Source organism: Phocoena phocoena, chromosome 1 (genome assembly GCF_963924675.1).
Source record: "Phocoena phocoena chromosome 1, mPhoPho1.1, whole genome shotgun sequence".
NCBI classification, from domain to species: Eukaryota; Metazoa; Chordata; class Mammalia; order Artiodactyla; family Phocoenidae; genus Phocoena; species Phocoena phocoena.
This window is the reverse complement of record NC_089219.1, coordinates 38,001,777-38,130,689: the sequence shown is the minus strand read 5'-3', so window position 1 is coordinate 38,130,689 and position 128,913 is coordinate 38,001,777. Positions and strand designations below refer to the sequence as shown.

General features: G+C 41.9%; 3 protein-coding genes across 5 annotated transcripts; 2 read left to right on the top strand and 1 right to left on the bottom strand.

Moving 5' to 3' along the window:
- Window positions 1-1,619: 1,619 nt before the first annotated feature.
- Window positions 1,620-6,398, bottom strand: TSPAN1 (tetraspanin 1). The gene is made up of 9 exons (XM_065894561.1): window positions 6,285-6,398; window positions 5,788-5,852; window positions 3,190-3,396; window positions 2,903-2,977; window positions 2,705-2,803; window positions 2,473-2,628; window positions 2,290-2,373; window positions 2,005-2,102; window positions 1,620-1,808 (listed from the first exon to the last, which is right to left on the bottom strand). Exons 2-8 carry the CDS (start codon window positions 5,842-5,844, stop codon window positions 2,055-2,057), a joined length of 726 nt encoding a protein of 241 aa, XP_065750633.1. The 5' UTR covers window positions 5,845-5,852; window positions 6,285-6,398; the 3' UTR covers window positions 1,620-1,808; window positions 2,005-2,054.
- A 177-nt stretch (window positions 6,399-6,575) lies between these two features.
- On the top strand, window positions 6,576-9,937 carry P3R3URF (PIK3R3 upstream open reading frame). The gene is given in 3 exon segments (XM_065881853.1): window positions 6,576-6,619; window positions 9,361-9,608; window positions 9,894-9,937. Coding segments are annotated over 3 exon segments (336 nt in total).
- A 38,311-nt stretch (window positions 9,938-48,248) lies between these two features.
- Window positions 48,249-128,582, top strand: PIK3R3 (phosphoinositide-3-kinase regulatory subunit 3). Of its 3 annotated transcripts, XM_065898224.1 has the most exons (11): window positions 48,249-48,344; window positions 49,093-49,202; window positions 94,247-94,355; window positions 96,490-96,588; window positions 104,561-104,741; window positions 105,133-105,258; window positions 113,153-113,295; window positions 115,825-116,001; window positions 121,105-121,179; window positions 121,617-121,787; window positions 128,384-128,582. In XM_065898224.1, the coding sequence occupies exons 2-11, from the start codon at window positions 49,097-49,099 to the stop codon at window positions 128,580-128,582; spliced, it is 1,386 nt and encodes a 461-aa protein (XP_065754296.1). In that variant the 5' UTR covers window positions 48,249-48,344; window positions 49,093-49,096. The 3 variants fall into 3 exon arrangements, with proteins under 3 accessions (XP_065754296.1, XP_065754295.1, XP_065754293.1); XM_065898223.1 differs by lacking the exons at window positions 48,249-48,344; window positions 115,825-116,001 and having other exon boundaries at window positions 49,097-49,202; XM_065898221.1 differs by lacking the exons at window positions 48,249-48,344; window positions 121,617-121,787 and having other exon boundaries at window positions 49,097-49,202.
- The last annotated feature ends 331 nt before the right edge of the window (window positions 128,583-128,913 follow it).

The following is a 128,913-nucleotide window of genomic DNA, read 5'->3' as shown; positions in this document are numbered from 1 at the left end:
TTAGGGTACTTTGTATGCAGATTCCATATCTGGGCATTTTTCTGGAGAAAAGCCATCATTTTCATCAGATCACCCAACCAGTGATCCAAAGAAGTCAGGAAGATCTAAGTTAGTCACGCTAGCACCAGAAAATGGATGAGATTGTCCAGAGGAAGTGGTTGAGATAGCCCAAGGCACAGGGCATGACATTTAAGGAATCTGTGAAGGACTTAGGTTCAAGAGAGTAAGTGTAGGACACTTGGAGAAGGGGTCTGCCTGCAGAGCCCTTGCAAAGTGAGCCTCATGAGCTCCTTATACAGAGCCTTGGCCAGGGAGGCAGGAGCTGGCTGGAGCTCTGCCCTGTCACCAGCTCTCTGCCCTCGCCTCTCCAAGCGGTGCCTGGAGCCCCGCTCGGAGATGGCACGGGTGGTGTGTGGCTTCAGTGTTTGCTGGAGGTAGAGATAGCGCTTGAGGTGCCACAACAGCCAGGTTGAGGAACAGTTAGCTCATAATGAGGTGGAGGAGGCCCACCCAGGGCAGACAAATCCCTTGTAGCCTCTATATAGGTGCCTGGGGGTGGGGTAGTGTGAGAGGCATAGAAAGGTGGCAAAGGTGGGAGGGGGCTAAGTGCTCTACCTGCCCATCCTCCCAGCAGGCTGCTGATCTGGGCCTCACAGACCAGCTCTCAGGCACTGCACTGCACTGGCTAGGTCGCAGTTCCTTTTTGGATTCACGAGGGGTGATGGATCTGGGTTGCCCTAGCAAAACCTGGGAAGAGGAATCCAGGGCTCAGAGGCAAGCAAGGAGGACTGGTTTGCCAGGCTGGGCTTTGCTTGGTAGTAGACACCATATCCTCTGGCCACAGCCTTCCACCTTAGTGCTATGTCTCCTGCAGCAGCAATCGATCAGGTCTATGTCTGGGACATTCTGGCCTAAAAGTAAATCATGTTCCCATGTCAGCCAGGATCCCACCCGGCTCTGGAGTCAGATGTCCTGGACCCACATCCAGGCTCAGGTCTTCATGGGAGGTTGTAGGCCTGGAGCAAGTCACTTGGCCTTTCTAGGCCCAGTTTCTGGAACATGGGGGTGGTTAAGACTCGACAAGAGATCAAATCTATAGAGCCCTGGGCGACCAAGACCGAGAATAAATGAAATTCTTTCTGAAATCCCTAAAGCAGGGACAGGTCGGGGGCTGTGCCTGCATGAGAAGGGTAGGCAGCTTGGGTCCCCTGATGGGGGCTTCTGGAGGGCTTCCCAGAGCCTAAGGAATGACCCTCTTCCATCGCCCTGGCAATATTTCTGCTCTCCCTGCCCCCACTTGGGCACAAGCTTTTTATTTTCATAGCTTTCCAGCCCAGTGCACCTACCCAGGAGAGGGCAGTTTCAGGCCAAAGTCCTCCCATATTACAGGACTGCAGACTGGCCCAGCCCCTGCTTTCTCCCCCAGTGTCCTCTTGGCCATCCTTGCTAGGCTCCCTCCCAGGCCTGGTATCCGAATAAAGGTGAGAAATAGCCACCCACCTCCGTGCTACTTCCATTCTGCTACATTTCTAGGAGCCTTCTGAGTCAATAGCCCCACAGGAATCTGAGGCCAGTTGAGGCATGATGGGGTCCCTCTCCTGAAGGATATACAAAAAGAGTCCAAATGGAAACATTTTAATGGGTTTTTGAGTTCTGAAGTGCTTTCTACACATCTGCCTGGTGACTGCTGATCTTGCATATGCTCGTGTTATCGGTGCAGTGCCTTTAATCCCCCCTGTGGAGTACTGGGATCACCAAGAGCACCCCACCCCCTGGCCTGAGAGGGTATCAAGGGTTTAAGAAACAGACTGGAGGAATGGGCAAGAGGATTGGCTACCTTAGAGGCTCTGAAATAGGTGGACCCCAACATCACCAATGGAAGGACAAGTCTGGCACAGGTTCAAGGGGGTGGTGCCTATTTGGCCCCAGGCCCACTCCAGCCCAAGTGACACTGTTAGATCCTGTCCCCACGCTGATCACTGCCTCTTGGCAGTGCTGGGGTGCCTCTTCTCAGTTCCTGTATGGCAGCAGCAGTGGCGGAGGCAGAAGCCGACTTATTTCAGATTGCAGTACAGATACATGGACACAATCATGGCAGCCAGCTGATGAGAAAGGAACAGGCAGAGAGGAAGAAACATGATCAGGCTCCTTAAGCTTTAGTCCCCTGGCCCCCAGACATTCGACATGAAGCTTTGTTAGAAGTCTGTCTCTTCCAGAAAGGCCTCAGACATGGGTCAAGCAGCCCTGAGCCCATGGGGATATCCTGCCCCAACCTCCTCCCCTCCTTACCTCTAAGCCCGCAATTCCAGCTGCCACACCACCCACGGTAACTGCATTGGTTCTGATGTCATACAGAAGCTGATTGAAGCAACCCTTGGAGGGGAGAGAGCATCTATAGTCAGCAGCTGACCCCACTCACTTTCAGCTCTCCGAGGCCATTAAAGCAGCCCAACCTCCCAGGCCAACCTATACCTCTACTTTCTGGTTCTGGGCCTCGACCCTAGTGCAGGGTTCCACAAATGTGCCATTGTCATGGTCAAAGCAACAGTATGGGGGAAAGACGTTGTTCTCTTTTTCATAGGGAGAGTCCTCAAAATCTGTGTAGTTGTTGAAGCCACAGCACTTGAGCTGAAGATGAGAAGAGATGGTCAGTGGGGCCTTGCTTATTTCTCCTCACCCCCAAATCTCTCCCAGCCCACCTTACCCCTTCCATGGTGGAGTTCCACACTTGGGTGAAGTCTTTTTGGGAACCGTACTCTTTCTTGATGGTGGGCACTACCATCAACGTCAGGAAGTTCTCAGCCTGGGTGGGGAAAGTCAGTGTTTAGGGCCTGGTAGGGAGGGTGGCCATTCGCAGTGCTTTGCCCAGTTGTTCCCCCCTTGCCCCATCCCCACTCCTCACCATTGTGGTGTACACCAAGGCAACCACAGCAGCTGCAACCTCAGCAATGAAGATGATGAGGAGGATGAAGAAGAACTGAGTGGAGAACAGGGATCTTGAGTTTTAGGGAGAGACAGTCCCTCATGCATTCCTTGCCCTAACCCACCCCCACATGAAAACAAGTCAGGGGCCCCACTGGCTGAGGCCCCTGGAGTCCAGAGCAGGGCTTGGGGATCCCCAGGGCCTGGTGTCAAGGGTGAGGGACCCTGGGTCTCGGTTACGGGCCTGTGGAGCTGGGTTTGACACACCATCATGAGAGCACACTTGTTCTCAGTCTGGGCACCATAGCAGCCCAGGAAACCAAGAGTGAGGAGCACAGCGCCAGCTGCGATGAGGAAGTAGCCCACGTTGACAAACTCCATGGCACTGGATGATAGTGGCCCGAAGATCTTCATGAAGGATGGTCCATCGACTGACACCCAGATGCCCACTGCCAACAGGGCCACACCACACAGCTGGAGACAGAGAGGCAGACCTTGAAACAGTGCCATCAAACAGCTCCCTACCACACAACTGAGTTAGGGAGATGGGAGATGAGAAACTTCCCCCTTTATTGACTATGGAGTCTAAAAACTCATCCTGTAGGGAGGAAAAACATCCTTTAGAGCCAGAAAGATGGGAGCTGGAACATCCATAGCCAGCACCAGGCTGCACACCTAGGCAGATATAAATGGGATCAGGGATTCCAGAAATAGCTCAAGGGTGGGGGGAGGGGCAAGGCTTTCCCTCACTGTTGCCAGGGTCATGCCACATAGCTAGGGGTGAAAAAAGTAGGTGAACATCCCCCCCAGCAGCTTCCCCCTCCCTCCCCCCGCCCCCCTCTCCATTCCCCCCTCCAGGTGCCTGGAACAACTGTCCTCTGATAGGTGGGAACAGGGGGGTGGGAGCCTTGAGCAGTCTCCACAGTCACCATAGCAACAGAGGCATGGCTGAGGTTTACACCTGCTCCCAACGTTGGAGAGGGCGGTGGTGAGAAGGGATACCCATGCCAAGGCCCCATTTGGCTCCCCTCCAGAACCAGCCTAGACCTCTCCTTGCCACCCAAGTGGAAACTGAGGCACCACAGAGGAAGTACAGCCAGAGCTCTTAGAGGCTCTCTGGCTCAACCCCCAGCTCAGAGGGAATCCTGAAACCTAGACTGGGGAGGAGGGCACTGCCCAGTTCCCACAGCTTAGAGCAAAGCCTTGCTGATCCAGAGCTTCAGTGGATAAATCAGCCTGACGCTGCCTAGGTAGATGTCCAGTCCCTACTTTCCGGCTATGGAAACTGAGGCTAGAACCAGGAGTGAGGTGGCAGATTGTGGGTGGATCCCAGCATGTTTGCCCAAGGACAGAAAGCTGGGCTTTTAGCCTACAGGGTCAAATTTCAAGGAGTCTGAGGCCTGCCCTGCCCAGTCTGGCGAGGCAAGGGCAACAGAAGCAGAAACCAAACCAGATTTGCCTTTAACCCCCTCGGACCAGAGCCCCTGCTCTCCAAATCCCTGCAATCCTGTTGCCTTCTTCGGATACATGGATAAAGTCTAGTTCCCTGAAACCAGAGGAAGCCCAAGGCAAGTCTAGTTCCCTGAAACCAGAGGAAGACCACATCGGAGTCAGAGTTTACTCACCCCCAGCCCAATTCCTCCAAATTCATCTATACTTCATGTCTCCATTTCCTGCCCTTTCACTCACTCCTACCCACTCTCATGTGGCTCCAGGGTCTCTGGTGACATGTGCTTAGTCATGGGTGGATCCTCTTTGACCTCCCTGATACCTCGTTTGCTTCCTGCTGCTCTTTCTTCATTTGCTTCCTGGTGGCCATTTCCCTGTTTATCCCTTGTAAGCTGAGTTTCCTGGAGTTCACTCTCCCTGAGTGCTCTCACCCCTCCCATGGCTTCAACAATCACCTATGGGCACATGACTTTCAAATATCCTGAGCTGCAACCCCACTGGGTACACAGCTGCCTGCGAGATATCCCCCAGGTTGTTCTTGCCAGAGACGTGGTCATCATCTCCAAGACGATGTCTCCCTTGCCCCTTCTTCCATCCCTTAGCCACCATCCAAGGGCTTTGTCCTTTGTCCATTTTGTCCATTTCTGCCCATCTCTAGGGTTCATGCCTCATTGCTCAGCTTCCTCAAACATGCCCTATATAATCTGTTCCTGGTTTTCTGAACAATATCTGATTTCATTGCCTTTGGGCCTTTCTGCATGCTTTACCGACCCCCTCACTCAGTGCAAATTCCTAGCCTCAGCTATTTCCTCCTAGAAGTCTTCTCTGACCAGGCAGGGTTCAAGCCCCTCCTATGGACCCCTGTGCTAAGACCACGTATACTATGTCGAAACTGTCTGCCTATCTGGCCTGCTGGACCTGAGATCCCCAAGGGCAGAGAAAGGGCTTGCTTACCTGTCACCCCAGCACTCAGCACAGTGTCTTAGGCAATGTGTTTGTTGAATGAATAAGGGCTGCTTGCAGCTGACACTCTGCTCCGATGTCTCTGGGCCTTCTGTGCTTTTGGTTCCCCATCATACAGAGGCCATTGAATTTCCTTCCACACGAGGTGACCTTGGGCAAACCCCTTCCCCGCACTGGGGCCCCAGCCTGTTAGCCTACTCTGCCCTGCTGTAAGCCTGCCTGAGCTGAAGCTTCCTGGAAGGGAGAGGATGCCCCTAACCTTCTCCACCCCAACTGTGTGGCAGCCAGGCTGCTACTGGGACCAGGACTCAGCATTTGGGGAGACTTCTGCACCTCCTCAACTTGCAGGAAGAGTTTGGGCATAGCAGTCTCCTCTTCCCCAGTTCGGGCTCTGCTCAGGTTAAGACCTACTCCTATAGGGAACTCCAAAGAGCCCATAACCCCGACACTTACAAAGATGAGCATATTGAAGAGGATCATCATGGTCTTAATGAAGCTGAAGCACTGCATGGTGGCTCCTGGGAGGCAGATGTGTGTGTTAGGACCTTGCTCCCTGCCCCTACCCCCAACCTGGGCTGACATACCAGACTCCAGCATCCTGGACTCATATAATCACCAAGCTTTTCCTGCATCTGGACTCTGACACCTCAGGACTTTTCCCAATTCCCATCCTGACGCTCCTATCCCTCTGTACTGCCCAGGCCCTCTACCAACACCTGGCACTCTGAAATCCTAACATCCCAGGTTCCTCTACTGGCACCCCAAGCCTGACTCCCACGCTACAGTGTCACTCCATGCCCTTCCCTGGCACCTGTGTATCCTGGGCTTTCCACTCCCCCCGAAACCAATCCTAGACTCTTCCAAGACCCTCCCCATGGCCCTTCCAGCTCCCCAAACCTGTTTCCAGATTGATTTCACTTCACGGGATAGTCTCTATCCTATGCCATCACCTGTTCAGGGTTCTTGGTAGTGAGTTCTGAAAGAGGGATCTGCTGAGGCTCCAGAGGGAACTGCAGCTCCGGGGAACTGCCACTGAGTGGGCAGGCGGGGAGACGGAGCTGGCTCTCACACAGCACTGCTCACCTGTGGGCGGGGCAGGTGCTTTAAAGGCCTCCTTCTGCCCGCCCGCCTACCCCACACGCAGCCAGTCAGCCTCCTCCAGCGCCTGCTGCCCCCCTGCTGCCTGGCGCTCCGTCCTCACAGCCCCAGCCGCCTCGGGGCTCCTTCTGGCAACGCCAGCCATGGGCAACGCCCCTCCTGACCTGAAGGAGAGAGAGGTCTGCGGGTGGGGCAAGTGACCCCCCAGAACTGTGTGCCTTCCACCACGACAGCGCACAGGCGTTTCCTACCCTGCACCTGCTGATACTGTCATACACACCCTGCATGCTCGAGGCACGCACATCTGCCCAAGCTGTATATTCAGACACACACACACAAACACCTCCTAGTGCTCTCGAATGCACACTCACACACGCACACACACACTGTGAACTGTGTGGACTGACTCCCAGCAACAATCAACAGAGCAACACCTGAAGTACATACTGAAACATTCTCTCTCTCTCTCTCACACACACACACACACACACACACACACTCTCACGCAGACATGCCCACACATGCTTTCAAGGCAACGGCCAAGGCTTGGAGTTTTCTGCCCCCTCCTCTGAGTGGAAAAAGACTCCTAATCTTCTAGTCTTTTTCTCTCCACAAAACTTCAACCCCACACCATTGTAAAGCAATTATACTCCAATAAAGATGTTTAAAAAAAAAAAAAACCTTCAACCCATCTTTCTCCTCCCTGAGTCTTTCCTCCTCACTCTTCTCCCTCCCCACCCTTTCTCTCTCCTCAGTCCTCTCAGCACTCTGCATACACCCCTTCCATTCCTGCCAGCAGGGGGCACCATGGTCCCACAAAAGCCCTGACCCCATTCCTCCCCCGACCCCTCCCCACCAAGTTCTACAGCTCGGTAATCCCCATCATCGTCAATCCTTCCGGGGCTGCTGGTCCTGGAGGTCGAGGTGCTGGGAAAGTTCTGGCTTTTAAGTCACTCAGACCAAGTGCTCGAATCCTGGTTCTGTTGCTTATTAGCTGTGTGACCCTAGGGGCATTTCTTAGACTTGGGTTTAAGCCTCTGTTTCCTGGTCTGTATAACAGAATAGTTATGGGGTTTTCAAGTGAGATTTAAAATGAGATTTTTCTTCCCATTCTGGGACATAAGGGAATGACCACAGAGTGAAAAGTTCAGCATAAGGAGAGTCACAGCCAGAGGGGGTGTGGGATGGAAGATTTTTAAATTTGTTTTGTTTTTATAATGGGAGGAGGCAGTTGAAGAGACAGGAGAGAGAGGAAGGCTGTTAACACTAACATTTGTACATATCATGTTTTAAATGCATAACTTATATAGTAAGTCTTTTTTCTCCTTTCACAACAGTCTTATGAGATAAGACTCTCTTTTCGTCTGCTTTTTAAATATGGGGAAAGAGAGGCACAGAAGGTTAAGTGCACATTTCTGAATGAATGAATGAATGCTCACAGAGTAGCAGGAGTTAAACGTCTGGGCTTTGGGCCTCGGCCATCCCGGATTTGAATCCCTGCCTGCCTCTAATTGTGTGAGCCTAACTGAGCCTCAGTTTCCTTGTACAGTTGATCCTCATTATTCATGGATTCCATATCTGTGAATTTACCCACTCACTAAAAATGATTTAAAACTCCAAACCAATACTCACAGCACTTTTGTGGTCATTCATGGACATGCGCAGAGCTGCAAAAAATTTGAGTTGTCTACCATGCTTGTTCTCAGCTGAGGTTGAACAGGGGGATGCTCTGCCTTCTTGTTTCAGCTCTCACAATGTAAACAAGTGTTCTTTTTGCGGCCTATTTAGTGTCTGTCATGTTTTTTGCATTTTTGTGCTTTTTGTTGGTGACTTTGCTATTAAAGACTCCCTCCAGCATAGTGCTGAAGTGCTCTCTAGTGTTACGAAGTGCAAGAAGGCTGTGATGTGCCTTATGAAGAAAATACATGTGTTAGATAAACTTCATTCAGGCAAACGTTGGCCATTTGTTGGCTGTGAGTTCAATGTTATTGACATCAATATATTTTAAATGAAGTGGCTTTAACAGAAACACAAGTAAACTAGGTTATTGTTCAGTTGACAAAATGTTGTGACCAGAGGTTAGTATGAATCTAATCCTGTATTCCTCCTGGGAGCATTGGCTCAATATTTGCTAATACAGTGTTTGTGGTGACTTTATTAGGGCTAACTACCACGAATAACAAGAATCGACTGTATATGAAATAGGAATAATGACAGAATCTCCTTGTAGGGTTGTTGTGGGATTAGATGAGATTATGTTTGTAAAGGACTTGGCACTGTGTTTGGCACATAGTAAGTACTCAATAAACATTGTTAATGTGGATGAGTGAGAAAATGAGGGAGGGATTTTTTTACTCAGAGTTCCTTTTTTCCAAGGGGCCAAGCTGGCTCTTTGGCTGGACCCATGGAGAGAATTGTGAGGGAGCCTGACCCCTAAGGGAGGGGTTGGGGATCAGGACCTGTAATAAACAGCATTACTCTTACATAGACTCTGTATGTCATAGAGGCCTCAGCTGCCCTGGCCAGTAGCACCATCAGGCACACGACAGAATTTCCCTGCGCCCATCGGGCCTTCTCAGCTTGTCTGTGCCCCTCGGCCCCAGGGCTTGTTATATATTTATTTATTTATTATTTATTTTTGGCTGCGTTGGGTCTTCGTTGCTGCGCGTGCGCTTTCTCTAGTTGTGGCGAGCGGGGGCCACTCTCCGTTGCGGTGTGCGGGCCTCTCACTGCGGTGGCCTCTCCTGCTGCGGAGCTCGGGCTCTAGGCACACGGGCTCCAGCAGCTGTGGCACATGGGCTCAGTAGTTGTGGCTCACAGGCTCTAGGCACGTGGGCTTCAGTAGTTGTGGCACACGGGCCCAGCTGCTCTGCGGCATGTGGGATCCTCCCCGACCAGGGCTTGAATCCGTGTCCCCTGCATTGGCAGGCGGACTCCCAACCACGGCGCCACCAGGGAAGCCCGGCCCCGGGGCATAATTTCCCCCTACCAGAGGCCAGGTATGGGCTGACCTCGGCTCCGGTTTCCCAGGATGTTTAAGTGTAGCCGCAGAAGGTACCGGCAGAAATCCCAAGGCCCAACTGCCACCACTGCAGCCACCAATCTTGCCACCATGGCCACGGATATCAACGACACCCACACTGCCACCACTAGGGTGTGGATCCTTCCACTGCAAGGTTAGCCGAGGGCCCTGAGCCAGGGTGGGGGGTGAGAAAAACGGGGCCACTCAAGTTTTCCCCACATTAGCCCTGTGCAGGCACTGTAGGGGACACACCTTCTCTGAATTATCACCCCAAAGGTATGGTGGGGTCTTGATGGCAGGCATCCCTAAGGCTGAGAGCCTTAACGGAGGATGTATTGGCTGGAGGTGGAGAGCCTGGGGAAACGAGAGAATCTAGGAGCAGTGGAGCTTCCAGAACTTCTGCCTTCCTCACACTCTTCCCTCTCCTTCCTCTCCTCAGTACTCAGACACCTTTGTCAACGTGGCAGCTTTCTGATCCTCTAGAAATGCCCAGAAACTAGTCCAGAAGCTTGGCTGGCTCCGGACCTGCATCTCCTAAGGGGCACGGGTGGTAAACAGCAGGCAAATAACAATCCTTTCTGCTCCAACTCTTTACTCCACTCCAAGGTGTTTCCAGCTGACTATGTAGGGTATGAGGGCAGGGTTGGGACTGAATGCTCCCAGGGATAGGCTTCAGCGACAGCAGCAGGCCTCAGAGTAAGACAGTGGAAGGACAGAACAAGGTCAGCAACACACACCGTCTTTGGCCTCAGCTTTTGATCTGCCCTGCGAGGTGGGGGAACTTCCTGCCTTGCACTCCCATCTGCACAGGGAAAAGGATCTCCGGAAACACCTTGGAAGGTATAAGAAGCCAGATCCTTGGAGAGGGAGGTAGAGGCACAGATCAGAAAAGGATAGCATGAAAGACAGATTTCACTGCTCCAGTGTAAACCATGAGTGCCTGAGTGAGAGGGGTATGTGGCTCTGTGTGCCTCTTATGGTCAGTGTTTGTGAGACCAAGAGAATGGGGATCTAAGCGGACATGTGGCTGAACGTGCCTTTGCAAAGAATGTGCCTGTATTGCCAGCTGCGTGTGTCAAGGTGTGTTTGTGAACATATGAGCGGGTCAGAGAGAGAGGCATCATCTCCACGAAGAGGAATGAAGGTCAGGAGGCGGGTGCGGGCGGCCAGAAGGAGGAGAGTATCAGCTTCTGAGCGGGGTGTACCGTCTTCAGCCCCACAGCCATTCTCTGAGGTTGGTATTTTCCAGGACTAACAGCTTAGCTGGGGTGTTTGGGGGTGGGGTGAGACTGAGTTAGAGTCCAGAAAGTGGGACTCAGGCCTGGGGATTTTCCACTTGGATTTCCGCATGTGCGCCCATGTGTCATCGGGTGTAACTGAGTTTACGTGGGGTGTGTCTTCATGGAGTTGTGTCTCAGTGGCAGGAAACATTGTGAGGGACTGTGTCTCTAAGGTGTCACTTTATGCACAAGTTAATGTGTGTCCCAATGTCCTGAGGTCTGGCTCCAGTTCCAGGGCTTCCTTCCTTGAGGGTTGGGGGTGGGAGTGAACACTGAGACCTTTGGCCTGGCCCCCTGGGAAGCCTGTGAGGAGAAAATGAATTCTGTTTGCTTTCATTCACTCCAAGGCTTGCCAGAGACTGGGACCCTGAGAGGAGGAGAGGGGGCAGAGAATTCACTGACACATCGTGCCCAGACAGCACTGGCGGAGGATCAGGCTTCTCAGGGTTTAGGGGGAAGGTGCTGAACCCCAGTCAGAGCTGGAAGCTAGCTAGGCTAGTGCCCAAGGCCCACAGGGGGGCCCACACATATAAAGACACATGACAGGAACACATGCAGACATGTAAATACAACTGGCCTCACAGATACACAATGCAACAAATTCACACATGCATACAAGTACATGCCTATAAACAGATATGTGCACTGACACAAATGCATATAAACCTCTCCACATGACACATGTAACAACACATACACATGCCTACAAATGAGCACACACACACACACAAACATGCATGCTCCTAGACACAGCACACAAGCGTATAGACAGACACTTGCAATCACACTCATGCAAACCCGGGTACACACACACATACATGCAAACACACTCGCCAGACTTCCCTGCCCCTGCAGCCCTGGGACCCAGAAGAGCCTCCCTCCCCTATATGAGTGTATGTGTGTGTTTGTGTGCAAACGCATGCATGCATGCATGCCAACACTTGTGTCTGTGTGTATCTGGGGCTGTGAGAGTGTGTGTGCATTTGTGTGTGTGTGTGTGTGAGTGAGCGGGGTGCTGAGCTGTGGGAACCCGATGACATCAGCTCTTCTGGCTATTTTTAGCTCCCTCTGCAATGATGGCTGCTTCACTGCCCCTCCCCCTCCCAGGTTCCCATCTCTCCTCCCCCTTCAGGCTCCCAGCAGCAGCCGCAGCCAGTGGACACCCACCACCCCAGTCTAAGTGACCCCCCGGTTGACCGAATACAGTTCATTCTCCCTCACCCCAGCCATAGCTCCCTGGAAGCTGAGAACACCGGGCTCCCAGGCCAGAGGAGGAGGCTTGGGCAGTCTGGCAGCCCAGAGAAGGGGCCTGGGTTAGGTGAGCTGACCTGGCCGGTCTCCAGCCCCTAGGGTGCCTCTCCTTCTGCTTTTCAATCTGAAACTGTGTCTTGGTCAGTAGTGCCTGCTGTGTGCCAGGGAGGATGCCAAGTTCTGGGGACAGAGCAGTGAGCATGACAGTGGGCGTTCTTCCTGGCTGGTGTTATGGCTCGGTGGGAGACAGACATGACACAGAGCACACAAGCACCGCACTGGACCACGGCGAGGGCTCTGAAAATTGGTAACGAGGGGATTTAGTCTGGGGTGATGGTCTCTGTCTCTCACAGAGGTGACCTGAGGGAACCAGAGGGGCACTCCCTTTACCTTGCACCTCACACCCCAACAACCACACCTCCAGAATCCCACAGAGTACTGCTTCCTTCTCACACCCCACTCTCTGCTCCCAGCACTACAGCAGCCCACCATCCAAGTGGTGGCCCACTGCTATTTGTGTCTCTCTTTTCTTTGGAGCTTCCCCACAATCGATCCCCAGGAAGCAGTCCAGTGTTTCCCATCTCTAGATGAGAAAACTGAGGACCAGAGAGGGGTAGTGCTGGACCACACCCCTCAATGCCCAGGGAGCAGCCCAGACGAGATGGCAGGCAGGTGGAGGAGGAAGTGGTGGTGGCACCGGTGTAGAAGGAGCAGGGATGAGGTCAGGAGGTGGGAGAGGGGAGGACCGCAGCCTGAGGGACTCATGCCTGGAGGAGGGCTTCCTGCTCTACCCAGCCAGGGCAACTGCTGGAAAATCGGGTTTGGCAGCTTCAGCTAAGCCGCAGGGCTGGAGGAGTGGTCCAGACCACACCTGGGAGGTGGCCTGGAGGTGGGCCCATCCTCTAGCATGGAGTCTGGCCAAATGGTCTCATCGCGGGAGCATTTTATAATACTGGGGCCCTTTGGAGTATGTGGAAAATAGCTCTGGGCTGAAGTCAGGAGCCCAGAGTTTCAGTCATTGTTTTGCCCCAGACCCCAGTGTGATCCTTATAAAGTCCTGCCCCCTTTCTTGGCCTCAGTGGGCCCTTCCGGGAAGGAGCTCTAGAGGATCAGTTTCCCCACCCCCAACTCCTGCCCTCTGTGTTTTCCTGGGAGTCTGACTTAGGCACAGGAACACAAAGCCAGTGGGTAGGGGCTGACCAGACAGCCTCTAGGGCGCCAGGCTGGAGGTCCCTTGTCACCAATGGATCAATGGCCGGAAGCCCAGCTCCAGCCCCACAATGCAATACCGGTCACCCCACCCTTACCAGTGCCCTCGCCCCCACCCCCACTTCCGGCCTCTGTTCCTTCCTCACCTTCAGGGAAAGCTGCAGGGCTCCCTAGGGAATCTCCCATATCTCCTCCACTGGCTCCCTGCCCTGTGCTTAACCCTCCCCCTCTGCCCATTTGGCCAGGCCAGTCTCCCAGTCAACTTTCTTTTCCTGGACCCACAGGCAGTCCAGGGAGTACAGGAAGCTGGGTGGGAGGGCTGTAAAGGAGGCTGCTTTTCCTGCTACCCTCAGATACTGGAGCCTAAATAAGGGGCTTTGGGGAGGCAGGTGGACTGAATACATGGGCGTAAGACTGGGCTGCCTTGGGCATATCCCACCCCGGGCAGCCCCAGGGGAGGTAGGAGTGCTACCCTTCACCTATCCAGCCATCTTTTTCCTCTGCCTTCAGTGAATTCATAGAAAAGAGCCTAGAGCTGAGACTTGCATTCTCTGGAGAACAAACACAGAAATCCAGGCCAAGTGAATCCTGACTATTGTCACCATGTCAATGACAAATTCATGAAACACAAAAATCATAAAATTCTGGATGCATAGAATCCATAGTCGCAGAATCTTAGCATCACAGAATTCTAGCATGGTGCAATCTGAGTTACAGAATCTTAGAAATACAGAATTCTGGCATCACTGAGTCCCAGATGACAAGGTTAGCATAGCCTTGAGAAGGAAGTCTTGAGAAGTCAATTAGTAAAGGGTGGATGTCTAAACCAGGGGATTCCCCACTGGGGATGCGCACAGGAGTTCTCACATGAACAGGAAGGAGGAGGCAGAGCCTGGGACACATGAGCTTGGGTGAGGTAACACACCTGCAGTAAACCAGACAGAAGACAGATCTCTTTCATAAGGACACATTCTTGGTTCCTGAGGATGAGGGGAGTGGAGTGGCAGTGAGGAGAGAAGGGGAACTATATAAACAAATAAAGTGTAACCTGAAGAAAAATTCATCAAGTAGCACAATACACTGGCCCTAATGCGTCCAACTTCCACAGGATTGGGGTTAACATCAGCACAGGACATTTTCAAAGGTTAGTAGGTTAGTAAGACTCTTTATCACATTAGAATGGTGGCCCATGGCTGGCTTTTTTTTTTTTTTTTTTTTTTTTTAATCAGAAAGTTACCAAACAGAAAAAAGTCTATATACTACACTTTTCTTGGGGCTGCTGGCAGGAGCAGCCTCTCTCTGAAGGGATGCTGAATCTGGAGCAACATGGTGTACACCAAAGCCAGCTTGTGGGGTGGGGTTCAGAGCCCCCAGCAAGGCCCTGGTAGGGGACCTTGTGGAGGGCATCTGTCTGGGGTGGTGTCTGTTGGGGGCGGGCATCTCTATGGAAGGAGCCAAGTTTGAAGCAGCACTTTGTATGGGGACTCTTGTCTGATTATGGGGTTGGTTACTCAGTAAACAACAGGGATATTTACTTAGCATTTCTGGGAAACTACTGCAAACTCAGGAACCCAGAAGGAGCAGCTCCAGAGAAAGGCAAATTCCAGGACCTGCTGCGCATGGGAAATGGGGCAATGTCAGCTGGAGATCCTCTTGCTCGGCTGCCTGTCCTTGGATTCAGCTCAAAACCTCAGCCTCGACCTCTATCCACACCCCCATTTGCCTCCTTCTCCCTGCCTGCCTTCTGTTCTACCTACCTATACCTGCTGTGTGACCTTTGGCAAATGCTGTTCCCTCTCTAGGCCCCAAACCTCCTTTGCTTTTTTTTGAAGTCTATAATTGGGTCCTAAGTGAAGCTTTTAGTACTTTATAGCCCCGCTTTTGTCCAGATCAGTTTCAACTTCAGATATCTCCATTCTCAGCTTCCAGAGAAAGTGTCTGGAAGCGTCAGGGGAGAATGCAGGGAATAGGGAATAGAAATAATGCTCACATTTGACGTGCTGTATGTGTCACTGCCCATGATGAGTGTTTTTATAAATCTTATACAATGCCTGCAACCACCCTGTGTATATAAATCATTGCTCCCATTTTATAGATGAAGGAACTGAGGTTCAGGGAGGGTGAATAACATGCTTCACATCATTCAGTAGGGAGCAACAGAAGCGGAATCGCAACAGGTCTGTCTTAATTCTGAGTGCTGTGGTTTCAGATTTCATGCGGCTTCAATAGGTAAAAGGAAAGCCCATGGATGGGAGTTTCAGGGAGAAGTGGTCTCTCTGGCTGGATCTGAAAGGTGATGAGTTGCACTTAGAAAAGTTTGCAGGGCTTCCCTCGTGGTGCAGTGGTTAAGAATCTGCCTGCCAAGGCAGGGGACACAGGTTTGAGCCCTGGTCCAGGAAGATCCCACATGCTGCAGAGTGGCTAAGCCCACGCGCCACAACTACTGAGCCCACGCGCCTGGAGCCTGTGCTCCGCAACAAGAGAAGCCACCGCAATGAGAAGCCCATGCACCGCAACGAAGAGTATCCCCCGCTCGCCACAAAAGCCTGCAAGCAGCAACGAAGACCCAACACAGGCAAAAATAAATAAATAAATAAATTTATTAAAAAAAAAGAAGAAAAGTTTGCAGTAAGGACTGACAGCTCACGCTGTGAAAAAAGCTGAACTGAGGCTCCTCTTGGGAACCCCTGGGTAGCCTGAGCTCAGACTGGAGATAGCTGGGCTGGGCTGAGTGTGAGGAGGTTGGCTTGGAGAGTGGGGTGGTCCTGGTCTGATCTTTAGGGTGTTGAGAGGCTGCTGTCACTGTTCCTGGAGAGAGTGTGTGCATGTTGGGGAGGGTCTGTGAATGTGGGCTTCTTCGCTTTCTGGGATGGGCTAGGCTCTGCCACCTGAAGCTGGAGCTGGTTGACAGGCCTTTGGGGCCTGGGGCAGGGGACTTTCCAGCTGGGATAGCATGGTGTGTTGGCACTAGTCTCACTGCCTTGAGGGTCCCAGCACCTTTTGTATCCCTGAGACTCAGCAACCTTGCACAGCTGCCTCAGTTAACTGGTTCAAAGGAAGTGGAAGGATTTCAGGTGGACACCTAACCCCTGCCCTGTCCAAGGTTGGGTCATCACAGGGGGCTGGGAAATTAGGAAGTCACTGTCTCACAGGGTCAGGACTGGAGGCACCCCGGTGGGGGGCCGGGGGAGGGCAGTCATCTCTTCCAGATCCTTCACTGTAAGGGTGAGGAAAGAGTTTGAGGTCCAGAAAGAGAACAGGACTTGCCAAAGATTGCTTGGTAGACACACCAAGAGAGATGTCAGGGCTAAAAGAGAGGTTCAGACTTTGTATACTGGGAGCTTAGAAAGGCAGAGGCACAGACCCCTAAAAGCTTCATCAAAAATGTATACGTGGTTTTAAAGCTGGGCTTAAAGAAAGGACAACTTTTTAGCTGATGCAAAGGGATAAAAGACTTTTCCTGGCTGAGAAACACCATGAGCAATGGCCCAGAGGGGACACTGATTGGCTATGTGGGATGAATAAATTGCCCTACAAGGCTGGCCCATGTGGTTGGAATAGAAGTCTGATGGGCAATAGTGTAAGCCAGGGTCAGGACTTGAGGTCAGGACTGTCTGTGCTCTGTGAGTAGTCACAGAGATGGAGGCCGCAGGGATCCAGGGCCCCGAGGCGGTTGGTACGGCAGTCTGAGGAAGACCAGGGCTGGGAGAGTCTTAGCAGCAGGGGTGGGGTCTGCTGGACTCTCACCACCCCAGGGCCCGGTCTGTTTCCTCCAATCCTAGGCTCTGCCCTGACCTCCCTCGACAGGACCCAGGCCCAGCGTGAGGTCGGGCCCAGGTAAGGGGAGAAGATTACACCCCGGTAGCTGCCTTCCCGCCCCAGGTTTTCCGGGCCACAGCGCACACCTCCTCCCTTCAGCAGCTTCCCGATCCCGCCACTGCGGGCGGGGTGGTGGACGGGAGAGGGACGTCCTCGGCTTTAGGGCTTTGGCCGCTGTGAGCCCTCCCAGTGCTGCTGTGATGCAAATCCGCTCCGGATTTATTCCCGGACGTTCTTCCGTAAAGCGGGACGCGCCCGGCGCCAGAGCTTGGCTGGACGTGCCTCCCCCGGCCCTGACCCAAGGGCGCCAGGGCCTAGAACTGGGCGGGGGTGCCTTCCCCGCTAGCCCGGGGATAGGAGTGGTGTTGGGAGTACGGGTGCTGGGCAGCGGCGGCTCCGGCCTGGGGGCGGGGCTGTAATTAACCCGCCGGAACGCCAACGCCTGGTGTGGAGCCGGAAGCGGTGGTCTGGAAGACCAGCAAGAACCCGACTAAGAGTGTAGGGAATGGGGAGCAGCTTGGGCAGGCTGAACTCAGGTCCGGGCCTGAGGTTTTTGGTGGAGAGGTATGAAGGTTTAGGGCTGGGGAGCGTGTATAGTGCTGGAGATTGTGGGGTGGAAGACGAGGGGGAATACCCCGGCCTGTGATGGGCCGCCCCAAGCCTGGCAGGGAAGCCAAAGCTGGAGTTACACCTCGGAGGCCTGAGAGCCTGACACTACTGGGAGGAGGGTGGAGGAGAGGACAGGCGGGAGTAAGGGTGCTGGGTGCTGGGGCTCCAGCTTCAGGAAGCAGACCTGCAGGAATGGTGTGGGCACCTTATAAGGAAACGCTAGCCAAATCAGGATGTATGTATAGGCATAGGGAGATGGTATCTATTGAGTGCATACTGCATGCCACAGCAAGGATGTTCAACAAAGTGACAAAAAGAGGAGTGCGTCCTCACTTTTTTCTTGTTACTTTTATAACCAGAAAAGGACACGACAGCTCTTTTTATTTAAAAAAAAAAAAAAAAAAAGTAAATAGACCTAGTTTTCAGCCCTGCTAAGCCACTTACTGTTTGGCCTTGGAAAGTTTGCTTTAACTTCCACAAACCTTTTCTTATCTGTAAAATAATAATAGGAGAACCTAGGCCCAGGGATTGTGGATTTGTTTGAGGATTAAATGAGTTAGGACAGCAAAGGTGCTTAGAACAGTGTTCAGCAAGTGGTAACAATGAAAGCTACTCAGCCTAGTTTGGAGGTGAGGGTGGGCATGGGGAGCAAAAAGTCTTCTGGAAGATTGGAAATTGGAGCTGAGTCTTAGAATATGAGTAGCAGCTTGTCAGTGGAAGAGGGAGAAGAGAAGAATGTTAATGACAGAGGGGACAGCATGAGTAAAAACAGGCGGGGAGAAACAGGACCGTGAATTTGCGGGAAACGGGGAGGCACGAGGCAGGCAGTGGAAAGGTGAGCTGGGACCAGACTGGGGCAAGGTGGGGCTCAAAGTTACAGAGGCCGGTTTCCCTTCTGAGAGCTGTTGAGTTTTCATCGGAGGCAGGAGGAGATAGGCTCCCACTGGGGCAGTGTGGGCACAAAGAGACCTGTGAGGAGGAGGATAATGGCACGAACTATGCGGCAGCCCTGGGGTGGAAAGAAGTGGATGGATTTGGGAGAGGTAGGAGCGACAGGACTTGGTGATAGATTGAATAAGAGGCATATCTTGATTTCTAACTTGGGTTCCCAGGGTGCTGCTATTCTCTGAGACAGGGATCAGGAAGAGTAAAACATTTGAGGGGAAGCTGAGTTCAGTGTTGGACATGCCTTTGACCACACCCCTGGACAGACCCTCAATAATTGGGGTCCTTTCGTCCCACCTGGCAATTCCTCTGTCCATAAGATGGGAGGGTTATCATTAGCACTGCTGGCTGGCTGTTCCCTGGCTGCGGCTGGCTGGAGGTCTGGGTGGGGAGGCTGGGCTGGGGGTGCTGCTACCACTGGGCCGGGTCTGGCGAGCGTTCCTTTGTGGTTCTGGATTGCTAGGCAGCTTCTTTGGGCACAGTCATGTTATAGGAGCTCAAGGACTGAGTTGTCGATCGTTCCCAGAGAGAGTCCCTGGAGGGGGCCAGTGCTCTGTGCTGTGGAGATTACAGTGTCAATTTTATAGCTCAGGAAACAGGCTCAGAAATTGAGTGGCAGAACAAAGGTCACTGGAAGTGAGCAAAGGTCTGTGTGATGTCTTCTCACAGTTCCAGCTGCCGCATCATCAATGGTGACATTTGTTCTAAGAGGGGCAGGGAAACCACGAGAGCCATGGCTCCTTGGGGGAGAAATGCGATCTAGAGGGGGTAAGGGGGATTGGGGGAGGAGGTAGGGAAAGCTTCCTGGAGGTGGTGCAATTTGTGAGGTCATAGAAGCGCAATCTTGTTTTCTGTCTTCCCAGCCAGCGATCATTGACAATCAGCCGTTGCCTGCCGTGAGGGAGACCTTGTCATCTGAGGGACCTCTAGGTAGAATGTGTCCACAGAGCCCAAAAAGTGGCAGGCTGGAGTTCCTGCAGGCATTTCAGGCCTGAAATGGAGGCACTTCTACCTCGTTCTCTGGCATCCGTCAACCTGAGCATCCCTTCTGCACAGGCACTTCACTGGCAGCTGGAATCCCACTACCTATTCATTTTCATATCAGGGTTCAACACAGGTTTCTGTTCTGTTCCCAGGTTTTGTTTTACTTAAAAAAAAAAATCATGTGATGAAGTGATGGGTTATTTCTAAGGGATGACTGACAATTACAAGAAAAGCTAATCTTTCTGTGGATGATTGGGGAAAAGTTTTAAGATACAAAAAAACATTGCTAACTTTCATCTGTCACTCATTAAGTGTTTTTTTCCAGGTGTCCAAATAACTGGCATGGTAAGGGGGTGGCTGCATTTTAGGAGCTGAGAAGGGGTAACTTTCCCAAACAATGTTTAAGTAATATTTGATCATTGTAGAAAATACAAGTAAAAAGAAAATAAAAAAATAAAGCATCCATTAAGAGAGAAATACTGCTAACATTTTAAAATATTTCCTTTCTTTTCATTTCTGGGCATTTCTGGTTTTCTTTTACATGGTTAATATACTGCATAGATAATTTCGTGTCTTGCTTTCTTTTATTTATTTATTTATGCCCGCGTTGGGTCTTCATTGCTGTGCGCAGTCTTCCTCTAGTTGCAGCCAGCAGGGGCTACTCTTTGTTGTGGTGCTTGGGCTTCTCATTGTGGTGGCTTCTCTTGTTGCGGAGCACAGACTCTAAGTGTGTGGTGCATGGGCTTAGTTGCTCCATGGAATGTGGGATCTTCCCAGACCAGGGCTTGAACCCATGTCCCCTGCATTGGCAGGCGGATTCTTCACAACTGTGCCACCAGGGAAATCCCGTGTCTTGATTTCTTATTCAACAAAATTACAAGAACTATCTCATATGATTTAAAACTGTTAAAAAAATGTTTTAATGATTACATAATCTTCTAGTATATGGAGTTACCATATTTCATTTTACCACTCCCCCATCCTTAGACATATAGACCCTTTCTTTCTTTCCCTCTTTCTTCCTTCCTTCCTTCCTTCCTTTACTTCTTTCTTTCTGTTATAAAAATGCCGTGATGAAAATCTTTGTATATATATATCTTTGTCCATATTTTGGGTTATTTTCTTATAATTTTTTTCTGGAAGTGGAATTACTGGGTCAGAGGGTCAAAATATTTTTAAGGGGCTTCCCTGGTGGCGCAGTGGTTGAGAGTCCGCTTGCTGATGCAGGGGACTCGGGTTCGTGCCCCGGTCCGGGAGGATCCCACATGCTGCAGAACGGCTAGGCCCGTGAGCCATGGCCGCTGGGCCTGAGCGTCCGGAGCCTGTGCTCTGCAATGCGAGAGGCCACAACAGTGAGAGGCCTGCGTACCGCAAAAAAAAAAAAAAAAATTTAAGGATGTTTTTATTTTTTAAAAATTAATATATTTATTAATGGCTGCGTTGGGTCTTCATTGCTGCGCGCGGGCTTTCTCTAGTTGCGGCGAGTGGGGGCTACTGTTCGTTGCGGTGCACGGGCTTCTCATTGTGGTGGATTCTCTTGTTGCAGAGCACGGGCTCTAGGCATGCGGGTTCAGTAGTTGTGGCACGTGGGCTCAGTAGTTGTGGCTCGTGGGTTCTAGAGTGCAGGCTCAGTAGTTGTGGCGCATGGGCTTAGTTGCTCCGCGGCACGTGGGATCTTCCCGGACCAGGGCTCGAACCCGTGTCCCCTGCTTTGGCAGGCGGGTTCATAACCACTGAGCCACCAGGGCAGTCCCTAAGGATCTTTTTAAAATTGAAGTATAGGTGATTTACAGTGTTGTGCTAGTTTCTGGTGTACAGCAAAGTGATTCAGTTATACATATGTATATATGTATTCTTTTTCATGTTCTTTTTCCATTATGGTTTATTACAGAATATAGTTCCCTGTGCTATACTAAGGATCTTGATATGAATTGCCAAAATGCTTTCCAGAAAGGTTGTGCCAGTTACACCCCATCACCCTGATATAAACGTACCTGTCTTATGGTATAATACTGAGTATTACCATAAAAACATTCTTCTAAGTTGATAAGTATCAAACTGGAATCTCATTTTTGTTGTTGTTGCTGAATAGTTTCTTGGAGGCCAAAGTGGCAGGGGTCTACTAGGTTAAAGATTTGGTCCAGGGCTTCCTTGGTGGCGCAGTGGTTGAGAGTCTGCCTGCCGATGCAGGGGACATGGGTTCGTGCCCCGGTCCGGGAAGATCCCACATGCTGCGGAGCGGCTGGGCCCGTGAGCCATGGCTGCTGAGCCTGCGAGTCCAGAGCCTGTGCTCTGCAACAGGAGAGGCCACAACAGTGAGAGGCCTGCGTACTGCCAAAAAAAAAAAAAAAAAAAAAGATTTGGTCCAGTCTGACCGGTAAATTCTTCTACAGGTCAGACTGTCTCCTTCACTAAATTTGTGGGGTTTGGCCATTGTTGTGGATATCTGTTGTTTTTACCTGCCTGGAGTTCTCTCCTCCTTGTGGTTACAGTCTCCCAGTTTTCCTTTGGGAAATTTCCTCCTCCATTTTGGTCCATGTGATTCAAGTGGGCCTTCTCCACCCCCCAAATTCCAGGGATGGGCATTGAGACCCTGGCCTGGCCAGTCATCACAGTGATTGGTTTAGTAATGGACATTTCACACAACTGGGGCAATTATGGCCTTTTGCTGGAACACCTGGGGGACAGAGGCCATCTCTCCTATTAGGGGATTGGGGGTAGAGAGAGTGAAGCTAAAGAATACAGGCCTGCATTTCCAGATAATTTATATATTCAAATGATTCATTTCCTTCATTCTTTCCTCCAACTCTCCTAGTGTCACTATTCCTCTTTTAGCAAAGGGAATATTATAATTTTTAACAAAGCAATTTTATAAGTTCCTGAAGCAATGGATGTATGTGTGTATACATAATTGAAACTGACCAAATACAAATATATATATATATATATATATATATATATATATATATATATATATATATATATATATAAAAGAATGCAGGCCTGGAACTGGCTGGTGGCTGACTTTGCTACTCAAGGGGAGAGCCCGCCTAAGACAGAAGCTAATACTAGATAAGTGGTGCCCAGAAATGGAGAAGATATACCTGGAGACTTTTTCTGAGCCCCTGGATTCAGCTGTCTGGCGTTTCATTTACGTGAGGCAACAAACACAATCTCCCCTCCCCCTTAAAGGCAGTTTGAACTAGGTTTCTGTTATATGCAATTGAAAAAGTTCTATGGTTTTTGCATGGTGTTCAGAAAAGGCAAAGGTGCCTAAATTGTTACAGAATCATAGGTTCTGAAGGTTGAAGGATCTTCACTGTGTTCTTCATTCATGTTCTATATGCATATCTCCAAGTGTTTTAGTCAGGTATTATTAGTCCAGCCTCTGCTTGCATAATTCCAAGGATGGGGTACTCACTACTTTCAAAGGTAATCTGTCCCATTGAGTCAGGAGATAAATGGTCCCCAGGCTGAGCAGCTGAAGTCTGTGCCCACCCCCCCAACCCCCCCACCCCCCGACCCCTGCCAAGATACTCCAGGATAAGATAATGGCAGGAGCAGGGAGGAGCTGAGCCCTGCCCAGATAAAAGATAAAGGAACCATATATTTCTCATTCTCAAGGTCAAGGAAACCTTCCTGACTACACGTGTGTGCGCAGAAAGACTCCTCAGGGGCCAAAAAGGGAGGGGGCACCACTCCATAGCAGGTGATGTCAACCTTTCCATAGGCCTCTGTGCTAGAATCCATCTTGGCTAAGAGATGCACGCGCACACAGAGGAGCACCTTGAATTATACCAAATACAGACTCAGAGCCAGGTAAGCAAGATGACTGGCCAGAAGAAACCCAGAAGAAATGCCCCATATAAGTGATTTAAACTACCACGATGGCACGACTCTCTCTGAGCCCAACCGTGTGTGTCTATTCATACGTACTTTTTTCCTTCTAATACACCCTTTGCTTGTTTCACTACTTTTCGTCTCTTTGTTGAAATTTATTTCTACAAAGAAGACAAGCCAGGGCCTTGTCACTGGCCACTGGCCCTTGTGGTCTAGTGGCAAGGATTCAGTGCTGTCACTGCCGTGGCCTGACGTCAATCTCTGGCTGGGGAACTGAGATCCTGCATCAAGCCACTGCAAGTCGAGGCCACCCGAGGTCACCATCATTGGAAAGTCAACATCGAAGGAAAGTTTTTTTTCTCATGAACTGGAAGAACTAAATTACTCCCCATGACTGAAACTAAGACAAAAGATGGGAAGGATCTAATCCGATGACCCAAGTATTTTGGCCAAATCCTTGGCTTTAGAAAGGAAGAGGTTAAAGAGAGCTGAGTTTGGGCAGGAAAGAGGTTAAATGGTTTGAATAAGATAATGGGTGTTTTGTTTGTTTGTTTTTGCTTTTGAGAATTAGGGGGCCCGGAAGCGGGGGCTGGAGAGAAAGAAGAAGAGAAAGGAAAGTCAAATAATATGGCATAGTAGCAGAAAGGCTTTGAAGAACAATAATGTCTAATACTAAATTTCGGAGGTTTTCCGTGGTTATGCTAAGTTCTCTCTGTCCCAAGTTTGGTAACAAAGCTTCTGGGTAAGTGACCATTTTTTTTTTTTTTTTTTTTTTTTTGCGGTACGTGGGCCTCTCACTGTTGTGGCCTCTCCCGTTGCAGAGCACAGGCTCCGGACGCGCAGGTTTGGCGGCCATGGCTCACGGGCCCAGCTGCTCCGTGGCCTGTGGGATCTTCCCGGACCGGGGCACAAACCCGTGTCCCCTGCATCGGCAGGCAGACTCTCAACTACTGCGCCACCAGGGAAGCCCTAAGCGACCGTTTTTGATGACAAAGGATTGAGGACCAGGTACAGGACAGGTATAACACACAGGGGATGTGAGGCAATCCATAAGCTAAATTCAGATAGGGGAAGCAGGGAGGCAGAGACAGAGGTTATTATGACAATGTGTGTATAATTGCCCTGGGGATTTTCAATAATCTTTGGGAATGTTTCTGGCAAGTTTTGGGAATGGGGGTTTGACCAATATTATCTGTTTTTTGTTTTGTTTTGCTCTGTTTTGGCTGCACTGTGTGGCTTCTTAGTTCCCTGACCAGGGATCCAACCCAGGCCCTCAGCAGTCCTAACCACTGGACCACCAGGGAATTCCCTTATCTGGTTCTTAAGAGGCAGAGAGATCGCCAGCTAACAACTCTATTGTACTCATATTAAGATGAAATCAGCCTCCTTAATGCTTCCCCCATGATCAAAGGCATTTGCCTTTGGGAGCCCTGAAGACCAAGGCTACTTCCTTTGTCCCACCAGACTATAACTTTGTCATCTGGCTTTGGAGTCAGAACTGGGTTTGAATCTGGGCTTTGCCCCTGACCAGCTGTGTGACTGTGAAATTTATAATCTAGTGGGAAGAAATTGAAAATAAACAAATAAATAAAATATGTAGGGACTTCCCTGGTGGTCTAGTGGTTAAGACTCCACACTTCCACTGCACGGGGCATGGGTTTGATCCCTGGTTGGGGAACTAAGATCCCACATGCCATGTGGTACAGCCAAAAAAAATAAAATAAAATAAAATGTAGTATGATGGATAGAGATAAGTGGTATGGAGATAAAGCAAGTGAGAGGGAGATGCAATGCCAGGGGGTTAGTTTTTTGCCACATTTTATAAGGTGGACAGAGGAGACCTAATTGATAATGTGATATTTGATCAGAGACCTACAAGAAGAGAGGCAACAAGCCCTGCCTATACTTGGGGGAAGAATGTTTCAGGTGAGGGTAGAGCAAGTGTAAAGGCTCTGAGGTGGGAGTATGTGAGATGTGTTTATAGACCAACAAGGAGGCCGGTGGCTGAAACAACGAATCTGCCGTCTCCGAGCCTCAATTTCCCATCTAAATAATATAGGGCTTCCCCGGTGGCACAGTGGTTAAGAATCTGCCTGCCAATGCAAGGGACACGGGTTCGAGCCCTGGTCTGGGAAGATCCCACGTGCTGCGGAGCAACTAAGCCCATGAGCCACAACTACTGAAGCCCTCGCACCTAGTGCCTGTGCTCCGCAACAAGAGAAGCCACCACAATGAGAAGCCCACGCACCACGACGAAGAGTAGCCCACACTCGCCCCAACTAGAGAAATCCTGCGTGCAGCAAAAGACCCAAAAATAAATAAATAAATTTAAAAAATAAATAAAATTAATAATACAGATGATAATAGTACCTATATCACAGAGTAGATATGATGAGTAAACGTGATAATGCTTAGCACAAGGCCCAGGCCTTGTAAGCTTTTGTCATTAAGATGACAGCTAAGTCTTTGACCTTGTTGACCATTCTTTTTTGATAATGATGTGTGCTTCTCCCTCCATCCCAGTTCTCTTCCTCTCATTCATGCTCTCATTAGCCTATCATCTTTCTGCTGCAGTTGGTTCATCAGCCACTAATAATTAAGAGCACCTACTATATGTTGCACACTTGGTTACAGGATTTTCTTAAGATGTCTACTGTCCCATGGGGGATAGAACACGGGTTCAATCCTTGGTGGGGGAACTAAGATCCTGCATGCCTTGAGGGGCAGCCAAAATAAAATAAAATTCACCTTAAAATTTTTATGTAAGTAAAATACACTATTTTTTGTGTACATTTCTATGGGTTTAGATTTAACTATAAAGAGCTGGTTAGGAAATATTTTAGGCTTTGTGGACAGTCTGTCATAAATACTCAACTCTGCCTTTGGAGCACCAGAACATCTACAGATAATACATAATGTACAGAGAGTGCATTTGTACATTAACAGCCATCATAAAAAGCAGGCCCGGGGCTTCCCTGGTGGCGCAGTGGTTGAGAGTCTGCCTGCCGATGCAAGAGATACTGGTTCGTGCCCCGTTCTGGGAAGATCCCACATGCCGCGGAGCGGCTGGGCCTGTGAGCCATGGCCGCTGAACCTGCGCGTCCGGAGCCTGTGCTCCGCAACGGGAGAGGCCACAACAGTGAGAGGCCCGTGTACTGCAAAAAAAAAGCAGGCCCAAGAGAATAACTAGCAAAGTGCTCTGGGAGTTCGAAGGTAAGCTTCCTGGAGAGGGAGCATTTAGGCTGATTTTGAGGAAAGACTTTTCACGAATGGAGATGAGGTGGAGAGGCCATTCCATGAAGAAAAAAAAAAGGTGTGAGAATGGGCAAAGAGACTGGCATGCTCAAGTCTCAGGTGGGGGAGGGGAAATTGCCTGATATGGGACAAGCATAATGTGTTGGAAGTGGGGACAAGATTTTGAAGGGACTTGATTGTCAAGTTGCGGATTTTGGACTTACTCTGTAAATTGTAGAGAGCCATCAAATACTTTTAGGGAATGATATAGTCACAATTGTGTTTTTGAATGATCTGTCTGGCTGCAGAGGAGGAGAGCTGAGGGTCAGCAGGGACAAAGCGGGTGATGGGAATACCAAACGAGGAGGCTGTAACAACTGCACTGATGAGTACCGATGAGGCCTTTGGAATGGAGATGGAGAGGAAAGATGATAGAAATTCAGGGTGAAACAAGATGCTCTAACTCCTCTCTTAGGATCATCAGGGAACATATAGGAATTGCCCAGATATGACTACAATGAAACTGTGCTCTCAACTCTTCTGAAATTGTGCTTTGGGAGATTGAGGTCAACTATTTTCAGTCCCACTCCACGGAAATACCTTTCAGGAAAGGGAGATGGACAGGAGTAACATGTGTCTGCCCTGGGAGCCTTCCTGTTTTGGCATTTGAAAACTGCACGAAACTTCAGCAGCTTGGGGGTACTCTAGCCATCACTCTGTCCTGTAGGGATCAACTTTCTGAACAGGGATTTCTCCTGGCTCCCAGAGCGGCTTGAACTGAGAGATGGAGAATTGAGTTTTGGCCCTGGAAATGTCAGGTATAAAGCTCTGTAATCTTGGAGCAAATAATGCTGTGATTTCCACATAATCTTTTCAAAGGCTGTTTTGACTTTCTAAATGGTCTATCTAGCTGAAGAAAGAAATCAAAGATAACTAAAATTTGATAATTTGGGGGAACCCAGATCTGCCATGCTGCCAGTTCCTCTAAAAGAAGAAAGCCAATCCAGTCCCTGAGCTTCAGGATTTATGATACTAGTTGGCTGAATCCATAGCATCAATATTAGGAGACTGGGGAGGCTCTGTCCTTGAACATGAATGACCACTCAGCCACCTCCTGTGGAGCTTTCCCATTGACGGGCAGCAAGGAGTCCTGTGGGCTGACTCTGGAGTGGAGGGAATTGGAGGGAGGGGGCCCAGCAGATGATTATCATAATAGCCCAGCTGAGCATTTCTTAAATTTTTAAATTTTTTTTATTTTTTTTGCGGTATGCGGGCCCCTCACTGTTGCGGAGCACAGGCTCCGGACGCGCAGGCTCAGCGGCCAAGCTCGCGGGTCTAGCCGCTTCGTGGCATGTGGGATCTTCCCGGACCGGGGCACGAACCTGTGTCCCCTGCATCGGCAGGCGGACTCTCAACTACTGCGCCACCAGGGAAGCCCCCCGCTGAGCATTTTTAAGCTTCAAGCATTTTTACCCACATTAGCTAATTAACTGACAGCTTGTCCAAGTAGAAATGAGGGATGGTAGGAGACAGGGAGCTCGTGCCTGATCACGCTTTCAGGGTCTGGAGGGGACTGATAACATGACTGCAGTAATAGGGCCAGGGCGTTTGAGTGTTTGGACAGGGACTAATGGACAGGAGCTAATTGACAGGCTCTTGGGCCCATGCGAGTGATGGTCAGCTGGTTTATCCGGGACAGTGTGCTAAATGCCCCATTCAGTCCAGGGGCAGTCACAGTCAGAGAAACCCAGTCAGACCCTGTTACTGATCTGATGACAAGTGCACGGCATATTAGCTGCTTCACCACAGATGACTGCTCTGGAGAACTGTCTCTGTGTCCAGGAGACTGAATGAAATTCTTCACGGTCAGAGATGTCGCATATGATTTTTTAAATAGGAAACTTTCACATCAGAGCCCAGCCTGTGATCGTTCCTATTATTTACTATTTATTTTCTATAAGGAAAACCAGAAAAGACAAGCACATTTACAGAAATGAGTGTGTTTTAGCACAGCTTATAGTAATTCAGTGTAGACATCTATAATTTCACATTTTAAAATTCACCTTAGGGGCTTCCCTGGTGGTTCAGTGGTTAAGACTCTGTGCTTCCACTGCAGGGGACATGGGTTCGATCCTTGGTGAGGGAACTAAGATCCTGCATGCCTTGAGGGGCGGCCAAAATAAAATAAAATAAAATTCACCTTAACATTTTTATGTAAGTAAAATATACTATTTTTTGTGTACATTTCTATGGGTTTAGACTTAACTGTAAAGAGCTGCATAGGAAATATTTTAGGCTTTGTGGACATACAGTCTGTCATAAATACTCAACTCTGCCTTGGGAGCACCAGAACATCTACAGATAATACATAAATGAATGAGCATGACTTTATTTATGAACACTGAAATTTGATTCATGTAATTTTCATGAACTATTCTTTTTCTTTTGATGTTTTTCTGCAATCGTGAAAAAAATCTAAAGAACAATCTTAGCTTGTGGGCAATACAAAGATAGGTGATGAGCTGAATTTGGCCCTTGGGCTGTAGTTTTCTGACCTCTGGTTCAGACCAGGATTTCTCAACCTTGGCAATATTGACATTTCAGGGCAGATAATTCTTTGCTGTGGATACTGTCCTGCTGCGCTGTAAAATGTTTAGCAGCATCCTTGGTCTCTACCCGCTAGATGCCAATGGCACCCCCTCCTCTATGTTGTGACAAGCAAAAATGTCTCCAGACATTGTCTAATATCCTCTAGGGAGCAGAATCGCCTCCTGTTGAGCACCACTGGTTTAGACAAATGCATACAGTCAGTTCACTACCACAACCATCAAGAGACAGAATAGTTCTATTATCCTAAAAAAGTCCCTCATACTGCACCTCTGTAGTCAACACCCCACTCCATCCCAATCCCTGGCAGTCACTGTTTTCTGTTTCTATAATTTTGTCTTTTCCAGAATAATACATACATAGAATCATAAGGCATGAGTTTGACTTCTTTTGCTTAGCATAATGCATTTGAGATTCATTCATGTTGTTGAGTGTATCAGTAATTCATTCCTTCTTATTGCTGAGTAATATTCAAATTTATGGACATATCATAGTTTATCTGTTCACCAGTTAAAAGATATTTGTGTTGTTTCCAGTTTTTTGTGATTATGGATGAAATTGCTTTGAACATTTGTGTGCAGGTTTTTGTCTGAATGTAAATCTTCATTTTTCTGGGACTTCCCTGGTGGTCCAGTGGGTAAGACTCTGGGCTCCCAATACAGGGGGCCTGGGTTCGATCCCTGGTCGAGGAATTAGATCCCGCACGCATGCCGCAACTAAGAAGTCTGATGCCACAACTAAAGATCATGCATGCCACAACGAAGATCCTGTGTGCCACAACTAAGACCCAGTGCAGCCAAAGTAAAATAAATAAATACTTTTAAAAAAACCTTCAGTTTTCTTAGGTAAATACCTAGGAGTGGAATTTAGGGATCATATGGTAATTGTATGTTTAATTTTATAATAAACTGCCAAATTGTTTTCCAAAGTGGCCATACGATTTTAAATTCCCACCAGCTATGTATGAGCATTCCATTTGTTCCACATTCTCACTAGCACTTGGTATTGTCAGGGTATGTTTTTTTAAGCCATTCTAATAGGTGCATAGTGGTGTTTCATTGTGGTTTTAATTTGCATTTCCCTACTGATTAGTGGTGTTAAGCACATTTTAATGTGCTATCTGTATATCTTTGTTGCTGAAGTGTTCATATCTCTTGCCCATTTTTTATTAGGTGATTTGTTACTAAGTTCTTTGTATATTCTGGATACAGGTCCTTTGTTGGATCTGTGATTTGCAAATATTTTCTCTCAGTCTGTACCTTTCTTTTATTCTCTTAACAGGATCTTTTGCAAGCAGATGTTTTTAATTTTGAGGAAGTCCAGTTTATCAATTTTTTTCTTTTATGGATTGCTCTGTTATGTCATATCTAAGAAATCTTTGCCTAACCCAAGCTCACAAAGATTTTTTCCTGTGTTTTCTTTTAGAAGTTTTATAGTTTTAGGTTTTACATTTAGGTCTATGATCCATTTTGAATTAATTTTTGTATAAGATGTGAGGTATGTTGTGTGTTTTTGGTTTTTTTTTTGCATGTTGGGTATCTAATTGTTTCAGCACTATTTGTTGAAAAGACTATCCTTTCTCCATTGAACTGCCTTTGCACTTTTGTCAAAAGTCAGCTGAGGATATATGTGTGGGACTGTTTCTGGACTCTCTGTTCTGTTCCATTGATCTATGTGTCTACCTTTTTGCTAACATCACACTGTTCAATCTCACATTTTAAATAAAATTCCTAAAGGTGAATTCTTTTGAAACAGTTATGTGTCTAATGAGTGTTCTGTCATGTTGAACACATTCAGAATTGTGAAATATTTAAAACCCAAAGTTAATATTTTGGTGAAAATCTTGGATGAAAGTTGGAGGGTGACAGAGTTGACAACTCAGATAGTGTGAAGGTGCTGAAAGAACACTGAAACATCTGTGGTTTTGGGCAAATCCCATAGCCCAATTAAAGCTCCTGGGAGTCATCTGACACAAGCTGAAAGAGTAGTATGGTGGCAAGATGACCAGCCACTGAAGAACTTATTCTTGAGGACTCAAGAGGCCCTGGAGAGAGTCACCGAAATAGCTGACATGGGGTTAATTCCTACAAATAGGGAAGTGTGTGTTCATGCTAGAATAACTTAGGTATAAAAGGTTATTAAATAATATAATATCATTTGGCAGTTGGAGGCAAATGAGGCTGAGGATATGTGGGTTATATTTTGGAGGGGGTTCTACCTGGAATTTTTATGAATCTTATTGAAGTCTATATCTGTACCAAAAGTTTATATCCGTACCATGAACTCACCACTACTTCTAGAAATAAAGCCAATAAATGTTTAGGATAATGGCCAAGAAAACATTAGAAAATTTGTGCATGGTGGTAGATGTAGACTTCCAGAAATCTCTATGACTTGTGGGATTCAAAAGAACTATGGAAAACCTGAAATTGAACAGGTGTGCAAACTTCTGTTAGGTCCCTGGGCCCAGCAAGGTCTTCAGGAGAGGAGAGAACACAGCCTTACTCAAGTTTCTAAAGATGTTAACTAGTCTGCAGTCCCAGGGAGATACCAGGGAACAGAGTTTCAGTGTTGGATATGGTTAGAATTTCTCCTACATGAAAATAGACCGTTTCAACTGCCACCAGAATCACTGGCCTAGTTACTGGGGACAGGGGGAAGGAAAGGCCTTCCAGTTAGAGATTTATGAGATCCAAAGTTGAGAGTATTTGGGGGGAAGGCCACCCCTGGTATGAGGAAAGTGTGCTTTTGCTTGGGCATTCTACTGAGATACTACAAATGGATACCAGTAGTGGAGAAGTGAGAGCAGAACCTCTGAGTCTGACAAAGGGAGTTTTCAAGGCTATCAAGGTCTCAGCTTCAGTTGCCTGAGTGCCAAATACTCTGACCACTTTAGCAGTTGGGAGGGTTTATAACCATAGGGTTGTTCAGATATTTTTCTCTGCTCTATTGGAGGGTGTGAGAAAAGATGCCTACTTTATTTTTTAAAGATGCCTACTTTTTGTTTGTTTGTTTTAAATTTGTATTGGAGTATAGTTGCTTTACAATGTTGTGTTAGTTTCTGCTGTACAGCAAAGTGAATCAGTTATACATATACATATATCCCCTCTTTTTTAGATTTTCTTCCCATTTAGGTCACCACAGAGCACTGAGCAGAGGTCCCTGTGCTCTACAGTAGGTTTTCATTAGTTATCTATTTTATACATAGGAGTGTATATATGTCAATCCCAAACTCCCAATTAATCCCATCCCCCCACCCCCCTTGGTATCCATAAGTTTGTTCTCTACATCTGTGTCTCTATTTCTGCTTTGCAAATAAATTCATCTGTACTATTTTTCTAGATTCTACATACAAGCAATGTTATACAATATCTGTTTTTCTCCTTCTGACTGACTTCACTCTGTATGACAGACTCTAGGTCTATCCATGTCTCTGCAAATGGCACTATTTTGCTCCCTTTTATGGCTGAGTAATGTTCCATTGTATATATGTACCACATCTTCTTTATCCATTTCTCTATCGATGGACATTTAGGTTGCTTCCATGTCCTGGCTATTATAAATCATGCTACAATGAACATTGGGGTGCATGTATCTTTTTGAATTATGGTTTTCTCTGGGTATATGGCCAGGAGTGGGAGTGCTGGGTCATATGGTAGTTCTATTTTTAGTTTTTTGAGGAACTTCCATACTGTTCTCCATAGTGGCTGTACCAATTTACATTCTCACCAACAGTGTAGAAGGGTTCCCTTTTCTCCACATCCTTTCCAGCATTTATTGTTTGTAGATTTTTTTTTTTTTTTTTTTGGCTGCATTGGGTCTTTCTCTAGTTGCGGTGAGCGGGGTCTACTCTTCACTGCAGTGCGCAGGCTTCTCATTGAAGTGGCTTCTCTTGTTGCGGAGCAGGGGCTCTAGGCACGCAGGCTTCAGTAGTTGTGGCACGTGGGCTTAGCTGCTCCGCAGCATGTGGGATCTTCCCAGACCAGGGATCGAACCTGTGTCCCCTGCACTGGCAGGTGGATTCTTGACCACTACGCCACCAGGGAAGTCCGTGTTTGTAGATTTCTTGATGATGGCCATTCTGACCCGTGTGAGGTGATACCTCATTGTAGTTTTGATTCGCATTTCTCTAATAATTAGTGATGTTGAAAAGATGCCTACTTTTGAATTGGGCCTGGAGACACACTTATAGGAGGCAGAGGAAACAGGAGCCAAAGTTCTAAACAGTGTGAATCAAGTCCCCTGTGTAACAGGCAAGGACTAGGGCTATCCTAAATTAAGGCTTTGGGGAAAATTTCAGCTGCCAGACCCATAGTAGTCCTTTAGGTTCTTCCAATTATTGAAATTAACACAGGAAAAGGAGGAAGGGAGGCAGCTCAAGTCATGGAATGAAGGAAACTCCATCAATTGAGGTGATTGTAGATATGCAGCAAGGACCCCAATGACTACTATACAGAAGGACTTCACAGTACAGATGAGAGCCCTAATGATGGCCTTCTAGGTTTGGGGAAAGAGCTATGACGGTGGACACTTCAGAGCCCCTAAAAGGCAAAACACTGGAGGGGTGAGACACTATAGCATTCCTAAGGTTGAAGAGCATCAGGGAAAGGAAGTGGAGATGGGCCTGGAGTTTGAGCTGTCTTCAACCCTCACGAGAGGATCCCCTGCTAGTGAAGAGCCCATTTTTGTCTTGTGGAGGGAAAAATACTAGGAAGAGGAGCAGCCAAGAAAAGCACCAAGTACTAAGCACGGCTTGATGGTGAATTCACAAGTAGCAAGCACGCAAGCCATTCCCCATGATGAAAATAGAATGGGTGTGGGCTTCCCTTGTGGTACAGTGGTTAAGAATCCGCCTGCCAATGCAGGGGACACGGGTTCGACCCCTGGTCCGGGAAGATCCCACATGCCGCGGAGAAACTAAGTCCATGCGCCACAACTACTGAGCCTGCGTGCCACAACTACTGAGCCCATGTGCCTAGAGCCTGTGCTCCACAACAACAGAAGCCACCACAATGAGAAGTCTGTGCACTCACTGCAACTAGAGAATGCCTGAATGCAGCAACGAAGACCCAATGCAGCCAAAAATAAAACAAATAAAATAACTCTTTAAAATCTATTAAAAAAAAAAAAGAATGGGTCAGATGTGGTTTTGTTTTAGTACTGATTGTGAAGCTTGAGTTTCTTGCAGGACTTGTGGAGATGATGGAAGGAGTGAAAAATCTGTGCTTATATGTTGGACCCTGGAAGTGCTCAAGGAAGGTAGGTACCTTATAGGGATCAAGTCCAGACTCTTTAAAGTGTCTAACAAAAACTTGCAGTGGTATTCAACCCTCATGCAGGAATGGAAGCCACAGCAAAATCAAAAGGAAGAGCCCCAAATTCCCATCCTCCCTTTTTCCATTCTGGGTCCTCTATGTTAAGCTTTAATTTGGGGGATTCCTAAAATTCAAAAGGAGGAAATAGAAGGTGTCATGGAAGGCCCAAACCAAGAATAGTTTTCTCTATTTAAGAATGGACTGTGACTGGGCTTAGGGGAAGTAGCATAAGCTTGAAGTTGGAAACCCAGACTCTTTAGAAAATAGTGCAGGAAGTCTATATTGTCTGAAAGGGATGATCTTTTAGATCACCTTAAAGACCTACTGATTAACTGCATCATCTCTGGGTTCCATATCCCACAGGTTACCTTTTGTGATAGTGAAGAGAAAAAAATCAAGTAAATTCTGGGTTTGTCTGGATTTCCTAGCTCTGAATAGACAGTCTGAAATAGTCTATCATACTGTGTTCCTTATACAGTGGCTTAGCCACTTCCTATGGAGTCAGTTGTTTCCAGAATTGGATGTCAGAGCAAGTATTATAAAATCCCTATGACTGCAGAGGCCGTTAACAGGGTAGATTTTATCTGTCTTGTGTAGGTCTACCAATATGAAGGGATTGGGGTTTCAGGAACCCCCATTACTGTTCAGAGGTTACTGGAGAAAGTGATTGGTCATTTGAATTTATCTGGAAGTGTTTATTTATGCATTTATATGTAATATTTATATATTCATTATTTATATATTCATTATTTATATATATATATACACATATATTCATGTTCTCCAAAACCTTGGAAAAGCATGAAGAATGGCTCTTCAAGAGTAGTGAACATGGGGACTTCCCTGGTGGTCCAGTGGTTGGGAGTCCACCTTCCAATGCAGGAGATGCAGGTTTGATCCCTGGTCAGGGAGCTAGGATCTCACATGCTGCAGGGCAACTGGGCCCGCGTGCCACAACTACTGAGCTCGGGCACTCTAGAGCCCGAGCACCACAACTAGAGAGAAGCCCGCGCGCCTCAATGAAAGATTCCGCATGCCACAACAAAGATCCCGCATGCCGCAAATAAGACCCAACACAGCCAAAAAAAAAAAAAGAGTAGTAAACATTTTTTTTTTTGGTCTGCCCAGATTTTCTTTGAGAAACTGCTCTCCCCAATTCTCAATCCATGTATGGTAGGTGCAGCTGACCCCATACTCTGCTTCCAGGAGTGCCACATGACCTAGAACTGTCCAATTAGAACATTCCATCTAACTAGGCTCAGTGATTGGTTCAGGGGTGAGCATGTGATCCAAGGTAGGCCAATGAAACTCAACCCTCAGAATTTTTCTGTAACTATATGGAGAAATGCACTTTGCAAGATGGAGTTGCTAAGCATGTGGAATGTAGGCTTAGGGCTGCTGGAAGCTTTCCTTGTCACCATTTAGGGGAACATCAGAGGGAAGGAGAACTGAGAATGAATCTAGTTCCTGCTAGCATTATTTGAGCACCTCTACTTAGGTATATTTATTTGGATTAAGCTAGTTTTCTGTCATTTACATCTGAAAAAGTCATACTAATACAATAGTGATACTAGACCACTTGGGAGACTTTACAACTCAAGTAATTTTGCTTGATCTCAGTAAAAGAGGATGACATGTAATGTCACACGGGGGTAAGAACAGGTCACGAGAAGATCTCTATTAACAACTAGCTCTGCCCCATCAACTATGAAAAACTAGAAATATTCATAATGTTTATGAAAAGCTCTTCCAAGATTGCAGAATTCACCTGTATTCTAACGTGGCATTATCAGGACAGACCCAGCTCACCAATTCATAAGTCAGCTTAAGATCCAGAAGGGAGTCAAATCCCTCACTCCCTTGTGAGAGTTCAAGGCCTTGGTAAGTTTGCTGAGCTCCTTAGCTCAGGATTGTCCTAACAATTGCTGACCCACGCTGATGTCAGTTTTGAGGGCATCTAAGTAAGTATTATGTTAAAAAAATGAAGAAGAGAGAAGGTTTATAATTTTTTTTGTCAAGTCTGTCTGAGAGTGAGGTGCAACACTATTTAAAAAATAGAGTTCCTGGATCAAAAGTGGGAAATCACAGGTAAATTCCGAGAGAGAGAGCGGATGTGTCAGGTGCTAGACTATATCTCATTTGCCCATGTGTTTCCCAGTGCTAAGTTGGCTTCTTCTGGTACCTGACTATTATCGATCTGTAAGCATGCTGGTGGTTTTTCTTCACTGTCTATACTCACGGGCCACTGAGAATCAGGCTTTGACACAGACCTTGGATACCGTGATCACAGTGGCATTTGACTGTGTGGTCCAGGGCAGACCATTACTATCTTCAATGTGAGTGTAGAGTTGGAGAGAGGAATGATAGGCAGAACCCAAGCCGAGTGTGTGTGGGGGTTCTTTCCAAAGAAAATACTCAAAACTTCCCAAGGAATAGGACCAGAGCATCCTCCAATAGAGATGGCTTCTAGACCTGATTAATAGCATAGTACCGAACATTTGACATTTTTGGCCGCCTGGCATCTGAACGCCCTTCCGTTTTGGAGGACTCCCAAATCAGGTGGGAGGCGGGGTCCATAAACTCTGATATGATGTTGAGTATGGTGCCAAAAGATGCAAGAAAGAAATAAAATGCTATTTTAGGATGTGGGGCTGCCCGTTAAGCTCAAAATAGCTAATTGGAGGTATAACATAGCCTGAGAGTGGGAGAGGACAGTCACAGTGCTTGACCAAAATAACTTACCACTGATGGGGGAACCCTCCTTTTTTCTGGCCCACTTGGTAGGCATTAGGGTTCATGAGGAAACCCTCCCCCAGGCACTACTAGAGGCTCCATGGGGAAGAGAGAGAGAAAATTGGACAGTGGTTGAGAGGGTAAAGACATCAGTCTTATTTAGGATTCTTGGGTTGCAAATAAAAGAATCTAGTTGGGGCTTCCCTGGTGGCGCAGTGGTTGAGAGTCCGCCTGCCGATGCAGGGGACACGGGTTCGTGCCCCGGTCCGGGAAGATCCCACATGCCGCAGAGCGGCTGGCCCGTGAGCCATGGCCGCTGAGCCTGCGCGTCCGGAGCCTGTGCTCCACAATGGGAGAGGCCACAACGGTGAGAGGCCCGCGTACCGCAAAAAAAAAAAAAAAAAAAAAAAAAAAAGAATCTAGTTGGAGCCTACTTAAATAAACAAAGAATTCATATAAGCAGCCCCTGTTAGATCTGAGAAAGAGGGGCCCAGGACAGGGTCTAGAGGGTCCCGAGCCCACCTCTCCTCATAGGATGAGAAATCAGTAGGGCCAAGGGAACTTAGCGACCCAGAGGCTTCGGTTCCTTCTTCTAGACCATGCTTTTGGAGTTCTTCACCCAAATGGCCCCAAGCCTGTTTCCAGGACTGCACTGGGCCTTTTCCCTGGATCTGTTCTCCTAAGGACAGACAACATTGTCAATACCAGTACCTTTAGACCCAAGGGGTGGTCAAGCGACCGCTATTTGTAGCAGAATGGATGGAAGGGGCTTGGACATGTGCACAAGGATCCCCTTCACAGTTCAGGATGAAGCCAGGGGTGAAAAGAGATGGGAGTCAGAACTCTAAGAATCCATGAATTCTAGATTTGAACCTAGTCTTCCAGGTTTACATGAAGGTATATTTGGCAAGATAGGAGGATTGAATATATTTTACTTAATGGTTTGTTCCTTTGATTTATAACTTTTAAGTATTTTGACATATGGTATGTGTGCTTCTATTTATATTATCATCCTGGGCTCTGCAAATGTTAGAGGTGGGCCTGACCTTAGAACAGGGACAAAGCTGGGCATTAGGAGACTACAGACTGAAGAAATTGACTACTGGGGGACTTCTCTGGCAGTTCAGTGGTTAAGACTCTGCACTTCCACTGCAGGGGGCACAAGTTCGATCCCTGGTCAGGGAACTAAGATCCTGTATACCATGCTGAGTGGCCAAAAAAAAAAAAGAAGTTGACTACTGCTTAGGTCCTTTCCATTCTTCATCCCTGCTCCTTTCAGAGCATTTTCTTCATCCTTCTTTGGCTTTCTGAACACTGGCCAGCTCCAGAGATTCCATGCTACACGTCCAAACCCCTGGAGAGACCAGTTCTTGTGTTGGCTACTGTTTGCAAATATTTGACAGAAAATGTAACTCAGTCTGTGTCCCATCAACTATGGCCAGCAGCAAGGTCATGTACAAACTGAGGAGAGAAATGTCATGGTGAACTGGCCAGAGGTATTAAAAGGTGTCTACTACAATGGGGCAACTGACCAACCAGTCTGGGTCATCAGTCCACTCACACCCTCAAGCCTTAACCCATAAACAGTATTCTCGGGGCTAGTTAATCCACCCAGTGAGGTCCCAGAAGTGAGTGTATCACCTAGAAAAGCAGAGGAGGAAAATACTACCAATAAAGAGAAAGATTCTCAACCAGAAAAGTTGTAATCTCATTTTGCAGTGAGCCATTTTTTAGGTTGAGGATGTGCTGGTTACCTAATACCACCAAGTGTTGCCTTTCCTACCTCTTAAACATTTCTCAAATCTACCCAGGGCTCTCCATCTTTTGTCTACATTGTTTTAACTATGTTTTGTCTTCAGTTTGTCCCTTCAGTTCACTCTGCAATATGTAATGATTCTCAAATACAGACCTGCCCTCATTGCTCTGAGCAAAAAGAATGCATTCCTGGGAATTCCCCGGCGGTCCAGTGGTTAGTACTCTGCGCTTTCACTGCTGAGGGCCCAGGTTCAATCCCTGGTCGGGGAACTAAGATCCTGCAAGCCGAGCGGTGCGGCCAAAAAAAAAAAAGAGAATGCATTCTTTACCTTGGTTTACAAGGCTCTTCACCCTGCAGCTTCATCCCTCACCATCCTCTACATCCTTTATGGCACTATTTCCAGTGCTCCCAAGAGACACATGCTCTCCTCTGGGCATCTGCACATGCTCTTTTCCTTGTGGGCCTGTATTCCCATCTGGCCCTGTCACCCAACTAGAAAAGGAACCAGCTTAGATATGATGATTTTGAGGTGTTTTGGGGCTATCTAGTAGGCATTTGGGTAGACAGGAGAAGGGATGCTTTAGGAGGTTGATGAGGGTGCTACCAGAGGTCAGAATGGGTGATCGGCTTTCAGTTGGAGGAAAGGCATGCTGCCTCAGAGGGAGGAAAGGAAGCAAGGATGGTAGAAGTTTATAGGCTCTGGAGGGGATGTAAGCAGGGGGGCCATTATGCCTGATGGTCTCTGTGAAGTAAAAGGCCAGGTTATATTTACTGATCTGAGGGTGGGGTGTAGTCATTTGAGATAAGCGGTGAAGGTTTGGAACGTCGGAGAGAGCACATTGAGGATTAAGTAAAAGGAAGCCCAATTATGACCAGAGACCAGCCCAGAGCGAACTTGGTAAACTTGGTTTTTCTTTCTCTAAGCCCCAGCTGCCTGAGTGTAAAAGCAGAAGCAGGACTCTTGTTTTGGTCTGGGATTTGGCTTCAGCAGGGTGACTTTTTTGGAAGGACACAGGGGAGACAAAGTTGAAGGTATTGTGAGAAAATTGTTAAAAAGGTACACCTTGGGTTAGGCCTGAGGTTCCAATACTGTGGCTAGTCTGTAACAACGTTTCATCAGTTTGAACACTATATTTAAAGTGACTTAAGGTCATTTCTTGGGAAGGATGATCCTTTAGTTTGAAGTTATATTCTTTCTATATCTTTTTTCTTTCTTTCTTTCTATGTCTTGATATTAAAATGTCTTTAATTATTAAGTTATCAGGCAATGTATTAGTTTTGTAGGGCTAGCATAATGAACTACCACAAACTGGGTGAATTAAAACAACAAAAATTTATTCTCTCACAATTTTGGAGGTTAGACGTCTGAGATCAAGTTGTTGGCAGGACTGATTCTTTCTAAAGACTCCAAAGGAGAATCTGTTCTATGCCTCTCCTCTAGCTTTTTGTGGTTGTAGGCAATTCTTGGTGTTCCTTGGCTTGGACATGCATTACTCCAATTTCTGCGTCTGCTTCACATTGCCTTCCCCTCTGTCTGTGTCTCAAATCCCCTCTGCCTTTTTCCATAGGGACACCTGCCTTTGGATCTAGGACTCACCCTAAATCCAGGATGATCTCATTTTAAGATCTTTATAACTGCAAAGACCCTTTTTCCAAATAAGATCATATTCAGAGCTTCTGAAGGGTTAGGACTTAGACAGATCTTTTTTGGGGACCACTATTTACTACAGTGGTATGAGATGGTAATCATTTTCCTCCAATGCCTATGCTTGGCAAAAAAAAAAAAAAAGGTCAGGGAGGGTTGGAGAGAGTTATCTGTTTGAGTTGAGATTTCAGAGAAGGAGCAATTCATGGGTATAATATTGCCTGGTTCTTGTTTGCAGGGTCCTGGGAAAACTCAGGAGAAACACCAACCACAAGGCCCTATATCAGGGTAGGATACAGAACTATATTCCTCCATTGCCCTGAAAAAGAAGGCAAGGGACACATTTGAGCTGTGGTTAGGGAACACAGCCAGAAGTCAGTGCTGCAAGAACAGAATCAGTGAGGAGTGTGACATTAAGATAACAGTCGAGGAGATGAGAAAGAGGCTAAGGAACAGTAGAGCTATTGGAGAAGAAGATGGAGAGGGTAAATAGAGGCTGTCTTGCCCCCTGATCTTTTGGTCTCAAGAGAGTTAGCCAGTTTAAAAGCACAAGGGCTGTGGGGGAGGGATAAATTGGGTGTTTGGGATTAACAGATACACACTACTGTATATAAAATAGGTAAACAACAAGGACCTACTGTATAGCACAGGGGACTATACTCAATATCCTGTAATAACCTATGGTAGAAAAGAATCTGTAAAAGAATGTATAACTGAATCACTTTGCAGTACAGCTGAAACATTGTAAATCAACTATACTTCAATTTAAAAAAAAAAAAAGCACAAAGGTCAGTGAAACTCTTATTGCTTGTTCACGTGAGTCTCCCTTACTAGATGATGGGCTCAACAAGGACAGAAATAGCATCTTACTGAGTACTCAGCATAAACTATAGATCGTGAAAGGGGTTCAGTTGAACTGAAAGAGCTTGTCATTTTGGATTGTTCTTCCCTTCCACCTTTAACATTTAATAAATCTACTTTAGGTGCAATTATCATATTACATTTTTGATATATGTGATGACCAGTTGAATTTTTTTTGTTCACTATATGAAAATATATTGCCTTAGAACTCCCAGTTCCTTATGCTAGGAGTACCTAAGGTGTTTTACTTCTACTATAAGGACCTTAGGTGCCTTTACTTAGCCCTAACATTGCATAATTTAGAATTTCACATATTGGTACTGAGAGGGAAGCAACAGGATCCTGGATGAAGTTTGGGGAATAATAGTGATCTTTGCAGAGCGTTTCCTTTGCAAGAAGCATAAGATGAGCAGAACACAAGGTAGTCTCTACCTTTGAATTAAAAAAAAAGTCACTGTGGGTGTATCACTTTTTTCAATCAAATTCTCAGATCTGAAGATCAAGCCTTTTACATTCCATGCCTGTAGTTTTCTTACTCAAATGGTGATCTTTAAGCCCTAGAGGTTGGATCATTTTCCCAGATTTCAAGGATGCCCATGCAGAAGTGTCTGGGGAGGCTGCAAGAGGCTCGCCCTCTCTCCCTCCCTCCCTCCCTTCCTTCCTTCCCTCCTTCCCTCCTTCCCTGCACCCTGCAGGATCTTAGTTCCCCCACCAGGGATCGAACCCCGTGCCCCCTGTAGTGGAAGCGCAGGGAGTCTTAACCGCTGGACCACCAGGGAAGTCCCGACTTTTCTTTTAATGCATAGATTTTATAGAATATTTCTAAAGGATGTTTGTGATTTTATTATTCATAGAAGCAATGAAAAATGCTATTAGTTTTTTTTTTAAACCAAAATTGTCCAATATGGGAACTGGACTGATTTTGCCCTCTACAATGAAACATATAAGACCGTTTTTAGATTTGAGACCCTGGAATTACAGGGAGATTATTGTACATTCCAGAAAGCGGGCATGAACTACAAATTGTTCCAAACTATTGAAATAATGACCACAGGAAGTAAGCGTGCTTTAAAGCTCTATATGGTGTTACATTTCAGAAATGAGCTGGCCTGGAAAATGAAACCAGCTTCTCTTCTCACTGCTGAGTTTTTCTGAATTTTCTACAAGCTGCTTGGAATTTTGCTAACAATTCACAGCTGATAAAATAAAAGGGTAGTGGAACTGAGTGTCTGCGGTGAAGACCCTAGAGGCACCCAGCAGGAGAGAAATGTCACTGTCTGCCCCTCGCACTTCTGTAACCAAAAACTGTACAGTTAAAAATTTTTCTTTTTGTCCTTTTAAATAAATGGGAATCAGCTGAGGAACTACAGAAAGGATTATCAGGGTAACCTGAACTTAGACTGCCCCAGAACTTTCTTGGAGAGTCATTTCTTCTTGTGACTTTTGTTTATTCACTCAAAGAATATTCATCGGCTACCCACTGTGCACCAGGCCTGATGCTGGGCACTGATGGTCTGAGGACATGCTTTCCACCCATGAAGAGCTCCAAGAGCAGGAGGGAACAGTTAGACCTGGAAACAGACACTTTGAACACGGTGTGCTAAGGGCTGTACAGAGGCCAGTGCAGGGGGCCGGGTGAGCACAATCTTCGAAATAGGATGCACATAAGTGAGAGTTTGCAAGTTTCTAGTGGAGGGTATTGCGTGGAGGAGAAATTTTCTGAGAAATGCAGTACTTCAGTATAGCTAGTTCTTAGGAGTGACAGGAAGAAATGTGTGAGAAAAGACTGGAGAGGGAGGCAAGGGTTAGACCATCAAAGCCTTGAATGCCAGGCTAAGAGACTGAAACCTTATCCTGAGGGCAAATGGGATTACCGTGCAGTTTCTGCAAGGGAGTGACATGCCCAGATTTTTTATTTAGAGCCATCACTCTAACTTTGTAGAGTATGAACTGGAAGAAACAAGGCAGGGAGATTATGAGGAGGCTGTTGCAGCCTGATTAAAGATAATGAAAGACTCTGGTGATCTGATCTTTGGGTCAGATTTCAGTGAACCTTTTTCAGGCTTGGAGCTAATCATATGGATTGGACAAACTGAGGAGTAAAGAGACCACATGTTTAAAGCAGGTGCATATAAGTTTTGGGCCGGCCAAATATCACCTCCTCAAGGAAGCCTTTACTCAGCTGCACTGTGGGCAGAGATCATTACTGTTTTGGGGGTTCATATAGCACTCTGTCAGTTTCTCTATTATAGCATACTTCTATAAATACAGGCATATAATTGGACTCCTTCTCTATGGACTCTGGACTCAATGTTAGGCACTTTGTCATACTCATTTTTTTTTTTTTGCGGTGCGCGGGCCTCTTACCGTTGTGGCCTCTCCCGTTGCGGAGCACAGGCTCCGGACGTGCAGGCTCAGCGGACATGGCTCACGGGTCCAGCCGCTCTGCGGCATGTGGGATCTTCCCGGACCGGGGCACGAACCCGCGTCCCCTGCATCGGCAGGCGGACCCTCAACCACTGCGCCACCAGGGAAGCCCCTGTCATATTCATTTTTGTATCCCCAGTGTTTGGAAGCATCAATAAACATTTGTTAAGTGAATGAAGGGGTGGGAAGCTGTGTGGTGTAGTGGGAAAGACATCAGGACCTGGGGCTCTAATGCTGGCTGTGCTACTGAGTGGCTGCGTGACTTTGAACAAGTCTCCTCACTGCTCTGGGTCTCAATTTCCTCATCTGTAAAAGGAGAATAAAAATACAAACGTCCTCAGGGTTATGGAGATTAAATGAGGTAGCAGAGCTCACCAGCTGCCCTGTTTGTGCCCTGCCCTTGTGAAACAGCCTGGACTATTGTTCCTGTCATTTGGATCTCATTTGCTCCCTCTCTCTCCCGGTGAGAGCTGAGTTGAAATCTGTTGCCTTGATGGAGGGGAAGTTTGCATAACATACCATCCAGGTGGCCCTTGTGTTGCTAAAAGGGCAGACACCAAAAAGAGGGGAACATGTTAGGCTAGAGAGAGAGAGACCTGCTTTTTTGGTCATCTCCAAAGCTGAAGGAGGACCCAAAGTGGGGAGAAGATCTATATCATGTGCTGAAGGGTCTGAGGAAGCCCTCAAACAGAGCCCTATAAGCCCAGGAATTTAGCAGCATCTGGAGAAATGCCACTCCTATGAAAACTGCTCATTCATCTCATGTCATAATTTCTCAGTGCCTTGGGCTGATAGGATTAACCCTACCATGGTTTTCCAAGTTTCAAGAAAGATGTAGAGGAGAAATAAAAAATTACAAATGCCAAATAAAAGGGGTATCATTCTGAAAAAATGGAAAACCAAGATGTTAGACATTGGTATCTCAAGAGATGACTATCCATCCCCAGGGGAGATGTCTTTCTAGAAGATCTACTAGCATTGCTTTTTTTACATTGTAAAGGCAAACTTTTCCATAAAAACTTGATATACCTCCAATTTATAAGGCATGTGGCTGGGGAGGTCCTAAAATCTGCAACTGATAATTTGTAGAGTTTTCTTGGAATCCCATTTATTAAATGGGATTATTTATGATATAACTCATATTAAATGAGTTTATTTAGCTGCACGGACTTGGCCTTATCACAAGACAAGTGGCGAAGGGAAGACAATGAGAAAGGGAAAAAAGAGGGGGATTGAGTCCAGTGATCCTCCCCAAAGCCTAAAGCCAGTTCTGTGTTAAAGCCAATGACCTTAAAAAAATAATAAAAGTATGTTTCCATTTTGCAAGGCTTTAAAAAAAATATCTTGTGCTCAGATGGCACCTTTAATCACGAAGAACTTTTGGCTGAGTTCCAGGCTGATTCTGCTGGCACAGAGAGGTCTGAGATCATACCCTATATTCAGTGCACAGAAGAAATATTTCACCCATCTCTGAAATAAAGAGGGGGAAACGGATCATATTTGAACTGTTTCATAGCAAGACAAGAGCAGGGTGAAAAGTGAAGGACACTCTGTCTGTTTGGAGTTACAGAAAGGTACTATTAATTCTAAGTACTTAAGTGGCATTTTTTTTCATTCTCAGAGTGTTTCACAATAAACTAAGTAGCTTGCATAAATCTGAAGGTAATCTCCAATTTCACAGATATATAAATGAAGGCAGATTTTGTGATTTACCTAAGACTACTTTAAATTTTAAAAAGGCAGGAGGCAAAGGGGAAAAAACAACTCCCAAAGTAGCAGGTTGTGACCCAGGAGTTTGAGCTCTTACAGCTGAATTTACTCCACACCCAGGCCAAATATAATTCTCCAGGATGGAAATGATCCAGGGTACCAGAGCTAACATTGTCTACCTTTGCCAAAGAGCCTGAGGCGGTTTGGTGACAAGTAGTCAGAACCTCACTTCTATTTCTCAACTGAAAGAAAGTAAAGCCAACATCATATGACAGGCACTTCCCACCATGGCAGGGCACTGGTTCAAGCCCATCTGAAGGAAGTGTGCTTCCCCTTGATTCATCGTTGCCTCTTGCATCACTGTTATTCTTTGGAGGCCTCCTTTATTTGTTGGACAGTTGGGTCATATGATTTTAGGTGGCAAGGTTGAATCACACAGCTTTACTCAATGTGTCAGTATTGAGCACACATTATATACTGTGCTGTTTCTTCACTACGTTTCCCAAAGCCTTAGCTGTGGGGAAGGCCTGGGTGATTGCTCTGTGCATTGGAAATTGAATCCCCGCCACTAAATCATGAGAAGTGGTCCAGGCAAACGCTGCTATGGAAATCTGAAAGCTATTATCTTTTCCACACTTCCTCTCTTCACCTTCATTTTGTTTGGGAATGCACAGGGACACCCGTGAACAAAAATAAACCAACTTGCCCTTGACTGATTGTTCTGCTTTTTGAGTTATCAAATGTGAGTACTTCTGGCTCCCAGATACAGTGAAGTAAAGAGCCTGCTGGGAAACCAGCCACAAATTAGGGTTGATCTTCCAGTATCTTCTACCTGGAGGAATGGTTCAGGACATTCAAATTAATGTGACCTGTCCCAGGTTGATTTGGCTCCAGAATCACATTTGGATTTCAGAAATGTAAGCAAGCAAGCATATGAGAATACTGGTATGTTTTCTCAGCTCAACCCTGTCCATTCATTCTTCCTGGCTCTTTTTAACCCATGACTTTATACCCAGTCCATACACATTTTGACTGCTCCCAGGAACTGTCTCAACTCAGAGCACCTTTAAGGAAGGCAGAACCACTTTAGGAGGTTGAGGATGAAACGTGGCAACTTTTCCACAGGCATGTCAATACAGCAGAGCCACTCATGGTAGGAGGTTTTGCTAGGGCTTTAATCAGGTTGTCAACCCAAACACAATGGGCTTCGTTACTCCTGTGAAAAGAGGAAAGAGACCAGTTTTTGGCCTCCCCAGACTGTATTGCAGGGTATGCGGAATGGCAATTCCAGGCACAAGCTTCACGAGACACAAATCTGCTTTTGGCTATTCCGTGTCCCCCCAGCAAGTGAATTAGCAGTTTCTGAAATGCGTGGAAATATTCAGCATTTTAAGAATGGGTGTAGGGATTGGGTGTATGTGGAAAGGCATCTGTCGGGGACACAGAATAGAGCCCTTTTGGCGAGGGATTCCAACACCTGTGATTTATCTCAAAAATCACACACGCGCTGTAATTGCAAGGCATTTTTTTCCGGCTTGAGCACTAGAGCCGAGGGGCCTGCTGTGGCGCTCCACCATTTATTTCAGGTGTGGGCAGTTCCCTCTGGGTTCAAAAATCCTGGGGTGGAAAGCGCAGGGTAACCGCGAAATACCTGCTTAAGAAATGCCTCACTGCTCAAGGGGAGAAGTCGCGGCTGGGCTCAGGTAGCGGCCGCGGACGGCTGCACGGGGCCCATGGAAACAACCTCTCACTCAGCAGCACGGTCCTGCAAGTGGGTTTGTGGACCTTTGCTTTATTTGACAACTTATCGTGGGGGGTGGGGCGGACTGTCTCAGCTCGGATAAGAGGTCCGTGGGGAGGGACTCTAACCGGGGACCTCCTAAGGACCAGAAGAGCGCGCGTCCCGCCAAGTGACAGCACGCGCCCTCTCTGTCCGCTCCCCTCCCCCGCGGCCAGTCTCCGGGCAGAGGTGTCTCGCGCCAGCCCGTCCTCCCCCTCTCCTACTCGTCCGGGCGGACCGAGCCTCAGCGGGAGCCCCGCCTGTCTCCCGGCAGCTTGAGCCCCTGAGCGCTCGCTGAGCCTGTCAGTAACCGCCGTTTGCGCTTTCTTTCTTTCTTCTTTTTTTTTTTCCTCCTCTTTTCTTTCCCCCTTCTGCCTTTGTCCCGCTTAGTAACTGGGCTGCGACCAATCGCCGCCTCACCGGCCGGCACCGGCTGGCTCCTGATTGGCTCGCTTGGGGCGCGCAGCCGTCTCCCGCTCCTCAGCTGGAGCAAGGCAGACAAAAGACGCAGGCTCCGGGCTCCGGCAACCAGGCTCAGCCAATCACCAGCCACTTCATCCTCTCATTTCCCCCCCCCTCCCCTCTCGCCTCTCCCTCCCCGCGCGGCTCGCGTGCTCCCGGCACTGACTCCTGGCGAGTGGCCAGCGCCCGGGCCCTACCATTCTGATTGAGGCTGGGGGGAGAAAGGTTGGAGGGTTAAGGAGCCGAGGCCTAGGGAGCGGTGGGGAGAGTTGATAGCCGAGGCGGAGGACAGCTTCTTAAAGAGTCTCTCAGGCACCTGACAGAAGCCCCAACACTTCGAGGCGGAATAGAGTGGAAGGGGCAGTAGCGATGCTGGCCATCCCCCCTGCTCGGCGCGGTTAGGTGGCGCCTCAGCGGGAGAGCGTGGGGGCGGGGGAGGGTGTCCCCCCTCCGCGCCGTTAAAATGAAACTCTAGTGGCTTGAGTCAGGGCAGAGCGTGAGGGGAGCCGGCGCTGGCGAGCTTGCTTGCAGCCGGGCGGGAGCGCACGGCCAAGCAGAGATAACTGGACACTCGGACGGGCCCCCATCCCCAGGCTGCAGCAGCTTCGGTTCCGAGCCCGACCGGAACGGAGCCCGAGTCCTGGCCCCTGAGGGGATTTCTCCCCGCAGACCAGTGGGACCCCGAAACTTGAACGCAATACCCAACCTCCTTTTTATGCCTTCCTTTGTCACTTACCCACCTTTCTCCCAGCGCGTTCTTTTTCCCCCCCTCTCTATTCTCCCTCTCTCGAAGGACACAAAAGTGGCTTCCGCGGAAAGATTTGAAGGCGGTGGGAGCTTTTCTCTTTGGAGAACGACCGTGTAGGAGGGATTTTGGGGAAGCCGCTTTTTAACACTTCTGCCCTCCGCCCCCCAAGCCTTTCTGTACCCCTTCGAGGAGAAGAGCCCGTAGATTGAACGTTCGGGGGGCATTTTGCTGGCTGCCAAAGCAGGAGCGGGGAAGAGGACCCCGTCCTTGTCCTGGTAGTTGGCTGGACTTGTACCGGCCGTTGGAAACCCCGAAGTACATTTCCGAGTGGGACTTTTACAGATATATATTTTTAGATTTTTAAATAGCAGATAAAAAAAATATATGCTTTCTATATATTTCCTGACGACCTGCCCCTGACAGCGCGATGTACAATACGGTGTGGAGTATGGACCGCGATGACGCAGACTGGAGGGAGGTGATGATGCCCTATTCGACAGAACTGATATTTTATATTGAAATGGATCCTCCAGGTACTTGGGAGAAAAAAGAGAGAATCTTGTGATGGGTCTGATTTGTGTTTAACAAAACCTTGGTGATGTTTTCAGGGCAGAAGTATTCTTGGGTGAACTAGGTTCGGGATGAGGGGCAGATTTGCAGTTAGAGCTGCAGTAAAACTGCTTCTGGTTTACACGTTTAAAGTTTTCAGTTAGGACCCCGATCCTATTGTCCTGTGAGAGTGGGGGTGGGGGCTGGGGTGGGGGATGGGAGGAGAGACCCGTTTCTTTTACTTCTTTGCCTTTGCTTGTCGTTCGGTTTTTTTGTCGTACCCTTCACCACCGCCACCCCCCTTTTTTTTTCTTTTTCAATTAAAGATTCTTCTACCTGCAAAGGATGCTTTATATCCCAGTCTTGAAGTCAGTCTTTGCCTTTGGGGAAATTCTTTAAAGCTTGTCATTTCGTACGTTTGTCTTCTTTGGTTCGCTGTGTTTTACGTTGGTTAACTTCTGAAACTGGGTTACCTATGTGATGATTCGTTTTAAGACCCCCTTTTTCTCTCACGGAAACCGAATGCCGGTTAGTGATTTTCAGGGATTGGGCGTTTTTATTCAGTCAAGGCCTTAGTCTGAGGTTTTTCTTTTCAGAATATAGTCACTCAGATCTACGTGCCCTATTTTATTACTCTTTAATTTATGGTGATTTAACTTCATTTATGGGATAGAATTTAACGTAACTTCAATTCTTAGCGTAAAAAAAGGAGAAACCTTTTTTGTGTGAATATATGTGATGTGTACATATATGAGATAGGTTTGAGTATACATAATGTAAAGTATACATACACTGTATTTTTACTTTAGAGCTTTGTCTGAGATCCTTACAGACATTTTGTGTATCTGGTAGGAAAGGAAAAGGAAGGAAAAATGGAAAAGTTGGGTAATTTTTTTTCTTTAAAGTCTACCCCATTTTATGATTATTAGCTGTCAGATTTTCAAACCCTGTTTGCAGTTATAGACAGCACTTTATGTAATGATTTTTGAATAAGTAGAGGGCCTTTGTGACTATTTTTGTTGAGGATGAATTCGTTATGTCTTTAAAAAATGTGTTATAGCTAAGCCTATAGAATAAATTGTGTGTCATTGGGGAATCTCAGTTATCATAAGACTATGTGTTTTTGGAAGCCTTTGAAAGGATTTGAGCCCATGAAAGTGTAATGAAGTATAACTGTCTTATAGGATGTATGTAGAAATTATTTCCTGTGTCCTTGTGAACAGTGAATTATCCTCTTTGTTTTTTTTTGAGAGATAGAGTGTTAAATGATGTTACATTAAAAACTAGTACTAATATTGAATCAACCTTTTTCACTCTTAATGATCACTTAGAATTTTTTCGTTTCCCTTCATTTTGGAGCCTTCTTTATTTGCTTTTATAATTGTGACTGCAATCCAGATGCAGCTTTTTTTGTATTTTACAAAGTTTGTGAGATTTGCCACCCATCTATTGTGTGTATTTCCCCCTTTGTTTCCCCCCAATGGTAAAGCATCATTTCTATTAGATGCATTTATCATTCACATAAATGGAAATTTAGTACATCATTGGTTCCTCTCCTGTAAAAAGTAAGGTTAATAATTCTAGATTTCTGTTACTATAAGAATTATATATTCGAACTGCCTTAGAATCATACTGTATCACATAGTATCTTGCCTTGCAGACATACAAAGGGAATTTGTTGGGCGGAGAGGTGAGTGGGGAGGAGGGGAGAAAATGAAGAAGGCAGTAATATTTGAAAAATATGGGCCTGGTAGAAGTGTAGACCGAGTTGAGTTGAGTTGTCCAGAAATGATTTTAAGAAAAGTGAACTATTATAATTATGTAGTAGTGTGGGTCTTACAAGATTGTATAGAAAATTCTGATCCAAACTTTGTGTATTCCATGGAAATAAACTTTTGAGTTTAAAATGTTCATCGTTAAAAGAAATTTTGCATACTGTGATTCTAGTCAGAATATTGAAAGTATGGTTATGCTGCTCTTTATTACCCATTTTATAGTCTTAATGTAGAATACAGTTAGTTATTCCTAACAGCTTTTTAAAAAGGAAGCACACTTGAGTATGCTGAAGTATTGCCTATGAAGTGAAGTAAAAGTGTAATGTAAATAATGTGAGCAACCTTGTTTTGTGTGGTAAATTAAGTTTCGAAACATTTAAAACTAAGTTGATTTTTAGTGAAGAGGTTGCAGCATGTCTTGTATCTGCCTTTTTCCTAGTTCCTGTCCCAGATCAAGCTCTTATTTCCTGCCTGGACTGGTGTGATAGTGCACTGACTGTTCTCCCCATTTCTACTCTGTCCAATCCACAGTATTATTAAAATATCATCTGATGATTTACCTTCCAATGGTAAATCTTCCGATGACTTTAAAAACCGTCCAATGGCTTCCCTTTGCCTACTGAAAAAAAGCCCTTTCTTGCTTATCCTGTCACGTAAGTCCCTTTATTTTTGCTTCCAGCCTAATATTCCAGTCTTTTCTCCTCCTGGAGTCCATCACAAGTTCTGTGGAAGCTATTTTATACTTGCTGTTCCTTACTGTGTGTGTTTTCCTCATCCTCGGATGCCTTTCACTTTGGGTTGGAATCTTGTATATGTTAAGGGCCCTGGTGAGATGCCTTCTATGCCAGAATGTATGTTCCATGATCCCTTCTGTTAGGAGACATCCTTCCCTCACTCTTCTAGCACTTCTCAGATAGAACTTCTTCCATTCTGTCTAGAGTAGCTTCTGCATTTATTTATATATACTTCCCCCTTTGGAATTGTCTTCCCACCAGCTTATGAGCTTCTTAGCTTGCTCAAGGTCTTGCAAGTAGTAGACAATTTAATAAATATGTGAATTAATGAATACCTAAGGAGCATCATTTCTTTCTAGCCTTTAAGTGCTTTTCTACTTAAGGTCTTTGGTCACCTCATTTCTTGGCTATTGCAATAGCCTAGGGTTAAGTAACTTTCAAATTAAACAGTTGTTGACTTAGGTTCCTTAACTATAATATTAATATTACAGTTTTCAAAGTATGGCTTTCATTTTAATTTTAGACTGAAGCATAAATGTGAAGTTTTTATCTGTTATTGCTTCCAGCAGCCTCAAAAACTAGTATTGAAAGGTGTTTCCCTCCAGCCTGTATTTTCAAAAACTACCATTACCATGCATCCTGAAGGTTTCTAATAACTGCACGGATTGCTACATCTATTACAATTTATTGACAACGTAAGGATTGGATCCAGATGGGACTTTGATGTCTTAATGTTTATGTAGTTCCCAGAAATACTGGGAAATACTGGACTGTTTAGATGAAACAAAACTTTTTATTTTGGAGATGTTAAGATTATGGTACAGAGAATTGCTTTTAAGCATCTCAGTTAGTCCTGTTGTGATTTGGGAATCAGGATTATTCCATAACAGAACAGTTGCTGGATAGGCCTCTCAGAGAGCCCTGTTTTGGTATAGGAGCTATTGGAGGATTACCAGTACATAACTGATCATAAACTCATGCCCAGAGCTTATAGATAGTGGTCTATTAGCTTGCACTTTAGTTTTGACATTGTTATTGTATTTATTTTGAGGAGATGTAATAAATGATTTATTTTTTAAACTAATGGATACAATTCTTTTTAAGATTGTCTGTAGACTTTTTTGTTCTTATCAAGACAAATTTCTGAAATAATCTGTACGGCAGCAACATCTCCTCAGTGGTCACTAGAAAATTAAAAATTTAATTGCTTGGCAAAACATAAATACAGGAAGGTCTAGAAAAGTGGTTCTCATTTTTTTTTTTTTAATCTCAGTACCCTATTTTTTTTTTTTTTCGGTACGTGGACCTCTCACTGTTGTGGCCTCTCCCATTGCGGAGCACAGGCTCCGGCCGCACAGACTCAGCGGCCATGGCTCACGGGCCCAGCCGCTCCGCGGTATGTGGGATCTTCCCGGACCAGGGCACGAACCAGTGTCCGAACCAGTGTCCCCTGCATTGGCAGGCGTACTCTCAACCACTGCGCCACCAGGGAAGCCCTCAGTACCCCTTTTATACTCTTAAAAATTATTGAGGATCCCAAAGAGTTTCTGTTTAAGTGGGTTGTATCTATTGAAATTTACTATTTTAGAATAAAACTGAGAAGTTAAAAATATTTAATTCATTTAGAAATAATAAAGCATTACATGTTAACATAACTTTAAAATGAGAAAATAGCTATATTTCCCAAAAAACAAACAAAAAAATGGGAAGAGTGGCATCATTTTATGTTTTTGCAAATAACTTTAATGTCTGGCTTAAATGGAAGACATGTAAATTCCTAAGTCTGCTCCTCTATTCAGTCTGTTGAGATACCACAGGTCATAGCCTCTGGAAAACTCCACTACACAGTTTGTGAATGAATGAGAGTACAGAAGGCAAGTAATGTCTTAGTGACATTCTGAAAGTATTTTTGATCTGTTGGACCCTCTGAAAAGGTCTTGGGGACTCTCATTGGTCTCTGGACTACACTTTGAGAAGTACTGGTTTAGTAGTTACTTGACTACATAGTTTGATGGCCAACCCAGTAAAGTATCTTCTGACTTTTTTGAAGCCAAATGAAAAGGTTGTTTCAGGAAACTTTCTTGCTTTGGCATACTTGGTATTTTCATCCTGGTAAAATTTAGATTAAGTGACATTCTGGTGGAGAACTAGCATACTGGCCCTGTGGTTGAAGGAAATATCTGCTGAGAAGCAACACTGAAGAAATAGGTCACCTGCCACCATGTGGTCCTTACTATTAGCAGACTGAGCATTCTGCTTCTCTGTAATTTTTCTTTATAACTCTGAACATTTGATGGATTCATCTTATGTAAAATGCTTCTCCTATGTGTAGTAAGGTATTTCTTTTATGAGCTACATGTCACTTTTTAATGATGCTGTAGTATGGGACAAATGTTAATATCATCAAATGATGTAAAAAGCCATGCCAACTTTTTCTGCATGTTCTTATTGAAAAAGATTAGCCATTGCTTTCATTTAATATATTATAGTTTATAGTATATCCAACTATGTTTCATTAGAAATATGGTAAGTCTTCATTTTATAATGCTTTTAAAATTTATTCTCATTTTTTATATTTATCTTAGAACGTAGAAAAGATTGGACATGTTTATGGTCACCATATTTAACAAAGTAGATAGAAAAATAATTACAAATATGTCTGTGTGATATGATAATTTTTATTGATATTAAAGGGGGATGTAGTCTGAATGTAGTAGGAAGAACACAGGCTTTGGAAACAGATGGTATGGGTCCCATACCTAGCTTTGCTTCTTACTCTGCCCAAGGTTACGTGCCTAGTGCTTAACCTCTGTGAGCATCCATTTTCTCTTTTGTAAAATTGAACTAATATGTACCTTTCACAGTTGTTCTGGGAATTAGAAGTACTATATCATAATATAGCACAGTGTTTGGCACATGTTATATACTCAGTTCATTGTAGCTTATATTTTAAAGCATATTTTTGTTTAAAGATTTTTTTTTTGATGTGGACCACCTTCAAAGTCTCTATTGAATTTGTTACAATGTTTTTATGTTTTGGTTTTCTGGCTGTGGGGCATGAGGGATCCTAGCTCCCTCACCCCCTGCACCAGAAGGCGAAGTCTCAACCACTGGACCGCCAGGGAAGTCCCTCTTAAAGCATATTGATAATATTTAATTATCTTAACTCTACTGCTTTGGACACTCTTGCAGTCAAAACCTCTTGAGCTATCTTGCTCCATTCTTGTCTTATCCTTGACATTTAAACTGGGGCCGTTTTGTTTTTGGAAGAATTCTCTAGGGTCCTTTCTAGTTATAACATCTCATGAGTCTATGGAAATACGACTCAAGTCATCCTTTCTTTTTAGTTTCTATTGCCCTTGTTCCTCATCACCTAGCATTTGAAATGGTTTGTAATGCGGTAATTGTTGCCAACATTTGTTGAGTAGTTATTACAGAACAAGCACTATGTAAATGCTTTCATATGTAGTATTTCCTTTAGCCATACCACAACCTTATAAAATAAGCACTATTAGTATCCCACTTTACAGACAGGAAACTGAGGCATAAATGTGTTTAGTAAATTATTCAGTGCCTCACAGCCAGCAAGTAGCAGAGCAGGTCTGTCTGCCTGACTCTAATGCCCAAGTTCTTAATCAGTGCCTCCTAAGTGATTGCTTTTTTTCTAATTTTTTCCCCTCCCCCATAAATTCATCCTGAATTCTTCAGCCAGGTTAATCCTACAGAAATGTTATTTTCATCATCTTACTGCTCTATTTAGAAATAATGAGCAGCTCTCCATTTCCTTTAAGCAGAGGCTATATTCTTAAACTTGGCTTACATAGTCTTTAGTAATATGGTACCAATTTACATTTCCAACTTAAATACTAATCCTCTATTCTCATTTCTCATCTTGCCCAATTCCTTGCTTATCCCCTCAATATACCTTGCTTATCCCCTCAATATACCTTGCTTATTTCCACCTCCAGCCTTTTGGTTATGCCGCTTCTTGTGTTAGATTATGCCCATTCCACCCCATCTTCAAATCAGGATCCTTTGCAAGTCCTTCTTCCTTTTTTTCTTCCTCTGAAAATTCTAGCACTGAACCCCTTAATTATCTAGGGCTAAGGTCTGTTATTTTGACACAAAATCATGTTATATTATAGCACTAATTATTTTGTGAATATAATTTATCTCCCCAACAAGGTAAGCTGCTTGAGGTCAAGCTGTCATATTTCTTTTGTATCTATTTTTTTTCTCTAAATACCCAGTGTCCAAATATTTTGTTAAATCTTAGACCTGTGGACCCAACCAGCTTCATTTGTGACTTGTTTCAAAATATTGATATTATTTATTATCAACATGTGACCTTTAAACTTATAAAGGTAATTTATTCTAACAAAAGAAATAATGAAAAATTCCAATACTTAATGTTATCAGCAAAATTTTATGGTTTCGTGTAAAAGTCACATTTGAAATTTGGAATAATTAAAGTGAGTAGTAAGTTTCTGAAAGTTTGTTAGGCTAGTTTTAACACAGTATTGGGTCAAATGTAGATTTAATTTACTTAATGTGTTACTATCCCAATTAAATTTAGATTGTGTAGGACCTGACTTGGGATAGCAAGGTAAGGTCAAGCATAGAGCCTTATAAATCAGTTTCCAAATTGTTTGCCCATATATGGTATATTTTTTGTTTCTTGTGTATTATTTGTAAGTTACTATAAAGTAAGAGGGTTATCTAATTTTTTTAATAAAAGAGTCAGTAGGCTAGGTCCAGCCTGCCAGATCATACCATTTTGCATGTCCCACGTTAATATAAAAACTGCCCTGTGCCCTGTGAATATGAGCCAACACAAAGCCAAAGTCAACACCATGATGTCATACCATCCGCCATTATCCAGCCTTGGATTTCCTGTCTGATGTTCTGTTTGTGGACCAGATTAGTTGTCTCCCCGTGTGTAAGGGTATAGGGCAACAAATCCAGAGCATGTAGCTATGTAATCTTAAATACCTATTGTTATAGTTTCTTTTTTTTTTTTGGCTATGCCATGTGGCTTGCAGGATTTTAGTTCCCCGACCAGGGATTGAACCCGGGCCATGGCAGTGAAAGCGCCAAGTACTAATCACTGGACCACCAGGGAATTCCCTAGTTTCTTTTTTTTAAAACTTAAGAAAAAGTAAATTCAATCATGAGTCAAAATTTAAAATTTGTGTATAAATTGTTTTGGAGAAGGCCTTATTGAAATGATTGTGCTAGAAGAATACTGCTTTAGAGTTCGTTCTTTCACATGTATCCTTTTTAACTTTCTAACTCTACAGCTGAGTCACTCAGTATGGTATAATTCCTGTTGAACTTCTAATATGCATTTGTAGAATTAGCTACAAACCTTTTTTTAAAGATAGTTTAAGATAAATTTTATTTTTCTTATTTAAAGCACTACAAAAATACTACATAGTCATTGTGGAAAAGATAAAAAATACAGATAAGTAAAAAGAAGAAAGTAAGAGCTCCCGATCCTACCACACAGAATAACCACTGTGATCACCTTTAGATATATTCTTTCACGTGTGTATTTCTCATTTCAAATTCAAATGAGACAGTACTGTAAATATCTGCTTTTTAAGGTATTTATACAAACTTTTACATTTGAGAATAGTTTTAGATTTACAGAAAAGTTGCACAGAGAATTCCCATATACCTTTCACCCTGTTAAATACCTGCTTTTAAAAAAAATTTATTTAATTTATTTTTATTTTTGACTGTATTGGGTCTTCATTGCTGCGCACGGGCTTTCTCTAGTTGCGGTGAGCTGGGGCTTCTCTTCGTTGCGGTACAAGGGCTTCTCATTGTGGTGACCTCTCCTGTTGCAGAGCATGGGCTCTAGGCGCGTGGGGTTCAGTAGCTGTGGTGCATGGGCTCAGTGGTTGTGGCTCATGGACTCTAGAGCGCAGGCCAGTAGTGTGGCACACGGGCTTAGTTGTTCTGCGGCATGTGGGATCTTCCCGGACCAGGGATTGAACCTGTGTCCCCTGCATTGGCAGGTGGGTGCTTAACTACTGCACCACCCGGGAAGCCCAACACCTGCTTTTTTTTCATTTAATTTGTCATGAACACTTTCCCATACATAGTACTGAGAGTTAAATATAAGACAGGCCTTTTCCTATCTTACCAGTTGCTTTCTAGAAGATGAGGAAGCTAACTTCTCTGGTTGACAGTTTCCTTACTTGAGTCATGTAGGTGTTGGAATAGAGTATAGTAGTATATTAAGTAAATGAGTGTGAAGAGAGAATTTTGTAAAACTGTAAATGCCAAATTTCAAAGTTTAGTAAATTAAGTAAGTTTGGTATATGAAGCCTTGGACTTGTAGAATGATTTATGATTTGAATGACTGATGTTAAAAATTAGGACACTTAAAGTAACCCATAGATCAACCCATACATGTCAATTAAAATGTATTAGCTAGTTAGAAATTTAGAGGCAATATAGTGGGGCTGTTAAGAGAGAGGGTTCTGGAATCAGATTGCCTGAGTTCAGATTGTGCCTCTGCCACTTCGTAGCATATGTCATTGAGCAATTTACTTATGTTTTCTGTGTTTTGGTTTCCTCACCTAAAAAATGGGGATGATGATGGTCCCTACTTCAGTAGGATTGTTGTGAGAATTAACAACTGTAAAGCAGCTAACACGCCCAGACCATATTAAGCATCCAAAAATGTTTTTGTTCATGTGTATTGATTAATTCATGTTTTTCAACAAATATTTGATTGCCAGATAGTGTTCTAGGTATAGCAGTGAACAGAACAGCAAAGCTCCCTGTATTCATGGAGTATACATTTTTTTTTTTGGAGTATACATTTTTAAGGGAGGGGAGAGAACAAAGAATAAACAAATTCATAAGTGAAATACATAGTGATGGTGATAAATGATATGGAGAAAAAGCAGAGAACAAAAAGAGAGTGCTGGGTGGGGGACCTGCTATTTTAAATAATAGGACAGGGAGGGCCTGACCTAAAGGAAATGAGGGGGCTAGCCAGGTAGATATATGGGAGCTGAGAGGGCGGGGGAGTGTGCCTGGTAGAGGGGATACCATATGACTTACTCTGAGGCAGGAGCGTGTGTGTCATGTATTCAGGGATCGTCTACGAGGCTAGTGTGGTTGGAGTGGAATGAGGGGAAAGTAGTAAGATTTAAAGACAAGTAATGGTGTGTATGGTGGGGAAGACCATGTAGGACATTGTAAGAACTTTGGCTTTTAAAACTTGACTGAGGAATATAGCCAATATTTTATAACTATAAATGGAATATAACCTTTAAAAATTGTGGATCACTATTCTGTACACCTGTAACTTGTACATCAACTTATACTTCAATAAAAAAAAAACTTAACTGTGGTGAGAAGCCATCCAAGATATTAAACAGTGATGTATTATGATTCCTGGCTTAAAAGGATGATTCTGGCTGCTGGTGGAAGTGGAGAAACTAGTTAGGAAGCTACTGCAATAAGCAAGCTGAGGGATGGTAGTGGCTTGGATAAGGGTGGACGCTGAGGAGGTGGTGAAAGTAGTTGGATTCTGAATATTATGACCAGTTATGTAGCTTGTCATTTCTAAACTGACTTAATTATTTTCTAATTTCTTAGCTTTAAGTATGCTTTAGTAATGAAAAGATTTAGCTTTTAAAATTATGTCAAAACTATATATTTTGGATGGATTTTTCTCTTTTTTGAAGTGTTATAATTTCTAATCTCTGCCATCTGAGTGCAAAGCAGCATGATATGTGGCCTTAGTTATTTGATGAAGGCTTACTCATAAGTTGCTTTGATAAACATTACTGTATAAATCTAGACTGTACTATAATTTACTTTCAAAAGTAACTTTGAAAAGAAAATTATCTTAAAGTTCTAAGTTTCTGTGGTGGGCTTTGAAGGGGAGAAGAAATTAAAGAGAAGGAAACCATGCCATATATGTTTCATTTTACTTTATGTGCTAAAGTTGTTAGTGTTTTAGAATAATTAAACTATATTTATGTGTTTTTGCTTATTAGTGGAATGCTTAAGTGCTTGAGTATAGACATTGCTTTGAAATAGGGAAGTGTTGCTCAGTGTTTAGGAGCTCTGAACTCGGGCTGCTTGGATTTCCAGTTCTAGCCCTGTCTACTTCTGGTTTGTGACCCTGGACAGTTTCTTAATCTATATAGCAGGGAGAAGAATATTAACCCCATTGTAGGGTTGTTGTGAGAATTACATGAATCAGTACATGTTAGACACCTAGAGCAGGTATCTGTTGTTGTTATTATTTTTATTATTAAGCTGGGATGCTTTGTGACATATCTCCTCTGTTCCATTCAGATGAAGCACCAGCCTAACATTTAAATTGAATTGAAAAGTAATTTAAATCTTTATTCCATCTTCTCAAAAATGCCAAAGGGGATTACATTCATACCATATTGCATTACCACTTAAAATCTGATTTCCCCATTTTTTTTAAGAGTATCTTTTTAAAAATAATTAATTTTGTCTGCACTGGGTCTTCATCGTGGCACATGGGCTTCTCTAGTTGCGGCACGTGGGCTTCTCTAGTTGTGTGCAGGCTCTAGAGCGTGCGGGCTCAGTAGTTGCAGCGCGTGGGCTTCTCTAGGTGTAATGCACGGGCTCTCTAGTTGCAGCATGTGGGCTTTGCTAGTTGCAGCATGTGGGTTCTAGAATGCGTGGGTCCAGTAGTTGTGGCGTGTGGGCTCTCTAGTTGCAGTGCGTGGGCTCAGTAGTTGTGGCACATGGGCTTAGTTGTGGTATGTGGGATCCTAGTTCCCCAACCAGGGATCGAACCCAGGCCCCCTGCATTGGGAGCTCGGAGTCTCAACCACTGGACCACCAGGGAAGTCCCTGATTTCTCCATTTTTGATCAGTGTCTTTGCACGGTTAATCCCAGACTTCCTTCTCTCTTTTAAAACTTGCCAAACTCTATAGCAACTTGAACAGTCTCATTGTTTTTGTTTCTTTCCTCCCTTTCTCAAACTTATTAGTTTCTCTTCCAGGAGTACCTGTTTCCCTTTCAGCTCTCTCCTTTGCCTATTTCATTACTCTGATCTGTATAATAAGGGCCAGGAACCAAGGGAGTAAAGAAAAGAAGCTATGAATACTCATATAGCAACATATTTCATTTTGTCACACTTCTCTGCCATAGAGGGTATAACATGTTTGACTTTTAGAAAGAAGTTTGCTTAAGACAATCAGGTAGTTCAGACCTGTTGTAGGATGTTAGCTCAGGACTTGGGAGTTTAGTCTTTTTCCTAGTAGTCATGAACTATGTAAGAGAAGTTATCACTTCTGTCTGACGGAGATTGACGTGGGCCTCTCTTTTGATTCCTAGGGATCAACAATGGGCATTTAGAGTAGAGTTGCCAGATAAAATACATTCAGTATGTCCCATGCAATATTTGGGACATATTTATACTAGAAAGTTATTCATTGTTTATCTGGAATTCAAATTTAACTGGGTGTCTTGTGTTTTTATTTGCTAAATTTGCCAAGCCTAATTTAGAGAGAGGCTAGACAGTTGAATAGACACTATTTCCTAGTACATTCTCCCCATGGAGATAGATGTGTAGGGATAGACATGTAACTTGTTGTAATGGATATCAGGATTTTTTAGTTTCAGTAGCAAAAAGTCCAACTCAAATTGCTGTAAGCAAAGAGAATTTATGGGTTTGTGTAGTTGAAAAGTTGAAAGGGGATGAGGGAATAAACAGGGTTGTACTGTATAGCACAGGGAACTATATCCAATCTCTTGGGATAAACCATAATGGAAAAGAATATAAAAAAAGAATGTATATATGTGTATAACTGAGTCACTTTGCTGTACAGCAGAAATTAGCACAACATTGTAAATCAACTATACTTCAGTTAAAAAAAAAAAAAAAAGGGAATGGGGGTCCCTGGCTGGGTTTGACTAAGGCTGTCAGGCTTTGGCCCTGTTTTTCTGCATTTCTCTTGGCTCTCCCCTATATCAGTTTTTTTCTCAGGCTGGCTTCCCTGGTAGTACAAGATGATTGCCTGTGGCTCCTGGGACTACATGTTTCCTCAATTCTGGGTGGGAAAAAAGGATGCTTCCCACAAATATAACACAGAAATCCTGAGTTTGTCACTATTTAGACTATTCCTGTGTCTCAAAGGATCACTGTCTTAAAATCTGGATTCCTTGAACTATTAATTGTAGCTTTCTCTGTCTGGTAAACTTGAGAGTGCATCAGAACCACCTGGAGGACTTGTAAAAACACAGATCGCTAGGCCTTACCCCCAGAGTTTCTGATTCAGTAGGTTTGGGTTCTAAAAATTTGTATTTGTAACAAGTTTCCAGATGTTACTGATTTGGCTGGTCTGCAGACCACACTTTGAGAACTACTGCTGTGTGTAATCAGGGCCTACTCCTGGAGCTGGGGAAGGGGTCAGTTCCACATAAACTCCTTACCAGTGTGGGGAAGGAACAAGACAGGTTTTGAGGAGATAATTACAATGTCCACTAAAGAGAGGACTGCTGGCTGTTTTTTGCCTGTCCAGCTTCCTTTCCCTCTTTTTTTTTTTTCTTGTTTTTCCTTCCCTCTTATTTGGGTAACAGCTTCCTGATTTTTGTCTTGGAACCATTCCTCCCCTATTTGCAATCAGTGTGGCTTAGGTAGAATTGATCTAAGCCATTGGCTTTAAGGGTGGGCACATGACCCAGGCCTGGCCAATAAGATCACTGCATTTGCCTGGCCAGGGGAATTAGCCTAGGAGTTAACAGGGCAGTGATCTTTGTAATATAGTCAATGCACATTACTATACGTTACTATTTACTGTCCTGACTAGTGATATAAAGATGGCATAATCCTTGTCCTTAAGGAGCTCAGACTGTAATTAAGGAGTACCCACATGTAAACAAATGCATGTAGTACTTCTCTTTATAACTTCCTCCCTTTCTCATGTTTATCATCTAACATACATTTCCATTGTATACTGTATTACCCACTTTATAATCCTTAACCACAGTTATAATTAGTTGTTTAGCATCTTTAGTCCTTATTAGATTATCAGTTCCATCAGGATAAGGGCTGAGTCCTTAATTAACTGCTGGGTTTCCAGTACCTAGCACTGTCTCTGGCACATAGAGGTACTCAGTAAATATTGATTGAATGAATGTTTTAAGTATAGTAATAGAAAAATGTATAAAAAGAAGAGGGAATGATTGGTTTACTGGTGGGGTAGTAGAGAGGTAGCAGCCTGAGTAAATGCACACAACTTGGTGTATTTGGGAACTGTAACTAATTCAGTTTTGTTGAAACAAGTGTGAGGTAGGAAGTGGTGGTAAATGAACCTGGAGAGATAGGTGAGGGCCAATTGATGAAAGGCCCTGAATGCTACACTTAGAGGCTGGATTTTTTCCTATGGGCAGTTGGGGAGCCACTGACTGATTGGTTTCAAGTAGGGAAAAGAATATATTGGCTGCAAAGTGAAAAACAGATTGGAGGAAAGCCAGATTGAAGAAAGTAAACTCTCTAGGAGGCTATTTCAGTACAGATGAAAGATGTTATGAAAGCCTAAGGTAAATGGAAAAAAAAATAAGAACAATATGGAGGTTGGGGGGAGACCCTGTGCATAAGAACTCATGTGGACTCATGGAGATTTTTACTATAATTTAATTTTGTTTTAGCAACAGAGACTGCCTTAGCCAATCTTAACTACTGACACATAGTTCTACATACATACCCACTTTATATTTGTAACTAGAGATTATGTTTCTGTTTTATCTTCTAATCATTTAAAAAAAATAAGTGGAAATTACCTGTCCCCCACCCCCCCCAAAAAACCCCTAAAGTAAGGTAGTAGCAGAGAGAATGAATATGAGAGTTATTTAAAAAGTAGAATTGATGGGACTTAGAGACTATTTTGAGAAAAATCAAAGACTCTAGAATGATTTTTAGTTTTCTGGCTTGGGAGATGGTGGTACCATAAACTAAGAGACACAATTTAAAGAGGAAGGACAGCTTTGGATCATATGGAGAGAAGTGTAAATGTGTATTTTATTCTAGGTACTCTTCTAATGGCTGGGAATATAGCAATGAACAAAACAAAGTGCTTGTTTATGCAGGAGGAGATAGGACAGTAAACAAATTAAGAAGTAAATACATAGTTATGTTAGGTGAAGACAAAGGCTATAGAGGAAAAAAAACTACTGGCTTGGGAATTCCCTGGTGGTCCAGTGGTTGTAACTACACACTGTCACTGTGGAGGGCTCGGGTTCAATCCCTGGTAGGGGAACTAAAATCCCACAAGCCATGTGACACATCCAAAAAAAAAGGAAAAAACAAAACAAAAAAAAGCTACTGGCTCAGGGAGATGGAAGTCAGAGAAGGAATTACTGTTTTATTTTGGGTAATCAGAGAAGGCCTCACTAATATGGTGATTTAACCTTATTGTGACATAAAATACATATTAATAAGTATATAAAACATAAATGTACAGTTTACTGACTTCATATAAAGTGAACAACCTTGTAACCACCACTTAGTTAAGGATGTTGAAGATAGCTTCCCTGAAGCCAAAAGCATGCCCCTTTCCAATTAATATCCCCCTTCTCTTCTTCCCACCAGAGGTAACCATTGACCTGACATTTTTTTTTTTTTTTTTGGTCTGCACTGCGCGGCTTGCGAGATTTTATTTCCCTGACTAGGGATCGAACCCAGGCCCCTGGCAGTGAGAGCACCGAGTCCTAACCACTGGACCTCCAGGGAATTCCCTGTTCTTAAATGATATATTTTAGTTTTGCCTTTCTTTTGAGTTTCAGATATGTGGAATTATACCATATGTATTCTCTTGTGGTTTTTGTTCAGAATTGTCATCTATATTGTTTTGACCTAGCTGTAGTTTCTTCTTTTTTTATTATATGGTATTTCATTGTGTATCACAGTTTATTCCTACTGTTGATAGATATTTGGGCAGTTTCTATTTTGTCTGTTATGGACAGTGCTGCTATGAACATTTTTGCACACATGCCTTGTTTTACATCAATGCATTTTTGTAGGATATATCTAGGATTCAGAATTCTGGTTTATAGAATATGTGTATCTCAGCCCTTCTAGAGAATGCCGAACTATTTCCTTTTGTAACAGTATATGTTACTCTAACCCTCGGTATTGTCAGACATTTACATTTTTGTAAATCTCATAAGTGTGTAGTGGTATCTCATTGTGGTTTAAATTCATTTGCATTTTCCTTATTCCTAATGAGGTTGGTAATCTTTTCGTATGTAGACCATTTGGTTATCTTCTTATAAAATGCCTTTTCATGTCTTTTGCCTGTTTTTCTGTTGGATTGTCTATTTTTAAAAATATTTATTTACTTATTTATTTGGTTGCACTGGGTCTTAGTTGCAGCAGGTGGGCTCCTTAGTTGTGACTGTAGGGCTCCTTAGTTGTGACATGCATGTGGGATCTAGTTCCCTGACCAGGGATTGAACCCGGGCCCCCTGCATCGGGAGCATGGGGTCTTATCCACTGCGTCACCAGGGAAGTCCCCTGTTTTTTCTTTTTCTTAGATTTGTAGGAATTATAGATATGGGTGTCAGTCCTTGTTTATTATTGTACATGTATTGCAGATATTTTCTCTTAAGGTGACATTCTGAGCAGAGACCTAAAGGAAATGAATGAATGAGCCATGGGGTTAGCTGAATGAAGAGTATTACAGGTAGAGTGAGCAACAATAACATACAAAGACCTTGAGGCAGGAGTATTTTTGAAATGTAGGAGCAGCAAAGGATGCTTACCTGAGGTTGGAAGAGAGAGGGGTAGGAGGATCTCAGAAAAAAATGAAGCAAAATGAAAAGAAAAAAAAAATTCATGGGGCTTCCCTGGTGGCACAGTGGTTAAGAATCCACCTGCCAATGCAAGGGACACAGGTTCAAGCCCTGGCCCGGGAAGATCCCACATGCCGCGGAGCAACTAAGCCCATGCACTACAACTACTGAGCCTGAGCTCTAGAGCCCGCGATCCACAACTACTGAGCCCACAAGCCACAACTACTGAATTCCATATGTCTAGAGCCCGTGCTCCACAACAAGAGAAGCCACTGCAGTGAGAAGTCTGTGCACCACAACAAAGAGTAGCCCCCGCTCGCCGCAACTAGAGAAACCCCGTGCAGCAACAAAGACCCAACACAGCCAAAATAAATAAATTAATTAATTAAAACAAAAAACCAAAAAAACCCCCCAAAACTCATGGAGTGTTCCTAGTAAAAATGTAGACTATAAAATCCATTCCTTGCTATTACTACAAATATGTAAAAATGGAGTATGGTGAAGGAAGAGAACTAGAATACGATAGAATGAAAAGAATAATTTAATGATGGGGTTGTGGATAATTTTTGTCCTAGATTTGTTATTATATATCAAAAACAATGTTAAAAGTACATTTAAAAAGAGAAAAGATTTGCAAGTGGATACTACAGTTAAGTTAAAAAAATTAGTCTTCAGAAAGATAATCTCAGAGCTGCCTCTTACTCTCAGGCATTAATACATAGAAACTCTGTATTAGTTTCCTGTTGCTACCATAACCAGTTACCATAAACTTAGTGGCTTAAAATATTATTATCTTGCAGTTCCGGAAATCAAAAGTTCTAAAATCAAGGTGTTGGCAGGCTGTATTCCTTTTGGAGGCACTAGAGAAGGATTCATTTTCTTGCTTTTTCTACCTTCTAGAAGCTGCCTGCATTCCTTGACTCCTGGCCCCTTACTCTATTTCAAAGCCAGTAGCATTGCATCTTCAAAACTCTCTCTCTCTATGACCTCTGCTTCTGTTGTCATATCGCCTTCTCTGACTGATATTCTTGCCTTCCTCTTATGAGGATGTTTGTGATTTCTTTAGCTCACTTGGATAATCCAAGATGATCTTCCCATCGCAATATTCTTAACAGAATCACATCTACAAAGTCCCTTTTGCCATGTAATGTAACATATTCACAGGTTCCAGGAACGTTCTAGGGATGTCTACATCCTTGGAGGGCTGTTATTCTATCTACTGCAGACTCTAAATTTGAGAATAAAAATTTCACTTAATCCTGTTTCTTAGGGTTTGATGAATGAGGAATTAGAAGTTTAGATAAAAGAGAGAGGGCCCTCATTAGCAGAGAAGGAGCTTGGTGAATGTCTTATCTTAATTTTGAATATTCTACAACATCTGCCATAGAGGGATAGCTCAGAGTTAGCCTTACGCATGATGTGAGGAGTACCTGAAAGATTGCTAGGAACTTTTAAGTCACATTTCATGTAGTTGATGCCTTGAGAGAAAGAGGATTGTGCTTTGTTAGAAGACTGGTTTGAATTTGGTCTGCTTATCAACTGTGTGACATTGAACGGTCTTCATCTGTGAAATGGGAGTAGTCGTACTTAATTCACAAAGATTTTTATAAGAATTATAATATATATATACAAACATACACAAATATACATATAATGAAATAATACTTAGCTTGGTATCTGGCATATAGCAGGTACTCACTTTTCTTGAAAGTCAGTGCTTTTGTGATATACTGATAGGGAAATATTAGAGAGGTTAAGGTGAGGGGCTTGTGCTGGAAGCTTTGCTAGAGGCAGCTGCACATCTCAGTTGCTAGAAGCTGCCTGACTCTAGCGTGTGCTTGGCTCTAAGGTCAGGATGGGTAAACTTTTGAGACAAGAGAAACAGTGGGTTAATATTTGTAGCAAGTGTCACTGATCATGATTCTTTTTTTATGGCTCATTTTACCTTTTTCTTTTTTTTTTTTTTCATTTTACCTTTTTCTATGGGAAATTTCAAAAATGTTTTTCTGTCTTCAGGCTGACCTTTTTTTCTTTTTCTGCCTGCAATAAAAGTCTACTGCTGTTTTTTCGGCATAATTATTCTTGGATCTTCTCTTTTTCTCTATGGTAAGCCTAAATGCTGATCATCTCATACATTAATTCAACAAATATTTATCAAGTGCCTTCTGTCAGTGAGACACTCAGCACTGGAGACACGAAGATAAATAAGAAAAGGTGTGTCCTGAAGGAGCTCCAGTTTCAGTACAAAGACAGGTAAATAGCTATACGATAATGGATAAGCTTTATATTAGAATGTTAACAAAGCTCTATGGAATCAAAGAGGAGATAGTGCTTACCTAGGCCTAGAAATGTGAGGTAAGGTTTCATGGATAAAACTATGTATGACCTGAGTCTTAAAAAAGTAAGTGGAGGGCTTCCCTGGTGACGCAGTGGTTGAGGGTCCGCCTGCCGATACAGGGGGCGCGGGTTCGTGCCCCGGTCTGGGAAGATCCCGCATGCTGCGGAGTGGCTGGGCCCGTAAGCCATGGCTGCTGGGCCTGCGTGTCCGGAGCCTGTGCTCCGCAACGGGAGAGGCTGCAGCAGTGAGAGGCCCGTGTACCACAAAAAAAAAAAAAAAAAGGAGGAAAGTAAGCAGGGCCAGGCCCTGAAGGGCCTTATATTCCACACTGAAGAATTTGGACTTTATCTTACAGGTAGTACAGAACTCCTGAAGCATAGTATGCTAAAGCAATATGATTAGATTCAAGACTCAAAAGTAGCAGGGCAGGTAGGAAGAGAAGATTGGTCTCTGGGAAGCTCAGGGGCAGATTTTCAAGAAGGACAAAATGGCTTACAGGCACTTCCCTGGTGGCGCAGTGGTTGAGAATCTGCCTGCCAGTGCAGGGGATACGGGTTCAAGTCCTGCTCCGGGAAGATCCCACATGCTGCGGAGCAACTAAGCCCCTGCACCACAACTACTAAGCCTGTGCTCTAGAGCCCACGAGCCACAACTACCAAGCCTGCGTGCCACAACTACCGAAGCCTGCGCCCCTAGAGCCTGTGCTCTGCAACAAGAGAAGCCACCGCAATGAGAAGTCCGCGCACCGCTACGAGGATAGCCCCCACTCGCCGCAACTAGAGAAAGCCCGCACACAGCAATGAAGACCCAACACAGCCAAAAATAAATAAATAAAATTTAGAAATGGCTTACATTGTAAAACCTGAAGTGATTTTGTGAAATAAATATAGAAAAGTTTCTGCTGGACCTTGTTATTGAGAAGAAATCAAATTACAGTAAGTTGAAGAGTGGATGAGAGGTGAGAGTATAGACTATAAATATATAGACCACTCTTAGAAAACTTGCTGTGAAGGAAAAGTGAGAGGTAGCAAAAGAGAGACATAGACCTGAGAAACAGAATTTTTTTTTTCAAAGACAGAAAAATTGAACAACTTATATTTTGGTGGAGATAATAAAGCAGAGATAAGGTTGAATATATGGGTGGGGGGTGTGATTTGATGGAACAGGAAAGTGATGTGTTTGGAAGTGAGAGGAATTATTATCCCAGGGGAGGAGGAAAGATACCTTTGTCTAACACTTAGAAGGGGGGAGATGGATTTGAAGAACAATGTAGGTTGGAAAATTGGGTGAGGTCAGACTTCTTTTTTCTGGTAGAGGGCAATTGTGAAAGAAGAGGTGTGTAGAGTGATTGCTGTGTGGGATGGAAAGGGCCACTGATATATAAATGAATTACTAATAAGATAGTTAATGTCAGTGAAGATTAGAGACTTGCAAATTTGCAGTGGCACAAATTCCATGCTCGTTGTGCTTTTCTTCAGCAGCACTCAGCACTTGTGGTATGGAAACAGGAAGCAGGTGGTTGGATAATTCCCCATGATTGAGAGATGTACTGGGCTGGTGTGGCAAAAGAACAACAAGGAGCTGGGTAGATATATCAATAAGAGAGTGGTTGATGCTCAACACTGAGGGCATAGTTAAGTGAATTATGACACATTCATATAAAAAACTCTTTTGCAGCTATTAAAATTTATGTTTATAAAATGCTTATTTTATAGTATTAAGGTAATAAGAGTGCTGTATGTTGTACAAAGGTTTAGTAATGATCAACTGTAATACTCTAGGGGTTGTCTTAGGCTTAATGATGAATAAATACTCTCAAAACCAAAAGAGTATTGGTTGTCCCTGTTCACACACAGACAATCATTTGACAGGGATTATTATGTCTACTTTACAGGTGAAGAAAATGAGATTTAGCAAAGGTGACTATTCAGAGTCATAGATTTGATGAATGGCAGAGTAATAACTATTATAGTACTTATTGGGTAGTTAAGCATTGTTCTACTTAAGTAGTCTTATTTAATATTTTCCTCACATATTGCTCTAATTTTCATTTCTCAGTTAAAGAAACAGACTCAGCAGAGAGTAATAATATGAGCAATAGATAACTATAAAAATGTGATACCAGCAAGTGCTTTTAGAAATTCAAGAGAAGGGGGGGATTGCGGGCTAGAGTGGAAGGAAGGACTTTGGAAATGATGGTGTTTGAACTTGGACTATGAAGGATAGGTAGGGTAGTATTTTTTTTTGCAGTGGGTCTCTTTGATTTACATTTTCCATGTTAAAAAAAGGTTCTCTATAATAGTCTACTATATCATGTTTCTGGAGCCTTTTGCTCAGCTAAAAAAAAATATTATTCTTGCTTATTTTTAATGAAGAGACCAAGGCTATCTATAGATGTCATAAGGGACTCAACATAATATCCAGATCTTGAGTGCATCACATTTGAGACTCCTTTGGAAGGAATGGAAGAAATAATGGCTTCCAATCAGCTTTGCTAGTTGATTCATGAATTCCTTGGTAGGCCTTCTAGAATAGGTTTCAAATATAAATCAATCTATTTATCTGTATATTGATCTTAAGTTATTTTTCTCTTTACACAGTCATTTGTATTTGGGTATTATTTTTACTATGGTTAACAGAAGAAAACACTTCATTTGAAACAACAATGAAAAGGCCACTGAAAATTAGTTCTTTCATGCTGAATTGAAACGGGCAAAAATAAGGACTCTTTAAGGATAGTAGTTTAAATTTCCTTTTTCCCCAGTCTTGACACTTTCCTCTGTGGTTTTAGTGGAAGAAACATTTGAATGTAGAATATTTTACCTTAAGGAATCTTCAAGAACATATCAGAAGGAGTTTAGGAAGTATGATCTCACATTACTCATAAAGTAGGGTTTGCTCTGTGTGGATTTGTTATTTATCAGGTTTTATGTTTGGGGATGTCTATAATTGCCATCTGTAAATTTCTACAAGAAGTAGTCACCATTGTAATCTGTCTCATTTGTAGATCAAGTCCGTATGTAATAGATTATGGCTTCAAATGAGTACTTGATACTTTTTAATAGGGCTCATCTGGTAACTACAAAAAGTAAGGATAAAACAGACAATTTAATGAGCTGTGAAAACGTAGCTTCAATAGGGAAAGCACAGTTTAAAAACAACTAAGAACGACTTACCAATACTGACTTGAGAAGAAATTAAAAATCTTTATATAGTCTTTTAACCATAAAAGAAATTGAATTAGTGATTAAAAAAATCTACCTACCAAAACGATTCCAGGTTCATATAGTTTTAAAAATCATGATTTAAAAAAAATTTACCAGCTTAACCCTTTTTAAATGTGTAATTCAGTAGAGTTAAACATACTCACATTGTTATAGAACATATCTCCAGAACATTTTCATCTTGCAAATCTGAAATGCTGTACCAGTTAAACAACTCCCTTTTCCTCCTCCCCTTAGCACCCAGTGACCGCCATTCTACTTTGTGTTTCTATGAATTTGACTACTTTAGATACCTCATATAAGAAAAATCGTATAGTCTCTGTCTTTTTGTGACTGCTTATTTCACTTCATGTAATATCCTTAAGATTCATCTATATTGTAGCCTGTGACAGGTTTTCCTTCCTTTTTAAGGCTGAGTAATATTCCACTCTATGTATATGCCACATTTTGTTTATCCATTCATCTGTCAGGGGACATCTGGGTTGTTTTCACTGGTGGCTATTGTGAATAATGCTGCTGTGGACATAGGTATCCAGTGTCTCTTTGAGACCCTGCTTTCAATTCTTTTGGATATATGAGTATATATCCAAATTGGGATTGTTGGATCAAATGGTATTTCTTTTTTTTATTTTAATTTTTTTTGGCCGCATTGTGCGTCATGCAGGATCTTAGTTCCCTAACCAGGGATTGAACCTGTGCCCCCTGCAGTGGAAGCACAGAATCTTAACCACTGGACTGCCAGGGAAGTCCCTCAAATGATATTTCTATTTTTAATTTTTTTCATAAATTTATTTATTTTATTATTTATTTATTTATTCATTTTGGCTGCGTTGGGTCTTTTGTTGCTGTGCACGGGCTTTCTGTAGTTGCGGTGAGTGGGGGCTACTCTTTGTTGCAGTGCGTGGGCTTCTCATTGCGATGGCTTCTCTTGTTGTGGAGCACGGGCTCTAGGCACGCGGGCTTCAGTAGTTGTGGCATGCGGGCTCAGTAGTTGTGGCTCACGGGCTCTAGAGCACAGGCTCAGTAGTTGCGCATGGGCTTAGTTGCTCCGCCGCATGTGGGATCTTCCCAGACCAGGGCTTGAACCCGTGTCCCCTGCATTGGCAGGTGGATTCTTAACTACTGCGCCACCAGGGAAGCGCTATTTTTAATTTTTTGAGGTACCTCCATACTGTTTTCCATAGTGGTTGGGCCATTTTACATTCCCCCAACAGTGCACTGGGGTTCCAAAATTGTGGTACTGGGTTGAAGGTAAGCCTTGAACTGAAACACATTATTCTTTCTGTGATTGGTCTCTATGTGTATGTATTTTTATACTTTCTTTGTTATGAGGTTACAAAATGTCTATTGAAAAAGTCTGATAAAAGTCTGTTTTAAATTGGAATTTTTTTTTTTTTTTTTTTGGCGGTACGGGGGCCTCTCACCACTGCGGCCTCTCACCGCTGCGGCCTCCCCCGTCGCAGAGCACAGACTCCGGACGCACAGGCCCAGCGGCCACGGCCCACGGGCCCAGCCGCTCCGCGGCACGCGGGACCCTCCCGGACCGGGGCACGAACCCGCGTCCCCTGCACCGGCAGGCAGACCTCCAACCACTGCGCCACCAGGGAAGCCCCTAAATTGGAATTTTAAAAGTACCTTGGTTTGCCTTCTTTCTCTCTTTTATATTGAGATATAATTCACATGCTGTTATATTCATCCTTTTAAAACATACAATTCAGTGGTTTTTAGTATATTCATAAAGTTGTGCAGCCATCTAATTCCAGAACATTAAAAAATGTTGTAAACCTTGTAGCTGTTAGCAGTCACTCCCCATTCTGCTTACCCCAGCCCATGGCAACAACTAACCTACTCCCATCTCTATGGATTTGCCTGGTTAGGACATTTCATGTAAATGGAATGATACAGTTTATGGCCTTTTGTGTTTGGCTTCTTTCACATAGCAAAATGTTTTCAAGGTTCATCTATTTATAGCATCTATCAGTATTTCTTCTTATGGCTGAATAATATTCCACTTTATGTATATACTACATTTGTTTATCCATTCATCAGTTGATAGATATTTGGGTTGTTTCTACTTTTCAGCTATTATGAAGAATGCTGCTATGAATATTCACGTGCAAATTTTTCAGTTTTCATGGGTATATACCTTGGAGTGGAATTGCTGGGTCATATGATACCTTTATATTAAACTTTTTGAGAAACTGCCAAACTGTTTCCCACAGTGGCTGCTGCATGATTTTACATCCTTGCCAGCAGTGTATGAGGGTTCCACTTTTTCTACGTTCTCATCAGCACTTGTTATCTGTCATTTTTATTATAGGCATCCTAGCAGATGTGAAGTAGTATCTCATTATGGTTTTGATTTGTATTTCCTTAATGACTAATGAAGTTGAGCATTTTTCATGTGCTTATTGGACATTTGTATACTTTCTTTGCTGAAATGTCTGTTCAATATTTTATTCTCTTCAGGGGCTATTGTAAGTAGAATTGTTTTCTTAATTTCATTTTTGATTGTGAATTGCTAGTGTATAGGAATTCAGTTGACTTTTTTTTAAGCAAAGGTTTATTAGCTAAATCGTTAATAGTGGGTTTTTTGGGGATATGATTATAGAGGCTTACAAGTTTTTTTTTTTTCTTTCTTTTTTGGCCGTACCATGCGGCATGTGGGATCTTAGTTCCCGGATGAGAGATCGAACCTGCTCCTTCTGCAGTGGAAGCACGGAGTCTTAACCACTGGACCACCAGGGAGGTCCCTCAATAGATTTTCTTAAAAATATAAGTTTATTTATTTATTTATTTATGGCTGCATTAGGTCTTTTTTGCTGCACACGGGCTTTCTCTAGTTGCGGCTAGTGGGGGCTACTCTTTATTGCGGTGTGTGGGCTTCTCATTGCGGTGGCTTCTCGTTGCAGAGCGTGAGCTCTAGGCACATGGGCTTCAGTAGTTGTGGCACGCGGGCTCAGTAGTTGTGGCTCGTGGGCTCTAGAACGCAGGCTCAGTAGTTGTGGCACATGGGCTTAGTTGCTCCGCGGCATGTGGGATTTTCCCGGACCAGGGCTCGAACCTGTGTCCCTGCATTGGCAGGCGGATTCCTAACCACTGCACCACCAGGGAAGTCCCCTCAATTGATTTTTGTATGTTGATCTTGTGTCCTGCAATCTTGCTGAGCTTGTTTGTTAGCTCTAATAGTGCTTTTTTTGGTGTGTGTATTTCTTGTAATTTTCTGTATGCAAATAGACATAGTTTTACTTCTTCCTTTCCAATCTGGATGCCTTTTATATATTTTATTTCCCTAATTGCTCTGGTGAGAACCTCCAGTAGTATTACATAGAAATGGCAAGAAAAAACATCCTTGTATTGTTCCTGATTTAGGGGAAAGCATTCAGTCTTTCACCATTAAGTATCATGTTAGCTGTGCGTTTTTTCATAGATGCCCTTTATCAGGTTGAGGAAAATCCCGTCTACTCCTAGTTTGTTGAGTGTTTTTATCTTGAAAGGGTGTTTGATATTGTCAAATGCTTTTTCTGCATCTACTGTGATGACCAAACCTTTATTCTTATTCTGTTAATATGGTGTATTACATTGATTGATTTTTGTTTGTTGAACCAACCTTGCATTCCTGGAACTAATCTCACTTGGTCATGGTATATAATCCTTTTTATGTGTTGCTGGATTTGGTTTGCTAGTATTTAGTAGAGGATTTTTGATTCTGTGTTCCTAAGGGATATTGTGTCTATAGTTTTCTTCTCTTGTGTTGTCTTTTTCTGGTATTGGTATCAGAGTTATACTGGCATCATACAATGAGTTGGAAGGAGTTCCCTCCTCTGTTTTGCTAATCCCTCTCTCCCCCTAAAGTCTAATCCTAGTTTTCTTCAGTTCCGTTGTTCACTTTAAAAAATATTAATGCTATTTTTTTGGTTCTGGTTGTTCTTTTTATAAACACCTAGAAATATAGTCTTCATAATTGCATTTAGCTTACCAGTTGGGAATATGACTCATGGTACACAGCAAACTTTAAATGAAATCTGCCTAAGATACTGTCTCTTTTGGATAGCCAAATATAAGGACAGGAGGAACTATTTAGACGTAATCAAACATTTTATAGATAAGAAGACGAGAGTTTAAGAGGATTGTTCAAAGTTACATTGCTGGATTATGGCCAAGTCTGGAGATTTTATTTTAGACCAGTAGTTTTCTGTGTGTTTGTGAGCAATACTAAGGAACAGTATTCTATTTATTTGAATGAAATATGTCTAAAACTTATCATATTGTAATCATCATATTTTCCAGTTGGAGAAGTCTTTGAAAATATAATGAATTCATTGCTATCAGGAAGATGATATTATTATTATTAGAATCTTCAAAACAGTTAACTAACTGAAGAAACTGTTGTTTACCTAAATTATATCATGTGAGTGGACAAAAAAAGGCAGTGTCAAAATAAATTGAGGGACTTCCCTGGTGGTCCAGTGGTAAAGCATCTGCCTTCCAATGCAGGGGACGTGGGTTCGATTCCTGGTCAGGGAACTAAGATCCCACATGCCGTGGGGCAACTAAGCCCACACACCACAACTGTTGAGCTCGCGCCACAACTAGAGCCCGCGTGCCGCAAACTACATAGCCCACGTGCTCTGGAGCCCGCGCTACAACTAGAGGGAGAAAACCCACACGCCACAACTAGAGAGAAGCCCGCACGCCGCAATGAAAGATCCTGCATGCCACAACTAAGACCCAATGCAGCCTAAAATAAATAAATAAATAAATAAATAAATCTTAAAAAAAAATTGAAATCAGAAGGAACTCTGTCTCTAGCTTGGGGAAAGGCACAAAGGGAGGGGAAATCACATTACTATTTCAATCTAAGTGTTTTAACCTTGAATTATTAATTAAATGTTACTTCTATCAATTGTTAAAATCATTTTTTTGGTTGTGAGACAGTCTTTTAGAAACATATATTTTCAAAGAAAAAATCAGCAATATAATTTTAAGAAAATAACATATATGTTTCTAAAGATAAGATCATAGCTTCAGTTTTGCTGAGCCAAGAAGCTCAACTAAAAATACCTGCTGGAAATTGCAGTTTTCTGTCTCAATGTCAGTAACATACAAACCAAATTCTGTGTTGTGACTGGCTTATGTACTGTTTTCATTCGGAGATTAGTTTTGCCAGCAACATCTGATTTGGAATTGGGATTTAGCTCACAAAGCAGGTTGGTTATTGGGACATAGGAAAGGGTCAGTGTTACTAATGAGTATACTACAGAGAAATAATTTCAGTGGAGAAAAATAGCATTTGTCCATACGTGAGCAAAATTGTTCTGTAATTCATTGTTGTATGCCAAATAGTCTGTGAAGTCTGGATTTGAATGTGGCAGCTCACTGGTGCTGGGGGCGAAATTTTGTTTTAATCCTTATCCTTGAAAAAGAGGTTGGTTAAAGGTGTCAGTTGTTTTTCTTTTAGAAGGATGAAATGTTGTTTTTGTTTCTTTCTCTCCTCATGTTCCCATAATTTTATTTTTAGGTTTTCAAAAAGCTGAAGATTTAATTTAAGTAAAAGTTTTCCTTCCCTCTGAATATAGTTGTTTTTTCCCTCTGGATAGCCTGATCAACCAGTCATTCTTTTCTAAGCATTTTTCTTTATCTAAGATTATATCAACATCCAGAGTAGTTCTAATTCTTTTTTAAAAATTTCTCTAAAATGAAATAGGTTCATGAGATTAGAACTGTATTTTAATAGAATTACTTCATTTTATAACTTTTGTGTTTAAAACCTTGTATAATTTCAGATTATTCACAAATATATGTACTGGGAATTTTTCTCTTGTTCCCTGGTTCCTTAGCAGTGGTTAGTAACAGCTAGCTTGATGTTTCTAGAAATTCAGAGTACTTTTTTAATAAAATGGTCATTTAAAGTACCATGGATAACACTTTCTATTCAGGTAGTCAGAATTTATCATCTGATGAAATATTTCAGGTTTGTTATGTGTACTTGATAACATCATTTGCCTTTGACTACACTTAACAGGATAATTTCTTTATTTACTTAGTACTTAAACACAGTACCCTCAGTACCATACAGCAAAGGTTTATATGAATGAAACACTTTTCTTAAACAGAATTTTTATGTCAAGGATATTTGTAGAAGATAAGATTTACTATTTAGAGGGTAAATATTAAGAATTAAAAAAAATGTAAGAGGTTGATACAGAAAGATTTTAAGAGAGCATTGCAAATTCCTTTTTTACTTTTAGTTGATTGATCAGAACCAGTATCTAAATATAGCTTAAATGAATTAACTGTAAAGAGTAAACATGAATTAGTAGTTTATTTTTTCTTTTTCTTTATGAAAAAAAAACAATTTCGTTTTTTTTTTTTTTTTTTTTTTTTGCGGTACACGGGCCTCTCACGTTGTGGCCTCTCTCCCGTTGCGGAGCACAGGTTCCGGACGCGCAGGCTCAGAGGCCATGGCTCATGGGCCCAGCTGCTTCCACGGCATGTGGGATCTTCCTGGACCGGGGCACGAACCCGTGTCCCCTGCATCAGCAGGCGGACTGTCAACCACTGCGCCACCAGGGAAGCCCTAAAAACAATTTCTGATCTACTAGTTTGCCATCTCTAGTTATACTAAACTACCAGTAACAGCTGACTAAGCCAAAGGTGCTAAGGACTTTTTCCGTAGTACAGAGATGACTGCTTTTATGTTTGCCTTTTGGTTCTGCATATGTTACTTAGGTCTGGTTTAGTGATTACTGAAATATCCTGTGAATGCCTAATAAATATTTTTGGTGCCCACTATATCACCTCTGAGGGAGAAAAAAACCTTTTTCTCTACCCTCATAGGTTTAGTTACTGGGGATTGCTAATTAAATTGACAAATGCCGGATTAACAAAAGAAAAGGTTTACTCCTCATATATACACAGGAATGTCACAGAAAAGAAGTGAAAACCCAAAGAAGCAGTTAGGCTTGAGAGCTTGTATGCCATATTTTTAAAATTTTCTTTTCTTTTAAATTGGACTATAATTGATATATAACATTATATTAGTTTCAGGTGTACAACATAATGATTTGATATATGTATATATTGTGAAGTGATCACAAGTCTAGTTAACATCTATCATTACATATAGTTACAATTTTTTTTCTCATGATGGGAACTTTTAAGATATATTCTCTTAGCAACTTTCAAATATACAATATAGTATTATTAACTATGGTCACCATGCTGTACATTATATCCCTAGGACTTATTAATTTTATAACTGGAAATTTGTATCTTTTTGCCACCTTTACCTATTTCACCCATCTCTCATCCCTTTCCTCTGGCAATCACCAATCTGTTCTCTCTATGAGTTCTGTTTTTTTCATTCTTTTTCTTTTTTTTTCAGATTCTATGTATAAGTGAGATCATACAGTATTTGTCTTTCTCTGTCTTATTTCACTTAGCATAACGCCCTCAAGGTCCATCCATGTTGTCACAAATGGCAGGATTATCTTCTTTTTATGACTGAATAATATTCCATTGTATATATATTTTTTCTTTTTTTTTTTTTGGCCGAGCCGCGTGGCTTGCCGGGATATTAATTTTCTGACCAGGGATTGAACCTGGGCCACAGCAGTGAAAGCCTGAAAGCACCGAGTCCTAACCACTGGACCTCCAGGGAATTCCCTCCATTGTATATATTTTCTTTATCCATTCATCCATCAGTGGACACTTAGGTTGTTTTCCATATCTTGGCTACTGTAAATAATGCTGCAGTGAACATGGGGGTGCATATATCTTTTTGAGTTAGTGTTTTCATTTTTGGGGGATAAATACCCAGAAGTGGAGTTGCTGGTTCGTACATTAATTCTATTTTTAATTTTTTGAGGAACATTCATACTGTTTTCCATAGTTGCTGTACCAATTTACATTCCCACTGACAATACACAAGGGTTTTCTTTTCTTCACATCCTTGCCAACACTTGTTATTTCTTGTCCTTTTTTTTTTTCTTGTCCTTTTAAAATTTTTAAATTTTTGACTGCGTTGGGTATTTGTTGCTGCGTGTGGGCTTTCCCTAGTTGTGGCGAGCGGGGTCTACTCGTTGTGTTGTACGGGCTTCTCATTGTGGTGGCTTCTTGTGTGGAGCACGGGCTCTAGGTGTGCAGGCTTCAGTAGCTGTGGCACACGGGCTCAGTAGTTGTGGTGCATGGGCTGTAGAGCGAAGGCTCAGTAGTTGTGATGCACGGGCTTAGTTACTCTGAGACATGTGGCATCTTCCCGGACCAGGGCTCAAACCCATGTCCCCTGCATTGGCAGGTGGATTCTTAACCACTGCACCACCAGGGAAGCCCCTCTTGTCTTTCTTGTCTTTTTTTTTTCTTTCTTTCTTTCCTTTGCGGTACGCGGGCCTCTCACTTTTGTGGCCTCTCCTATTGCGGAGCACAGGCTCCAGACGCGCAGGCTCAGCGGCCATGGCTCACAGGCCCAGCCGCTCCGTGGCATGTGGGATCTTCCCGGACCAGGGCACGAACCCGTGTCCCCTGCATCGGCAGACGGACTCTCAACCACTGCGCCACCAGGGAAGCCTCCCTCTTTTCTTTGATAATAGCCATTGTAACAGATGTGACATGATATCTCGTAGTTTTGATTTGGATTTTCCTGATAATTAGTGATGTTGAGCACCTTTTCATGTAACAGTTGGCCATTGGGATGTCTTTTTGGAAAAATGGATATTCAGATCCTCTGCCCATTTTTTTAAATTAATTTATTTTTGGGCTACATTGGGCCTTCGTTGCTGTGCACGGGCTTCTCATTGCAGTGGCTTCTCTTGTCACAGAGCATGGGCCCTAGGTGCGCAGGCTTCAGTAGTTGTAGCACACGGGCTCAGTAGTTGCAGCACGTGGGCCCTAGAGCACGCAGGCTTCAGTAGTTGTGGCGCCCGGGCTTAGTTGTTCCGCAGCATGTGGGATCTTCCTGGACCAGGGCTCGAACCCGTGTCCCCTGCATTGGTAGGCGGATTCTTAACCACTGTCCCACCAGGGAAGTCCCCTCTGCCCATTTTTTATCAGATTTTTTGCTATTGAGTTGCATAAGTTTTAAAATATATTTTATTTATTTTTTATTTTTAAATTTATTTATTTATTTATTTGGCTGTCCTGGGTCTTAGTTGCGGCACAAGGGATCTTTGTTGCCGTGTGTGGGATCTTCATTGCAGCATGAGGGATCTTTAGTTGTGGCACACGGGATCTTTAGTTGCGACATGCAGGATCTAGTTCTCTGACTGGGGGTTGAACCTGGGCCCCCTGCATTGGGAGTGCAGAGTCTTAACCACTGGACCACCAGGGAAGTCCCTAATATATTTTAGGTATTACTGTCTCATCAGATATATGATTTGCAAATATTTTCTCCCATTCTGTAGGTTGCTCTTACATTTTGTTGCTGTACAGAAGCTTTTTAGTTTGATGTAGTCCCACTTGTTGATTTTTGCTTTTGTTGCCTTTGGTTTTGGTGTCAAATCCAGGAAACCATCACCAAGACTAATGTCAAGGAGCTTACCTTCTGTTTTCTTCTAGGAATTGTATGGTTTCAGCTCTTATATTTGAGTGTTTAATCCATTTTGAGTTGATTTTTGTGTATGGTGTAAGATGGCGGTCCAGTTTCACTCTTTTGTATGTGGCTGTCCAGTTTTCTCCGCACCATTTATTGAAGAGGCTGCTCTTTCCCCTTTGTATATCCTTGGCTCTTTTGACATAAATTAACCTTGTGTGTGGGTTTATTTCTGGGCTATTTCATTCCATTGACGCATGTGTCTGTTTTCATGCTAAATACCATACTGTTTTGATTACTTTAGCTTTGTATTATAGTTTGTGTTCAGGAAGTTTGAAGCCTCCCGCTTTGTTATTCCTTCTCAAGATTGCTTTGACTCTTTGGGGTCTTTTGTAGTTCCGTGCCAGTTTTAGGATTGTTTCTTCTATTCCTGTGAAAAATGCCATTGGAATTTGGATAGGGATTGCATTGAATCTGTAGATTGCTTTGGGTTGTGTGAACATTTTAACAGTTTTCTTCCAATCCATGAGTGTGGAATATCTTTCCATTTAGTTGTGTCTTCTTCAGTTTTTTCATCAGTGCCTTATAGTTTTCAGTGTAGAGATCTTTTACCTCCTTGGTTAAATTTATTCTTAGGTATTTTATTCTTTTTGATCCAGTTGTAAATGGGATTGTTTTCTTAATTTCTCTTTCTTATGGCTCATTATTAGTATAGAAATGCAATTGGTTTTTATATATTGATTTTGTATCTTACAGCTATACTGAGTTTGTTTATTAGTTCTAACAGTTTTTTTGGTGGAGTCCTTAGGGTTTTCTATACGTAATATATTGTCATCTGCAAATAGAGACAATTTTACTTCTTCCTGTCCAATTTGGATGCCTTTTCTTTTTTTTTTCTTTTTGCCTAATTGCCCTGGCTAGGACTTTCAAAACTGTTTTGAATAAAAGTGGTGAATAAAAGTTGTCTTGTTGGGCTTCCCTGGTGGCACAGTGGTGCAGAACCCGCCTGCCAATGCAGGAGACATGGGTTCGAGTCCTGGTCCTGGAAGATCCCACATGCCACAGAGCAACTAAGCCCACGTGCCACAACTACTGAGCCTGCACTCTAGAGCCCGTGAGCCACAACTGCTGAGCCTGCATGCCGCAACTACTGAAGCCTGTGCGCCTAGAGCCTGTGCCCCACAACAAGAGAAGCCACCACAATGAGGAGACCGCACACCTCAACGAAGAGTAGCCCCTGCTCGCCGCAACTAGAGAAAGCCCGCGCACAGCACAAGACCCAATGCAAACATAAATAAATAAGTCTTGTTCCTTAAAAAAGCTTTCAGCTTTTTATTATTGTATATGATGTTAGCTGTGGGCTTATAATATATGGTCTTTATTGTGTTGAGGTATGTTCCCTTTGTACCCACATTTTTTTTAAAAAATGCATTTATTTATTTGGCTGCCTCAGGTCTTAGTTGTGGCATGTGGGATCTTCATTGTGGCATGTGGGATCTTTAGTTGTGGCATTCAGGATTTTTAGTTGCGGCATTGAACATTTAGTTGCAGCATGTGGGATCTAGTTCCCTGACCAGGGATCAAACCTGGGGCCCCTGCATTGGGAGTGCAGAGTCTTAGCTACTGGACCATCAGGGAAGTCCCCACTCTGTACCCACCTTGTTGGGAGTTTTTATCATTAATAGATGTTCAGCTTTTTTTTTTTTTTTTTTTTTTGCGGTACGCAGGCCTCTCACTGCTGTGGTCTCTCCTGTTGCGGAGCACAGGCTCCGGATGTGCAGGCTCAGCAACCATGGCTCACAGGCCCAGCCTCTCCGCAGCATGTGGGATCCTCCCGGACCGGGGCACAAACCCGTGTCCCCTGCATCGGCAGGCGGACTCTCAACCACTGTGCCACCAGGGAAGCCCAGATGTTCAATTTTGTCAGATGCTTTTTCTGCATCTATTGAGATGATCATATAACTTTTATCCTTCATTTTGTTCATGTGGTATATCACAACATGGTGCTTTATGGATGTTGAACCATCCTTGCATTCCTGGAATAAATCCCACTTGATCATGATGTATGATCCTGTTAATGTATTGTTGAATTCAGTTGGCTAATATTTTGGTGATGATTTTTGCATCTATGTTCATTGGAGATATTGGCCTTCCTCTTCTATTATTTGTAAGAGTTTGAGAAGGATTGGTATTCATTCTTTTTAAAATGTTTGGTGGAACTCACTAATGGAGCCATCTGGCCCTGGACTTCTGTTTGTTGGGGTGATTTTTGTTACTGATTCAATCTCCTTGCTAGTAACTGGTCTGTTCATGTTTTCTGTTTCTTCATGATTCAGTCTTAGTAGAATGTATGTTTCTAGGAATGTTTCCATATCTTCTGGGTTGTCCAGTTTTTTGACATGTAATTATTCATAGTAGTCTCTTATGATCCTTTGTATTTCTGTGGTATCAGTGCTAATGTCTTCCCTTTCATTTCTGATTTTATTTGAGTCCTCTCTCTTTTTTTCTTGGTAAGTCTAGCTAAATATTTGTCTATTTTTAAAATCTTTTTGAAAAACCAGTGAGAGCTTGTATACCATTTTAAGAAAGGGTGATAAATTGTGGAGAAGTGACTAGACAAAGTTAAAAGGATTTGGGATTCTAGGGGTAGTAAATTGTGGGAAGGTAAATATATGGGGAAATTAATGGAAGATAAGGGTCATTTTAGTAAGGTTTGTTTATGCAGACTCCAGTTGGTGCTGTCTCCTGTGATAAAAGTCATTTCTGGTGATTGAGTCATTCTCATCTTCCTGGTATGGGAGAGGGAGATGTCTTTGCAAATAGAAATATATGCCCTGCCTTTAGACAGAAAAGGGGAGGGCAGAGAGTTCCTCTTGTGTCTTCTGTTTCTTAATTGCCTTCAGCTCAAAATAATCCTCATGCCAAAGTGGCATATTTTGGGGTGGTATATTCTTTTTTTTTTTTTTTGGCGGTACTCAGGCCTCTCACTGTTGTGGCCTCTCCCGTTGTGGAGCACAGGCTCCAGACGCACAGGCTCAGCGGCCATGGCTCACGGGCCTAGCCGCTCCACGGCACGTGGGATCTTCCTGGACCGGGGCATGAACCTGTGTCCCCTGCATCGGCAGGCAGACTCTCAACCACTGCGCCACCAGGGAAGCCCAATTTTAACCATTTTAAGTGTGTAATTCAGTGGCTTTAAGTAAATTCATAATGTTGTGCAACCAGTACCAATATGAATTTTCAGAATTTTTCATCATCGCTAACAGAAACTTAGTACCTATTAGACAATAATTCCTCCGTTCTCCCCACCCCACAGTTCCTGGTAACCTCTATTCTACTTTCTGTCTCTATTAATTTGCCTATTCTGGGTACTTCATATAAGTTGAGATAAATATACAGTATTTATCCTTTTTGTCTGGCTTATTTCAATTAGCATTATGCATTCAGGATTTATTCATGTTGTAACCTGTATCAGAATTTCATTCTTTTTTAAGGCTGAATAATATTCCTTTATATGTGTATACCACATTTTATTTGTCTGTTCTTCTATTGATGGACACTGGTTTGTTTCTGCCTTTGGCTATTGTGAATAATGCTGCTATGAACACTGGTGTACAAGTATCTGTTTGAGTCATTGCTTTTAATTCTTTTAGTATATACCTACAAGTGGAATTGCTGGATAATCTAGTAATTTTATGTTTAACATTTTAAGGAACCACCAAATTGTTTTCACAGCATCTGTACCATTTTTACATTCCCAGCACCAATGCACCAGGGTTCCAATTTCTTCAGATGTTTGCCATCATTTGCTATTTTCTGTTATTTTGATAATAGCCATCCTAATGGGTATGAAGTGATAACTCATTGTGGTTTTGATTTGCAATTCTCTAATAACTAATAATAATCTTTTCATGTGCTTTTAGCCTTTCGTATATCTGCTTTGGAGCAATAATATTCGAGTCCTTTGCCCATTTTTTTTTTTTTTTTTTTTTTTTTTTTTTTACGGTATGCGGGCCTCTCACTGTTGTGGCCTCTCCCGTCGCGGAGCACAGGCTCCGGACGCGCAGGCTCAGCGGCCATGGCTCACGGGCCCAGCCGTTCAGCGGCATGTGGGATCCTCCCAGACCGGGGCACGAACCCGCGTCCCCTGCATCGGCAGGCGGACTCTCAACCACTGCGCTACCAGGGAAGCCCTGCCCATTTTTTTTAATAAGTTTATTTATTTATCTTTGGCTGTGTTAGGTCTTCATTGCTACATGCGGGCTTTCTCTAGTTGTGGCGAGCAGGGGCTTCTCTTGTTGTGGAGCACGGGCTCTAGGCATGCGAGCTTCAGTAGTTGTGGCACGTGGGCTCAGTAGTTGTGGCTTGCAGGCTCTAGAGCGCAGGCTCAGTAGTTGTGGTGCACAGGCTTAGTTGCTCCGTGGCATGTGGGATCTATCCCGGGCCAGGGCTCGAACCTGTGTCCCCTGCATTGGCAGGCAGATTCTTAACCACTGCGCCACCAGGGAAGCCCCCTTTGCCCATTTTTTAAATTTAGTTGTTTGTTTTTGGTTGATTTGTTCTTTATGTATTCTGGTTATTAAACCCTTGTAGATATATGATTTGCAAATACTTCCTCCCATTCTGTCAGTTGTCTTTTTCACTTTTTTGATGGTGTCCTTTGATGCACAAAGGTTAAAACATTTTTTTTTAACTTTATTTTTGGGCCACACCTTGCAGTATGCAGAATCTAGTTCCCTAACCGGGGATCGAACCTGTGCCCCCTGCAGTGGGAGCGTGGACTCCTAACCATTGGACTGCCTGGGAGGTCCCTAAAAGTTTTAAATTTTGATGAATTCCAGTTTATTTTTTCCCTTTTGCCTGTGTTTTTGGTGTCAAATCCAAGAAATTATTACCAAATCTAATGTTGTGAAGATTTCCCTATATATTTTCTTCTCAGATATTTATAGTTTTGGCTCTTACATTTAGAACTTTATCCAGTTTGTATTAATTTTTTTTTTTTATAGCATGAGGTAGGAGTTTAACTGCATTATTTTGCATATGAATATACAGTTTCCCCAGCCCCATATGTTGTAAAGACTTTCCCAAAGATGGTCTTTGGACTCTTGTCCTAAATCAGTTTACCATATACATATGAGGGTTTATTTCTGATTTGTCAGTTCTGTTCCATTAGTCTGTGTGTCTGTCCTTCTGCCAGTATCATCCTGTTTTGATTACTGTAGCTTTATAGTAAGCTTTAAAACTGGTTAGTGTGAATCTTTTAACCTTGTTGTTCTTTTTCAAGATTATTTTGGTTATTCAGGGTCCCTTTTAATTCCATATGAATTTCATAGCTTTTTCTAGTCCTACAAAAAGCCTATGGCAATTTTGATAGGGATTACATTGGATCTGTAGATTGCTTTTGTCCATCTGTGAACCTAAGATGTGTTTCCACTTATTTATGGAATTGTTTTCTTAATTTTCTTTCAGATTGTTCATTGCTGGTTTATAGAAATATAACTGACTTTTATGTGTTGACCTTGGACCACTACAACTTTGCCAAACTTATTTATTAGCTCTAGTAGTTTTTTTTAAATTAATTTATTTTTGGCTGTGTTGGGTCTTTGTTGCTGTACACGGGCTTTCTCTAGTTGCGGCAAGCGGGGGCTATTCTTCATTGCAGTGTGTGGGTTTCTCATTGCAGTGGCTTCTCGTTGAGGAGTATGGGCTCTAGGTGCATGGGCTTCAGTAGTTGTGGCATGTGGGCTCAGTAGTTGTGGCTCGCGGGCTCTAGAGCACAGGCTCAGTGGTTGTAGTGCACAGGCTTAGCTGCTCTGCAGCACATGGGATCTTCCCAGACCAGGGCTTGAACCCATGTCTCCTGCATTGGCAGGCAGATTCTTAACCACTGTGCCACCAGGGAAGCCCAGTACATTTAACTTTGATACAATACTTTAATCTTCTATTTGTACATTATTTGTAGATTATGACCAAAGAAATAATTTTTTTACAGTATTGTAGCCCCTGAACACTTTCTTTAATTAAAAAAATCAAAGTGAATTTTTGAAAAAATTTTTTAAAAAGTCAGAAAACACAACAAATTAAAATGAAAAATTATTCATAACTATTTTTGGTTTTTTTTTAAACATACATAAATAAAGCATGCATATATAGGTAAAGTGCTCTCCTGTGTTGCTCCCAACATTCCTGTTGTATACACTATTAGCAGTTTGTGTATTCTTCCAGATGTTTTTATGCATGTATATACATACACACAAACATATATGTGTATATGTTTGTTCTTATGTCTACATATTAAAAACTGGATTTGAAACATCTTTATGTATGGCTAATATTTTAAAACTTGTAATATAATTTTTCAAAATGGGAAGAGAAGTACTGTTCATTGTCTACTAGATAGAAACAAAAGTGCTAGGTATTTTATGAATACTTATGTAGGAAGGTATTGGGTTGGCCAAAAGTTCTTTTGGGTTTTCCTGTAAGACCTTATGGAAAAACCTGAACAAATTTTTTGGCCAGCCCAGTATTTGCTCAGGTGCATTTAATTTATCACTCAGCACTGCAGTGCTTACTCAGTGCAAGAATCACTTTGTCAAGCGGTTGAAAGGTAATTAATGTACCCTAATTAGCTTCTCCCTTTATGTGTTCCACTTGACCTACTTAAAATGTATGTGATTTGTAATTTTTCCCTTTATTTATAATATCATAATCTGGAAGTGACATATAGATAAAAATATGCTTATCTCCATGTAATAAGAAGGTTATGTAAGGTAAATTTTTACTTACTTTCGTCCAGTAAATTCTATAATTTACATGGAGGGAGATCAACTGCTAGAGAAAGCAAAACATTTAGTTTGAAGACTCATGTTAGTTTAGTTGAACTAAACTTGAACATACTCATGATTTTAAGAATGATGAATTATCTTGAAGTTTATCCTTTTGGATTATAAAGTTCATAAGTATAAAGACTGTGTCTGTCTAGTTCATTGCTGTATTCCCAGCTTTTAGAACATAGAAGGTATTCAATAAATACTTGTTTAATTAGATGAGAATGTAGAAATAGGCCAGTATTTCATTCATTCTTAATTGTGTTCTTTTAGCAACTTTATGTAGGAACGGCTTTATAATCATTTCACTCTTCTTATATTTCTGCAGATGAGAAAAGCAGGTTTTAAGGAGGCTATGGGAGCCCTTTGTAATACATGTGACGTGGTCATTATCTGTTTGGTGGTGGTGGAGCTATCAGTAAACTGTCATTATCCATAAATAGCAGATTCCGCAAGCTGCTGGTCAACTCAGTTCAGTATAGAGCTCCCCCAGAGAAGGAATATAGACAGCAGCAAGTCTCTGTGGCTCCTTTTGGTGATTAGGTTGTAACCTACCTGCTGATTCAAGGAGGCGAATTGGTTCTTGTTGGGCCCTCCTGGTCACGGCATTCAGTTCAGTAAGGACTAGGTTTGAGAAGCCCAGTGTTTGAATTTGAAGTTTTCCCAGGAGGGGATCAGTTGTTCCTTTTGCTGGGTTTTCATTGCACCTTACTTTACTTTTATTATAGTTATTCACCTCATTCTGCTGAGAATTATGGTTAGGTGTTTCTAAGTGTCATTCCCTCTAGATTTGTTCTTTTGAGTGCCTTGTCTTTGTACCTTTCATAGTGATAGCAAAGTGCTTTTGTATAGCACACGTTTAAACTGTTAACCCTTATACGTAGAAGAATTTTAAATTCTAAAAAATTATAGTTCCAACTGTTGCTACTTTTATAAGCCACATCCTTTTCAAAGAAGATAAGTATAAATAAGTAGCCAATTAGAAAAAAAAAAGTATGGATTATAGCAAGCTCTCCCCCATCTAGTGATTTCAGAAGCCTGATTTTTTTTTTAAAAAAACAGCTTTATTGAGATATAATTCACATACCATACAATTCATCCACTTAAAAAGTATATGATTCAGTAGTGTTTAATATATTCACAGAGTTGTGCAGCCATCACCACAAGCAATTTTGGAACATTTTCATTACCCCCCAAAGAAACCTGCATACATAACTGCATACATTAACTGTCATTCCCTTTTCCCCTTCAACTCAACCATTATTCTACTTTGTCTTCTATAGATTTTCATGTTCTGGACAATGGAATCATATAATATGTGGTCTTTCATGACTGTTTTTTCACTTGGTCTAATGTTTTCATGGTTTATCCATGTTACAGCATGTTTTATTCCTTTTAACTGCCTTTTAATTTATAATTAAATATTAAATATATTTAATTATATGTATATGTATTCACACACACACTACATTTTATTTATTCATTTGGGTTGTTTCCACTTTTTGGCTATTATAAATAATACAGCTATGAACATTTATATACAAGTTTTTGTATGGTTGTATGTTTCATTTCTCTTGAAATATACAGCTAGGATTGAATTGCTGGGTTATATGGTAACTGTATGTTTAACCTTTTGAGGAACTACTAGACTGTTTTCCAACCAGTTGCATCATTTTACATTTTCATCAGCAGTGTATGAAAGTTCCAATTTCTCTACATCCTCACCAACACTTGTTATTATCTGTCTCTTTGATTATAGTCATCCTAGTGGGTATGAATTGGTATCTCATTGCAGTTTGATTTTCATTTCTGTGATGCCTAATGATATTGAATATCTTTTCATGTGCTTGTGGGACATTTGTATATCTTCTTTGGAGAGATATCTATTCAGATCCTTTGCCCATTTTTAATTTTAGTCACTTTTTTTTCTGTTAAGTAGCAAGGTTCTTTATGTGTTCTAGATACAATTTTTTGCCAGATATATCATTTGGCTCTTAACATTTAGGTCTTTGATCCATTTTGAGTTAATTTTTGCATATATGGTGTGAGATAGGGGACCAACTGCATTCTTACATTCACATTGTTCCCCTTTCCCCACAGTATTATCTATAACTTTTTTATTAATTAAAAAAGAAGTTTTTTTGAAACAATCTAAAACTTAATGTTGCAAATACGATACAAAGAACTTGATTTCTTGAACCATTCAGAGTAGGTTGCTGACATGATAGTCCATGATGACCATGTTTGTGTGTATTTCCCACCAATAAGAACATTCTCCAATGTAACCACAATACAACTATCAAAATCAGAAAATTAACATTGATGCATTACTACCATCTCATCCTCAGATCCCATTCAGGTGTTGCCATTGTCCCAGTAATGTCTTTTATAACAAAAGGAGCCAGTCCAGACTCACACATTGTATTTAATTGTCATGATTCTCTAGTCTTCTTCAATCTGGAACAGTCCCTCAGTCTTTCTTGACTTTCATGACCTTAACATTTTTGAAGATTCCAAGCCAGTTTTGTTTTTCTTTTTTTAGAGGGAATCTTTTTTTTAAAATAAATTTATTTATTTTATTTATTTTTGGCTGTGTTGGGTCTTCGTTGCTGCGTGTGGGCTTTCTCTAGTTGCGGCTAGCGGGGACTACTCTTCGTTGAGGTGCGTGGGCTTCTCATTGCGGTGGCTTCTCTTGTTGTGGAGCACAGGCTCTAGGTGTGTGGTGCACAGGCTTAGTTGCTCCGTGGCATGTGGGATCTTCCTGGACCAGGGCTTGAACCATGTCCCCTGCATTGGCAGGCGGATTCTTAACCACCGCACCACCAGGGAAGCACCAAGCCAGTTATTTTGTAGAATGTCTTTCAGTTGTGGTTTGTCTGATGATTTGTCTGTGGTTTGTCTGATTTCCTCATGATTAGATTCAGCTTATGCATATATGGCAGGTATTTGGCAGAAGTGATGTTGTGTCCGTGATGCATCCTGTTGGGGGCCCATGATCTCACCATTACTGTTGGTAGTAACCTTGATTAAGGTATATTTGTCAGGTTTCTCCACTATTAGTCTTTTTCAATACTTTTGTGATTAATAAGCATTTGTGGGAAGGCCTTTGAAATTATGTCTTCCTCATTAATCTTTCAATTTTTTCATTTATTTATTTATATCTGTGTGGACACATAGATTCCTATTTTGTTTAATGGCTTATATTCCCTTACTATTGTTATTTGTATTGATGCTCCAGTTATCCCAGATTTGGTAGTGGGAGCCCCTTCAAGCTGGCTTCTTTGTTCTTTTGTCATGGCCCCTCATTCTTTCAGTACTTGGTTACTTTTTAGCACAACATAATGTTCCAGGTACATTTGGTACTTGCTCTGCCCAACCTCAGCCATTTCTCCAAAGAGCCCTGGTTCCTTTTAGTAGAGAATGGCATTAGAAACCAAGATCTGGGTGCTAGGTGTGCATATTAGGATTTTGCTGATCCCAGGACCTCTCAGGGGACAGAGCTAGGGAATAGTTGTATTTTCTATAAGTACAGACATTTATATCTATCTATCTATCTATCTATCTGTTGAATTCCATGAGTTCATATCAATAGCTGCAATTGCAGTCCAAACCAGGGGGTTCATTCTATTTTTCTACCTTTCCATATCTGTAACTTCCTTTTTAGACTGTGAGAACCCCAGCTCCTATTATCTATAATAGTTCTACTTATTTGATCCATTTCTCTGTATTACCCAGTCTTTCATAGTTATTGCTACATTCTGTCTACCCCCTCCCATCCCCTGCCCAATTAGAAATTCTTTGCATCCTAATCTGGCTTTGCCCCACTGTGTTGGGATGCCCACCTCCTAGGACTGTGTCCTTGTTAGCTTGGTCTCCAACACTCTGTGCCACCCGGCTCCCAGGCCACTGCCCTTCTTCTTCACTCATCTTCAACACCCCACGCCAAGTTGCCCTCTTGAGGATTCCCTCTTCACCCTGCTGGAGCTCTGAGATCCTTGTTGTGTAGCTGCCCTCAAACATGGACGTAGTCCTCCCTCACCTGCTTTGGGCTCTGACACCAGCTCTTGGCCATCATGATCAGCTCTCCCTTAATGGCTTTTGGACTGAATTGTTTGTGAAGGGGCTTCATGTTGTCTTTTGAGAGAGAAGTTTTTTGGACATCTGTTTAGAATTTAAAGTTTATTTTTTTTTTAATTTAGAACTATTTTATTTGAAGAGATTTTCTTCGGTAGTTCTAAACACGAAACGAATGCTGTTTGACCGCTTCAGAGGCATCATTGTATTTAAATGCATCATGTGATATATTTACATTTTAAGCCACGCTTGAACTTGAAGACTCAATACAAGCTTTTTAAAAAAATTTTTATTTATTTTTGGCTACATTGGGTCTTCGTTCCTGCGCGTGGGCTTTCTCTAGTTGCAGCGAGCAGGGGCTAGTCTTCATTGTGGTGCGCGGGTTTCTCATTGTGGTGGCTTCTCTTGTTGCGGGGCACAGGCTCTAGGTGTGCGGGCTTCAGTAGTTGTGGTGCATGGGCTTAGTTGCTCCACGGCATGTGGGATCTTCCCGGACCAGGGCTCAAACCCGTGTCCCCTGCATTGGCAGGCGGATTCTTAACCACTGCGCCACCAGGGAAGTCCCAATACAACCTTTTTATTATTTTTAAAATTACTTAATTTATTATGTGTGTGTGTACAAATACACATTTTTTTAGCCTTTATTTCTTTTGAATTTAATTTATTTTTTTATATAGCAGGTTCTTATTAGTTATCCATTTTATACATATTAGTGTGTATATGTCAATCCTGATCTCCCAATTCATCACGCCACCAACACCCCACCACTTTCCCCCCTTGGTGTCCATACGTTTGTTCTCTACATCTGTGTCTCTATTTCTGCCCTGCAAACCGGTTCATCTGTACCATTTTTCTAGGTTCCACGTATATGCGTTAATATACGATATTTGTTTTTCTCTTTCTGACTCACTTCACTCTGTATGGCAGTCTCTAGATCCCTCCATGTCTCTACAAATGACCCAATTTCATTCCTTTTTATGGCCAATACAACCTTTTTAACAAAGAAAGTATGTTATAACAAAACATAACTATTCATTCTACAGATTATCATTTTTCCTAATATGACCACTAAATATAGAGCCCCTATTAAGTTTTTTTTAGAAAAAATGACACAGTAATGCAAACTACATTTCCCTTCTCTTTACTAGTAATAAACTATGACATCCATTTGACAAAGCACTTCCCAACCCTACCAAAGTCATTTCTGCAACCTTTGCAAATCAAAATTGACCATCTTTTACACTTAATCTGTCTCCTGTAAGGAATGGATGTAAATGGTTATGTCAAGTGCAGAAGTCAGTCTGTGTCAGTTGGTGTGTATTTTATATTGTGTTCTTAAGTTAACACCAGAAAATGAAAAATAAGTACTCTTATGTGAATGAAACATACCCTTTGATAGTTATCACAAAGGCAGAATCAACTGATTTTTAGTCAGGACTAGTGTCTCAATGTCCATTTCTTTATTAATGCTTTTTATGGAAATATGTTAAAGGCATAGGTATAAACGCACATGTGAACAGCTTACTTCTCTCCCAATAACCACTTGCCTGGCCTTGCTCCTCTTTTTCATGGGATCAAGCTACTGAGCCCTCAGCTACAGAGGCTGTGGTGCCTAGTCAGTATTTTTAAATAAAGCAGATCTCATATCATCCTTTTCTGAAAAATGAAGTACAGAGAAGACTATGGAAAGTAGTGAGAAAGAGCATACTGTGAAAAACAAAAAACCAAAACCATAGGATGTGACGTTCAAATTTAGAGAAGAGCTGGTTCATGATAACTGTCAGTAAATCATAAAGTAGGGGGCAGATTGGGCCAGGACTGGAGAGGCAGGAAGGCCAGGGAGCCTCAGTGCGCCTGACAAAAGTGGGCATGCTCCAGATGGACAGTCTAATTACGACCATCATGGCAAACATTTTCACAAAGCTGTAAACTCTTCAAGGCCAGGGACGGTGGCTTACGCAAGTCTGTATCCCCACTTCTTAGTACTTTCTTGCACATGATAGACATTTAGTACGTATTTCTGGGAACCAGGGAACTGAGCTGAATCAGCTCACTGCTTTCGAAGCCATTTTGTGTGGTGTCTATTCATGCAATTCATTCACTCCTCTGCCTAAGGCAGGGATGACAAACAGACTTTATCTCACTCTGATGGACTGGTAATGGATGCCTGGAAGCATGAATGCCACAGATTTTGAGGGGACTTCCTTGGCAGTCTAGTGGTTAAGACTCCACGCTTCCACTGCAGGCGCACGGTTTCAATCACTGGTTGGGGAACTAAGATCCCCGCAGGCCGCGCGGTGGGGCAAAAAAAAAAACTGCATAAAGAAAAAACGACGTGGATTTTGAGACCAATTCCTGGCATGGAGGAAAGGAGTGCCGCTCATTCACAATGCCACCTTGAAAGAATGGTGGCACAGACATTCTCTTTTCCCCACCCCTGGTCTAGGAGAAGGGAATCCAACGAAAAGCTAGTACTTTATAAGAAGGAAGTAAACGCAAATAGCTCGAATATTTCAGTTTTTCAGGCAATTATTGGTAGAGTTCTAAAAGGACTCTTTCTTTGGCTAATGTTTAACATTTAATATAAAATAACTCTTAATTTGATTTATAATTATTTGAATCTTAATGTACATTGGTTAATGAGCTGTGTTTGACTGAGGAAATTAGAAAACAAATAATAATTTACATCTACAAAATAATAATATTCATTTCTCTTCTAGCTCTTCCACCAAAGCCACCTAAGCCAATGACTTCAGCCATTACAAATGGAATGAAGGACGGTTCTGTTTCTCTTCAGGATGCAGAATGGTACTGGGGGGATATTTCAAGGTAACTAGAAGGGTACTATAATTGAATGAAGTTAAAAAAAATAATTTTGAGATTATGAGTTAAAATAAAACATTTTTAATGCCCCACAAGTTGTCATTTAAAGATTACCATTTAAAAAATTGTTTAGGAGAACCTTTCAAATTTTCTAAACGCTTTTCTTCCCACAAAAAAAAGTGACAAGAAAATCTTTCAATTATGGCTGTGATTATTACTTTTAATACTGTATTGAGGATAGACTTCTGAATAAATGAAACATACATTTAGGATAGGTGCATGTGTTTTAGGATAAAAGATATTTATCTGTACTTAATTTTCCTTAACTTTTCTGTTTCTAAGGCAATGGTTCCACAATCTTTGCATGCATAAGAATCATGGGGTAGGGTCCAGGAATCTGCATTTATAACCTCCCCAGGTGATTTTTATGCACCCTTCACACACCTCCTTTTGAGAAACAGGACTCTAGTGTAGATTTGCTTTTTGAGTAAAATGTGGTTTTGGGAAGCTTTGAACTTACAGAAGGAAAAAATATATATGTATATATATTTTAAAATTTGAACATTGTATTTTCTTGTTTTTAAAAAGTCCTATCCATTTCTGCCAAGTCAGATTCCAGGTTGCTTCTATATTGCTCAATATGCTTGTCCTTCTCTTTCTCTTGTCTGTTCTCTCCCATTACAAAGTAGCACTCATTTCTCTTTTTTTCCTTATCATTTTAACCATCTTTAAATATACAGTTCAGTGGCATAAAGTACATTCACATTATTGTTCAACCATCACCACCATCCATCTCTGGAACTCTCATCTTCCCAAAGTGAAGCTCTATGCCAATTAAACACTAACTCCCCTTTCCTCCTGTTCTCCCCAGCCCCTGGCAAACACCATCCTGCCTTCTCTTTCTATGAATTTGACTATTCTAGGTACTTCATATAAGTGGAACCATATAACATTTGTCCTTTTGTGTTTGGCTTATTTCACTTAGCATAATGTCTTCAAGGTTCATCCATGTTGCAGCGTGTGTCAGAATTTCCTTTTTAAGGCTGAATACTATTCCATTATATGTACATACCACATTTTTGTTTATTCATTCATCTGGACATTTGGCTTTGGTGAATATTCGGATTGTTTACAGCTTTGGGCTATTGTGAATAATGTTGCTGTGAACATTGGCATATCAATGTTTGTTCAAGTTTCTGCTTTCAGTTCTTTGGGTGTATACCCAGAAGTGGAATTTCTGGGTCATATGGTAATTCCTTATTTAATTTTTTTTGTTGTTGTTGTACGCGGGCCTCTCACTGTTGTGGCCTCTCGCGCTGCGGAGCACAGGCTCCGGACGCACAGGCTCAGCGGCCATGGCTCACGGGCTCAGCCGCTCCGCGACATGTGGGATCTTCCCGGACTGGGGCACGAACCCATGTCCCCTGCACCGGCAGGCAGACTCTCAACCACTGCGCCACCAGGGAAGCCCCTCCTTATTTAATTTTTTAAGGAAGACTTAATATATTTCATATTCAAATTGATCAGAAAATTAAAATTTTAGCAGTGTACAATAAAAGGATCTGTTATATTTAAATACTACTTAATTTATATTTTAAGACCATGTGGTTCTATAATTCAAGTTTCTTTTATGCTCTGCCATTTTCTTTGAGTCTTCTAGTGTTGTTCCTTAAAGGCCTAAACCAGCTCTGCAGAAGGAATTTGTTATCAGTATAAATTCAAATTGGAGAATATTATATTAAAGGCTGTGAACTAAGTAAATTATCTCCACTCTGATCTGACCCAGCTGCCGCTGTTGCTTAAACTTAATCTTCTTTCTAAACAGCTGTTGTTTTTTTCTGAAACTCTACAAGTTCATACCTGCCTAAGGAAGCCCTGAAGGCTTAATGGAAACACTATTCCCTACAGACAGTTGAAACCTGGAAGAGTTTAAAAATCAAATACCCTTCCTTAGATTGCATAACACCAAAAATCAAAACAGAAAGAAATATCTACGGGGAGGAACTAAGTGACCTCTGGCAGCCCCCATGATTCAATAACCTTAGACGTACCTACCTCCCAACTAGTCTTAGTGATAATATGTGAAAAGAACAACCAACACTTACATTTTTTTCATTTTTCCTATAATTCTGTTCTTCAGGGAGGAGGTAAATGACAAATTACGGGACATGCCAGACGGTACCTTCTTGGTCAGAGATGCCTCAACAAAAATGCAGGGAGATTACACTTTGACTCTGCGGTGAGTATTTTTCAGCATTTTGGCTAGGGTTCTACTAGGATTATTGATTTCTGGGTATACAAAGATTCCCGTATTTTATTTAAATCTTTACATACAAATTTTTTCATATTTTTATTTAATTTAGATACATAATTTTTAGTTTGGCTAACAGTCCTTTTTCTACACATTTAAATATTTAAATATAATATTAAAAAGGCAACAGTTTTTATTTTTATGTAGCAATAAGACAAAAAGGCTTAAAATTCCTAAATGTAATAAGTAAGAAATATACTGTTGACCTTATGAGTGAAGGAGAGGTCATGGGCACAGCCTAAGGTTATTAATGATGTGCTGGGAATCCACCCCTCCAATAACAAACTTCAGAGAGTAAAACTCAACATAGTTTAGGCTGATGAGGATATGTAGAAGATAAAGCAATTCTCAGCCTATATCATGCCATCCATGTGGGCGTATTAGAATCTCATAACGTGGATGTATCATTCTTTATATTTACAAAGATGGGATGTATATATATTTATAAAAAAACTTTATATATATATATATTTTTTTTTTTTTTGCGGTACGCGGGCCTCTCACCGTTGTGGCCTCTCCCGCTGTGGAGCACAGGCTCTGGACGCGCAGGCTCAGCGGCCATGGCTCACGGGCCCAGCCGCCCCGCGGCATGCGGGATCCTCCCGGACCGGGACACGAACCCGCGTCCCCTGCATCGGCAGGCGGACTCTCAACTACTGCGCCACCAGGGAAGCCCTATAGATATATTTTTAATTAATTAATTTTTGGCTGTGTTGGATCTTTGTTGCTGTGCACGGACTTTCTCTAGTTGTGGTGAGTGGGGGCTACTCTTCGTTGCGGTGCGCAGGCTTCTCATTGCGGTGGCTTCTCTTGTTATGGAGCATGGGCTCTAGGCACACGGGCTTTAGTAGTTGTGGCTCGCAGCCTCTAGAGTGCAGTCTTAGTAGTTGTGATGCATGGGCTTTTTTGCTCTGTGGCATGTGGGATCTTCCCGGACCAGAGCTTAAGCCTGTGTCTCCTGCATTGGCAGGCGGATTCTTAACCACTGTGCCACCAGGGAAGCCCAGATGGGATATATATTTAAATAGGTTGGGGATACTGTATTAGATATTTCCACATTCAGTTTTAACAATTAACATAGCCTAAGGGCAATAAAGTCTTGTGATTTTTTTTTTTTAAAGGAATATCTAAAGAAAAGAATAATGATAACAATAGTGACAATAACAACTTCCTTGTACTAAGCATTTTACATTCAATATCTATTTATTTATCAAAACAACCTTATGAGGTAGGTATTATTAATATTTCCATTTTATAGATGAAGTAACTGAAGCTTAACTTTGTTAAGAAACTTGTCCTAAAGACACTTAGCTTATAAGTGGCAGAGGATGAGTTCAAATCCAGACTTATCTATCTCTTTGTTGCCTTTCCAGCCTAGTATCTTTAGGAAAAATAATCCCATATTTTATGCTAGAAATTTGGGGTTTATATCAGTTTCTAGTAAAGACATTAATACCTTAGGACTTCAGTTGTGCTGAGGAATAATTAGTGTTCTACAGTGATTCATTCAGCTTAATTTTTTCCCATTCCAGTCAGGCTTCTGTCTCTACTACTCTACACGGACAGCTAAACCAATGGCCACTTCTCTCTTACCTTACCTGACCTCTTAGCAGCATTAGTCATAGACACTTCTTAGAAACAGTTTATTGTCTTGGCTGTTGTGACATCACCCTCTCCTAATTTCCTTCCTAACTCCTTTGCTCAATATCCCAGGGCTCAGAATTGGGCCTCCTTTTCTCCATTCTCCCAAGGTGAGCTTGTCCTCTCCCATGGCTTTAATATACAGCTTCATGGTGATGATTCATAAACCTTATCTCCAGCTCTGACCTCCTGAATTCCAGATGCATATATCCAGTTGCTACTTAGATAACTAGAGGACATACTAATTTTAATATAATCAAAGCAGAATTCTTGATTTCTAATGCATCTCCTCTACCCAGACTGTTTCTCTTCTAGTCTTTCCTTTTTTCAGAAGCAGAACCACGATCTCTACAGTTACTAGAACCACAAATCTTTTTTTTCCTCCCTTTCCCTCAGCCTCACATCCAATCCATCATTAAACGAGCCCTGCCAACTCTACCTCCAAATCTACATCCATAATCTCTTAACACTTCTCTACCATCCAAATCTAAGCCACCATCTTCTTGCTTATATTTCATAGTTACCTCCTAACAGATTTGGATATGTAGAAAGTTGGGAGAGAAGATTTGCAGGATTAGGTAACAATAGGAACAAAGATATGAAGGTGAGGAACTAGAGTCCTGTTCTGTGAGATGCAATCCCATTTGCCTAGAGGGTAACATTTGAAAAGAGGAAAAAGCAGTAGGGGATAGAAGGTTGGAAAAGGGTCATGTTGAAGAGGGCTTTGAATTCTAAAATTTGGAGTTTGTGTTTATTATCATAGGGAGGAGGGGGAACCATTTCATTTTTTTAAAAAATTTATTTATTTTTGGCTGCGTTGGGTCTTCGTTGTTGCATGTGGGCTTTCTCCAGCTGCAGCCAGCAGGGCCATTCTTAGCTGCGGTGAGCAGGCTTCTCATTACAGTGGCTTCTCTTTGTTGCGGAGCATGGGCTCTAGGCACGTGGGCTTCAGTAGGTGTGGCACGTGGGGTCAGTAGTTGTGGCTTGCGGGCTCTACAGCACAGGGTCAGCAGTTGTGGCGCACGGGCTTAGATGCTTCGCAGCATGTGGGATCTTCCCAGACCAGGGCTTGAACCCCTGTCCCCTGCATCGGCAGGTGGGTTTTTAACCACTGTGCCACCAGGGAAGTCCCCCATTTCATTTTTTAAATAGGGAAGTTATATGATCAGACCATATTTGAATAGAAAAAAATAAAAGAGGATAGAGACTAGTAAAGAGTTAAAAGGCTATTATTAATTGAGAGGGAATGATCATCCAGAATTAGATTTATTCTTTAATCATTTAATATTATTGAGTGCCCACATTGTTCTAGGAAAAGGAAATGATGGACAAGTCAGACATGGTCTCTTGTCTATAGTGTTTATATTTGGGAAGGGGTATTAGTGGGGGAGAGGGAGACAAAATAAACACATAAAAAAGAAATGAGGGAGTTCCCTGGCAGTCCAGTGGTTAGGACTTGGCATGGCCCTGGGTTCAATCCCTGGTTGGGGAACTAAGATCCCGCAAGCTGCGAGGTACAGCCAAAAAAGAAATGAGACTGAATCACTTTGTTGTACACCTGAAACTAACACAATATTGTAAATCAACTTAGTTCAATAAAAAAAAAAGAAAAGATAATTTCACAGTGTATGAAGTGCTATATAGGGAATACATAAGGTTATCTGATAACAGAATATGAGGAAAGGGAATTTCACATAGTTTTCATGAGGGCCTCTCTGAGGATATGACTTTGGAAAACTGAAGGATTAGAAAGAGCCAGCCAGAAAAGTGTTCCAGGGAGAGGGAACAGAAAATGCAAAGACACTGATTTTGGAAAGATTTGGTGGATCCAATGAATGCAGAGACTGCTGTGCCTGGCTTCCAGTGTGAACCAGAGTGGTAGGAGATGAAGTTGAAAGTGGGGAAGAGCCCAATGCAGAGAGCCTGATGAGCCATGGTAGGGAATTTGAACTTTATTTCTGAGTGCAAAAAAAATTAATAAAAGGTTTTAAGCAGGAAAATGACATGATTGAAAGATTAAATGAACTATTACGTAGGATGGTGGCTCTAGGAATGGAGTTGAGGAATCAAAGTAAGAGGCAATGTGGAGCTAAGAGCTAAAAGAATTTGATAATAGAAAAGGTATGAGGTTGAGGAGGAGTTAAAAGTGACTGGTTTGACCCCTGCGGGGCTTAGAATGAATGTGCCATTTATAGAAATAGGAGAGCCAGGAGCAGTTGATTTTTAGCTGCTTCAGAACTTCCAGGTTAAAAAATATCTAGAATATGGCTAGAAATTTAGGTTTAATGCTTAGGAGAGAGTATAGGGCCAGAAAAAGATTCAGGTACCATCTATACAGAATAATTGGAATTTTAAAGAAAGAGTTTATTTTGGAAAAAATGGGTAGAGGCTGAAGGCAAATTTTTTAAGGGAACAACTGTGTTTAGCAGTCTAAGAGGTTGAGAGAAAAGAGTAATGTCCTAGAGGTCATGGGAGTATGAAATATTAAGAAGGAAGTGGGGATGGAGGGAAGGAAGGGAGTAGGGAAATTTCAGTCACTGCAAAGAATCTGAGCCTGGGATAGAGGAAGTGAGCAGAGTCTGAATTTGGTGACCCTCAAATGAGAGGAATGAGAGTGAAGTCAGACTGCAGAGAGTAGGTGATGAGAAGGTAGTGGTTTTTCAATTCAGTAACCATTTAAAAAATCAGCAAATAGTATTTATTATAGAAAATCTGGATAGTTAACAAATCTTTAGGAATCTGATATATGCCAGGCATTGGGCCAGGTGCTAGGATATAAGAAGGAATAGCATGATTCTTCTGTTCAAGAAGATTACAGTGAGGGAGAGGCATAATTAAAAATCCACCACCACAATTCCTTCATGTCTTTACTTCCCTCCTTCTCTGTTTAGGGTCCATGGTCCACTATTAAAGTTACCCTTGTGAATATATCCTCTCTCCAAACTTGCTCCTCTCTCCCTTCATAGTAGTCGTCTAACTATATACCAACACTTGTTAAATTCAACTCTCCATCTATTTTTTGCTTATACCTGGGCAGCTGAATGTGGAGAAAAATACATCATGCTGATTGGTCTCACATTAACTTTGTGACTGCTAATCTTAAGTGGGCATTTAGTACTGCCCAGCTAAATTTGCATTTCCGCAATCCATTTGCTCTCTCACTTTTCCTAGATGATAATTTCACATATACTTTTTTTTCTCTTCAGATCAACAACCCACCTCCTTCCCGTTTAACAAGCTGCTTCCTGTTTCTCTGAGGACATGGAAGCAGTTAGAAGCCATAATTCCATCATGCTCCTGTTGCTATAGCTGTCAACATGAATGTAAATACTCTGCCTTTTTCCTGTTCCATTCATGTCCTTGTCCAAGATCCTGTTGTGGACTGGATCCCATCCCATCCCTCTAACCTACTCAAGGACATCACCCTAGGAATTATCTTGTCCTTTCTTTTGTATCAACAGTTTTTGTCTCGTTACTGAGCCGTTCCCATCGGTATATAAATATGCTATACTGTCTCTCACTTAGGAATAGTAAATAAAGAATACTCCCTTGACTCTCTTTCTCTTTTCAGCTATTTCCTTATTTCTCTGCTTCCATTTACAGCAGTATTCCTCAAGACAGTTCTCTATAGGCATTTCTTCTATCTCTTCTTTCATTCTCTTTAATCCATTCCAGTCAGGCTTCCATCCTTACCATTCCACTGAAACCATTTTGTCAAGATCACTTAGTGATTCTCTACTTTGCCAAGCCCCAAGATCATTTACCCAGTTGATTATTTCCTCTTTGTTGAAATGCTTTTTTTTTTTAATTGCTTTTTTTGGATACCATTTACTTATTAATTCCCCTCTCTTGGTTTCCTTTGTCATCTCCCTGACCACTAAACATTGGTGTACCCCAGGACTTAGACCTCGGACCTTTTCTCTTATTCAACTATGTTCATCTTCAAATAACATCTATAGGCTGACAATTCCTGATTTAATACATCTAGCCCAGAACTTTCTCCTGAACTTTAGATTCTTCACATAGGCTGCAGGATCCTCTGCTCTTGGATGTTCACTAGGCATCTCAAATGTAACATGTCTAAAACAAAAATGTTTTTTCCTCTTTAAACATGTTATTTTATATATCCTTCTTCACTCCAATAAATGACAATTCCGTTCTGGCTACTTAAGATAAAAACCTTGAAATCATCTTTACCTTGTCTCTTTCTCTCATATCCATATCCAGGCCACAGCATATCCTGTCAGCTCTCTCTTCAACATATATTCAGAATCCCACCATTTCTCAGTGTCTCCACTGCTACTACCCTTGTCCAGGACACCATCATGTCTTGCCTAGATTATCTTTCCACTCTACCCCTTCCCACTTTGAATGGTCTCACCTCAACCTAGCAGCTAGAATGAGCCTTTTAAAACACGAAATAGATGATATCATTCTGCTCAGACCCTCTTGTGTTTCCCTGTCTTACTCAGCAAAATCCAAAGCCATTACGATGACCCATAGGCTATTAAATGATCTAAGCTCGTTTTATATCTTTTACTTTGTCTCCCACTACTCTCCTTTTTGCTCATTCAGCCCCAGCATCACTGGCCTCATTGCTGTGCCTGGAATATGCCAAGCTTGCTTCTACCTCAGGGGCTTTGCACTTGCCGTTCCCTCTGTCTGGAAAACTTCTTCCCCAGATATCTGCTGTGCTAGCTCCCTCAATTCATTTAGGACTCTGCTAAATGTCACCTGAACAGAGTGGTTTTCCTTGTTTAACATGTATAAAATAGCAATCTCTCCACCCCCAGAATGATCTCTTCCCTTTACTCTGCTTTATTTTTTTTCCAAAGGACTTAATACCAGTTGATATATCTAGTTGTATATTTTATATGTTCTATCTTAATGAAAAATTCTTTATCCTCTTTATAAATATGGAGATACATTCCTCATGCTGCTGAACTGGAAGTTCTGTGAGAGCATGTACTATATCTGGCCTGCTTATCATTATGTCCACTGTGCCTCATACAGTTCCTGGCACATAGTAGATGTTCAATAAGTTTTTTTGAATGAATGAGTGCTTTTTAGCTTTTCTCTAGCAGAAAGACCAGCTTGCATTTATTGTGGGTATATGTGTGGGTATATACACCTATAGAAACTGCATATGATTAGGTGGTCCTTCTAATGTACATTTTACAGGAATAGTTCTTCATCCATCTAAACACTGACCTTCTGAGCATTAAATTTAAATCAATCCATAGATTCAAACCAATTGTGTTTGACCTTTCACAAATCCCAGTGGTTCATTTATCATGTGTAATGGCATGGCATAAAGAGATACAGAAGCATATTTTTTCCCCATTAAGTCTGCATTCTGCTATAAGAACAGTTGAGTGGGAATGGTGCAGTATTTTGCTATGATATAATGAATACATCTGCTCTGGTTTTAGATTATACCTTATGGGACTTGTAAAACATTGCCATTTTAAGCTTTGGTTATAAATTATCTTTTAAGGGACCATTGGATATGACTCAGTAAGCAAAAGTGGTCTAAACTATTCAAGCATCAGATTACATCCATCTAATATAAATGACTCTTCAAAAGCTGTACTTTGTAAAACAGTTGAATGACAGTTGAATCATTTACATATTGTGATAGCCTAAATAAATAGTCATTTCCAAGAATTATAAGCAAATATAAAAGAAAAAATAATGTAAGGTGCTAGATTAATTGCTCTGTTATAAATCATTCAAGGAGCTTAATTATGTTTGTGCATTAACAATAAAACCTTGAGTGCTGTGTTGGTGTATGTGTGACAAATGGTTATCATCCCCCTTCACGTAGAGATTGCTTCTGCTTCCCTCCACAGACACACAACCACGTATCTTTAGATCCCAAAGAGATTGTCCCTGTTCTTCCTGATATAGAATTTAAATTTAAAAATTCATTCAGAAAATAAACAAAAGGTACAATTTACTTGTGTTTTGATTTTTCTTAGTGATTATTTTTGCTAAATTTGTTGATACTGGAAGCTGTGTGAGTATGCTGACCTTTAGTAACCAAGATATTTTATAGACAAAAGAAATAGTTGTAAAAAAATATGATATTATGTATACTTCTACACACATAACATGTGCCTTTTTACCCATTCCAGTTTCATTAACATAGTAAAAACTTGTTTATAATGTAATACCAAGCTTTCATATCTCCATGTGAAAGTAGTACTTCAATAGAATTTTTTGGGAAAAAAATCTACAGTTGTTGTCTTGTTCACAGGAAGGGAGGCAATAATAAGCTAATAAAGATCTATCATCGAGATGGTAAATATGGCTTTTCTGATCCTCTGACATTTAATTCTGTGGTGGAGCTCATTAGCCACTATCATCATGAATCTCTTGCTCAGTACAATCCCAAACTTGATGTGAAGCTGATGTACCCAGTGTCCAGATACCAACAGGTATGAGTACACAATTTTTTTTTGGCTGTGCTGTGCAGCATGCAAGATCTTAGTTCCCCCACCAGGGATCGAACCTGTGCCCCCTTCAGTGGAAGTGTGAAGTCTTAACCACTGGACCGCCAGGGAAGTCCCATGATTACACAAGCTCTTGATAGCTAATTGGCAAGTCATTATTTAACAACATCATTTGATTCTGACTTACCAGGCTTATCAGTTAGAAAAAAGAAGAAATTTAGACGTTTAAAATTTCATACTTAAGATTTAAGATATTTTTAGAACTTATTTTGTGGCTACTACTCCTTAATAGCTTGTTGTATGTGTTTATTAACTTTATATAAAAATACTTCTGTTTATGTTTCCTATTCTTTATTTCTTTTGTTTACCTGTATAGGATCAGTTGGTAAAAGAAGATAACATTGATGCAGTAGGTAAAAAACTGCAAGAGTATCACTCTCAGTATCAGGAAAAGAGTAAAGAGTATGACAGGCTATATGAAGAATATACCAGAACATCCCAGGTTAGTATATTTTTGTTGTTTAGGCCAATAAGTATGCAATAAGTATTATAGTTATATCGGATTTTCTATAATTTTTTAATTTTCTATAATTCACCTAACAATCTATAGCTGTCTTAATATCTTTTTTAATTTAAAAAGTTTTTAAATTTACTTTTTATTGATGTATAGTTGATTTACATATATAAATTCTTATATATATTTATATATAAAAATTATTTTTCAGATTCTTTTCCATTATAGGTTATTACAAGATATTGAATATAGTTCCCTGTGCTATACAGTAGGACCTTGTTGTTTAAGCTGTCTTAATATCTTTTTGTTTTTAATTGAAGTATCCTTGATTTACAATGTTGTGTTAGTTTCTGGTGTATAGCAAAGTGATTCAGTTATACATATGTATACGTATTCTTTTTCATATTAATATCTTTTAATATCAAATAAACTGGTTTGAATAATACCAACTTATTACTGAATAAGTTTTCAATAGGGTATAAACACCATGCTCCTATACATCTTTATTCCTCCCCCTTTATATTGTTACTACCACTGATTACATTTTTATACATTGCCAGTTAGCATAGATTTATAATTATTGTTTTATGCATTTGTCCTTTAAATCATATAGGCTTTTATATTTACTTATCCAGTTACCTTTACCAGTATTCTTTATTTCTTCATGTAGCTTTTTTTTTTTTTTAATATTTATTTGGCTGCACCAGGTCTTAGTTGTGGCACGCGGGATCTTCGTTGCCTCATGTGGGATCTTAGTTGCAGCACATGGGATCTAGTTCCCTGACCAGGGATCAAACCCGGGCTCCCTGCACTGGGAACTTGGAGTCTTAGCCACTGGACCATCAGGGAAGTCCCTCTTCATGTAGCTTTGAGTTACTGTCTAGTGTCCTTTCATTTCACCCTGAAGGAGTCTCTTGAGCATTTCTTGTAGGGCAGGTCTAGTGGTAACAAACTCCTTCAACTTTTGTTTATCTGGGCATATCTTAATTTCTCCTCCTTCATTCTTGAAGGACAGTACTGCTGGTTATAGAATTTTTGGTTGATGGTTTTTTTTTTCTTTCAGGGCTTTAAATATGCCTACCCACTGCCTTCTGGCTTCTATGTTTCAGATGAGAAATCAATTATTAATTTTATTGGGGGTCATTTGTATATGACAGGTTGCTTCTCTCTTGCTGCTTTCAAAATTCTCTCTTTGTGTTTTGACAATTGGACTATAATGTGAAATACTTGTTTTTTTAATATGTCTATAGTTTATAATTGTTAACTGTGAAGGGTATTCCAGTATTACTGTGCTTCATGGTACCTTGTTTTGACCCTAGAATTAATGTTCTTGATTTCTCAGCCCCAAAGCCCTTGATCTTATTTCTAAGCTAGTGTCTGTGGTGGGCAGTGTAAAGGTAGAGACTGCACCAGGAACCTCAGGACTGGAGGAGTTTATTAGGGAATATTGGCCTGTGAGGATTATAGGTTAGGTATGAGATATAGTGCTGACTGGGGAAAGGTGTGGGATTACAGTGGCCAGAATTGCCGTAATGGTCCATTTTTCTATGTGAGATGTTTGATTTCATTTTATTTTCAGGTTTTCTTTTATTAGTTAATTAGTTATTCAGAATGATTTTAATAACTTTTTTTCCCTTTTCTGATACTTGTGTCTGTGGTGTGCCTGTGTGTGTATGCTTTTTTTTACACTGCAAATTTCAGCTTTTCTGTATTCCTTTACCTCTTCTAGGTGCATTATCTGTGATGAGGTTGGTGTTTGAGTTAGAATGGGGAAAAAGTTACTGAGGAATCAACATATGTGGTCAACATTAGGGATGGTGAAATTATCATACATATAATAGAAGGTTATACAGCTATTAGAATAGTTTTCAGAAATTATTTTAAAACTTCTTGATTTTTAAAAAGTGAAAAAGTTATGTAAATATGTATGTTAAATTCAATATAAATGTTGCTGAATTCTATGAATTATATCACACAATGTAAAAGTCCCCATTCCCCAGAGGCAACTGCTGTTATTAAGTGCTTCTTAGGAATTCCTGATGACCTGAGAAATGCTAATGATGTAGTTTCAGGTAAAGGAGACAGCATTTAGAATTGTGTGTACATGATTTCAGCTGTGGGTGTACCTACTCGCCTGAAGGGAGAAGACTTTATAAAAACATTCTGGGATGTTTTGGGAATAGAATTAGAGAGATTTGGGGAAAATACAGTTAAAATAGAAAGAAGGAAATAATAAAAAATAATATGCATGTATTATTCTGTAACAAAAATGGCATTTCTTCTTTTTAAAACAAAATGAACACTACCAAACGTAAAATAGAAAGCTAGTGGGAAGCAGCTGCATAGCACAGGGAGATCAGCTCGGTGCTTTGTGACCACCTAGAGGGGTGAGATAGGGACGGTGGGAGGGAGGGAGATGCAAGAGGGAAGAGATATGGGGACATATGTATATGTATAACTGATTCACTTTGTTATAAAGCAGAAACTAACACACCATTGTAAAGCAATTATACTCCAATAAAGATGTTAAAAAAAACAAAAAAATGAAATGAAATTATTCTATAACCATCAAAAAGAATAAGGCAGTCTACATTTACTGATTTTTAGTGGTTTCTAAGACATATTAAGTAAAAAAAAAAAAGTGAGGTACAGAAAAATATATGTGGTAGAGAGAAGCCTGTGTGCTGCAACAGAAGATCCCACATGCTGCAATGAAAATTCCGCTGGCAACTAAGACCCGATGCAGCCAAATAAATAAATAAATAAATAATTTAAAAAAAGAAAAATATATGTGGTATACTGTCATTTATGGTTAAAGAAAGAATTTGGAAGGTGTTATATATTTATATGTACTCAGAATATCTCTGGTCAAAAACTGACATACTCTCTGGGGAAGGTAATTAAGGCAGTGAGGGTGCAGGAGTTGGGAACTTAATCTTTACTATTCTTTTGTATTGTTTGATTTATTTTTTTCTCTGTGCATGTATTACCTTTTTAAAAAATATAAAATGGACTGAATTGGAATTTAGGAGATTTATTTTCTAATCCTGGTTATGTTAAAAACTAGTGATGTCCCATGAGAGACATCACTTGTCCATGCTTCAAGTTCCCATCTGTAAGATGCAGATACCGGCAACTACAGCTATATTTGAGTGTGAATGTGTGTTTGTGAGAGAGAGAGAGACAGAGAGAGAGAGAATCAGGTATAAAAGGTTAGCACAACCATCCAAAAACATTTATTGAATGCCTAGTCTAGGTATGAAACTATATTTGACTCTAGAAATACAGAGGGAGAGATGAGGCCCTATTTTGTAAAAGTGCAAAGTGCTCTGACAATATTTGTTAAATATAATGTGCATTAGTCAAAATAGCATACTTTAATCCCTTTCCTCTGCATCAAATAAAACTATGATGGGTTACTATAATTGTGTGTGTATATTTATTTAAAGGGCAACGTATAACACTATGTTTAATCTCACAAAAACATTGAGTAAAAGATTCAAAAGAATATATATATAATATGAGTGTATTCTATAAGGTACAAAACCAAGCAAATGTTAACTTTTTAATTTTGGCTGTGAGCATAAAGTGGTAAAACCATAAAGAATAACAAGGAAATGATCATCATAAAGGGCAGGATAATGTTATCACCAAGGCAGGGAAGGTAGAGTGGGAAAAGGCAGGGAGTTGTGATCCAGAAAGCATACACAGGGAATTTCTGGGGTGCTGGTAGTGGATGTTCATTTTATAATAACTTGTTAAGCTGTGTATTTTTTATGTACTTTACTGTTATGTTATATCTCGTGCTAAAAAATGATAAACATTAAAAGCCCATGGCTGTATGCAAAAACAATGTGAATATTTCTATAGATCAGAGGTGGAAGAGAAACCCATAATAAATAATCATAAATGGAACTTTTGGATCTGGAAATAAGCAGAGACAGCTGAGAGCTTGACCTCCGTGGTAGTTCCTTCTCAGTCTTCTTTGCTGATTTCTCCTCTTTGACCATTGTTCTGTTCTCCTTTCTGGATAGTCATTCACTCTCTGGTGTGATCTCAAAGAGTCTCATGGCCTTTACATACCACCTATATGTCAGTAACTCCCAAAATCCTATCTCTGGTTCTTCTGCCTTCTTTTAACTCTAGACTCATATATTCAACTGCCTATTCAACAGCCCCACTTGGATGTTTAAGTAGATATCTCAAGCTTAACATATCCAAAATTGAACTCTGATATTCCACGTCAAGGCTGTTCTACCCTTTGCTTTCCCCATCTCAGTTGAGAATTATAATATTCTTCTTACTCAGGTCAAACGCCCTGAAGTCTCTTTCTTTTACATGTTGCGTCCAGTCCATCAGGCATTCCTGTTGACTTTACCTGTAGAATATACCCAGAATCCTACTCCTTCTCACCACATCCATTGCTAATACCTTGATCTAAGCCACTGTCAGTCATTTATCACAGAAACCTCTGAACTGGTCTTCTTGCCCTTATCTATACTCCCCTTGCCCTGGTCAGTTCTCAACATAGCAGCTAGGTGATACTTGTAAAACATAGGTAAGATCATAGCACTCCTTTGTTTGAGACCCACCTCTGGTTCCACGTTTTACATAGAGTGAAAGCCAGCGTTCTCTCTACAATGCCAGTATGATCTGTGTCCCTCTTTCTCTCTGACCTCATTTCTTATAAGTCTCTTCCCCACTATACTCCAGCCACACTAGCCGCCTTGTGGCTCTGCGAATATACTAGACCTGCTGCCTATCTTTGAGTCTTTGCACCAGCCATTTCCTTGCCTGAAACACTTTCCCCGAGATAGGCACCTGGCCAACCACCTCACCTCCTTCAAGGCTTTGCTCAAATGTTGTCATCTCAGCGAGGCTCACTTGACAACTTTATTCGAAATTCCAGCTCACATTTCACTTCTCCTTTCCCACTCTACTTTTCTTTTTCCGTAATACTTCTTACCTTCTAAAAAACTATGTAATTTATTTACTTGTTCTATTATTTATTGTCTGTATAACCCCCTAAACTATAAGTTCCAGGAGGGCAGAAATCTTTAAGTTTGTTTACTTACATATCCCAAATGCTTCAAATAATGCCTGGCGTATAGTTAGTGTTCAATTATTTGTTGAATGAATTTATGCAAGATAATGAACCAAAGCACTCCACCCTTGTCAAGGGTGTGAAGTCAGACTCATGGTATGGACTGGAATCTTGGGGAGGGCTAACCCTCCTGTGAATGGAGGCAAGAAAAAATGGCCACTATTGCATATGGCTTTGGTTTGTGTAGAGCTGCATTTCTGCTTTCTTGTCATGACTGGAGAAAGCAGAGAAAGCTCCACGTGCTGCACACATGCCCAGTAATATGGGGGCTTTAACAGCAGAATGTGAGTTCTGAGCAGCTAAGAGACTGGGTTCTGGAATTGGAATCCCTGGTTGGGGAGCTGGGAATGGGGGTGGATGGGAGCAACCAAAAAAGCCACGAGGTCAAAGCTAGAAGAGGGCTAATTCCTCCGTTTGAGAATTGACAGCAAGACCTGAGATGGGGCTGAGCAGAGAAGAGCCTTGGAGGCTTAATGCTTTGGGAGGTAGAGGAAGAGAGGGCGGGATCCAAAGGGATCCAGTGATTAGCAGTTTAGGAGATGTGCTGGGACAATGAGTGTTAAAGGGAGATTAAAGAATTGACCTCTGTTTGTGTCATAGTGTTTCTAAGTGTTATAGACCTTCCCTGTTTTTTCTGTGAAATCTTAGATACAATCTAGATTGCTTTAATGTAATCAAATTCTTCCCAGAGAATGGGAAGAGATGGTGTATCCTGAATCAGAGTTGGCACAGGGTGAGAATAGGCTGTATGTGGGGATATTTGGCATCCGGATTACATATAATTAGGAGGCAAAGTGATAGGATTTAGCGATGGTTTGGGATTAGAGACAGGAATTCAGCAATGAGATCATTGGTGACCTTGGAAAGAGCAGTCTCTGTGGAATGGTGAGTACAGAAGCCAGAATAGGGCGAGTTGCAGTATGAATGAGAGATGAGGAAAGAGAGAGAACCCATATAAACAACTTTTTTAAGAAGCTTAACTGTGACTGGAAGAGAAATTAAGGTTAAGGAACTTTTTTTTTTCAAAGTGGTGTTACTAGAACTTGTGTGTATGCCGATGAGAAGGAACCTTAAACTGGGGGAGTGAATGCTGTAAGAGGGGCTAGTTGATGTGATGAGATGAAGTGCCTGAGAAAGGAAAAGGAGGTGAGACCCAGAGCACATGTAGGTAAAAGAGAAGAGAAGGAGAGCAGGTATAAATAAAGGTAGGGTTACAGTTTCAGTGGTAGGTATAATGGCGTTGTTTGTGGGGGAGCTGCTGCTTTGGCAGCAGCACCAAATACTTTTTCCTTTGCTGCCCTACCTACCAACACACACAACAGTGTCAGTAAAGTCAAATTTTTGGTGTTTCCTTTGAAGATATAGAGCCAGAACTTTTAGTAGGTAATTTCTAACCTTGCAAGGGAGCCAAGACTATAATTTGAGAGTTGTAGAATTTGAGAGTTGTAGAATTTATAGCTAGATATTTAGATATGGGCATTACAATAAGTTTACAATACTACTTGAGATATGTATGATATAACCTCAGCTGTGTGAAACATCACAAGGTTCTAGTGTCCCATATCTGCTAATCCCCTTATGTTCAAGCCCTACCAAGCAATTGCTGATCCCTAACATCCACTATTATTTCATGTATATGTCATGCCATGCCTTCTATGTGCAATGCTGAATTTTCTTCTCAGTTAAAACCTAGCTCAGATGTTGCCTCATCCATGAAGTCTCTGTAAAGCAGTAAGTAACTTTATTGCCCCACTTTATTGCCTCTATCATGACATGAAACAAAACCTTATAAAAGTTCAGAAATCTATTTTGCCTGGATATTCTGAATCCTGCAGGGCAGGCCCCATGTTTTATGAATCTCTTTTTTTTTTTTTTTTATGAATCTCTTTAACACCAGGTGGTACTTTCTAAACAGTGGATTCTCAATAATCATTTGTTGAAATTAATCAGTGCTAAATAGTTGAATTATCCCATAAGCACCAGAACTTTTAAAATTGTAAACATTCAGGATTGCAATCTTTCTAGACCTTTACACATATTTCTTGATTTTCTAAAGTAAATTGAACAAAATTTAACCCTCTTTGAAGACTTTAGGAGAATCATGATTCAGAAGCTAAAGTGTACAAATATATTCAGAGCTCATTGGAATGCGGAGGACCACTTACCCTATATGGTGAACAATGTGAACGGCTTAGTCTCCTGGGCTTCTGTTAGCCTCCTGGGCTTTTGTTTTGTGGAGTTTTTAGTTTTTCATATTATTCTCCATCTCGTTTTAGCAGCTATTCTTCCCCTTTGCATTTTCTGCTTCTAATTAGATTAATCTACTAATGAATCTGTTTAGAAAACTCCATGCTTTAGAAATGAAAGTAAGTATAAGTAGACTCTATAGGGCTCTTCTGGAAATAAGGCTTTGCATGTTGGTGCATGAACTCCTCTGCTCTGTCTCTTCACCCGTTCAGCACCTTTTGGGGGTCAGCACTACATTAGTTACAAAGGCAGAACTTTATCCTTGTCGTCAAGATGTTCAGGGTTAATCTCTCTTAGCAACTCAGAGGCCTTTCTGTGTTTCTCAGCTATATTTCAGGTAATAGTTATTTTTCTTTTATTTTAGGGTTTGAATGATGTATTTTATATACAAGTAATATGGGTAGAAGGGTTTGTTTTGGTCCCCTTAATTTGATATTATATGGAATCGTAACAAGAATTGTAAGATTTGTTTTAAGCCTAAGGTTACAAAAAATACAAAGATAATGAAGTGTGTGTTTTCTTTTTTTATAGGAAATACAGATGAAGAGGACTGCAATTGAAGCTTTTAATGAAACAATTAAAATATTTGAAGAGCAGTGTCATACACAAGAACAACATAGCAAAGAATATATTGAGCGATTTCGGAAAGAGGGGAATGAAAAGGAAATTGAACGGTAAATCTACCTAATACTTACAAGTGCATCAGTGACCCGAGACGTCTTTTCTTCTCCAATAATCTCTGACATGTTTGCTTTTACGCCCTCAAACTTGACAGTCCTGCCATATGGAATTACTTGCTGTTCCCACTAATGGCACCAAGCTGAACTTTGTCTCTTCTGCATTCTTTCTCTGTCCTCCAAAATTGTTGACCCCGACTCATCCTTTAGGACTCGGTTTAGATACAACTTACTGGAAAATTTTCCCTGATTCCCTAGACTGGTTTAGGGGCTTTTTATCCCTGCCCCTGCAGCATCTATCCTGATCCCTAGTGTAACATTTACTGAAAGTCACACTCACTGAATTTTGAGCTTGTTGAGAGTAAGGGTGGTAGCTTATTTTCCCTGATAGCTCCAGCAGGTTTTATGGTGCCTGAGAGTACATAGTGGTGCCCATGGAATATTTGTTGAACTGAAAACCAACGGCAGCAGTCTGACAATTAGTTGAAGGCAGAGCAAGACCATTGGCAGGAAGACCAGCCTGCATGTTGCAGGTGACTGATTGCGTCTTTGTGGTCATCAGGTTAAAAGATGGTGAAGGCCTGAACCAGAGCAATGGCACGAAAGGAGGGGTAGTTAATAGAAATGCTAAGGACTTGGTGCCTGACCAGATCTGGCAGGTGTGGGAGAAGCCAAAGATAATTCCTAGATTTCTGATATTAGTGACTAAGGGATGTATAATTCACCAAAATGGGAAGTACATCAGGGGAGTTCAGGGTTGGAACCAATGAGTTTTGAAGTTCCTGTGAAAACCCAAATGGAGTTGTCTGAGAGGCTGGTTATCTGGATTTGGAACTCACAGTACAGAAAGCATTTGGGAGGCCAAGGTGTTGTAGGTGATGGTAGCTGCTAAGGATGAGATTACACAGAGAGTGAGAAGCATAAGTATTGGATCTGGCAACTAAAAGAATACTGGGAACCTTTATCAAAGCAAATTTAGTGGAGTATTAGAAAATGAGCCAAATAACATGGGGTTGAGGAGTGAAAAAGTGGATCATAAAGAAAAATGAGTCACATGCAAGGGAAAAGCAAAATTATTTCTCATATTAGCACCAAAGTGTTAGTGAACTTCTGTGTGCCTAAGAATAGTATTAAGTGCTGTGAGGCACTATAGCTTAATGAATAAAACTGTGGGCTTAAATGCTATATTAACCATTTACTAGCTGTGTGACCTTGAGTGAGTTACTTAACTCTCTGAGCCTGTTTCTTCCTCCATAAAACTGTGGATAAAACCTTGTTGAAATGCTATGAGGACTAAGTGATACACACACACACATTTATGGTAGAGAAAGGTAGGGGTGTGTGTGTGTGTGTGTATCTTGACATATGGTATCAGTAAGTGACAGTTATTACTAATAATGAAGAAATAGAAAAGAACTTGTAGTTTAGTTGCAAAGGGAGTTAAAGTATCATGATGATGTTTTAATAGTAATATAAAACTACATATTATTGAGTGACAAGTGAGTAATGTGGACAGTTGTTGCCTTAGGATTCAGAGCACAGCAAAACTTTGTGTGCTGGAAGAGCTTAGGGCCGTCATCTACTGAGTGCTTACCAAGATGTCCCAGGCACAGTTTAGTCCTTTTACATGTATTACCACAATTAATTCACACAGTAACCCAGCTTTACTTGTTCAGTCATGGCTGGATCCAGGGCCCAAACAAGTTCATCAGGATTCCCCTCATGCTGTGTCTTTTGGCTCAGTTTTTCTCTGTGTTGGCTTCATCCTCAGGCAGGCTTTCCCTACGAGGTAGCAATATTAGCTGCTGGGAGTCCTAGAATCACATGTTCACAACTTAGTCCCAGTGGAAAGAGAGAATCTCTGTTTACAATATTTCTAGTAAGAGTCCTAGATTTGACTCTCATTGGGTCAGTTTGGGTATTATTCCCATTTCTGAACAAGTCATTGTGGCCTGAGGCAGGGATAGGATGGAATGGAACACTCTTTTTTTTCTTTTTTAATTAATTAATTAATTTATTTTTGGCTGCGTTGGGTCTTCATTGCTGCGCATGGGCTTTCTCTAGTTTGGGTGAGCAGGGTCTACTCTTCATTGTGGTGTGCGGGCTTCTCATTGCCGTGGCTTCTCTTGTTGAGCACAGGCTCAAGGGCGCGCAGGCTTCAGTAGTTGTGGCATGCAGGATTCCGTAGTTGTGGCACATAGGCTTAGTTGCTCCAGGGCATGTGGGATCTTCCTGGACCAGGGCTCAAACCCATGTCCTCTGCATTGGCAGGCGGATTCTTAATCACTGCGCCACCAGGAATGGAACACTCTTATTGGCCAGGCTGGGTGGTATGGATGTTCACCTGTGAATCTGAGAAGGGGGCAGGGAACCTGAGGGTGCTGTTTCCAGAAGAGTAGGAATGGATATGTGCTAGGCAAAAACAGCAGATGTCCACCACACTTCAGGTGTTAGGACTGTGTTCATACTGTGGAAAGCTCCTGCTTGGTTCATGTTTTAGCCTTAATATGTCAAATATTTTCACAGAATTATGATGAACTATGACAAATTAAAATCACGTCTGGGTGAGATTCATGATAGCAAAATGCGTCTAGAGCAGGATTTGAAGAAACAAGCTTTGGACAACCGGGAAATAGATAAAAAAATGAACAGTATCAAACCTGACCTGATCCAGCTGCGCAAGATCCGAGATCAGCACCTTGTGTGAGTATTCTGGGACTATGTGGGAGGGATCCACCACCACCTGATTCCTACTGTGCTAGAGACCTTAGAGGTAGAAGAAGAGATTTGTCATTGAGAACTGGCCAGTGAGATTGTAAGAAGTTAGGAAAGCAGTCCTGTTAGTAGTCGCGGTATCAGAGTCTACCTGAAGTCAAGCGTGTGGGGCCAGTCAGAAGGTAAGACTGTAATCTATACAAATGAGCAAAATGGTTGAGTTTTAAAGGTACAGATTCCTTAATGTGTGCCTAAAACACAAAACCCAGAATCTTCGGCTACATAGAAGAACCACAGAAACAGAAATTACCCCTCAAAGGCAAGGGCACTAATAGTGGGGGCCTACAAAGAAGTATACAGAATAGTCTATTAAAGGGTTTTTATATTTAAGAAATAAGATTCTATATTTAAGTAATAGAAATATTACTGTTGATAGCAGGTATGAAAAATGGCACACCTGAGGAGTGATGGAAAACTGTGATTTAGCTAGATATAGGGATATTATCTAAATATAGATTGAAAGATATATTATCAGAACAAGATGTGTGGATTAAGAGGTTTAGGCCAGATGACTGCTTCATAGAAGGAGAAAATCCATGAGAAAGGAAAATATATTAGGTTTAGTTCTAGGTAATAATAGACTGTTATGTAATATGTTTATGGGTGACTTTCATGCATGTAACACACTCAGTTCAAACTCTTGGCAGGAGGAGACAGAGTAAAGACCTCTGAGGGTTTCTTTGTGTCAGAAAGAGGGAGGGGATAAAATACAAGCTTAGAGGTTGGAACATTGGCTGTTGAGTTTCAGTAGAGGAAAATTTAAGGTGATTGTTTTGGGAGCAAACAATTATAACTACACTATACTGAGTAATTTTTAGTAGCACTCCTCTCTAGAGATCTTTCAGTTTGCTATTGTGGCCAAAAAAATCAAGGAAGTACACATAGCATAGAGAAGAGCTTTGGAAGCAAGGCAGGGATGTGCCTTTGTGTAAAAGCAGGATGTGTCTGCTCTTGGAATGCTTATATGGTTTGGGTCATATAATGAAGCTGAAGAAAGTCCCAAGAAGGCTGTGCCATGGACCAAAGGAATGAATGGAAGCACTTCTTTGCCCTGGAAAGTGATGAGATATTAAGAAACCTACCATTCCTAGGTGCATGACTAAGGGTGGCAAACTAGACCTTGAAATTTCCTTTAACAAGTTATGTAAGCTAAATATAAGAGAATTTAGCTCTATATTTAGAATTTATCATGGATGATAAGCCATGACCTGCTTGTATCCTGCTAGGATATTTAGGGAGACACAGAAAACCATTGCCTCTTTTGGAAGTGTTGCTTCCACTGTCCCATAGTCCATGCTTTGATGTTTCTAACAAAGACAATACTAGGATTGGTAGGCTTGATCTGCTCTAATGCTGAAATTGTACAGTCAGTCCTGAAAGAGACTGGTTGTATTGCTGCATGATACTGAATATGATCTCTCTTTGGTCCTGTGTTGAAGTTGGAATAGGTTGGAATTCTGCAGCACCCAACGAGAGACTGTCATTAGTTTATCAGGTCCCTTTTGCGTGTGGACATTTCCCTGACTTCCCGCTGTATAGCCCATAAGGATTTTTTGAGATTTTCTGCTGAGATTCCAATGTACTGTTTCTAGAATATTCTTGAATGCCTAAATGCAGATTTTCATTTCTTAAATATAGAATAAAATATTTCTTAAATATAAAATCCTTTATTTATTTTTACTTTATTTTTAGTTTCTGGCCATGCCATGTGGCTTGCGGGATCTTAGTTCTCCAGTCAGGCCCCACGGCAGTGAGAGCTTGAGTCCTAACCACAGGACCGCCAGGGAATTCCCTAAAAGCCTTTAAAATTCCTTTTCAAAAAAAGGAGTTCATTTGCAATTCTTTTTCATCAGGAGCTAGTTTTCATGATTACCATTTACTTTTCTTGGTATTCATAAACCTGAATGCAAAATAAAGAATAATTTGCCATAACACAACTTAGTCTTCCTGACTAATAAACTATGACTTATTGCCACCCTAAAGTAGGCTCTGTGTAGTGTGTGTCAGTCCATCCACAGCTACGCCCAAAGTAACATTATTATCAGTGATTGGATCGTCATTAGCAGCTGATCATATTTTAAAAAGCTGGGATAAGTACCTGATCAGATAGATGATAAAATATCAGGCTCCAGAAAGATCTCAGGAGACTGAAACTATGATCCAAATTGAATATCATAGAACTTAATTTGAATAAATGTCATCTTACACATAGCTCCAAAAAGTCAACTTCCTGAAAGTAAAATTGGAGAGGCAAGATGGGGCAGCTGTGTGTATGAGGAATTCTGAAGGATATTATTACTGTGTCAGTAATTGTTCGGTAAAGGTACACATTGTGACTACAAAAGTTAGTTTAATCTTACATTAAAATGTATCCTAAATAAGCCATTAAAAGTCCCATTCTCTTATGCTGGGTAAACACTCCTTGAGTACAGGAAGCCATCTCTTTATCTGAGGATAATAGGTCCTGGAAAAAAAGTCCACTTAAAGTTAATCCATTTCAAAAAAAACACCGCTAATCCATTTCAAAGGGTGTGCTGGAATTTTCCATTTGCCCTCTCAGTTTCTACTCTTCATCTTTCTCTACCCTGCTCTGTGCCTAAGAAAACGGATCTATTTGCCCTCTGGCTTCTAATTAGTTTTGGCCATTTGGAGGCACTGGCAGATGAGAGGGCAGGAGGAGAGTGAAGTAAGAATATTTATTTTCTGGCTTCCTCTCTGTGTGATCACAGTGAGTTGGCTCATTCTCTACCAAAGGTGGCACTCTCCATAGGATACTCTCTGGGTTCAAGTCACTGCTGTCTCCAACTGATTCTTCAGTTCTAGGAGAGGTTATGTCTTCCCACTACTGCTAGCCCCGGGGAGTTTCTCTAAAACATCTCAAGACCTTTGTAAATAGTAAACTCTCCTCAACTACCAGTTTGACTGTGCCTTCTGCTTCTAGCCAAGGCCCTAACTGATACAAATTAGGCGAAATGTCATAGTATGAAATGTCATAGTACACAGTAAACAAAATGATAGTTTGATGAGGGATTTTATGTTGAAGATAAAATTGAACATAAAGAAAATAAGTTCATCCTATGTGAACTGAATTTATGTTGTAACTTCAACTTCATATCTTTTTTAGAATAAACAAAGAAAAAAACCACACAGTTAGTGACAGAATGAGAATTGGATGTTAGGTCTTTGATGCTTTGTTCAGGTTTTTCCCCTAGAATGTACTGTTTTATATGTGGCATTACTCAATAACAGTAAGTTAAATATGAATTAACATGCTAAATTTACTTGAGCTTTTTAAAAATCATTTTTAGAAGCTAGTCAGTTCCTGGCATTGTTATTAGATGTTTAAGGAGTCAGAACTATATAGTAGTATTTGAAATGGACTTTTGGGAGATTAGAAAAGTTGCCTGTGTCAGAAGGCAGAGACCATCATAGATGGAGCGTGAACCAAAATATTCTTCTCTTTCGCCTGGATTTTCCTGGGTGTCTTAACATTCCTTGTGGCAGAAAGGGAAGCTCAGTTTACAGAGGTTGGTGGTTTACAAGAAAATGGGGACTCAAGAGAAAATGTGGTGCAGTTTGTTCATTTTAAGCCTTTTACCCAGTGTGCTTGTCTCTTTATTTAACAAAGGAAAGATCAGTTCTTCAAGGATAGAAAACTTTGGATGTTAAGAGTGCTTAGAGGAGGGTATCTGGATATTTTGCTAAGAGAAGTGATAGTGTAGGATGGGGTTTGTTACTAAATAAATTCTATAAAGATCATATGTTAGTTGTTTTCCAGTTTCACTAAGCATACAAAATGAAATCCAGGTTAACTGAAGAACATGTCTTATTGAGAAAGGCTGTGTAATCTGTCTTAAAATAACTTTAAAATTAGGTGCGATGCCAAGTTATCTAGTGTACTTGGGGTCAGAGGGAGATACAAGATGACCTTGGAGTTGACCCTGAAGACTTTGTTAAAAGTGGCCCATCTACAGATATTTACTGACTATTTATTGAATATCTACCATGTGTTGGCACTGTTTTCAGCATTTGGAATAGCCATGAGCAGGACAGATCCCTTTCTTTAAAGCAGCTTACATTTTAGCTGGGGAGACAAACATAACCAAGTGAAAATAATGAATTTCAGGGAGTTCCCTGGTGGTCCAGTGGTTAGGACTCAGCGCTTTCACTACTGTGGCCCGGGTTCAATCCCTGGTTGGGGATTAAGATCCCACAAGCCGTGCAGCGTGGCCAAAAAACAAAAAAAAACCCATTAAAAAAAATGAATTGCAGGCAAGTACTATGAAGATGATAAAATAAAGTGTAGAGTGACTGGTGGACTGCCTTAGTTGGGACAATTTAGGGTAGTCTTCCCTGAGATGTTTATGATGACACCTGAATGATCGGGGGCCTGGTTGGAGGATGGTGATGAATGAGTTTTTATACTCCACTGAAGTTTCAGGCTATCATCCATCTCAGTGGAATGAGATGAAATGGTTTATTTCATTTTACGTCTAAAATGTTGGTATATTTTGAAATACTGTGATTTACCTGGTGACGAAGTAGATTTGTATTAATTACTCAGATTGCCACCCGGAATTTCTTGTGGCTTGCTTAGGTGCAAAAATAGACCTTGAAATTCTGTTTTAGAATTTAACTCAATGTAGTAGGCCAGTGAGGGATTGCATACTCTGGTTTAGTGGAGATTGCAAATGTGACACCATGCTTACCTAACTAATGATTTCAGAAACAAGTGTCCCATTGTGTTTGAGTGCAAGTATATGTGTGCTTGTGGTTATATAACCTTCTAGAAAAGGAAAGTGAAAAGTGAGAGAAGTGCCTAATTTCAAGTAGCTTTCTGTGTTTCTGCCTTTTTGCAAAAAGTTGAAGGAAAAGTAATGGAGAAACAAGTTTAGGGAAATCTCTGGCCATTCTTAGTAGGACTGGGGAAAATAAGTTCCTGGACCCTGGAAGTTTGGTTGGCTTGGACGTGTCTACTTTGTCCAGGCAGAGTTTGCATAGACACTGACACTGGTGTCTTCCCTCTGGCAGGTGGCTCAATCACAAAGGAGTAAGACAGAAGCGCCTAAATGCCTGGCTGGGAATCAAGAATGAGGATGCTGCTGAGTAAGTTCTCTCTGTACCTTTCTGTCAGAGGGCTTTGTTTCCAGGATAAGACATGGGACTTCTTAATACATACTGAGTGCTGGTTCTCTTTGTTACTTGAGGACATTTGAATCAAGAACTTTGCACCTCTTTAAATTGAATTGCCTCAAGAATACCTTATAGGCACTTGAGTTCAAAGACCTGATGAACCATATGAAACCTGGATGCTTAAGCATTGCTCATTCAGACATTCATGTGTCAGGTTATTGGATGAAACATGTGAATTCTGTGCTTTCTGCATAATAGCAAATAATAAAGCTGTTAAAAAAATCCAACTAATTGCAATTCCACTTTGTCATTTTGTGGTTTAAGATTTAGAAGAGAGTGTTATTCGTGAATTTGCTTTTAGATATAAGTAAACTGATCGTTAGAATAATATTTTAACATTTAATTTTTAGGACCTATTTTATCAATGAGGAAGATGAAAACCTGCCCCATTATGATGAGAAAACCTGGTTTGTTGAGGATATCAATCGAGTACAAGCAGAGGACTTGCTTTATGGGAAACCTGATGGTGCATTCTTAATTCGTGAGAGTAGCAAGAAAGGATGTTATGCTTGCTCTGTGGTGTAAGTCTTCTCTGGGGGTATAACCTTTTGAAAACTTCCTCATTGATTAATAGAAAATCAACCCCTCCTAAAGTTCAGATCAAATTAGTTGAAGTACAATAAAATGAGGAACCATGGCTTAGACCATTAATATTAGTACAAAGAAAACAGTTAGTTGCTTTAAGAGAAATACCATCTGAAATTATTTCGGGGATTTTAATTTAAATGGTAAGCAGACTAGGCCCTGCATTGTTGCTATTGGACTTTAGGTGTCTATGAAAAGTAATTTGAGGTTTTCAATTGAAAAGATCACTTAATTCTTTAGTAGTCTCCTGCTTGCCTAACTTGGCCTTCATTGTCATATTAAGGAAGGCTTGATTAAACAACTGTTTTTACTTCAGAAGAAAAACGATCTAAAATTTGTACTTAAATAGTATTCTGTTGAGGTTGTGATAGAAAATGTTGGATGTGTTCTGTAAGATGATCTTATGACTTTGTTTGGAAAAGCCTATTTTCCTTTTAATGGAAAGTGAAGTTCTGGGGACAATTAATCATGCCTCAGTGAGATTTTGCCAAAGTGTTGTATATATATTCCTTAAAAAGGCAACTGTTTTCATTGACAAAGACCATACCTAGAGTGGAGGTACAGTATGATGGTCATGAGAGCAAGCTTTGGGGCCAGATATACAGGATTCAGATCCTGACTCTACCACTTACTAGATACGTGACCTAGGGTAAGTTACTTAAACTTTCTTTGCCTAGTTTCCTTATTTGTAAAATAAGGATAATAATAATATCTACTTAAGGGTTTTTAAAGTATTACTCGAGTTAATATGTGTGATTTAATATACTTTGATCAGTGCTGGAACACACTAAATAAATGTTATCTACTAATATTATTACGATAATGATGCTGCTGATGGACATGCCAGAAGGCAAAGATGACAAAATGATTTTGCCCTCAAAGAGGACAAAGTGATGACGACAGACAAAAGACACTCATATTAACAGAATGCTTGGTGCTTTACATGATCATCTTGTCCTTAGTGGTCTGTCTCTGTCATGCAGTCAGAGTTTGAATCCAACTTTACCTGGTTTCAAAGCCCGCATTTTTCTTTTGCACCACACTTTCTCATTTCACAGTTAAATATCCAAGATAAATAAAATCACTGTGACATAGGTATCACTAGTAGGCTGTGTGCATGAAGAACTAATTCTGACGGAGAAAGAGGGTTGGGAGATTTTGTGGAAGAGGTGGCGTTTGAACTGGACTTTGAAAGGATATTGAATAGTGGGACATCTATGGGCAAAAAGTAAGGCAGGAATTGGATTAGTATTATCCAAAGATAGAACTACTTGAAACGTTTCATTTCTCTCTGACCTGGGCTCAGATACTCAAGTTTATTTGAGTGGAAATGGCAGGAGAAGATGGCTCTTGCAGGATCTGAGATCTTTTAAGAACAATAAAAAGAAGGAAGACAATAAGCCCAGTGCATTAGTAGTCCCTCACTCTTATCTAGGTCGTTGGGTGGCAGCCTGTGGGTTAAAGACTTGGCTGGTGGAAAGTGCTCCTCAGCAGCTCAGCTAATTCCTGGGAGACCAAGGAGCAGCTTGACTATCTTGGGGAGCTGTATTCTTTTTCTCCTTCTCCTTCCTTTAGCCACAGACTTAATCAGACTCAAGTCCACAGCAGTGTGGATTTCTGTTGCCTATGAAAACCAACTGCAGTAATATATCATATTGGGGTTCACTTTTGGAGAGATTGGAAGCAAAAGAGTCTGGCATCACAGACTTCCACTTGTTTTTTGGCCACTCCAGCTACAGAAAGCCTGCTTACAGTGGTTTCTCAGTTTACTCAGGACATTTGCTGAAGTTAGGGATGTGAATAAGTTCAGTTTTTAAGGAGACTCATAGCAAAATTAAAATGATCATGTAGGGGCTCCCCTGACGGCACAGTGGTTGAGGGTCCGCCTGCCGATGCAGGGGACACGGGTTCGTGCCCCGGTCCGGTAAGATTCCCACATGCCGCGGAGCTGCTGGGCCCGTGAGCCATGGCTGCTGAGCCTGCTCTGCAACGGGAGAGGCCACAGCAGTGAGAGGCCCACGTACAGCAAAAAAAAAAAAAAAATGATCATGTAGTAGGAAGTCAAGGCATAAAACTCACTTGTTTTTCCATTTTAATTTCTGTAAATGACATTATAAAGAAGCCTAAGAAGAAATTGCTTAACTCTACAGCCTTCTCAGGCTACAGCCAACAATATATGTGTTTCACTAGGTTAAGGAGTTAGGTAGTGAGCACTTGTGATCCTTACTGTTATTGCCATTTGGGGTAAGAAATTTGATTAGGGATAGAACAATTAGATCAACAAGGAAACAGAAGACTTGAACAACACTATAAAACAACTAGACCTAACAGCCATCTCTAGAACACTCCATCTAACAACAGCAGAATACACATTCTTCTCAAGTGCACATGAAACATTGTACAGGCTGGACTCTAGGTTAGGCCACAAGTCTCAATAAATAGGGTTGAAATCATACAAAATATGTTGTCTATACCACAATGGAAAGAAATTAGAAAATAAAAATAAGGAAATTTGGGAAATTCACAAATGTGGACAATAAATAACACACTCCTAAATAATCAGTAGATCAAAAAAGGAAAACAAGGGAAATTAGAAAATACTTCGAGTTAAAAAGAGAAACACAAAATTCAAAACTTACGGAATGCAGCTAAAGCAGTGCTAAGAGGGAAATTTATAACTGGAAGCATTTATATTAAAAAAGCTCTCAAATCAATAACCTACCTTTCTTTCACCTTAAGAAACTAAAAAAAGAAGAACAAACTAAACCCAAGCAAGCAAAAGGAAGGGAATAATAAAGATTAGAACTGAATTAAATAAAATAGAGAATAGAAAACAATTGAGGAGGGCTTCCCTGGTGGCACAGTGGTTAAGAATCCGCCTGCCAATGCAGGGGACATGGGTTCAAGCCCTGGTCTGGGAAGATCCCACGTGCTGCAGAGCAACTAAGCCCGTGCGCCACAGCTACTGAGGCTGCGCTCTAGAGCCCATGACCCACAACTGCTGAAGCCCGCACGCCTAGAACCCATGCTCCACAACAAGAGAAGCCACCACAATGAGAAGCCGACGCACCACAACGAAGAGTAGCCCCCACTCACCGCAACTAGAGAAAGCCCGCACACAGCAACGAAGACCCAACACAGCCAAAAATAAATACATAAAATAAATAAAATTTTTTAAAAAAAGGAAACAATTGAGGAAATCAGTGAAACCAGAAATTGGGATGAACAAATAGTTAAAGTCTCGCACACACACACAAACACACACGGGAGAGAGAGAAGACACAAATTACTAAAATCAGGATGAGAGAGGGGATGCTACTTGTAGTCCTTACAGAAATAAAAAAAAAATGATGGAATACTATGAATAATTTTATGCTAACAAATTAAACAACCTAGATGGACAAATTCCTGGAAGCACACAAACTACCAAAAATGACTTAAGAGGAAGTAGAAATTCTGAATAGAACTATAACAAGTAAAGAAATTGGCTTCACTGGTGAATTCTACCAAATATTGTAAAAGGAATTAACACAAGTCCTTCACAAACTCTTCCAAAAAATAGGAGAGAACACTTCCTAATTCATTTTATGAAGGCATATTCCTTATGAATATAGACATAAAAATCTTTAACAAAACACTAGCAAAGTAACTCCAGCAGCATATAAAAAGGATTATAAACCATGACTAAGTAGAATTCATCTTAGGAATGCCAAGAGGTTCAACATTAAAAAAATCAATGTAATAAACCATATTAATAGCATTAAGGACAAAAATCAACTGACAATAATCTACTGATTATTTCAGTAGACTCAGAAAAAGCATTTGACACTCTTACATGTTAAAAAACACTGAATAAACTAGGAACAGGAGGGCACTTCCTCAGCCTGATAAAGGGATGAAAAACCCACAGCTAATATCGTACTTAGTGGTAAAAGACTGAATGCTTAAGATCAGGAAGAAGACAAGGATGTCTGCTCTCACCACTTCTAATCATTGTACAGAAGGTTCTAGCTAGGCATTTAGGCAAGGAAAAGAAATAAAAGGTATCCAGATTGGAAAAGAAGAAGTAAACTATTAGAGCTAGTAAATGAGTTCAGCAAGGTTGCAGGTTAAAAGATTAGGATACCAAAAATCAGTTGTTTCTATATACTAGCAGTGAACAATCTGAAAATGAAATGAAGACATTCTATTTATAATGGCATAAAAAATGCTAAAATGCCTAGGCTTAAAAAAATGCAAAAGCTATACAGTGAAAACTATGAAACATCATTGAAAGAACTTAAAGAAAACCTAAATAAGTGGAAAAACATCCGTGTTCATGGATGGCAGTGCTTCCCAAATTGATCTATGTGTTCAGTGTAATCCCTATAAACAGTACCAGCTGGCCTTTTACAGAAATGTCAAGACGATCTTAAAATTCATATGAAAATGCAAGGGATCCAGAACAGCTAAAATAACCTGAAAGAATAGAAAAGAGTTGAAGTACACCTCCCAATTTGACAACTTACAACAAAGCTGTAGTAATCAAAATTGTGAGGTACTAACATAAGATTAAACATGTAGATCAATGAATAGAAATGAGAGCCAGGAAATAAACCCTTACAATTATGTTCAGTTGGTTTTCAACAAGTGTCTCAAGACCATTCAAAGGGGAAAAAATAGTCATTTCAACACATGGTGCTGGGACAACTGGTGAGCCACATGCAGAAGAATGAGGTTGGACCCCTACCTCACACCATATACAAAAATTAACTCAAAGTGTATCTTAGGGACTTCCCTGGTGGTCCAGTGGTTAAGAATCTACCTTCCAATGCAGGGGACGTGGGTTCGATCCCTGGTCGGGGAACTAAGATCCCACATGCAGCAGGGCAACTAAGCCCGTGCACCACAGCTAGAGTCTGCGTGCTGCAATTAGAGAGAAGCCCATGCACTGCAACGAAAAGATCCCGTGTGCTGCAACTAAGACCCGACCAGCCAAAAATAAATAAATAAATATTTTTTAAAAAAACCAAAATGTATCATAGAACTAAATGTAAGAGCTAAAAGATAAAACACTTAGGAGAAAAGATTAGGTATAAATCTTTGTGACTCTGGATTAGGCAGTGGTCTCTTACACATCAAAAACACAGACGACAAAAGAAAAAGATAAATTGGACTTCACCGTAATTAAAGACTTTGTGCATCAAAGGACACTATCAAGAAAGTAAAAAAGACAACCCACAGAATGGAAGGAAATATTTGCAAATCATATATCTAAGCAACTAGTGTCTAATATATAAAGAACTCTTAACAATAAAAAGACAAGTGCCTCAATTAAAAATGGGCAAAGGATTCAAGTAGACACTTCTTTAAAGAAGATATATAAATGGTCAATAAGCATATGAAAAGATGCTCAATGTCATTAGTCATTAGGGAACTGTAAATCAAAACCACCATGAGATACTACAAGGATGACGGTAATCAAAGAGATGGACAATAACAAATGTTGACAGGGATGTGGAGAAATTAGAACCCTCATACACTGCTGGCAGGAATTTAAAATAGTGCAACCACTTCAGAAAACAGTTTGGCAGTTTCTCAAGTTTAACTTTCTTTTTGGCAGGGTTGGGGGGTGCCATGCCACGCAGCTTGTGGGATCTTAGTTCGCCGACCAGGGATTGAACCCAGGGCCACGGTGGTGAAAGCACTGAGTCCTAACCACTGGACCTCTGGGGAATTCCCAAGAAGTTTAACTTATGACTCAACAGTTCCCCTCATAGGTATATATCCAAGAGAACTGAAAACCCATGTCCATACAAAAACTTGTACATGACTATTCACTAAAGCCAAAAAGTGTTAACAATCCAGGTGTCCCATCAATTGATGAATGGACAACCAAATTGTGGCATATCCATACAATAGAATATTACTCAGCCATGAGGAGAAATGAAGTATCAATACATGCTACCACACAGAACTTTGAAAATGGTGTATTAAGTGAACGTAGCCAGACCAAAAAGATTGAGTGATACTGTATGATTCCATTTATATGAAATGTCCAGAATAGGTAAATCCATAGTGACAGTAGGTTAGTGGTTGCCTGGGTCTAGGGGGAGGGAGGAATACAGAGTGACTACTAATGGATACATGGTTTCTTTTTAGGGCAATGAAAATATTCTGGAGTGAGATAGTGGTGATTGTTGCACAACCTTATGAATATTCTAAAAACCACTGATTTGCACACTTAAATTTTTTTTTTGGTTTGTTTTGCCCCCTGCAGTGCATTCTTGCCTAATGGAGGTCCAGAGCTGAGTGATTAAATGCAGCCATCCATTTTAGCTACCAGGTCTTGGGAAATGAAGGGTATCTCTGTGACAAGTCTGTAGGGGTGGGGGGACACATGGGTGTGATATCATACAAGCTTTGATTGACAAAAAGCTTCTACCTCTCCTTTGCAGAACAACTGCTCTCAGACTTCTGTTCATTTAGGGTCCCTTTATCTGTTGCTATCTGCCTTAATTCCCTGTGGTGTTTGTGTGTTGTATCGTTGCAGTGCTGATGGGGAAGTGAAGCACTGCGTGATCTACAGCACTGCTCGGGGCTATGGCTTTGCAGAGCCCTACAACCTGTACAGCTCACTGAAGGAGCTGGTGCTCCATTACCAGCAGACATCCCTCGTCCAGCACAATGACTCCCTCAACGTCAGGCTTGCCTACCCTGTCCACGCACAGATGCCCTCGCTCTGCAGATAAAGAGGGAGTGGGAAGAGCGGTGGCTCTCTAGCGATTTTTATACAGTTTTTATTAGACTATGAGGGCATTCTTTCTACGTAGACTGCTTGTTTTGCACAAGAAGTGATTCTGTGAATGTGAAGTGGAGAGGCCGAGCAGCAGCCGGCCAGAATGGGGGCATACAGGGCCTGGGGTTCTCTGTGACTCACCGCTGCACTGACATAGGAAGCTGGGAGCGGATGCTGTTTTTTGGAAAGTCTGTTTCATTGGGGTTTTTATTTAGCCAGGCACCCTCAACAGAACACATTAGGCCTGATGGGGGTGAGGGTTATATCTGGAAGCCTCTGAGGAG

Bases quoted from the DNA above. Each gene is read 5' to 3' on its own strand.
- TSPAN1 (XM_065894561.1), bottom strand. From the start codon at position 5,844: ATGCAGTGCTTCAGCTTCATTAAGACCATGATGATCCTCTTCAATATG. The intron at 2,629-2,704 runs GTAAGGTGGGCT...TCTCATCTTCAG, and splicing joins GGAACTCCACCATGGAAGGG to CTCAAGTGCTGTGGCTTCAA. The intron at 2,103-2,289 runs GTAAGGAGGGGA...CTTTCTCATCAG, and splicing joins CTGGAATTGCGGGCTTAGAG to CTGGCTGCCATGATTGTGTC.
- PIK3R3 (XM_065898224.1), top strand. From the start codon at position 49,097: ATGTACAATACGGTGTGGAGTATGGACCGCGATGACGCAGACTGGAGG. The intron at 94,356-96,489 runs GTAACTAGAAGG...TCTGTTCTTCAG, and splicing joins TACTGGGGGGATATTTCAAG to GGAGGAGGTAAATGACAAAT. The intron at 121,788-128,383 runs GTAAGTCTTCTC...GTATCGTTGCAG, and splicing joins TGTTATGCTTGCTCTGTGGT to TGCTGATGGGGAAGTGAAGC.